At 47.0% G+C, this 144,179-nt stretch overlaps 1 protein-coding gene across 1 annotated transcript; it reads right to left on the bottom strand.

Moving 5' to 3' along the window:
- Positions 1–57,454: 57,454 nt before the first annotated feature.
- Positions 57,455–114,571, bottom strand: IP6K3 (inositol hexakisphosphate kinase 3). The gene is made up of 6 exons (XM_069238855.1): positions 114,461–114,571; positions 89,429–89,818; positions 83,828–84,032; positions 76,534–76,712; positions 65,553–65,728; positions 57,455–59,791 (listed from the first exon to the last, which is right to left on the bottom strand). Exons 2-6 carry the CDS (start codon positions 89,631–89,633, stop codon positions 59,330–59,332), a joined length of 1,227 nt encoding a protein of 408 aa, XP_069094956.1. The 5' UTR covers positions 89,634–89,818; positions 114,461–114,571; the 3' UTR covers positions 57,455–59,329.
- Between the last annotated feature and the right edge of the window lie 29,608 nt (positions 114,572–144,179).

The raw sequence follows: 144,179 nt of genomic DNA, 5'->3' as shown, positions 1-144,179 counted from the left end.
GTCCGACCATCCACCCCCCATCCAATCATTAATCACATGTAGGTGCATTGCGAGGTGGTACTGGTAAATGTTGGACATGCCCAGTCCCCCATCATAGACGTCTCTCTGGCAGGTGATGAGCGCCAGTCGTGGACGAACGCCACTCCATATGAACTGGCGTGCTAATGTGTCCAGCTCCCGAAACCATCTCTTTGGGATGGGATGTGGGAAGTTCTGTAATAGATAAAGAAGTCTGGGGAGGACCATCATCTTAAAGAGAGCTATTCTGACTAGGAGGTTGAGGGGAAGTGTTTTCCAACGTTGGAGGTCAGTCTTAATTCTCCTGATTGAGGGTGTAATGTTGAGCTCCCAGGTTAGTTCCGGGAGTAGCAAGATGTATATTCCTAGATATTTAAAGCTATTTCTTTTCACTGGGATAGTATGTTGCCAATCCACACAGTCTTGAGAGCGGTGGAGAGGGACCAGCAAGGATTTACTATGGTTTAGAGTCAGCCTGGAAGCCTCTGCGAAGAGGTTCAGTATGTGTAGAACGCGGGGACCACTTGTGGCTGGGTTGGAGATGTATAACAAGACATCGTCCGCATAAAGTGCCACTCGGTCCTCTGTGCATGTGGGCCAGGACCAACCCTCAATCAGAGGATCCCCGCGTAACAATATTGCCAATGGTTCAATCATTAAGGCAAAGAGCAGGGAGGATAGAGGGCACCCCTGTTGGGTGCCACGGCTGATGGGGAACAGATCAGAAACCACTCCACTCACTTGTACTCGGGCCGTCGGGTTGGAGTAAAGCAGTTTTACCAGGCCACGGAATTTAGCCCCAAGCCCATTTCTTTGCAGAACCTGGTCCAGGTAGGACCAGTCTACTGTGTCAAAGGCTTTCTCGAAATCGAGTAGGAGTAATGCCAAGGGATTATGTGACAAAGTCCCGCAATGTGCTAGGGCCAGGTGCAGCCGTCTAATACAGTGCCTGGTGCCACGGGTGGGCATAAAGCCACACTGGTCAGGATGCACCAACGAGGGCATGGCTTCTTTCAGTCTAGCGGCCAGGATTGAAGACAGTACTTTGATCTCCATATTCAGGAGAGAAATGGGCCGGTATGCCGAGCAGTATTTTGACGGGGGTTGCGTTTTAGGGATTATCACAGTTGTGGCTTGATCAATCCCATCAGGAAAGCGGCCTTGCTTTTCGGCTTCTGTGTACATTTCAAGCAGGTGGGGGCTTAGGATGTTGCCACATTTGCTATACAGCTCTGCCGGAAGCCCGTCCGGCTCTGGGGTTTTGCCAGATGTCAGGCAGGCGATTGCGTTAGTAATCTCGGGGAGATTGAGGGCTTCATCCAGTCTGTTCCTTGTCTCCGGGGAGACTCTGGGGAGGGTTATTTCGTTTAGGAGAGGAGACTCTTTCTCGGGAATGGGCCGAGGGTGTTCTGCATATAGGCGAGCGTAGTAGGAAGCAAAGCTTTGTGCGATTTCGGTGGGAGTCTTAGAAAGGGAGCCTGAATCATCCATGATTTCGGGAATGACTCTATTGGCTAGAGGGCGAGTAGCCAGCCAATGTAAGAGTTTCCCATTCTTATCTCCCCATCCATACACTCGGGCAGCTGAGGCCCTCCAAATATGCTTTGCTGATTCTAGCACTAGGTGTTTAATTTCATCTCTCACCATGCAGAGGTGCCTCAGATTGGAGGCTGATTTAGAGATCCCATATTGTCGCTCCAGGCTTAAAGCCTTTGCCTCTAGAGCAGATACTTGCGAGTTTCGGGCGCGTTCGCGGACACAAAGAAGATGCTTTGCGTGCCCTCTCAGAGTGGCCTTACACGCGGCCCATAGTGTGCCTGGGGATCGGACTGATCCCAGATTCATTTCAAAGTAGTGAGTGAGGTGGTTCCTGACCTCAAGGGTGTAGTCGTTGTCTTGCAGGTACCATGCATTAAGGCGCCACACCGGTCATCTGGAGGGATCCGCCCCCCCCAGTCGGACCCTCACTAGTGCGTGGTCGGAGACTCCACGTGGTAGTATATACGCTCCTGTGACGCTGGTGACGTCAAGGGCGGGCATAAATACAAGGTCAATTCTGGATTGTGTTGGGTGGGCGGTCGATGTGTGTGTGTATTGATGCTCCCTAGGGTGCCAGACTCTCCATATGTCGCAGAGACCCAGGCTTTCAGCCCAGCCCGTGAGACTCGACGCTCGGTTGGATCTGCTAATAGTAATCTCGTCTGATACGTCTAGGCTTGGATCAGGGACAGCATTGAAATCCCCTCCTAATAATGTGGCTCCCTGAGGGAGCCCAGCAATTACCTGGCGGAGAGAAGTTAAAAAGGCGTCGAGCCCTGCCGGAGGGGCGTATATGCTCACCAGGTTTAGTGGTGATCCGTGAAGTACTCCCATGACCACTACAAATCTACCCTGCGGGTCCGATTGCGTGGCTGTAATTACCATAGGTAGTGAGCGGCGGAGCAGGACGGCCACCCCTCTCGTGCCTCTGGAGAAGCCTGCGTGGTAGACTCTATCGTAACCTCCCCGTGAGAGCATGGAGCATCTAGTTCCAAGGAGGTGGGTTTCTTGTAATAGGACCACAGCGGGGGAGTATCTGCGGAGAGTGCTGAATACAGCAGATCTCTTGATTTTATCTAGCAGGCCATTTACGTTCCATGAGATGACCTGAGTCAGTAAGGGCCAGTCGTGAGCTGCGTGTTTGCTATATTTTGCTGGGTGCCTGCCTGTGAATCTTGGGATGACTGTATCAATTGCAACAGTGAAATATTAAAATAACAATAACAAGGTGAGATTATCAACACATTACTATCTAAACCTGTGTCAAACTCTTTACCCCCCAACCACCCCCCACCCCATACTCCCACCCCGGAAGCATCTGTCGCCCCACTACCCAACTGGAACAAAACAGCCAGAAGGACTGCTATTGGAGTGGAGTGGTGGACCCCTCCCTATAGTCGGATCAGATGCAGTTAACGGCTTTTAAGTAAATCACACGGAACGTGTGTTAAGGAGGTATTGAGCCCTCTGTGGTGCCACCTCCCCTGGCTGCATGTCCAGAGTGGGCTCCTCTGCCGTACGCTCTCGCTCCATCAGAGGTTGCCTGTCCCGCCTCAGCCGAGTACCGGAGACTGGCTCAGGTCGGTGTCATCTCTGGCTCAGGCCACGTCTCGAGGCCCCGGCGATCCGCCAGCGCCCCCCCCCTCCTGCACACCAGAGCCCGAGGGTATTCCATTGTTCGCAGTGGCGTCCGAATCTTTCCGTCTACCCTTTCTGGATCTAGTTCGTCGTCTGCTCCTCCAGGGCCCCCTCACTGGGGGGGGCACCCCATGGGAGGGGCCGCCCTCTGGGGCCCGGGGACCCCACCGAGCCCCAGTGCCCTCTTCAGTCAGCCAGTCCCATGCCTCCTCCGGGGACTCAAAGAAGTAGGCTTTTCCCACCATTAGGACCTTGAGTCTGGCAGGGAATAATAGCATGTATGAGAGTTGCATTCCTCTAAGCTTTTGTTTGACATGCTCATAGGAACGGCGGCGAATCGGCACTTCACGGCTGTAGTCAGGGAATATTAAGATCCTATGGTTCTCCCATTGAAGGTTCTCGGCACACCTGGCTTCCTTAAGGATATTGTCTCGGTCCTTGAAATTAAGGAAGCGTGCAATCATGGGGCACCTGGGGCCGCCCGGTGGTGGGTGTGGAGCAAGGGCCCTGTGAGCCCGTTCGATCGCGAACCAAGACGAAAGGGTTTGATCTGGGATCCAGGTCTTGATCCACTGCTCCAGAAAATCAGAAGGTTTATCCTCCTCCGCGCCTTCTGGAAATCCGACAAAGCACAGGTTATTGCGTCTCGACCGATTTTCTGCATCTTCGGCACAGCGGTGCAATTCGTTAGTTCGAGTTTGGAGTTGGGCCACCCTGGTTCTGAGATCGGATAGTTCGTCTTCTGTCTGAGAGACTCGGTTTTCTACCTCAGTAATACGGCCCACAGCATTTCCGAGGTCCTGCCTAATTAATCCCATATCTTCCCGGACCTCTCCGATCTTGGTCTCCACGGCGGTCTGCGATGATTGAATCGCCTGGAGGATGGCGTTCACTCCGTCCGGACCTCCACTGGCTGTGTCTACGTCTTTCCGCGGATCCGCAGGTGCTGTGAAATGGTCAATCTTTTGCTGGGAGGCAGGGGGTTGTTTGTTCCTTTTGTCTCTTCCCATCTTGTTGCTCGAGCAGGGAACAGATTGTATTATCTCATGTGGAGTTTCCTTTCGAGTCTCAAACATTCATGGAGTGCCCCGTGTCCAGGAACCAAGAGGGAGTACCCCCTCGGATTCGCAGGGTCCCCAAATGACAGGGGTTGGATTGAGTGGGTATTGTTCTTTATTTGAGGTTCAGCAGTCCAGTGTCTGTCTCCCCCACTGGCCGGGCCAACTCAACAGGAAGAGGGGAGGTCCCGGCGACGGACGCCCGAGTGTTGCAGGGCCACTAGATCGGGGCCCTTCTCCCAGCACCGTCGCGACCCCTCGGGATCCAGGGGGAACTCCCAGCCCCGGGAGGCCAATCCTCGGTACCTCCGGGCATCAGCGTCTCTGCGGTGGGCCTATGCTCATTTCAGCCCAGTTGCTGGTGTCTATCCCCGGGGCTGGTGGGTCTTCGCTGCTTGCGCTGCAGCCTTGTGCACTCGCGAGGGACCAGGGAGTCACTCCTCCCCTCGCCTGGTCTCCGTTCGGCTTTAATCCTCGTGGGAGTTGAGGAAATGGCTCGCAGGCTCAGCGCCTCGGGGGATTGCCCGGGCCGCCTGGCTCCTCACACCTCCCCTCCCCTCCTCTTACTGGAGTGGGTGTGCCCCCGTTCTGCGTATGTTCTGGAGGCTCGTTTCCATGTGCCGCGGACCTCCTCTAGGTCCGCAGCGCGGTCTTGTTGTGCCTGGCTGCCCTCTCAGGGGCCGCTTGCGCCACCGGCTCCTCCAGGATCCCCGAGCGCTGTGTCCCTAGATCAGCGCGCCATGGTCCTCGTTCGGCAGGGCGTGCCCTCCTACCTCCGAGGGGCTCCTCAGCGTATGCCGCACCTCCTCTGCTTCCCACCCGACGGCCACGGTCACACCGCTTCACCTCAGGCGGGGGCGCGGCAGCGACACACCTCAGCCGGCGATATTCCAGGTACCTCTCGGCGTCCGTGTCAGGAGCACCACTCCAACTCTCTTCATCAGCCTCAGCGGGAGCCCCGGTCCGGGCCGGTCGCGCTCGGGGCTCCGGGTCTCAGCCCCGTCGAGGCGGCCCGAGCCCGGCCGCCATTTTGTTTAAATTAGACGGGTTGCAAGGCGGCCATGGGGGCCGTTCTGAGTCGTTTTTTTACCTCTGCATGCTCCCCAAGGGGAAGGGAGTCCACTAGAGTGCTCGAGGTAGTGCCATTAACCCATCAGATCGTGGCATATTCGGGCGGATGACAGAGGGGTCCAGAGCACTCTCAGAGTGCGACCGCCATTTTGACGCCCGAAGCCACGCCCCCCCACCCACTGTATGAAGAACCAGGAAACTGCCACCTTTTCCGGGGTGGTATCAATGACATCAAAAGCCTGGTGGAAACAGAGCTCAGAAGTCAAAGGACTCACGATTGGAGACACAGGGAACAAACACGCTGCCATGGAGCCTGAGCTGCATGTCTTCCCAGTGCTCTTCTATGTGCTGCTCCACCACGAACACCAATGACGGTGAAGACGACGATGGTGAGTACAGCTGCCTAGCACACAAGGGGGGGGGAGGAAAAAGAGAGTGACACACACACGCAACACACAAACACCCCCACCCCCCAACACCTTACACACAATCAGCTGCATTACCAAGACATTTGTAACCCGTACCTTGGATGAAAAATGCAAGGACAACATAAATTTATCCAAAGTTAGTGTAATAAGATCAACACAGAAGAAATTAGAAATATGCAATGTAACTGCTATATACAAATGTACAGTTTAAGGGACACTGCCCAGTCCTCAGTGTGCATGGGCCACAGGCCCACAGGCCAAAGTTCAAGGCCCCACTTGTCACCTGCACCAACATGGAGAGAACACCACAGGGGCATCAGTTGGAGAATAGGCAGGCACCTCAGGGGGATGGGGTAAGGGGGCACCTCAGCCGGCAGATGGAACAAGACCACTAGTTTTGGAGGGGGCAACATGCCCTGTGCTTGGCCCTGGGGAGTGCAAGGCCACAGTCTCTCAGGTGGGTGATCTGCCCACATGCTCTGGAGGGGACAACATGCCCTGTGCTTGGCCCTGGGGAGTGCAAGGTCACAGTCTCTCAGGTGGGTGTCATACCCACTGGATTTGGAGGGGGCAGGCCGCACAGCAGCCCATGAAGGAAAGACTACATACTGTCCGCCAGTTGTTACTGCTGCTCAGTGGTGGAAGTGGTGCTGCTGCAGCCGCTGGTGGGGGAAAGCTCCAGCCCATCCCCTGCAGGGACGTGTGCATGGCTGTTGTGTAGGTGTCATCCAGTGAGGTGTGTGTTCTACTAGTTGTGGTGGTGATGCTGGTAGTGGATGATGGTGTAGTGCATGCAGGTGTGAGTGTAGACGCAACTGGGAGGGAGGTGGAGGATGAGGAGGAAGGGAAGACAGTGGAAATACTAGATGCTCTGGAGGGGGCAACATGCCCTGTGCTTGGCCCTGGGGAGTGCAAGGTCACAGTCTCTCAGGTGGGTGTGATACACACTAGATTTGATGGGGGCAGGCTGCACAGGAGCCCTTGAAGGCAGGACTACAGACCGTCCGCCGGCGGTGACGGCTGCTCAGTGGTGGAAGTGGTGCTGCTGCAGCCTCTGATGGGGGAAGCTCCAGCCCATCCCCTGCAGCCTCGGACAGCTGATGGTGGTGGTGCTGCTGCTGCTGGTGGTGGTGGGGGGGAGCTCCAGCCCATACCCTGTAGCCTCAGACGGCTGCACAACCATGGTTCGTGGTGGGGGCTCCGTCTGAGTCCCTGCCCCTGGCTCCTTGCCCTTCCTGGCAGCAGCTGGGGCTGGCTCCTTGCCCTTCCAGGCAGCAGCTTAGGGCTGGCTCCTTGCCCTTCCGGGCAGCAGCTTGGGCAGGCACCCTTTCCTTGAGGCTGCCTGGTGCAGGCTCCTTCACCCTCTGCACAGGTGCCCTGGATCCTTTCCCACCACGAGTGGGTGTGGAAATTACTGGGCCCGTCGACTGGGTGGCTGAGGTGCTTGCCTGGGTTTTTGCCACCCTGGCCAGACTTGAAGGACAGGGGGAGGAAGAGGTCAAGTTGGGCAAGGAAAAGCTTTTTAGGGACATTGGGTCGGGAAGAGGGAGAAGGTTTGGGAGTGGAGGGAGACGGAGTGGTTGTAGGAGGTGTCTGCTGATTGTGGGTGCAGGTGCATGGGCTGGATGCTGTTGTGAGGTGGATGGCTGTTGGGTTTCTGAATGCTTGCATTTGTGTACTTTAGGAGGAGGGACAGACATAGTGGGAGAGGACACAGGGGACGTGTGCATGGCTGTTGTGGAGGTGTCATCCAGTGAGGTGTGTGTTCTGCTAGGTGTGGTGGTGATGCTGGCAGTGTATGATGGTGTAGTGCATGCAGGTGTGAGTGTAGACACAACTGGGAGGGAGGTGGAGGAGGAGGAGGAAGGGGAGTCAGTGGAAATACTAGATGTTGGAATGTCTGCATCTGGATGGTGTTTGTGTGAGTGCTTGTGGGATGATGTGTGGTGCTTGTGTTTGCCTGTGCCACTCTTGTGTGTTGTCTTGTGTGCATGCTCGTCTGCCTGTGTGCTTGGGATAGGTTGGGGATGAGGGGAATAGGATTGGGAAGAGGAAATTAGAGGGGGAGGGTGGAAACAGGGACAATGGCTGCCATCAGAGAGGAGGCCAGAGCCTGGATCAATCTCTATTGGGCCGACAAGCCAGTGTGAATGCCCTCCAGAAATGCATTAGTTTGTTGCATTTGGGCCGCCAGCCCCTAGATGGCATTCACAATGACTGACTGCCCTACATAGATGGATAGCAGGAGGTCAATAGCCTCCTCAATCAGGGCAGCAGGGGTAACTGGGGCAGGGCCTAAGGTGCCTGGGGCAAAGGAGATGCCCACCCTCCTGGGTCAGCGGGCACGGGCAACTCGCTGAAGGGGCTGTTGGGAGGGCAGTGCTGGTACAGGGTGTGGTGGCTGTACCTGTAGCTGGGGTGGTCACAGAAGTGTCGGCCACCACCAGGGAGCTTCCATCGGAGGAGGTATCAGAGTCTAAACTGTCCCCTCCACTCTCTGCCATGGTGCTCCCCTCGCCCTTCGTCCCACTGGTGCCCTCAACGTTGGTGGACTCTGCCTCCTGGGTCCTGTGGGATGCAGCTCCCTCCGTTGCCGGTGCCTCTGCTACTCCGCCAGATGATGCTAATGCACATAAGGACAGGGTGACAAAAAAAGAGGGGGAGAGATAATGGATACACCTGGTCAATGGCTGCACCAACACCACCATTGGCGTCCACACCACTCTCACACAGGGAACAGCCCTACGCACCATGCATAGCACTACCAGATATTTTGCTAGCCACCAAGGCATGGTGAAGGGCACACACCGCCAAATGCAGCACACGTGGGACTCACGCAGCCCTGAGCAGTTGTGGATGCCTACGAGCTAGGTAGCATGACTATCCCTTCTGGACCCTTGCCAACAGGGGACCTACTCTGCAATCGGCCTGGGTTGGGGGCACCCACTGACACACATCCCCCACCCGGATACCACCTGACAATGCGTAAGTTGTAATGATGGGCACTGTACTCACCCCCTTGTGGCTGCTGTGATGCCCTCTAGCGCCCATCCAGCTCAGGATATGCTACCGCCAGTATGTGGGTCATCGGGGGGTCAGGGTTCAACGGACACCCCTTCCTCATTGGGAGGCCATCCTCATCTGGGCCTCCATGGTCATCCTTGCCTAGCCTCTCAGGTCCTCCCACCGGAGAAGAGCCTGCCGCCTGCCGTAGACCCCCAGGGTCCGCATGTCCTTGGTGATGGCACGCCATATACCCTTCTTTTGATGGGCGCTGACCTGCAGAGGGAAAACACACAGCCAAATAGTTTCAGTCAGACAGTCCTACCTGTTATACTTATGGCCCAACATACCCCTTCACATCACCATTTGCACACACATTTCCCAGCACACAACCAATACGTTGCCCATAGGACATCCACCCACCCACCTTACACGAGGCCTTCGCACACACCACCCCATGCATTCATGCCACATGCATCATGCTCACAGTATACTCACCTGTTGATCTGGAGGCCCATACAGCAGTCCATACTGGGGTAGGACCCCAGCCACCAGTCGCTCCAGCTCCACTGAGGTTAAGGCAGGCGCCATTTCCCCTGTCACACGGAACATGTTAGGTTCCAGACACAGGTCACAGCTGCACATGCAGTGTAGGTTCTCTCCTGTTGAAGGTCAGGTAGCAAGTGACGAATCTGATAGAAAATGGCGGTCACATCCGCAGCAGTGCATATCGTCACCACCGGCATACATCACCATTGGACACTGTACCCCATAGGGCCCAATGTTAAACAATGAGGAGTTGCACATTGGTTCCTGACAGCCTCCCGTAATGGTGCTCAATGTCAGCGGAATTACCTCACTTCCATCTGTCCCTCCATACAGGACAGGCGGACGCAATTTCGGGGGGGGTGGGGCAGGCCCTCGATAATAAATGTGTCACAGTTAAAATTTGGACATACAGGACAAATCCCACTTACCTAATACAAATTGACATCATGCATTGTACTTTTGTGGCTCCAATGTTCAGTTTGTGACCCACTCTCACTCCTTTGTCCCTTAGATTGCTACCGCTGCGGATGAGTAGGTGAAGGAGACATAGGCCCTCATTCGGACCTTGGCGGGCGGCGGAGGCCGCCCGCCAAAGTCCCGCCGTCAAAATACCGTACCGCGGTCGCAAGACCGCAGCGGGTATTTTGACTTTTCCCCTGGGCTGGCGGGCGGCCGCCGAAAGGCCGCCCGCCAGCCCAGGGGAAAACGACCTTCCCACCATGAAGCCGGCTCGTAATCGAGCCGGCGGAGTGGGAAGGTGCGACGGGTGCTACTGCACCCGTCGCGTATTTCACTGTCTGCTATGCAGACAGTGAAATACTAGCGGGGCCCTCTTACGGGGGCCCCTGCAGTGCCCATGCCATTGGCATGGGCACTGCAGGGGCCCCCAGGGGCCCCGCGACACCCCCTACCGCCATCCTGTTCCTGGCGGGCGAACCGCCAGGAACAGGATGGCGGTAGGGGGTGTCAGAATCCCCCATGGTGGCGCAGCGAGCTGCGCCGCCATGGGGGATTCAAATGGGCAACGGAAAACCGGCGGGAGACCGCCGGTTTTCCATTTCTGACCGCGGCCAAAGCGCCGCGGTCAGAATGCCCAAGGGAGCACCGCCGGCCTGTCGGCGGTGCTCCCGCCCCCGTTGACCCTGGCGGTGCAACACCGCCAGGGTCATAATGAGGGCCATAGTCCCGTGTACAGACCCCCGGTGGACTTGGCAACAATGGAGCGCAGGCATATCATCCTCACCTGTAGTCTTGAGGGGGCCACAATCACAGAGCTGTGTGCCCAGTTGGAGCCTGACCTGATATCTGCTAACCGTCACCCCACTGGGATCCCCCCTCTTGTGCAAGTTCTATCAGTGCTCCATTTCCTGGCAACTGGTTCTTTCCAAGTGACAGTGGGCTTGGCAGCAGGAATGTTACAGCCAATGTTCTCCATAGTGCTGAACAGAGTGTTGTCTACCCTGATTAAACGCATGTGCAGCTACATTGTATTTCCCCAGGTGGAGGATTTGGCCACAGTGAAGGCTGACTTCTATGCAATGGGACATAACCCCAACGTAATTGGGGTGATTGATGAAACTCATATTGCATTTCTGCCCCCGTCACAATGAACAGTTGTAACGAAATCGTAAGAGCTTTCACTCCATGAATGTACAGATGGTGTGCTTGGCAGACCAGTACATCTTCCATGTCAATGCTAAGTATCCTGGGTCGGTGCATGATGCCTTTTTCCTGAGGAATAGCAGCATCCCAAATGTGATGGGCCAACTACAGAGGCACAGGGTGTGACTATTAGGTGAGACCTGGTTCCCATCCAGTAGGTGTTGGTGTATGGGTATGGTGTTGGCCATATGGGATAGTGTGTGGCTAAATGTTGTCCCTCAATATTTGCAGGTGACTCTGGTTACCCCAACCTATCGTGGCTGCTGTCCCTGTGAGGAATGCCAGGACAAGGGCAGAAGAACGTTACAATGAGGCACATGGGCGAACAAGACGGATAATCAAAAGAACCTTTGGCCTCCTAAAGGCCAGGTTCAGGTGCCTCCATCTAACAGATGGATCCCTGTGCTGCTCACCAAAGAAGGTCTGACAGATAACTGTGGCATAGTGCATGTTGCACAACCTTGCCTTGAGACGCCATGTGCCTTTTCTGCAGGAGGAGGAGGCTGGAGATGGCCATATGGCAGCAGTGGACACTGTGGACAGTAGGCAGAGGATTAGGAGGAGGACAACAGAACAGCAGTGATACAACAGTTCTTCCAATGACACACAGGTAAGACAGTGTTACTTCACATTTCATTGTCAATTATTTGGATATGTTTGGCACAGGCTTGCTGTTATTTCTCACTTCTATGCCCACTTACTGTACCCTTTGGCAATTCATTTTACAGATGTCGGTGCCCCACTTTCACTCCTGGTGTGATCACTGCAGCCAAATACAGGTCTTTCCTATGTGCACAATTACTGTACAGTTGAATTGCAATTTTTGAACCTGGTTAAGCGAATACATACTTAAAAAGGTTTACATACTCCATACGCCTATTTTTTCCAAGGGTGTTTATTGAAGTGCTAAGAAGAAGAGGGGCAAGTGCAATGGGATGGGGTGATGGTGGAGGAAAGTCCAGGGTATTGTTCCAGTCTATTTGTAGCACAGGTGCATTGTCCATGGGGACATAGGAAGAGGAGCAATGGCAGTTCAAGGTTAACAGGGTGACAGTGTGGGACACAAGGGTGACAATCAGGAGAGTCTCATTCACTGACGGGGGTCTTGGCAATAGTCTCTGGCTTCTGACTGGATCGCAGGGAACGTTTGCGTGGGTGGTTCTCCTTCTGCAGGTGGAGGGGTGCTGGTGGCCTGTTGGTCCTGTGGTGGGGCCTCCTGTCCAGTAGTGGCAGCGGAGGTGGAAGGCAGTTCAGATGTCTGGCTAGTGGCAGGGGCCCGCTGTTGTGAGATTGCCTCCCTCATTATGTTGACCATGTCTGCCAGCACCCCTGCAATGGAGACCAGGGTGGTGTTGATGGCCTGCAAGTCCTCCCTGAGCCCCTGGTACTGTCCCTCCTGCAGCCGCCTGTTCTCCTGCACATTGTCTAGGAACTGGCCCATCGCGTCCTGGGAATGTTGGTATGCTCCAAGGATCTCGGAGAGTGCCTCCTGGAGAGTCAGTTCCATGGGCCTGTCCTCCCCCTGGCTCACAGCAGTCCTCCCAGTTTCCCTGCTGTCCTGTGCCTCTGTCCCCTGAACCGTGTGCCCCCTGCCACTGACCCCAGGTTCCTGATTCTCTTGGGTATGAGGTGTGGACTGGGGTCCCTGAAGAGGTGCACACACTGCTGATTTACGGGTCCTGGGGAGAGAGGTGTGGGTTCGCTGGGTGGGCGCTGTTGTGTTTCCAGATGGGGGAGGCTCTTTACCTGGGTAACCAACTGTCCAGATGTCTCTGATGGGCCAGGTTGGTCATCCAGATCCAGGCGACCAGGGTTGCTGTCATCACTGTGGGCCTCTTCAGTTGGGGGACTGGATAGTGCTGGCACCTTTTCTCCGGTAACATTGGCTGGGATGCCTGTGGGTATGTAAATGCTGTGTTATTGCTTCTGAGTGTGACATATTATGCATCAGTGGGTTGCCCTATTTGTTTGTATTTGCCCTGGCAGCTTTCACGTTTGTAAGTTGGTATGTGGTGGGCTAGCTGATTCTCTCTAGTGTGCATGCTTTAGTGATTGGTGTACATTCAGGGCTGTGAGTGGTGTCCATGCATTGGTATGGCATGCAGTGCTTGGCATTGGGATGAGTGAGATGTGATTGTGGGGGGTGTGGGAGGTGGTGGAGTGATGGGAGTGAGGGTGAGGACGAGGGTGGGGATACATGATGGCATGCAGTGGGGGTGATAGTAGTAGTATAGAGTTGACTTACTAGAGTCCAGGCCTACTCCTACTCCGGCCAGGCCCTCAGGATGCGTGATTGCCAAGACTTGCTCCTCCCATAATGTTAGTTGTGAGGGAGGGGGTGGGGGTCCACCGCCAGTCCTCTGTACAGCGAGTTGGTGTCTTGCTGCAATGGAACATACCTTCCCCGTAGGTCGTTCCACCTCTTCCTGATGTCATCCCTGGTTCTATGGTGGTGTACTGCGATGTTGACCCTGTCCATGATTCTCCACCATAGCGCCATCTTCCTAGCTATCAATATGTGCTGCACCTGTGCTCCAAATAGCTGTGGCTCTATCCTGATGATTTCCTCCACCATGACCCTTAGCTCCTCTACTGAGAATCGGGGGTGTCTTTAGGGTGCCATGGTTGTTGTGTAACGTGTGTAGGTGAGGGTGTGTAGGGTAATATTTTGGAGTGTGTGATGTGGGGTGCATGAGTGGTGTATAGGTGTGAGTGGTATGTGGCTCTGGTTGTGTGAGTGCTCTTGCTGTTTGTATCTGGCAATTATTTGTAGTAGTAAAGGGTTGTGGGCAATGTGGGTGTGTGTTTTATAGTGGTGTGGCTGTGTGGATGTGGTTGTGTATGGATGTCAGTTGTGTGTTCTTTGAATAGTCCAATGTGGTGTGTTTTGTATGTGTGTGTGTATTTTGAGCGCGACGGTATGTACCGCCAATGGTTTACCGAGGTTGAATGTCCGCTGTGGTGATTCTTGGGTCATAACTTGATGGGCGTTGTTCTGTTGGCGTAACAGTGTGGGTTTTGATACCGACAGTTTATCACTGACCTTTGTTGTGGCGGACTTGTGTGTGTGGCTGAATACTGATGGATTGGTGTGTGTGTGTCATAATATGGTGAACCGATATCTGCCCCTCGGCGGTATGTTGGCAGAAGTCAGCATGGCGGTAAGAGGGATTCACCGCCAATGTCATAATGAGGGCCTTAGTGCTTAGCCCCCATCTTCCTTCTCTGGTGAGTCACAGCATTTTGAGTCTAGTAGACAACATTACAACCAAGCATTACCTCAGCAAATGGATAGGGGAGGTGCTGCCAGGGAGTATGTGAAATATAGATCAGAAGGGGCTTATTTAATCAAGAGTTATCTGCTAGTGAGAAACTTGTCTCTAAAGGGAGTTCATCTTTCAGTACTACAAACAAACAAATGCATTGCAGGAGATACAGTCATTCTAAAAGATCTATTTTACAATTGGGATTGGCCTCAAATAAACATATTATTTGCAAGTGGAGAAAACAAAACAAAAAGACAAAGGGGGTCATTCTGACCCTGGCGGCCGGTGGCCGCCAGGGCCACCGACCACGGGAGCACCGCCAACAGGCTGGCGGTGCTCCCACGAGCATTCTGACCGCGAACAGGATGGCGGTAGGGGGTGCCGCGGGGCCCCTGGGGGCCCCTGCAGTGCCCATGCCAATGGCATGGGCACTGCAGGGGCCCCCGTAAGAGGGCCCCACTGTGTATTTCAGTGTCTGCAATGCAGACACTGAAATACGCGACGGGTGCAAACTGCACCCGTCGCACCCCTGCAACTACGCCGGCTCAATTCTGAGCCGGCGTCCTCGTTGCAGGGGCATTTCCTCTGGGCCGGCGGGCGCTCTTTTGGAGAGCGCCCGCCGGCCCAGAGGAAATGTCTGAATGGCCGCCGCGGTCTTTTGACCGCGGTGCGGTCATTTGGCGGCGGTACCTTGGCGGACGGCCTCCGCCGTCCGCCAAGGTCATAATCACCCCCAAAATATGCCAAGATTTTGCTTTCCAGTTTCAGCAAGATGGTGCTCTGGGCAATGTCCTTTTCATAACCTGTTAGGGAAAACTTACTGCCACTTTTACTCCATCTCCCTTAAATCTATCAACTCTGATAAAGCTAAGGGTTTCCAGATTCCATGCAAAGCATGATACTAATAGCTACAGAAGGCCAGTAAAGTGGTGTTTGACCTACCGTCTTCAGGGAGTCCTCACAGGAAACTGTTATTGAAACTGAACATTTGGACCAGGAATGAGTGGAACATTTCCCATCTTAAGTTGCAGTCTTTGAACTTGCCAGCATGGCTCCTGAACTGATGCAATATGGAAACTTGAAATACTTGATGAGTCAAGAATTTTATGAAAGAAGTGCAAAGTCTCTCAACAAAAGAAGCATGTCTTTTTAATCCCTTGGGTACCCAGGACGAGTTGCTGTGTGTCAAGGACGAGACCAGCTCGTCCTGCACCCTGCCCACGGGGGGGGGGACATTAGCGCTCCCACCGTGGGCCCCTCACCCCCTCCTCTGGGCAAGGATGGAAGGGGGACAGAAACCTCTAGATGTCAGGGATTGTTTAAATTTTTTTTTTTACAGGTGGGGAGCGACTGCTTAGGCAAGGGTCGCTCCCCTGGGGGGCAATTTTATGTTGGGCCATTTCTGCCCACCTTGGGGACAGATCAGCCTAGTTTTTTTAGGCTAATCTGCCCCAATGGGGGCAGAAACCACTAGGCACCAGGGATTTTTTTTTTTTTACAGATGGGGAGCAACCCCTTAGGCAAAGGTTGCTCCTCTGGGGGGCAAATTCATTTTAGGCCATTTCTGCCCCCTTTTGGGGCAGATTGGCCTATTTCTATTAGGCCCATCTGCCCCCAAGGGGGGCAGAAACCACTTAGGCACCAGGGATTGGTGTGTGTTTGGTTTGGCGGGGCAGCCCATTTGGCAAGGGTCGCTCCCCATGGGGGCACATTACTCTTGCCCATTTCTACCCCCCTTGTGGGCAAATCGGCCTATTTTTGTACAGCCCATCTGCCCCCAAGGAGGGCAGAACGCCCACCAAACACCAGGGAAGATTTTTTTTTTTTAAAGAGGGTGGGGGTATGGCCATACCCCCACTCCAAATAAATGTGGACAAAGTTGTTCTGCCCTCTTGTGGGCAGATGGGGCAATTACCCCTGATCCACTCCCCGGGGGAAGAAAGCTTACTAGATGCCAGGGAATAAAAAAAAACAAAAAATAGTGGGGTGGTGGCTAGCATCTAGTATGAGCATGGTTATGCCTCCACCCCAACTGAAGGGGGTAACAGTCTTTCAGCTCTCCCCCACACACTAAAAGATCTTATCTCAACCGCAAACAAGAGGACATTTGATTATTTTGGGTTTTGGTTTTACATTTGGGCCATGAGAGCTTGTCTAACTCTCAAAATCATCCCACTTGGAATGGTGAGGGCTGCACTTTTTGGACTTTGGGACGCTGCCATGTAGAAAAATCTACGGGACCTAGACACATCTGAACACTAAACATGTGGGTGAGTCCAGGGTGGTGTGCTTCACATGCACCCGCACCATTTTCTTACCCACATTGCTCTGCAAACCTCCAATTTTGCTTGAAATCACACATTTTTCCCACATTTTTGTGATGGAACCTTTCGGAATCTGTAGGAATTCACAAAATTCCTACCACCCAGCATTGTTGCATCTATACCGATCAAAATCTGCCCCACTTGTCAGCCTAAAAACGTTTTTTTTCAAACTGCCCTTTTGGACCCTCTTTGGTTCCCTCTTAATTTCTACATGTTTTTGGCTGTGCCCTGTCACCGGTACTTGGCCCACCTACACAAGGGAGGTATAATTTTTATCAGGAGACTGAGGGGAATGGTGGGTGGTAGGATATTTGTGCCTGTACAGTGATCCCACACAGAAATGTGGGGAAAATATGATTTGTTTAGCTAAATTTGAGTTTTGCTAAGGATTCTGGTTAAGAAAACACTGGGGGGTCCACGCAAGTCACACCTCCCTGGACTCTCTCGGGTGACTAGTTTTCAGAAATGTCTGGGTTTGGTAGGTTTCCCTAGATGGCTGCTGAGCCCAGGACCAAAAACACAGGTGCCCACCCTGCAAAAACAGGTAGTTTTGTAATTGATAATTTTGATGTGTCCGCGTAGTGTTTTGGGCCATTTCCTGTCACAGACACTAGGCCTACTCACACAAGTGAGGTACCATTTTTATCAGGAGATGTGGGGGAATGCTGGGTAGAAGGAAGTTTGTGGCTCCCCTCAGATCCCAGAACATTACAGCACCGAAATGTGAAGAAAAAGTGGTTGTTTTTGCCATATTTTCAGGTTTGCTAAGGATTCTGGGTAAGAGAACCTGGTGAGAGCACCACAAGTTACCCCATCCTAGGTGTCTAGTTTTCAGAAATATCTAGGTTTGCTTGGTTTTCCTAAGTGTCGGATGAACTAGAGGTCAAAATCCACAGCTAGGCACTTTGCAAAAAACAGGTCAGTTTTATTTGGGAAAATGTGATGTGTCCATGTTGTGGTTTGGGGCATTTCCTGTTGTGGGCATTAAGCCTACCCACAGAAGTGAGGTATCATTTTTATCGAGAGACTTGGGGGAATGCTGGGTGGAAGGAAATTTGTGCCACCTCTCAGATTCCAGAACGTTCTATCACCTGGATTCCTGTAGGTTTCTAGTTTTTTTTAAATGACAGGTTTGGTAGGTTTTCCTAGGTGCCGGCTGAGCTAGTGGCCAAAATCCACAGCTAGACACCTTCCAAAAAACACGTCAGATTTCAATGCAAAAATGAGATGTGTACATGTTGCATTTCCTGTCTTGGGCACTAGGTCTACCCACATAAGTGAGGTACCATTTTTATAAGGAGTCTTGGGGGGACACAGAATAGAAGAACAAGTGTTATTGCCCCTGGTCTTTCGCTACATTTGTTCCTTCCAAATGGAAGACACTGTGTAAAAAAGAAGTCTATTTGAGAAATGCCCTGTAATTCACATGCTAGAATGGGGACCTTGGAATTCAAATATGTACAAATAACCACTGCTTCTCAACACCTTATCTTGTGCCCATTTTGGAAATACAAAGGTTTCCTTGATACCCATTTTTCACTCTTTTTCTTTCACCAAATGAATTGCTGTATACACGATATTCAATGAAAACCCATTGCAAGGTGCAGCTCATTTATTGGCTCTGTGTACCTAGGGTTCTTGATGAACCTACAAGGCCTATATATCCCAGCAACCAGAAGAGTCCAGAAGACATGACAGTATATTGCTTTAAAAAATCTGCTATAAATGGAAAACGTTATAGAAGAAAACATGGACAGAAATGACTCTTTTTTCACCTCAATTTCAATATTTTTTATTTTAGCTGTTACATTCTGTAAGAAAACCTTGAAGGATCTACACAAACGACCCCTTGATGAATTCAGAATTTTGGGCCTGATTACAAATTTGGAGGAAGGTGTTAATCCGTCCCAAAAGTGACGGATATACCACCAGCCGTATTACATGTCCATTATATCCTATGGAACTCGTAATACAACTGGTGGTATATCCGTCACATTTGGGACGGATTAACACCTCCTCCAAAATTGTAATCAGGCCCTTTGTCTGCTTTTCAGAAATGTTGAGCTGTCCGGGATCCATCATTGGTTTCATGCCCATTTCTGTCAGTAACTGGAACGAGATTGAAAGCACAAAAAATAGTAAAAATGGGGTATGTCCCAGTAAAATGGCAAAATTGTGTTGAAAAATGTGGTTGTCTAATTCAAGTCTGCCAGTTCCTGAAATCTGAGAAGATGGTGACTTTAGCACCGCAAGCCCTTTGATGATGCCATTTTCAGGGAAAAAAACACATGTTTTCTTCTGCAGCCCTTTTTACCAATTATTTTTAAAACAATGGGGGTGATTCTAAGTCTGGCGGGCGGCGGAGGCCGCCCGCCAGACTTCCCCCTCCAAAATACCACTCTGCGGTCGGAAGACCGCTGAGGGTATTCTGGGTTTTGCACTGGGCTGGCGGGCGACCGCCAAAAGGCCGCCCGCCAGCCCAGTGCAAAACTACCTTCCCACGAGGACGCCGGCTCCGAATGGAGCCGGCGGAGTGGGAAGGTGCGACGGGTGCAGTGGCACCCGTCGCGAATTTCACTGTCTGCAATGCAGACAGTGAAATTCTTTGTGGGGCCCTCTTACGGGGCCCCACGACAACCCATACCGCCATCCTGTTCCTGGCGGGCGAACCGCTAGGAACAGGATGGCGGTATGGGCTGTCAGAATCCCTGCTGCGCCGCCATGGAGGATTCAAATGGGCAGCGGAAAACCGACGGGAGACCGCCGGTTTTCCACTTCTGACCGCGGTCAAACCGCCGCGGTCAGAATGTCCAGCGGGGCACCGCCAGCCTGTTGGCGGTGCCCCCGTCATTTTAGCCCTGGCGGTCTTGGACCGCCAGGGTTAGAATGACCCCCAATGACATTTTAGCTGTATTTTGGCTAATTTCTTGGTCTCCTCCAGCTGAACCCACAAACTCTGGGTACCTTTAGAATCCCTAGGATGTTGGAAAAAAAGTCAAAGACACTCTCCTACCTCCCTAATGAAATGTCTAAAACAGCAGTGAGGCTTCTACAGTGGAGATGCTGGAGATGAATTACTGAAGCGCTGGAGCAGTAGTCTTTATAACCCATGCTGTTACAGAGAACCTGCTGGCTTTTTAAATTAGAAGTTATTTTCAACAGAATTGTATGGCTGCTGCATATCTGGTTGCATGTAACTCATTTGTGTTATGGTTTTCATTGAAAGAGGGCAGGGTTAATTGGATTCATGCAGCAGTGGGCTTGTTTTTCATTTCTGATCCCAATTGGCTTTCAACTTAAAATGTGAAATGTTTGAAGTTCTGTAGACTCAGATTGTATTAGGCTGCAGATGTTGTGTATTTGTATAGGCATATAGGGGGTCATTACAACCCTGGCGGACGGTGTTAAAGTGGCGGTAAGACCGCCAACAGGCCGGCGGTAAACAAATGGGAATTATGACCGTGGCGGAAACCGCCACCAAAGACAGCCACTTTAACACTCCGACCGCCAAGGCGGTACAGACAAACAGTGCGGCCGTCACCGCCAAAAGACAGGCGGGAGACAAAGTACCGCCCACAGTATCACAAGCTACCAATCCGCCACCTTTTCTGGGGCGGATTCACCGCGGATAAAAACACTGTGGAAACAGGAATTTCAATGGGAAAACGCTCACCTCTACACACTCCACGAGGAACGACGACACCATGGAGCCGGAACTCCATATTCTTCCTGCACCAGTCTTCCTGCTCCTATACAATGATCATCAACGCCAGCGGCGAAGACAACGGTGAGTACTGCACCTACGACATAGGGGAGGGGGAGGCAAAAGAGAGGGACAGATGCAATACCCCCACCCCGACCCTCACCCACTACAACACACACACCAATGCATATCCAAACATTGCAGTAACAACCCCCAACCCCCCCTGAAGAATGCAAAGACAAAAAGAAATGAGTGGAACCATTGTAATATATCAAAATACAGTAACCAAACAAATACACATATATATATATATACACATTAAACAAAATATACACCACGATTAGTAGTGCAGGTAATGCACCATTCATTGTCCGTGGACCACTGGGCCCAAAATGCATGGGCGAGGCCCACACTGGATACCTGATAAAAACAGAGAGAACACTGCTGGGGCATCAGATAGAAATACAACAGGCACCTCAGGGGGAAGGGAAGAGGGGGCACCTCAGCCGGATGAGTGCACCACGCCAGATCCACGAGGGGGCTTTATGCCCATTGATGTATCCTGGGGAGTGCAAAGCCACAGTCTCTCAAGTCTCTACAGTGGGTGGTTTGCCCACTGTACCATCCTGGGGAGTGCAAAGCCACAGTCTCTCAAGTCTCTACAGTGGCTGGGTTGCCCACTGTACATCCTGGGGAGTGCGAAGCCACAGTCTCTCAAGTCTCTACAGTGGGTGGTTTGCCCACTGTTACATCCTGGGGAGTGCAAAGCCACAGTCTCTCAAGTCTCTACAGTGGGTGGTTTGCCCACTGTACCATCCTGGGGAGTGCAAAGCCACAGTCTCTCAAGTGGATAACAGTCTCCACAGGTTCTGGAGGGGGAATGGTGCCCAGAGTGCTTCATCCTGTGAAGGACAGAGGTAGTGGATGCATGTCTCCACTGGTTCTGGAGGGGGACTGGTGCCCAGAGTGCTTCATCCTGTGAAGGACAGAGGTAGTGGATGCATGTCTCCACTGGTTCTGGAGGGGGACTGGTGCCCAGAGTGCTTCATCCTGTGAAGGACAAAGGTAGTGGATGCAGGTCTCCACTGGTTCTGGAGGGGGGCTGGTGCCCAGAGTGCATCACTCACCCCGTGACGGTCCCAGTTGCGTCACTGCCCCTGCCGCCCATGGGCTAGCGGGGCTTGATTTGGCGGTCTTTGCCCTGTTCAGCGGAGCTTGCCATAGTGGTCTTTGCCCTGTTCAGCGGAGCTTGCCATGGCGGTCTTTGCCCTTTTCAGCTGTGCTTGAGTTTGCAGTTTCTGACCTGTTCAGCGGTGCTTGCCCTGTTCAGCGGTGCTTGCCATGGCAGTCTTTGCCCTGTTCAGCGGTGCTTGAGTTTGCAGTTTCTGACCTGTTCAGCGGTGCTTGCCCTGTTCAGCGGAGCTTGCCATGGCGGTCCTTCATTGCCCAGCTGGGCTGGGGCTGGCGGTCCTTCATTGGGCAGCTGGGCTGTAGCTGCCGGGGCCCTCCTGGGCAGCTGGGCTGTGGCTGGCGGTGGCCTCCTGGGCACTGACTCTGGCGGTGGCCTCCTGGCCAGTGACGATCGGGCTGCCCTCTTGGGCACTGACTCTGGCAGTGGCTCCTGGCCAGTGATGATCGGGCTGCCCTCCTGGACACTGACTCTGGCGGTGGCCTCCTGGACAGTGACGATCGGGCTGCCCTCCTGGGCACTGACTCTGGCGGTGGCCTCCTGGACAGTGACGATTGGGCTGGCGGTGGCCTCCTGGGCAGAGGAAGAAGACATTGACAACAGGGACTCAGTTATCCAGCAATATTTCCAGTGACACACAGGTGAGAACACATTCCTGCCTACTACAAGTACTTTCACACTTCTACCTCTATCCTGTCTGTCGATTTCAACCAGTATATGGTAACTGAGTTGTACATTTCCATTACGATTTCACAGGTGTGGTTTCCAACGTGTTATCTGCTTAGATTCCTCATGGACTTGAGATGTGTGACATAGGTATGTTGACATTACATTTGAGAACGCATTTTGTCACTGTCATTGCTAATACACATTTTCAAAATCACAGACTGACTCCAGATTGTTTTGTGCTTCAAGGGTGTTTATTGCAGTGCTAAATATTGGAGGGGGGTTGCAAAATGGTGAGGGGTGATGGTGGAGGAATGTCCATGGCAGAGTCCAGTCTATTAGTCTCACAGGTGCATTGCTCATATGGGCATAGGAAGTGGAACTGGGGCAGTTTCAATATGGACAGGGTTACAAAGTGGGACAGTAGGATGACAAACAGGGTGGTCTAATTTCTTGGCGGGGTCTTGGCATCGTGCTCTGTCTTATTCCTGGATCTCAGGGACCATTTGCGGGGTGGTTCTCCGTCTGCAGGGGCTGGGGTGCTGGTGTGGTGGTCCTGTGGCGGTGCCTCCTGTCCACTAGCGCCGGCGGAGGTGGTGGGCAGTTCATCGTCCATGCTAGTCTCAGGGGCCCCTTGGAGTGCCACAGTGTCCCTCTTGGTGTTAAGTATCTCCTTCTGCACCCCTACGATGGTGCCCAGGGCGGTGCTGATGGTTCCGAGTTCCTCCCTGAAGCCCAAATACTGTACCTCCTGCAGGCGCTGGGTCTCCTGAAACTTGGCCAGTACCTTTGCCATTGTATCCTGGGAGTGGTGGTATGCTCCCATGATGGAGGAGAGGGCTTCGTGGAGAGTGGGTTCCCTAGGTCTGTCCGCCCCCTGTCGCACAGCAGCCCTCCCAGTTCTCCTGTGTTCCTGGGCCTCCGTCCCCTGGACCGTGTGCTCACTACCACTGCCCCCAGGTCCCTGTTGTTGTTGGGGTGGTGGGTTATCTTGGGTTCCCTGTAGTGGTGGACACACAGCTGATTGACGTGTCCTGGGGATGGAGGTATGGGCCCGCTGGGTGGGTGCTGTGCTGGTGTAACCAGAGGGTGGAAGGTCTGTGGTGGGCTTTGACTGGGTGTGGGGAACCGACTGTCCCGAGGCCCACGATGGTCCGGGCTGGTCATCTGGATCCAGTTGGCCAGAGCTGCTGTCATCACTGTGGGCCTCTTCTGTGCGTGGGGTGGAGATGTCTGGACCCTCCTGTCTGGTGACGTTGGGTAGTGGTCCTGCAGGGGCGTAAATGCATGATTATTGCATCTGTGTGTGTCATGGTGTGCAATGGGTGGCTGAGCGTGTACCCCAGTGCTAGCATTCCTGTGTGGGGGCTTGTGTGATGATGGTTGAGGGGGTTGTTTGGGTATGTGTAGTGGGCATGCTTTAGTGATGGGTGTCCATGCTTTGTTGTGTCATGCAGGGCTTGGTGTTGGCATGGGTGGTTTGTGTTATTAGTACATTAGTGAGGAGTTGGAGTGATAGGGGAGGGGGTGAGGGTGGGCGTCTGTGATAGCATGCAGGTAGGGTGGGGGATATGATAGTTAAGATTTGACTTACCAGAGTCCATTCCTCCACCGACTCCTGCAAGGCCCTCAGGATGCAGAATAGTCAAGACCTGCTCCTCCCATGTTGTTAGTTGTGGGGGAGGAGGTGGGGGTCCGCCGCCAGTCCGCTGTACCGCGATTTTGTGTCTGGAGACCACGGAACGCACCTTCCCCCGTAGGTCGTTCCACCTCTTCCTGATGTCGTCCCTATTTCTTGGGTGCTGTCCCACTGCCTTGACCCTGTCGACTATTCTTCGCCATAGCTCCATCTTCCTAGCTATGGAGGTGTGCTGCACCTGTGATCCAAATAGCTGTGGCTCTACCCGTACGATTTCCTCCACCATGACCCTGAGCTCCTCCTCTGAGAACCTGGGATGTCTTTGCCGTGCCATGGGGTGGTGTAGGTGATGTGTGGGGTGGTGTATGTGGTGATAAGTGTGGTGATATGTAGTGGTGTGTGGTGTTTTGTGCGTGGAAGTAGTGTGGGTGATGGTGTTGAGTGCCTGTGGCTGCTAGTTTGTGGATGGTGGTGTCTCTCTCTGGCCTTCTTTCAGATTTATTTGTCGTAGGGGTTTGTGGGTGATGTGGGTGTGTGTTTTATATAGTATTGAGTGTGTGGGAGTGGTGTGTGTATATGTGTCAGGTGTGTGTCTTTCGAAGTGTCCAATGTGGTGGTGTTTTGGAGATGTGTGTGTATTTTGAGCGCAGCGGTGTGTACCGCCAATGAAATACCGCGGTTGAAAGACCGCTGCGTGGATTCTTGGGTCGTGATAGCATGGGCGTATTTCTGTTGGCGTGACGGTGGAGGTTTTGTTTTTGCCAGTTTATCACTGACCTTTGGTGTGGCGGACTTGTGTGGGTGTCTGAATTTTGTCAGATTTCGGGATGTGGGTCATAATAGCGGTGGCGGATTTCCGCAGCCACGGTGGTGTGTTGGCGGTCTTCTGCACGGCGGTAAGCGGCTTTTACCGCCAATGTTGTAATGACCCCCATATTTAGTTAAAAACGTGTTTTGGCACAGATCCAGTGTAAATTACTACTTTAGATAAGATGGAAAACTAAGATTACAAGCAAGACACTGGTGGTCATTACAACCTCGGCGGTCTTTTTACAAGACCGCCGAGGGACCCCCGTGCTGACGACCGCCAGTGCAGGCGGTTTTCCGCTCGGCGCATTATGACCCCTGGCAGACCTCCGTCCTTTTCCAGACAGAGAGCCGCCTGCAGCCATACTGGCGGACGGTGGGGAAGTGGAGGTAGCTCCACCGCCCCGTCAACAGAACACCGCCCACCGAATCACATCCTGTGGGGGTGGCAGGGTGGTGGGGGGGTGTAGGGGAAGGACTCAGGGTGGGGGTGGGGGAGACTCCTATCAGTGCCAGGGAAGGAATTCCCTGGCACTGATAGTGCTCACTGCCATGGATTTCATGGTGGTTCCAAACCCCATGAAATCCATGGCGGTCAGCCGGGTCATGATACCGCTGGCGGTATTGTGACGACCGCCGGGCTGGAGACCCAAGTCTCCAGCCCAGCGGTCGTCTCCGCCCTGGTGGTCGGATCGGAGAAGTGGCGGATGACCATGGCATTAACCGCCATGGTCATAATTGCAAAATTTTTACCGCCAGCCTGTTGGCGGTGAGACCGCCGCTTCTCCGCTGACTGACAGGGTTGTAATGAGGGCCACTATCTTTTCCAAGAAGTTTTCATTAGGAATTTATACCCTTTCAAATGTCTCTCATAGGTTGAGGGCTCTAATCATCAAACAACTTTCCTCCAAGTCAATTATTTTTACCTTGACGCTATGTGCATTTACCAGCTTCATTAGGACCAGCACATTTAACAGACAGTGGGCCTGATTACAACTTTGGAGGAGGGTGGTAATCCGTCCCAAATGTGACGGATATACCACCAGCCGTATTACGAGTACATTATATCCTATGGAACTCGTAATACGGCTGGTGGTATATCCGTCACATTTGGGACGGATTACCACCCTCCTCCAAAGTTGTAATCAGGCCCAGTGTATTTTGTGGGTAATTTCAACTAACAACATAACGTAGATGACTGGATGATTATTTAAGTCACTGAGATAGCTTGGCTTGTAGCTTTCAAAAAGGATTATTTTTTCTAACACCTCATAGTCTCACAGGATCAGACGTTCATCTTGGGAAGGCCGAAATGGCATCTATCTCTCCACGCCATATATTCTAGTGCAATAACTTAAATATTGCTTTGGCTAGAACACTTGGTCCAACATATTTCCTAATTTAAGGGCTGGCCAGATGACACGTTGTTCTGAGGTGAATAGTTCTATAATGGAATGCTGTGCCGAGGAGTTTAAGGGAGGCCCCACACATGATAATCTGTGTGTACAGTGATGATTATATGTTATATTATCCGTAAAGGATATGTTGGCGGTCGGAGCTAAAGTACAGAAATTGTTATTTGTTAATGTAATCTTACAGTTGGGTCGGTGCCTCTAGCAAAGTTATGTCTGATAGTCATGTCTCCAAAAAGAAGAAAGCCCCTAGGCCACTTTCTATCCATACCGTCAAACACATCATCTATTCTACACTTTCTATTAAATCAAACCTTGAGGCGTCCACATGCGAATGTCTGAGGAAAAAACGGCATATTTGCCTCTGTTGCTACCATTTCTGCAGACGGAATGGGCATGTGTGTGATCAAAATGGGTGTATGTGGGCTTCAGAAAGGGTATGTGTAGGTTATGGAAGCATCTAATCGTTTCTCAGGGTTTGCTTCAAGGTGTCTAGTAGCCAAATAATATAATTTTCATTCAGAGCAGCCTATCTGCCTTTCAACCATATACCGGGGCAGACATCTTCAGGCTTGCACATGCACTAAAATGCCTTATATTCATCTTCTGTGGATACTACTGGTAGCAAAAAAACGAAACGTAGTGGGAGTAAACTTCAATATGCCTACGCAAGAATTCATACCATCAACTACCATGCTGAAAAGGTACGCTTAAAATTGACATGTACACACAAATATTATGGCACTCCCAGTTAAACCCACCACTGCTCGCACACCTTTGGCTAGAACAGATGTGCCATGCAGTGTCTAAGCAGCTTGCTTCTTCCTTGGCCGCGTGGGATTTTTCCAGGAAGAGTTTAATTAATTGGTTCTGCGAGAAAGTTTATCATTCAACATGTTCAGATGTTGCTTATAAACCAGGCTGAGTAAAACGTTACAACGGAAGAAGACGAGGCATTGCACCAGCGCAGTCCATCAAAAATATGTTCATGGTTATATTTGCTGTGGGTGAGATCGAAGTTACCTAGCGCCAGGAGAGGTTTGGCGAAGGGAGTTATTTGGCGTCTCAAAAGAAACTGCTTTACATACAGGCATTTGTAGGTGGAGGAAGGAATATGAGGGCAAAACAGAGGTTGCTAAGAGACGAAGGGGGTCATTACAACATTGGCGGTAAAAGCCGCTTACCGCCGTGCAGAAGACCGCCAACACACCGCTGCGGAATTTCGCCACAGCTATTATGACCCACATCTCGGAATCCAAAAAAATTCAGACACCCACACAAGTCCGCCACACCAAAGGTCAGTGTTAAACTGGCAAAAACAAAACCTCCACCGTCATGCGAATAGAAATACGCCCACACTATCACGACACACAAATCCACGTGGCGGTCTTTCAACACACACCACACCACACATCACTCACACCACCCCATGGCACGGCAATGACACCCCAGGTTCTCGGAGGAGGAGCTCAGGGTCATGGTGGAGGAAATCGTCTGGGTAGAGCCACAGCTATTTGAATCACAGGTGCAGCACACCTCAATTGCAAGGAAGATGGAGCTATGGCGAAGAATAGTCGACAGGGTCAACGCAGTGGGACAACACCCAAGAAATCGGGAGGACATCAGGAAGAGGTGGAACGACCTACGGGGGAAGGTGCGTTCCGTGGTCTCAAGACACCACCAGGCGGTTCAGCGGACTGGCAGCGGACCCCCACCTCCTCCCCCACAACTAACAACATGGGAGGAGCAGGTATTTGCGATTCTGCATCCTGAGGGCCTCGCAGGAGTTGGTGGAGGAATGGACTCTGGTAAGTAAAATCTTAACTATTACATCCCCCATCCTACCTACATGCTATCACATACCCCCACCCTCGCCCCCACCCCTATCACTCCAACTCCTCACAAATGTACCAATATCACAAACCACACATCCCAACACCAAGCCTTGCATGCAACAACAACGCATGGACACCCATCACTAAAGAATGCCCACTGCAAATACCCATACACCCCCCTAAACCATCATCACACAAGCTCACACACACGAATGCCAGCACTGGGGTACACGGTCACCCACCCATTGCACACCATGGCACACACAGATGCAATAATCATGCCTTTCCACCCCTGCAGGACCACTACCCAACGTCAACAGACAGGAGGGTCCAGACATGTCCACTCCACCCACAGAAGAGGCCCACAGTGATGACAGCACCTCTGTCCACCTGGATCTAGATGACCAGCCTGGACCATCGGGGCCTTGGGACAGTCGGTTCCCCTCACACAGTCACAGGCCACCACAGACCTTCCCCCCTCTGGAAACACCAGCACAGCACCCACCCAGCGGGCCCATCTCTCCGTCCCCAGGACACGTCAATCAGCTGTGTGTCCACCACTACAGGGAACCCAGGATAACCCACCACCCCAACAACAACAGGGACCTGGGGGCAGTAGCAGTGGGCACACGGTCCAGGGGACGGAGGCCCAGGAACACAGGGGAACTGGGAGGGCTGCTGTGCGACAGGGGGCAGACAGGCCAAGGGAACCCACTCTCCACGAGGCCCTCTCCTCCATGATGGGAGCATAACACCACTCCCAGGAGACAATGGCAACGGTACTGGCCAAGTTTCAGGAGACCCAGCGGATGCAGGAGGAAAAGTATTTGGGGTTCAGGGAGGAACTCAGAACCATCAGCTCCGCCCTGGGCACTATCGTAGGGGTGCTGAGGGAAGTACTCAACACCAGGAGGGACACTGTGGCACTACAAGGGGCCCCTGATACTAGCATGGACGATAAACTGCCCACCACCTCCGCCGGCGCTAGTGGACCGGACGCCCCGCCACAGGACCACCACACCAGCACCCCACCCCCTGCAGACGGAGAACCATCCCGCAAACGGTCCCCGAGATCCAGGAACAAGACAGAGCACGATGCCAAGACCCCTGCCAAGAAATGAGACCACCCTGAATGTCATCCCACTGTCCCACTTTGTCACCCTGTCCATATTGAAACTGCTCCAGCTCCACTTCCTATGCCCATATGGGCAATGCACCTGTGAGACTAATAGACTGGACTCTGCCATGGACACTCCTTCGCCATCACCCCTCACCATTTAACTTCGCCCTTCAATATTTTGTATTTAAATAAACACACCTAAAGCGCCAAAAGATCTGGAGTCTGTGATTTCAAAATAGTGTATTTGCAATTACAGTGACAAAATGTTCTTGAAATAGTAATGTCAACATACCTATGTCACACAGCAATGTCCATGAGGAATCTAAGCAGATGAGACCCGTTGGGACCCACACCTGTGAAACCGTAAGGGAAAGTGACAACTCAGTGACCATACACTGGGTGAAAACGACAGACAGGATAGAGGTAGATGTGTAAAAGTACATGTAGTAGTCAGGAATGTATTCTCACCTGTGTTTCACTGGAAATATTGCTGGATCACTTAGTCCCTGTTCTGCATGTTTTCTTCCTCTGCTTCATCCTCATCACTGTCCACAGGCTCCACAGCTGCCACAACACCGCCATCTGGACCATCCTCCTGCAGAACAGGCACCTCTCATCGCAAAGCCAAGTTGTGAAGCATACAGCAGGCCACGATGATCTGGCACACCTTCTTTGGTGAGTAGAATAGGGATCCACCTGTCATATGCAGACACCTGAACCTGGCCTTCAGGAGGCCGAAGGTCCGCCCGATCACCCTCCTAGATCACCCATGGGCCTCATTGTAGTGGTCCTCTGCCCTTGTCCTGGGATTCCTCACTGGGGTCAGTAGCCATGACAGGTTGGGGTAACCAGAGTCACCTAATAGCCACACATAGTGCCTCTGGAGTTGACCCATCACATAAGGGATGCTGCTATTCCGCAGGATGTAGGCATCATGCACTGAGCCAGGGAACATGGCATTCACATGGGAGATGTACTGGTCTGCCAAACATACCATCTGTACATTCATGGAATGATAACTCTTCCGGTTCCTGTACACCTGTTCACTCCTGTGGCTCACCTATGATGTTGGGGATATGTCCAAGGGCATAGAAGTCACCTTTCACTGTAGGCAAATCCTCCACCTGAGGGAAAACGATGTAGCTCTGCATGTGTTTCAGCAGGGCAGACAACACTCTGGACAATACATTGGAAAACATAGGCTGGGACATCCCTGATGCCATGGCCACAGTTGTTTGAAAAGACCCACTTGCAAGGAAATGGAGCACTGATAGCACCTGCACTTGAGGGGGGATTCCTGTAGGATGGCGGATTGCTGACATCAGGTCTGGCTCCAACTGTGTACACAGTTCCTGGATTGTGGCACGGTCAAACCTGTAGGTGATAATCAAATTTCTTTCCTCCATTGTCGACAGGTCCACCAGCGGTCGGTACACTGGAGGATTCTGCCATCTCCTCACATGTCCCAGTGGACGGTGCCTATGAAGGACAACAGTGAGCACAGAGTCAAACAACTCAGAGGTATGTACCCACAGTCTACACAGGACACCATTCATACACAAAATGTGGCCTGTATGTGTGTTTAGACTAGGCCTAGGTCTGTGTGACGCAGTTGGTAATTAGGCCATGTGGGCCCCTGAAATGGCGGCTGCCTGACCTCTAAAGTGGGACAATGGGATGTGAGGTAACTGCGCTGGCGTTGTACACCGTCGCGGTAGGCGGTCGAAGATCGCGGCGCAATGCTGCATTGGTTAACATTGGACCCTATGGGTCCCAGGAGCCAATGATGATGTACGCCGGCGGTGATGGTACGCACCGCCACGGACGTGACCGCCATTTTCTATCTGTTCAATCACTCGATACCTGATCTTCGACAGGAGAGGACCTACACTGCAAGTGCTGCTGTGACCTCGGTCTGGAAGAGACAATGGCTCGGGCGTCTGGGGAAAGGGCCCCTGCCTTCACACCGGAGGAGTTGGAGAAGCTCGTCGATGGGGTCCTTCCCCAGTACACGCTACTCTACGGTCCTCCAGACCAAAAGGTAAGTACACAGGGAGCATGTTGTATGGGCTATGCCTGTGTGGAGAGGGCTGGTTGACAGAAGGAAGGGGGCAGAGTTCTGCATGCATGAAAGACGGTGGGTGCATGTGCCACATGGCAAGAGTAGGGATGGGGGCCACTCACTTTGACGGCGCAGTTGGTAATGACTTCTCTTCTTCCCCTGTACATTTCCTGCAGGGCAGCACCCACCATAAGAAGGATATTTGGCGTGCCATCGCCAAGGACATCCGGACCCTGGGGGGCCATCACAGACGGAGCACCCACTGAAGGAAAAGATGGGAGGACATTTGCCGCTGTAGCAAGAAGACGGCAGAGGCTCAGCTGGGGATGGCCTCCCAACGTGGGAGGGGTACCCGTCGAACCATGACCCCCCTGATGTTCAGGATCCTGGCGGTGGCCTACCCTGAGTTGTATGGGCGCTTGAGGGCATCACAGCAGACACAAGGAGGTGAGTACACTCTCATTCAGCTGACTTTGCGCGCAGTGGAGGTGTCTGGGTGGGGGAGGAGGGCTCTGGGTTTCCCTAGGCCAGGGCGAGTTCCGAAGGCTAGGCCCCTCCGTAAGGCATGGCCCTGTGGCCCCCCCACCCCACCTCTGTAGAGTGCCAAGTACAGCTATTCATGCATCTGTGTCATCTATGTGTGCAGATGTCGTCCATAGCCTTGTAGGTCATTTCCCAGGAATTGCACTGTAGAGCCCAACAGTGCGACGTAGTGCAGGGGGCTTCTGTGTCTGTCTTGTCCGCCAACGGTAGCGGTAATCCGTGCACTCAACATGTCTTTCTTCTGTTTCCCCCCCTTTTTTGTGGTCTCCCTGTTCTTGTGTGCATTAGCATCATCAGGCGGAGGAGCATTGGCACCGGAGCACGAGGGTGCTACATCCCACATGGCCATGGAGGGCCACACTACGGACTCAGAATACACCAGTGGGACGGAGGGCGAGGGGAGCACCACTGTGGGGACAGGAGCTGAAACCAGCGACACGGACTCGTCCTCCGATGGGAGCTCCCTTGTGGTGGCAGCAACATCAGTGCCCCCCGCATCTACAGGTACAGCCGCCACCCCCCATACCAGCGCCGCCCTCCCAGCAGCCCCTCAGCCTTCACCCCGTGCCCACTCACCCAGGAGGGTGGGCATCACCTTCGCCCCAGGCACCTCAGCCCCTGCCCCAGTCACCCCTGCTGCCCTCAGTGAGGAGGCCATTGACCTCCTCAGGTCCCTCACTGTTGGGCAGTCTACCAATTTGAATGCCATCCAGGGTGTAGAAAGGCAGTTGCAACAAACCAATGCATTCCTGGAGGGCATTCATTCTGGTCAGGTGGCCCTTCACCGAGCCTTTCAAACTCTGGCCTCAGCACTGATGGCAGCCATTGTCCCTGTGTCTAGCCTCCCCCCTCCAACTTCCTCCACCCAGACCCAATCCCCTGTACCTCTGCCCATCCGAAGCACACCATCAGACCAGCCTGCACTCACCTCACCACACAAGGGAAGCTCAGGCAAACATAAGCACCACACATCCCACAGGCACTCACGCAAGCATCACACACATACAGACACACCAACATCCACTGTGTCCCCCTCCTCGTTGTCTCCCTCCTCCCTCCCAGTCTCGTCCACACTCACACCTGCATGCACTACCTCTACAGCCACTACGTCCCGCACCAGCACACCCACCACCACACCCTCTCACGTGCAGTCACCACCCCCACTACCATACACGCGTCCCCTGTGTCCTCTTCCAGTGTGTCTGTGACGCCCCCTCCGAAGATACACAAACGCAGGCACACACCCACCCAACAGCCATCCACCTCACGACAGCCTCCAGCGCATGCAACTGCACCCAAAGCCACAAAACATACACCTCCTACAACCGCCACCTCTTCCTCCACTCCCAAACCCCCTTCAGCTACTCGTCCCAGTGTGTGGAAACAACTTTTTCTGGCCCGCCTTAACCTATTTCCCACCCCCACCCTCCCCGACCAACTCATAGGTCCCGAACTTGCACCTCAGCCACAACATCTCCAGGACCAGTGGTGCCTGTGCTCACAGGTATGTGGAGTGCACCGGCCACCAGGACAGCCAGTGTGGCACGGAGCCACAGCACAGTCAGTCCCCCCCTGTGAAGCACCAGAAGTTGGCCAGTGCCCGGCGGGAGAGGGGGAAGACTCCAGCCACCCAAGCCGCTCCCAGGGGTCCCAGTGGGAGTGTGGACTCAGCTGTGACTCCTCCCAAGGTGGGGAAGGGCCACAAGAAACCCAAGTCTGGGAGGAGTAGCACGGCGGAAAAGACCACCATCATCCCTGCTGCCCAGGAGGGCCCCGCCAGCCCCATCCTCGCTGCCCAGGAGGCCAGCACCAGCCCCATCCTCGCTGCCCAGGAGGCCAGCGCCAGCCCCATCCTCGCTGCCCAGGAGGCCACTGCCAGCCCCATCCTCGCTGCACAGGAGGCCAGCGCCAGCCACAGCCCAGCTGCCCAGGAGGGCCCCGCCAGCCACAGCCCAGCTGCCCAGGAGGGCCCCGCCAGCCACAGCCCAGCTGCCCAATGAAGGACCTCCAGCCACAGCCCAGCTGGGCAAAGAAGGACCGCCAACTTAAGCACCGCTGAACAGGGCACCGCCAACTCAAGCACTGCTGAACAGAGCACCGCCAACTCAAGCACCGCTGAACAGGGCACCGCCAACTCAAGCACCGCTGAACAGGGCACTGCCAACTCAAGCCCCGCTGAACAGAGCAGCGCCAACTCAAGCACCGCTGAACAGGGCACCGCCAACTCAAGCACCGCTGAACAGGTCACCACCAACTCAAGCACCGCTGAACAGGGCACCGCCAACTCAAGCACCGCTAGCCCATGAGCAGCAGGAGCACCGACGCAACTGGGACCGTCACGGGGTGCATGATGCACTCTGGGCACCAGTCCCCCTCCAGAACCAGTGGAGACATGCATCCACTCCCTCTGTCCTTAGCAGGATGAAGCACTCTGGGCACCAGTCCCCCTCCAGAACCGGTGGAGACATGCATCCACTCCGTCTGGAGAGACTTGTGAGACTGTGGCTTTGCACTTCCCAGGATGGAACAGTGGACAACCCTCCCACTGTAGAGACTTGTGAGACTGTGGCTTTGCACTCCCCAAGAAGGAACAGTGGGCAAGCCACCCACTGTAGAGACTTGTGAGACTGTGGCTTTGCACTCCCCAGGATGGAACAGTAGGCAACCCACCCACTGTAGAGACTTGTGAGACTGTGGCTTTGCACTACCCAGGATGGAACAGTGGGCAACCCACCCACTGTAGAGACTTGTGAGGCTGTGACTTTGCACTCCCCAGGATTGAGCAGTGGGCAAACCACCCACTGTAGAGACTTGAGAGACTGTGGCTTTGCACTCCCCAGGATACATCATTGGGCATGGAGCCCCCTCGTGGATCTGGCATCGTGCACTCATCTGGCTGAGGCGCCCCCCCTTCCCTTCCCCCTGAGGTGCCTGTTGTATTTCAACCTGATGCCCCTGCAGTGTTCTCTCTGTTTTGATCTGGTATCGTGTGTGGGCCTCGCCCATGCATTTTGGGCCCAGTGGTCCACGGACTATAAATGGTGCAATACCTGGACTACTATTCGTGGTGTATATTTTGTAAATAGTGTTTATATGTATATTTTTGCGTACTGCATTTTAATATATTCCAATGGTTACACTCATTTACTTTTGTCTTTGCATTCTTCCTGGGGGTTTGGGGGGTGTAACTGTAAGGTATAGATATGTACTAGTGTGTGTGTTGTAGTGGGAGAGGGTGGGGGTGTTGCGTGTTGTGTGTCCCTGTTTTTTGCCTCCCCCCTCCCCTGTGTCGTAGGTGCAGTACTCACCGTGGTCTTCGCCGCCGGCGTTGGTGCTCCTGGTACAGGAGCAGGAAGAGTATCGCGGGTAGGATTTGGAGTTCCGGGTCCATTGTGTCATCGTTCCTCGTGGAGTGTGATGAGGTGAGCGTTTTCCCTTTGAAATTCCTGTTTCCGCCGTGTTTTTATCCGCGGTGAGTCCGCCCCGGAAAAGGTGGCGGATTGGTAGGTTGTGATACTGTGGGCGGTACTTTGCCTTCCGCCTGTCTGTTGGCGGTGACCGCCAAGCTGTTTGTCTGTACCGCCGTGGCGGTCAGAGTGTTAAAGTGGCTGTCTTTGTTGGCGGTTTCTGCCATGGTCGTAATTGCAAATTGTTTACTGCTGACCTGATGGCGGTCTTACCGCCGCTTTAACACCGACCGCCAGGGTTGTAATGACCACCGAATTCTACTAGACCAGCAGATGCTAATTGGAGTGAGTTCAGGTTACATGATGAAGGTTGAGGGCTATGGCTCACTTATTGGGTTGAATCCAATTCTTTGTGAGTACAAAAGGTGGAGGGGCCGAGAGATTGAAAGAGGTCAGTTTTGAAGAGTTTTGTTGCTTATGGATTTATCGTACTATGCACAGAGTATGATTACCTTGTGGTGGGTTGGTGACTTAGAAAGGAAATAATTTGTGGAAAGGTAAGCCAATATGTTAAGAAATTGGGAAAAAGGTACCAGGCAGGTCTTACTATGTATGCATGGAGAAAGCGGATTGGAAGGTAGTTAGGCTGTTTGTGAGCTTTGAGTAATGAGGTTGATGTAGGGAGGGGTAAAGATGATTTGTTTTCTGAGGCAAGTCACCATAGACACTGAGAGAGTTGAATCAGAAAGGCAGTTTTTATGGATGTAGAGATTGTATTTTAGCTGCATTTTTCTAACGCTTTGTACCCCTTACAAGGTGCTGAAGCCCAATTGCAGTTTTGGGTAGCTTTTTATTAGGTGGGAGTGCTTTGGGTGGAAGAGCTTGCATCTGAAATGTTGTATGTATGGTTAGTGTTTCGATGTCGTCCATGAGGACAATACTTCTGCTGTTAGCATATATTGTTGTTGTGCCTTGGTGTGAATTGAAACAAAAAGGAGTGAAAGATAGAACACACGAGCTTTAGAAGCAAGTCCACAATAAATAGAAAGCGTATGCTTGCAGTGTGGCCTATTTGGGAAGTGTTTTGGGTTCATGCATGTACGGAAGAGACAGCTCAAACTGTGTTACACCATAAATAATGGGTTTAGAAAACATTTGTGAGAATGGACCTGATCATGCATGTGTATGCCTACCATATTTGAAGTGCTCTTTATCATAGAGTTTAAACCACATTTATCATAGAGTATGAAACAGAGCAAGTACCAAGAGGTGAAGGGTGCTACCTTTCAGAGGTGCAATCTTCTAACATTTAGAGTATATTGTCTAGAGTTCACACTGTAGTGGGGAAGAAACATTTCATATGAATGGGGAGTATGCAACCAGCCATTGTATATGCTCTGAAGAGCATGTTCTAGGAGCTACAAGGAGTAACCAACAGGAATGGGCATTAAACAGCCAGCCATAATATATGCTATGATTGGGGGTGGTATATTCACCATGTAGTGCTATGTAGTGTTGAGGTTGAATTATTGGATGCTATTTTATTATCATGTGATATAATGCATGCAATGTGGTGAGCCTAAATTCTGATTAGTCCACCTTGGAGAGACACAGGAGCAGCCACTGGTTTAATGAGACAGGTTGCTAACTATGTGCATCAGGGTACCACCCATATGCTCATACAAGACTACCTTCACGTGGCAGAGGAGCAACCTATCGGACTAGATGAAAATAAAGTTGGCCATGTTTTATGCTATGGACGTCCACACAGGAGTGTGTGAGGAGCAACTCACATGAATTACGTTATGCAACCAGCGATGGTGTATGCTCTGAGGAGTCCACCTAGGTGCAGCAGATGAGCAATCCATAAGAATGGGCATTATACGTCCCTCAATGATATATTCTTTCATGAGTCCACCCTAGAGTGGCAGAGGAATCAGATCTGGGCCATCAGCCATAGTGTATGTCCAGCAGTGGATTAGTGCACCAGAGAGTAGTGGGTAGTAGTAGGTTCAAGAAGTGACCTGGCCAGTGACTAAGCCTGTGCAACAATAGAGGTTAGATCAGGAACATGAAAGTGGATGATAAGAGGTGGGCATAACGGGATGGGATAAGAACGGACCTGGGTATGCGTTCTGGCCTGGGCCCTAAGAGGCCCATGCATGAAAGACATCCCAGGAAGATACACTTAACCTTTCTGTTCTTTACCTGGAGGCCAGGGCTAGGTGCTACGGGAAAAAAGTTTACATAAGTTGGGAAGAAAGTGTAAGGTTCTCATCAATAGACTGTGGAGAGAGGGAATTTCATTCAGAAGCTGTCTAGAGCCAGTGCATATGGTGATGCCTGTCAAGAGACCGCACTCGAACTTCGACAGCAGTGGCCGCCTCAAATCTCAAGGGGAAGGACGGAGGGGGAATAAAATAATATTTTTAAAAAGTACCTGCTGCCGCTGCTGCCCGCATCATTCCTCTTCCTGCGATTGTGTCAGCATTTCCTAGGACACCAGCACAGGCTCCCCAGCAATCCTGGTGCTGTTCTCATGCTATAACTAGCATAAGAACAGCACCAGGATTGGTTTGAGAAGCTTGGTCTGCGGCTCAGATGGTGCCTTGGGGTCTGTGCAGTTTCTCCTTGACTTCACCCAGGCCAAACAAATTCTGAGCCTTGTCTTAACCAATCTCTAAGCCCCCCACCAAGCTCTAACCAATATGCTTTTGGGGGGCTGGGCTAAACTCTGCTCAGCCCCACTGGTTATTCGCAACAACACTGCCCTGCTCCGGGCAACCCAGATTTTATGACTCACCACCCTATGCTGCTCAAGAGCTTTGTTTTGCAGGCTTTGGCCAGTAAAGTAAATCCAACTTATCTTCCCACAACCCCTCCTGGTAGGGAATCAAAGATGATAGAAACTACCAGTAAAATAATCTTCTCAACAAGTTTGGCCCTTTGATCTGGAAATGCCAGCTGCTTCTAGGCCACTACACTTGCATCATGTGGGACTCAGTAGTTCATGTACTGTCCATGCCATCCTTTCTCAGGCCATGCAGGAAGGTTGTGTTATGGCCATATTCACCATTTGTGCTGGGCTCAATATTACTTATTCTCTGTGTAGAGTTATCGGCACAAGTGTGGTCCTTCGCCGGCATGCATTCCTTTGGCTTTTCGGGAGACATCAAGACTCACCTTATAGACATACCATGTGATAGTTGCCAACTTTTCGGGGGCAAACAGACTCGGCCTTAGAGCACTACAAAGATAGCAGGGCCACATCATGCTCTGTGGGTCTCTCGACTCCCACCCACTAGCCTCATCAACAATTTCCCTCCACCATGACTATGGTAGAGGCTTCCTGTATTCCCAACAGTCTCAGCGGATGCATCAAAAACCCCAGCCCTTCCGTAGTTGTGGGCACATTGTCCACAGGAGAGGGCAACATGGACAGAGTGCACCCCAGTCTTCCACCCCTAAAGCACCTCCCCCCCACCCAAGCTCCTTTAGCATACCCTTGCAGGCACACAGCCACCCTGTTGAAAGCTGGGTCTGACATTTCTGCCATATTTGAGGCAATAACATTAGACAAGTGAATCCTGCAAATTGTTCAGCTGGGTTACGCCTTGACATTTCATGAAACCCTGCTGCAACTTCCACCATCTTCAGAATGGCTGTCTGAAGACCTTTTGTCCCTCTTAGAGCAGGAAGTGCAGGCTTCTTTGGCCAAAGGAGCCATTGAGAGGATCCCAGCACCAGAAGTTGGTTGTGGTTGTTATTCTCGCTGCTTACTGATGTTGAAAAAGGACAGCGGCAAGCATTCTCATTTTACTGTGCTCCCATTTGATCTTACTAAGCCCCTCAGGTATTCACAAAAGTGATGGTGGTGGTTTCAGCATATCTGCAGAGGTTTACTAACAACGTGCCAAAGTCACATCTGACTCCGTCATGGAGCCTCCCTTCATCGGATCCTTTCTGCACACTGCAGTTTTTCACTTATCCCCCGGAGCGGAAAGAACATTTGGGCTATGATACTGCTGTTTCTCAGTGAGGATGAGTCAAAAGCTGCTGAGACTGATGACTTCCTGAATGCTTATGGTGAAGCATGCCCTACGGCATAATCAGATCTGCAGTGGGATCTGAAGTCTTAGTGGGCACAGCACTAGGGGGATCTTTTGGATCTGGTTCAGATTTGGGAAGAGACTGAAAAAGATCTGTAGTGGTTGCTGTGGGTCTGTGATTGGGTCATTGGCAGACCCTTCTCACCACACCCAGAGCTCACAGTGGTGACCGATGCATTGCTTCTGAGTTGAGAGGACATCTGTGGAGATCAGAGGTGTCTGGCCACCAGCAGCAGCCTGGCTCCCTATTAATCTTCTGTAGCTGTGAGCCATCCCCTTGGCATTGAAAGCTTTCCTGCCCTCCATCAAAGGAAAGCTAGTGCAGGTGCTCACAGACAGTTCCACCACCAGGTGGTACTGCAACAAACATGGCAGGGTGTTTTTTGGATCCTGTGCCAGGAGGCTGTCTGTTTCTTGTTGTGTCTAAAGCACCAAAGCATTTTTCAGGTGACACATCACCTTGTGAGTTCCTTGCATGCCAGAGCAGACAAACTAAGATATTAGTGCCTTCACAAATCTCAGTTGCATACAGAATAGGTGCTGGGTCTTTTCTGCAAATGGGGAGAATACTGACCCATCTTTTCACCACTGATGAGAACACCTAATGTCAGCACTAAAGTTGGAGTTTGCAAAGTGTCTCTCGCTCAGAGACATGATCCACGTTGAGTGGGGCTCAGGATTCCTGTACGCCTTCCCACTGATAACCTCTCCTGCGCTGTGTTCTGCAGAAGATAATTACCGACTGGACTCTAGTCATCCTAGTGGCCCTGGATTGGGCATGGACAGTGTGGTATGCCAAACTCCTGTGTATGAGCATCCATTCTCCAATCAGGCTGGTCCTTAGGGATGCTCTTCTGTTGTAGCAGCAGGGTAGGATTCTGCTTCTGAACCTGTGCAATCTACACCTTTATGCTTGGAGATTGAGCTGCAACAGTTGACTGCTTTTGACCCTGCTTTAGAGGTGGTTGATTTCTTCTTGGCAGCCAGGCATCCCTCCACCTGTATAAGCCTGCTGTTGGGATAAGTTTGAGGCCTGGTGCACTTCTTTGCACATTCAATCCACCACAGGCCAAACAGTCCAACATTTTCTTGTTTGTGTTGTCCCTACATAGCAAGACCTTGCCTTAGGCACTGTTAAATGGTACCTGTTAGCTCCTTCAGCCTTTTTACAGTTGCTAGACCAGCGCTCATTATTCAAATCACCAGTGTGATGCGTTTCCTAAAAGGGTTACAAAATGTTTTGACCATTTTCTATTCGTTATGCCCCATTCATTATGGGCTTAAATTTTGTCCTCGTATTCGTCATGTGCACTCCTTTTGAGGTTCCATAGTTGCTCTCACTGTCTCCTTATCGACAAGACAGCAATTCTTATCACAATAAAATTGTTACAAAAGGTGAGTAAGATATAGGTAGTCATTACAACCCTGGCGGACGGTGTTAAAGTGACGGTAAGACCGCCAACAGGCCGGCGGTAAAAATTTTGCAATTATGACCATGGCGGGAACCACCAACAAAGACAGCCACTTTAACACTCCGACCTCCACGGCGGAACAAACAAACAGCACGGCGGTCACCGCCAACAGACAGGCGGGAGACAATGTACCGCCCACAGTATCACAACCTACCAATCCACCACCTTTTCCGGGGCGGATTCACCGCGGATAAAAACACGGCGGAAACAGCCATTTCAAAGGGAAAATGCTCACCTCTTTACACTCCACGAGGAAGGAGGGCACCATGGAGCAGGAACTTCATATTCTTCCAGCGCTAGTCTTCCTGCTCTTCTACGAGGAACATCAACGCCGGCGGCGAAGACCGCAGTGAGTACTGCACATACGACATAGGGGAGGTAGGAAGCAAAAACACAGGGACACACACACTCAACACCCCAACCCCCACCCGACCCTCACCGACTACAACACACACACCAATGCTTATCTATACATTACAGTAACACCTCCCAACCCCCCTGGAAGAATGCAAAGACAAAAGGAAATGAGTGGAACCATTGTAATATATCAAAATACAGTAAGCAAATATATACATATATATATATATATATATATATATACACAATAAACAAAATATACTCCATGATTAGTAGTGCAGGTATTGCACCATTCATAGTCTGTGGACCACTGGGCCCAAAATGCATGGACGAGGCCCACACAAGATACCCGATCCAAACGGAGAGAACACTGCAGGGGCATCAGATAGAAATACAACAGGCACCTGAGGGGGAAGGGAAGGGGAGGGCACCTCAGCCGGATGAGTGCACCATGCCAAATCCACGAGGGGGCTCCATGCCCATTGATCTATCCTGGGGAGTGCAAAGCCACAGTCTCTCAAGTCTCTACAGTGGGTGGTTTGCCCACAGTAACATCCTGGGGAGTGCAAAGCCACAGTTTCTTAAGTCTCTACAGTGGGTGGTTTGCCCACTGTACCATCCTGGGGAGTGCAAAGCCACAGTCTCTCAAGTCTCTACAGTGGGTGGTTTGCCCACTGTACCATCCGGGGGCGTGCAAAGCCACAGTCTCTCAAGTCTCTATACTGGGTGGTTTGCCCACTGTACCATCCTGGGGAGTGCAAAGCCACAGTCTCTCAAGTCTCTACAGTGGGTGGTTTGCCCACTGTACCATCCTGGGGAGTGCAAAGCCACAGTCTTTCAAGTCTCTACAGTGGGTGGGTTGCCCACTGTTCCATCCTGGGGAGTGAAAAGCCACAGTTTCTCAAGTGGATGCAGGTCTCCACTGGTTCTGGAGGGGGACTGGTGACCAGAGTGCTTCATCCTGTGCAGGACAGACGGAGTGGATGCAGGTTTCCACTGGTTCTGGAGGGGGACTGGTGCCCAGAGTGCTTCATCCTGTGCAGGACAGACGAAGTGGAGGCAGGTTTCCATTGGTTCTGGAGGGGGACTGGTGCCCAGAGTGCTTCATCCTGTGCAGGACAGATGGAGTGGATGCAGGTCTTCACTGGTTCTGGAGGGGGACTGGTGCCCAGAGTGCAGCACTCACCCCGTGACGGTCCCAGTTGTGTCACTGCCCCTGAGGCAAATGGGCTAGCGGTGCTTTCCATGGCGGTCTTTGCCCTGTTCAGCGGTTCTTGCCATGGCGGTCTTTGCCCTGTTCAGCGGTCCTTGGCCTGTTCAGCGGTGCTTGAGTTGCCAGTGTCTGACCTGTTCAGTGGTTGCTTCCATGGCGGTCTTTGCCCTGTTCAGCGATCCTTGCCATGGCTGTCTTTGCCCTGTTTAGTGGTGCTTGAGTTGCCAGTGTCTGACCTGTTCAGCGGTTGCTTCCATGGCGGTCTTTGCCCTGTTCAGCAGTCCTTGCCATGGCGGTCTTTGCCCTGTTCAGCGGTCCTTGGCCTGTTCAGGGGTGCTTGAGTTGCCAGTGTCTGACCTGTTCAGCGGTCCTTGCCAAGGCGGTCCTTCATTGCCCAGCAGGGCTGTGGCTGGCGGTCCTTCATGGGTCAGCTGGGCTGTGGCTTGCGGGCCCTCCTGGCCAGCTGGGCTGTGGCTGGCGGTGGCCTCCTGGGCAGTGACTCTGGCGGTGGCCTCCTGGGCAGTGACGATGGGGCAGGCTGTGGCCTCCTGGCCAGCTGGGCTGTGGCTGGTGGTGGCCTCCTGGGCAGTGACTCTGGCGGTGGCCTCCTGGGCAGTGACGATGGGGCTGGCGGTGGCCTCCTGGGCAGTGACAATGGGGCTGGCGGTGGCCTCCTGGGCAGTGACTCTGGCGGTGGCCTCCTGGGCAGTGACGATGTGGCTGGAGGTGGCCTCCTGGGCAGTGACGATGGGGCTGGCGGTGGCCTCCTGGGCTGTGACTCTGGCGGTGGCCTCCTGGGCAGTGACTCTGGCGGTGGCCTCCTGGGCAGTGACTATGGGGCTGGCGGTGGCCTCCTGGGCAGTGACGATGGGGCTGGCGGAGGCCTCCTGGGCAGCGGTGATGATGGCGGTCTTCTCCGCCGTGCTGCTCCTCCCAGACTTTGGAGATTTCTTCTGCCCCTTCCCCACCTTGGGAGGAGTCACAGCTGAGTCGACACTCCCCCCGGGACCCCTGTGTGCGGCTTGGCTGGCTGGAGTCTTCCCCCTCTCCCGCCGGGCACTGTCCAACTTCTGGTAATTCAGAGGGGCTGTGCTGTGGCTCCGTGCCACACTGGCTGGCCTGGTGGCCGGTGCAGTCCACATACCTGTAACAACAGACACCACTGGTCCCGGAGATTTTTTGGCTGAGGTGCTAGTATGGGACCTATGAATTGGAGGGGGGGGTGGGAAAGAGGTCAAGCTTGGTCAGAAAAAGTTTATTAGGAACACTGGGGCGGGTAGCTGGAGGGGGTTTGGGAGTGGAGAAAGAGGTGGTGGTTGTAGGAGGTGTACGTTTGGTTACTTGGGGGGAAGGTGCATGCGCTGGAGGCTGTTGTGAGGTGGATGGCTGTTGGGTGGGTATGTGCCTGCGTTTGTGTATCTTCGGAGGGGGTGTCACAGACACACTGGGAGAGGACACAGGGGACGTGTAAATGGTAGTGGGTGTGGTGAGTGCACGTGAGCGGGGTGTGGTGGTGGGTGTGCTGGTGTGGGACGTAGTGGCTGTAGTGGTAGTGCATGCAGGTGTGAGCGTAGACAAGACTGGGAGGGAGGAGGGAGACGAGGAGGAGGGGGACACAGTGGAGGCAGTGGATGTTGGTGTGTCTGTATGTGTGTAATGCTTGAGTGAGTGCATGTGGGATGTGTGGTGCTTATGTTTGCCTAAGCTTCCCTTGTGTGTTGAGGTGTGTGCAGGCTGGTCTGATGGTGTGCTTGGGATAGGCAGAGGTACAGGGGATTGGGTCTGGGTGGAGGAAGTTGGAGGGGGAGGCTAGACACAGGGACAATGGCTGCCATCAGTGCTGAGGCTGGAGTCTGAACGGTTCGATGAAGGGCAGCCTGACCAGAATGAATGCCCTCCAGGAATGCATTTGTGTGTTGCAACTCCCTTTCTACACCCTGGATGGCATTGAAAATGGTAGTCTGCCCAACAGTGACGGATCTGAGGAGGTCAATGGCCTCCTCACTGAGGGCAGCAGAGGTGACTGGGGCAGGGGCTGAGGTGCCTGGGGCGAAGGTGATGCCCACCCTCCTAGGTGAGCGGGCACAGGGCGAAGGCTGAGGGGCTGCTGGTAGGGGGGGTGGCAGCTGAACTGTAGAAGTGGGGGGCACAGATGTTGCCGCCACCACAAGGGAGCACCAATCGGAGGATGAGTCCGTGTCGCTTGTTGCTGATCCAGTGACCGCCGTGGTGCTTCCCTCGCCCTCCGTCCCACTGGTGTATTCTGAGTCCGTAGTTTGGCCCTCCAAGGCCATGTGGGATGCAGCTCCCTCATGCTCCGGTGCCACTGTACCTCCACCTGATGATGCTAATGCACACAAGAACAGGGAGACCACAAAAAGGGGAGGGAACGACAGATGAAAGACAGGTTGAGTGCATGGCTTACCGCTACCGTTGGCGGACAATACAGACACAGCAGCCCCCTGCACTACGTCGCGCTGTTGGGCTCTACAGATGCAATTCCTGGGAAATGGCCAACAAGGCTATGGACGACATCTGCACACATAGATGACACAGGGGCATGAATACCTGTACTTGGCACTCTACAGAGTTGGGGTGGGGTGCCACATGGCCTGCCTTACGGTGGGGCCTTGCCTACGGAACTCGCCCTGGCCTAGGGAAACCCACAGCCCTCCTCCCCCACCCAGACACCTCCACTGCGCGCAAAGTCCGCTGAATGAGAGTGTACTCACCCCCTTGTGTCTGCTGTGATACCCTCAAGCGCCTATCCAACTCAGGGTAAGCCACTGCCAGGATCCTGAACATCAGGGGGGTCATGGTTCGACTGGCACCCCTCCCACGTTGGGAGGCCATCACCACCGGCGTACATCGTCATTGGCTCCTGGGACCCATAGGGTCCAATGTTAACCAATGCAGCACTGCGCCGCGGTCTTTGACCGCCTACCAGCGCAGTTACCTCACATCCCATTGTCCCAGTTTAGAGGTCAGGCAGCCGCCATTTCAGGGGCCCACATGGCCTAATTACCAACTGCGTCACACATACCTAGGCCTTGTCTCACAACACAAATACAGGCCACATTTTGTGTGTGAATGGGGTTCTGTGTAGACTGTGGGTACATACCTCTGAGTTGTTTGACTCTGTGGTCGCTGTTGTCCTTCATAGGCACCGTCCGCTGGGACATGTGAGGAGATGGCAGCATCTTCCGGTGGTGGACCTGTCGACAATGGAGGAAAGAAGTTTGATCATCACCTACAGGTTTGACCGTGCCACAATCCAGGAACTGTGTACCCAGTTGGAGCCAGACCTGATGTCAGCAATCTGCCATCCAACAGGAATCCCCCCTCAAGTGCAGGTGCTATCAGTGCTACATTTCCTTGCAAGTGGGTAATTTCAAACAACAGTGGCCATGGCATCAGGGATGTCACAGCCAATGTTTTCCAACGTGTTGTCCAGAGTGTTGTCTGCCCTGCTGAAACACATGCGGAGCTATATCGTTTTCCCTCAGGTGGAGGACTTGCCTACAGTGAAAGGTGACTTCTATGCCATGGGACATATCCTCAACATCATAGGTGCCATTGCTGGAACCCATGTAGCTTTAGTCCTCCCCCACAGGAGTGAACAGGTGTACGGGAACCGGAAGAGCTATCATTCCATGAATGTAAAGATGGTATGTTTGGCAGACCAGTACATCTCCCAGGTAAATACTATGTTCCCTGGCTCTGTGCATGACGCCTACATCCTGCGGAATAGCAGCATCCCTTATGTGATGGGTCAACTCCAGAGGTACCGGGTGTGGCTATTAGGGGACTCTGGTTACCCCAACCTGTCATGGCTACTGACCCCAGTGAGGAATCCTAGGACCAGGGCAGAGGAACGCTACAATGAGGCCCATGGGTGGACTAGGAGGGTGATCGAATGCACCTTCGGCCTCCTGAAGGCCAGGTTCAGGTGCCTCCATATGACAGGTGGATCCCTATTCTACTCACCAAAGAAGGTGTGCCAGATCATCGTGGCCTGCTGTATGCTTCACAACTTGGCTTTGCGATGACAGGTGCCTTTTCTGCAGGAGGATGGTCCAGATGGCGGTGTTGTGGCAGCTGTGGAGCCTGTGGACAGTGATGAGGAGAAAGCAGAGGAAGAAGACATTGACAACAGGGACTCAGTCATCCAGCAATATTTCCAGTGACACACAGGTGAGAAAACATTCCTGCCTACTACAAGTACTTTAACACTTCTACCTCTATCCTGTCTGTCGATTTCACTCAGTGTATGGTCACTGAGTTGTCATTTTCCCTTACGGTTTCACAGGTGTGGTTTCCAACATGTGTCATCTGGTTAGATTCCTCATGGACTTGAGCTGTGTGACATAGGTATGTTGACATGACATTTGAAAAAGCATTTTGTCACTGTAATTGCTAATACACAATTTCGAAATCACAGACTGACTCCAGATTGTTTTGTGCTTCAAGGGTGTTTATTGAAGTGCTCAATATTGGAGGGGGTTGTAAAATGGCGAGGGGGTATGGTGGAGGAATGTCCATGGCAGAGTCCAGTCTATTAGTCTAACAGGTGCATTGCCCATATTGGCATAGGAAGTGGAGCTGGGGCAGTTCCAATATAGACAGGGTGACAAAGTGGGACAGTGGTTTGACAATCAGGGTGGTCTCATTTCTTGGCAGGGGTCTTGGCATCATGCTCTGTTTTCTTCCTGGATCTCAGGGACCGCTTGCGGGGTGGTTCTCCGTCTGCAGGGGGTGGGGTGCTGGTGTGGTGGTCCTGTGGCGGTGCCTCCTGTCCACTAGCGTCGGCGGAGGTGGTGGGCAGTTCATCGTCCATACTAGTGTCAGGGGCCCCTTGGAGTGCCACAGTGTCCCTCCTGGTGTTAAGCATTTCCTTGGGCACCCCTACGATGGTGCCCAGGGCCGAGCTGATGGTTCTGAGTTCCTCCCCGAAGCCCAAATACTGTTCCTCCTGCATGCGCTGGGTCTCCTGAAACTTGGCCAGGACCGTTGCCATCGTCTCCTGGGAGTGGTGGTATGCTCCCATGATGGAGGAGAGGGCCTCGTGGAGAGTGGGTTCCCTTGGCCTGTCCGCCCCCTGTCGCACGGCAGCCCTCCCAGTTCCCCTGTGTTCCTGGGCCTCCCTCCCCTGGACCGTGTGCCCACTGCCACTGCCCCTAGGGCCCTGTTGTTGTTGGGTTGGTGGGTCATCCTGGGTTCCCTGTAGTGGTGGACACACAGCTGATTGACGTGTCCTGGGGACGGAGGTATGGGCCCTCTGGGTGGGTGCTGTGCTGGTGTTACCAGAGGGTGGAATGTCTGTGGTGGGCTGTGCTTGTGTGAGGGGAACCGACTGTCCCGAGGCCCACGATGGTCCGGGCTGGTAATCTGGATCCAGTAGGACAGAGCTGCTGTCATCACTGTGGGCCTCTTCTGTGGGTGGAGTGGACATGTCTGGACCCTCCTGTCTGTTGACGTTGGGTAGTGGTCCTGCAGGGCTGGAAAGGCATGATTATTGCATCTGTGTGTGCCATGGTGTGCAATGGGTGGGTGACCGTGTACCCCAGTGCTGGCATTCCTGTGTGTGAGCTTGTGTGATGATGGTTTAGGGGGGTGTATGGGTATGTGCAGTGGGCATGCTTTAGTGATGGGTGTCCTTGCTTTGTTGTGTCATGCAGGGCTTGGTGTTTGGATGTGTGGTTTGTGTTGTTGGTACATTTGTGAGGAGTTGGAGTGATAGGGAAAGGGGTGGGGGTGGGGGTCTGTGATAGCATGCAGGTAGGGTGGGGGATATGGTATTTAAAGCTTTGACTTACCAGAGTCCATTCCTCCACCGACTCCTGCGAGTCCCTCAGGATGCTGAATCGCCAAGACCTGCTCCTCCCATGTTGTTAGTTGTGGGGGAGGTGGTGGGGGTCCGCCGCCAGTCTGCTGGACCGCCAGGTGGTGTCTGGAGACCACGGAACGCACCTTCCCCCGTAGGTTGTTCCACCTCTTCCTGATGTCGTCCCGATTTCTTGGGTGTTGTCCCACTACGTTGACCCTGTCCACTATTCTTCCCCATAGCTCCATCTTCCTTGCAATTGAGGTGTGCTGCACCTGTGATCCGAATAGCTGTGGCTCTACCATGACCCTGAGCTCCTCCTCCGAGAACCTGTGGTGTCTTTGCCGTGCCATGGGGTGGTGTGGGTTATGTGTGGGGCGGTGTGTGTGGTGATAAGTGTGGTGATATGTAGTGGTGTGTTGTGTGAGGTGCGTGGAAGTTGTGTGGGTGATGGTGTTGAGGGCCTGTGGCTGCTAGTTTGTGGATGGTGGTGTCTCTCTCTGGCCTTCTTTCGGAATCTTTGGTAGTAGGGGTTTGTGGGTGATGTGGGTGTGTGTTTTATATTGTATTGGGTGTGTGGGAGTGGTGTGTGTATGTGTATCAGGTGTGTGTATTTTCAATTGTCCAATGTGGCGGTGTTTTGTAGAAGTGTGTGTATTTTGAGCGCGGCGGTGTGCACCGCCAATGGAATACCGCGGTTGAAAGACCGCTGCGTGGATTCGTGTGTCGTGATAGTGTGGGTGTATTTCTGTTGTTGTGACGGTGGAGGTTTTGTTTTCGCCAGTTTATCACTGACTTTTGGTGTGGCGGACTTGTGTGGGTGTCTGAATTTTGACGGATTTCAGTATGTGGGTCATAATAGCTGTGGCGGAATTCCGCGGCCGTGGCGGTGTGTTGGCGGTCTTCTGCGCGGCGGTAAGCGGCTTTTACCGCCAATGGTGTAATGACCCCCATAGACTGGTAACCTGCCTCACACTCCGTTCTACCCAGGCAACCTGAATTCAAGCCTCCTTCCTTCCAAAGGTAGTGAATCCTTTTCATGTTGGCCAGAATACAACATTATTTTTCTTTGCTCCACCTCACCCCTGTGAGAAGGAGATACTTCATAGGCTAAATCGAAAGAGGGCTCTCAGTTTTTATATTAATCATACCAAAGAACATCCCATTCAGCTGAGTGGAGCTTGTTACATGCAGTAATGGACAGCAAATGTTGGATCACTAGAGCAGAGACTATATCCTGCCTTGAGCGGGTTTACAGAATGTCTTTGGAAAATGACACTGATTGGGTGGAAGTTACCATGGCCTGCATGGAAAAAAAGCAGTGCAATAGCTACTCGGGTTTCATCTTTCACATTATTTTTTTACTATTGTCTTGAAATAGGAAATGAACCCTTGAAGTGAAGGAGAATGGGAAACCTCAATGCTAGCTGCAATGGTGATCTCTTGAACATGTTTTCATTTGTTACACAAATGTTTGAACGAAGCATTGCGTGGCTTAAGTATATTTTATATTTTGATATGTTATCACATTGTGGAAGGGTTGGAATGAGGAATATAAAGAGTTAGTGGTTCTTTTACGTACGATAATCTTATTTCTCTAATTCCATTTTCATTATGAAACTACTTGCAACCTTCCCTCCCATGGACGTCAATTCATCGAAATGCCAGGGGTAGCAAATGACACACGCCCTTTGATCTCCACTTTCACTCGCACACATAATTAGACATACACACAAATTTACACTTACATGAACTCTCTCGCACCATCACACTCTTACTGCCAGCATGCACACAGCTCACACACAACATACATTTAAAAGCATTTTTTACTTAGCTCAGCTGCCATGGAAGGGCATATTCCAGCTCAGTGTACTCCATTTTTATTACACCAATAGTGAATACTATATTATTATTCACTGTTAGGCTAATAAAAAAATTACATAAAACAAAGGGAGTGGGGCCCCAACTGATGTCTATAAGGAGGAGATGCCATTGTGTGCCTAGAGCTGAATTTGCCACCTCTGAGGCCAGTGGTCATGTAGGCAGGGCCAAGGGTAGCAAAGGGCAAGCCAGGGGTAGCAGCTGTGACCCCTAAATGACGTCCGTGTTCCCTCCGATCTTGTGTAACCCTAAGGTATCCTTTTCTTAGAGCCTTTGAAATAAACACAAGATGTGTGATAGGAAAACATGTCAATTATCGGTGGAGAAACCTAAGTGTGTTGGTAGCTAATTCCAGTTGAACTAGGTGTGCAGCAAGGCACTTGGATTGGGTGATGCATACTCGGGAGTAGTGAACGGGAGAGCCTACGTCTGAGCACAAGGGGTGGATAACTAATTACCCTTTCACTCCTCATTACTCATTCAAGCACTACTTTTCTATTCACTTCTGGATGGTATAACATAATCCTCCTGTGTCTGATACTGCTTACATCACTCTAACATAATGTGTAAAGCACAGGTGAACTCACCCATTGCTCCCCTAAGTACTGAATAACAGCTTTTTTTTGTTACTCACCTTTAAGGAACTAATTTTATTGACCTCAGAAAGATAAAAGTCTGAGTGCACCAGTTGGCATAAGAACTTGTGAATATGTGATTAAGTAAAGGTTCCTGAAATGGATACACTAGTCCACTTAATCCCTTGATTCAGCCTTAAGAAACCTACATTCCTGTCTGAGGTAAACTGCACCCTGTTATCAGAAAGTAACTCTTCAGACAACTCCTTTTCACGTACAGACACCTCTGTGGTCACACATCCAACAATCCAGACCTCCAGCCAGTATGAATAATAATCCATTAATACTACTGCAAATGCTATCTTCTATGGCATCACCAAACAAGAACTCATGATGTTGATTGACAGTGACCTACATAGACCATGAGGTAATTTGTTTGTGCACAGGGGAACATTACAAAATGTACCCAATTTATCCCTATTTGTGCTTGATGTACATTAACTAACCCCTCAATCTATCATAGCATCCCTGTTTGACCACCAAATATATTAAAACGCATTATGTTTGCCTTCGTGACACAATTAAAGTTATGAGCTACACAGCTCAACAAATGGAATAATTGTATCCTCAATGACCACCACTCTGTTTAAAATCACCAGCCTCTTGTGTACTTTATGCTTTATTAAGCTTCCCCTCTTTAATTCCTTTCCCCAAGTCAACCAGCCTCCACATTTTTTATGAAGATCTTCAAATACTCATCGTTATAATATTCCATTATACCTCAGTTATCCATTCTTTCACAATTTGTCCCACATGATTCTGTACATCCATGCATGTAAAGCTACTTCATGTTGATATTCCTCTCCTCCTTCCCTTTCATTGGAGCCTAGACATCCAGTCAGCCTGGTAGGTATTCCTTATTTCCACATGTCTAATTTAGTGCTCCAAATAAATATGTGGTAATGCCCCATCACCCATGTGCAAGCCAAAAACTCACTATTATTTACAGAGTAATTTCTTTCCCAGGTTCTCAAGGCTCTGGAGCAATGTAGCCTAATCCAATGTGTTGTTCCCTTCTCTCTGTGACAAGGTTACATCCACAATATAATTACTTGCGTCTACTGATGTGACACAGTATTCACCAATATTTTCCAAAACGTAATTGCTTTCATCTATTACTACAACACAACAATCTTTGTAAACACCTCTGCTCCCCCTCATTAAATGTTGCTTGCATAGGCTTCTACAGATTATTCAAGAATTCAGTCAAGTGGCAGGAATGACACCAACTGAGTTTTCATGGTAGATGATTTATTGAAAGGCTTATGGATCACTTGTCCATCAAACAGCATTCCATTATATTGAAAGTTCCTTAAGGAGTGAAAAACTCCAAGAGATGTTTACCCTTTCAGGAAGTTGAAACTGCAAACACAAGTATGGTAAACACAGTAGCACCAAATAAAGATTAAACATTTCCTGGAAGTTTGGAAACAGCTGGCTAACAACCCTATGGCATTGTCAAAACTACTCAAATCAATGCATATTCTCAAATCACTTGTGCTCTTGAGTGAAATCACCAGAGGTGATAACCAATCTACTGACCCTTTTGGAGCAGAATTCATGGTCCACCCATCAGGTGGGAAAAGGTTACTCCAGAAAGATTCCTTCTTTTGATGTCTGTTTGAGTGAAAATGCAGAGGATGAATACATAAAGTGAGCCTTTGTTAAAATCTCCAGAAACATAAAGTGTGGCCTTAGAAGACATTCTTTAGAAAGGAGCCCAAAGCTGAAGGTGTAGTTTGATCATAATTGCTCTAAAGCCCTTGTAGATTTAAAGGTAGCCCTTAATACAAAAATAGAACACAGTCAGCTATTGCTGAATGTAGAAGAAGATATACACTTGTGCTGTCTAAGAAGAAAACTGCAATCAAGGAATAAGCCTGGGATGCTAAATAGAGTAGAAAGTAGAGCTCCCACTTTTAGGGTACTTATATTTTTTTTACATTTCTGTCTGTATTTATCCATATTTTTCTGCTTTTTTGTATGTATTATTCTATTTTTATGTTGTCTTGATTGCGTAAATGACGCTGTAAAGGATACATGTCCACATGTATTTAACTGATAAATGTATACTCACATATGAATGCCCAACTGATTTCAGCTATATACTGTACAATGCAGTCATCTGGAAACATTTGCATTGTAGAACAGTGTAAACAGCTGCATATCTGCACAGACTTGAGCTTCATTAATATTGTTTTCCTTTTTTTTATTCCCCTCCTGTCAATCAGTACACCCACTTTTCCGGCACTTGTAATCAACAGTAGTGAAAATCTTCCAAAGAAGACACATTTTCCATATTGAAAAATAAATACCGACAGGCAATTAGACAGTTCTCTTTATTTATCTGTAAAAATCAGTAAAAATAGAAAACTGGGAGCTGTAATGTTAATACAGCATTTCTGAAGGTGATAAAGAGACCCCTTTTTAAAGTGCTGGATGCCCTGACTTTAGAAGTGGCTTAGAAGTATCTTTTTAACCTTGTTTAATATTTAGGCCCATATTTATACTTTTTGACACAAACCAGTGCCAGCGCTACTTTGCGTCAAAAAAATTTACCTCCAGCTAACACCATTCCAACATGCCAGGCGGGCGCCTTATTTATGGATTGACGTTAGCCGGCGAATGTGTCCTGGTTAGATTTTTAAAAAATGACTTTAACCGGGCAACGCAGGCGTAGAGAAGAATGGGGGTTGTGCATCAAAAAATGGTGCAAGTCAGGTTGGAGTAAAAAATCATGGCTCTAACCGGACTTGCGCCATTTTTTGATGCAAAACCCCTATTGAAATGACTCCTGTCTTAGGAAAAACAGGAGTCATGCCCCCTTGCCGACTGGCCATGCCCAGGGGACCTCTGTCGCCTGGGCATGGTCATTGGCCCAGTGGCATGTAGGGGGCCCAAGTTAGGCCCCCCATGCCACTTAAAAAAAAAAAAATAATCTTACCTCTACTTACCTGTACTTACCTGGGATGGGTTCCCCCATCAATGGGTGTCCTCCAGGGGTGGGCGAGGGTGGCAGGGGGTGTCCCTGGGGGCAGGGAAGGTCACCTGTGGACTGCTTCCATGGTCAGAGACCATGGAAATGGGCCCACAGGTCCCTTAACGCCTGCCCTCACCCAGGCGTTAAAAAACAGGGCAAATCAGGCTGGGCGCCATTTTTTTAAGGCCCTCCTGTGCATCAAAATGACATAGGAGTATAAATAAGGCACACATGCCTTAAAGTAATTTTTGGGACGGGAACGCCTACGTTGCATGTCATTAACGCAAGGTGGTTTTTAGGCATCCAGTAAATGACGCACACAGTGGAATTTTGACGTTCACAGGGTCGGGCATCAAAGTATAAATATGGTGTTAGGTTTGCGCCAAATTTGCTTCAAAAATGTTTACGCTAATTCGGCGCAAACAGAGTATAAATATGCCCCTTAGTGTGTTCTAGCATGTTTGTAGTAACTAATTGTATATAATGTATTAATTTTGTAAAATGCAAACGTGATAAAATGTATATTCATGTTGTACTTTTATAGCTTTTAAAACATAAAACCGAATAAGATTTGTACGAAAGAAAGAAACAAACAAACAAAGAAAGAAAGACTCTATTGTTTCTATCACAGTCAATATTCAAACAATATATCTTTTCAATCTTCATCAGTAGAAAAATGTCATCATCTTTAATGTTTGGCTCAGAAAACCTTAAAAGACATGTGGTGCATACACCCTACATGTTTACCCAATTTGTTGGGGAAATCAGCCCTTAAATTTTCCTCCAATTTCCATTTGTATTTTCACATGTTCTTCTGGAGTGTGTGAAGCATGATTTTCTGTCTCTCTCTGCATACCCATCTGAAATATCTTTTACTCTTCCAAATGTTACAAATTCGGTGGGTGATACCTGGTTCCACTTAACTTGTTACAATTTGCTTCCTTCTTATTTTTAAATTCCCCTTCACGTTTCTGTTCCACTGCCCTTTTCTTATTCTCGGCACTGCACTCTGCATAAAATAACAATAACATCCGCACTTGGGTTATATTGTATTTCTTGTACACATCTTTTCATTTGTTCTATATTTATGGTGGCCTACAGAGTGATGTCAATGCCAGCCACACGTTTTCCTGGAGAATTTTTTACACTTTTTTTTCTTTATTCGAATCTACTCCCTTATCATATGATCTTATTTAATGCTCTCAAAGTCACATGTGGCTGCTATTGTTTTCAGCAAAACAACATAATTATAAATGTATTGATTTTCTTCTTGTCGTTTCTTTTGGGAACATTTTTTTTCTTTCAACACTGTATTGTTTTGTCTGCCATAGCCTTCTTCCATCCCATGGACCCCATACCAAAATGCATGCAAGTGCCTTACAGCTTTCAGTGTCGTAAAATGTTTAATTTCTTTCAGACCCCTCGGTCCAAAACATTGGTTTAATGATAGAAGTTTTATTTTGTTTTCTTTGAGGCAAGCAATCTACCTCTCTTCTGGAATCCTTCACATATGTCTCAAAAATGTCTGATTTCGTCTCCCACTCGTGATATGTCCCTCCTGGAATTAGTAAGAAACGAAGTAGCAACTGTGCACTTGCCATGCCTAGAAATTAATGAATCACCAATGAATGAGTGAATAAAAAAATGAGCAATGGATAAACAATAAATGAACACGACAACATTCATCACTGTTGTCACTGTTAAACATAGCAAATTCAAATAGTCAATGTAAACATGGTTGTACTGCAGAGACACTATTGATGTGGTGCAGCCGGACTCTCAATAGGATTTTTGACACTGAAATACCATGCTAGAGATACATTCCAAATTGGCAATGTCATGCGATGTGTGCAACACCCAACTCAGTCTACAGTACTCATACTAAGAAAAAGAGACAGCAAAAATTCAAAAACTTCAATGTGCTATCCAAGAGGTCTACCAAGAACAGTTACACTGCAATGACATGCCATATGTTTAGCCTTTATACTACACCATAGAAAATGTATGCCATGCGTTGTGCTGAATTACTACAATTACTGAAAAAATAACTCCCCTTCAAAATGGTCAGCATACCGCATGCTGGTGTCACCTGGCAATCTGTGCACTTACATTTGACATGGCTGCTGCTGGCATTGACGTCTGGGTGTACCAAGCCCCTGTATTCCTGAGCAATGCTTCACCACTGAGACACACATCCAGTCATTGACCACCCGCTCGATTCCACAAATACCTTGCAAACAATGCTTTAGTTGGACCTTTGGACCAAAATGCTTTGTTGAATCTCTGTTTGGTTGATGCTTTAGGTCTTTTTACCCTGCCTCTTCTCTACTGTCAAAAAGTCTCTTGACCATTGACAATATTTGGTCAGTTCTAATTAAGAACAATGGGCCAGATGTAGGAAAGGAATTGCAACTCGCAAACGGTAAAAACTGCCGTTTGCGAGTTGCAAATCACATTTTTCTATGCAGAAATGCATTCTGCGAGTCGGACCGACTCGCTAAATGCATTTCAGAATCGCAAATAGGAAGGGGTGTTCCCTTCCTATTTGCGATTCCTAGTGGTATGCAATACCATTTGCGACCGCATATGCGGTCGCAAATGGTGTTGCAGTTACCATCCACTTCAAGTGGATGGTAACCCACTCGCAAATTGGAAGGTGTCCCCATGGGACCCCTTCCAGTTTGTGACTGGACCCAAAAACATTTTTTCAGGGCAGGGAGTGGTCCAAGGGACCACTCCCTGCCCTGAAAAAATACCGAAACTAAAGGTTTCGGTTTTTTTTTTAAGTGCAGCTCGTTTTCCTTTAAGGAAAACGGGCTACACTTAAAAAAAAAAAACTGCTTTATTTAAAGCAGTCACGAACACAGAGGTCTGCTGACTACAGCAGGCCTCCATGTTTGCGAGTGCCCATAGTCGGTATGGGGCCGCAATTTGCGACCCACCTCATGAATATTCATGAGGTGGGTCATTGCGACCCCATACCGACTTGCAGACGGTGTCTGAGACACCGTTCTGCATAACATTTTGCGACTTGCAAACAGCGAGTCGCAATGACTCGCTATTTGCAAGTTGCAAAATGTTATTTTGCTACATCTGGCCCTAAGACCCATATTTATACTTTTTTAGCGCCGCATTTGCGCCGATTTTTTACGCTAAAGCGGCACAAACTTACAAAATGCAATTGTATTTTATAAGTTTGCACCGCTTTTGCGTCAAAAAATTACGCAAATGCCGCGCTTGAAAAGTATAAATATGGGCCTAAATGTCACAGGACCACTAGAGTTTTTCGATTTTTTTTGGATGCTGCATTTTATGCATAATTATGAATTTGCCACATTATCAATCACCTTAACCAGCAAATTTCAGGAAAGCAATTCTGCCTCAAACATATCAAAAGTTACTAAATACAAGGTGATACTTGTTGTTTTGCAGTGGTATGTCCATCTCCAATGTTGACTAGTAATCTTTCTGTAGCTTAATACTGTATTTATGTGTTAAACGAATACAGAAGAGGTGAATCCTTTGCCAGACAGTGTTAACATGTGTAACATGTTAACGTGTAAAAACGACAAAATAATGAAGTAATACTGTCACAAAAAGTGGGAGATTATGCTGGATAATTAGCTTTTTGTTGCTGCATAATTTAGTCAACCCTGCCACATAATTTGGTTCCTGCATGCTGCACAGTTCCAGTGGCCCATGTCATACATGAAATTACAGGAGCACAGAACTAACCACATATAGTAGCATTACCAACTGCCATCAGTTTGAACACACACACACAACACAACTCCATTGTCTACCTTTGCACTCCACGTTCCTCATTACAACTACGCAGGCACATACATTCCACCTCACCCTACTACTCACCTCACATGGGTCTATGACGTTTCCATTAAGGCTTGCCTACCGCCTTCATTAGGGCCACCTGAATCAGCTGAGACACAAAGGAATATGTAGCTAGGACTGCATAAAAGGGAAGCATGTCAAAAGCAGGACGTGATCTCAAAAAAGCATAACAAACAACATTTGAAACGGTGCAGCCCGCAGATGAACAATCATTTTATTTGCAATTCAACTTTTTAATTAACTTTTTCTTTTAATTTTCCTTAAATCGAGCATAGCCTGTGAAACAGAAGCAATTTCTCAACCTAGGTAACGTGTAATAAGTGTGCTTACAAAGTGCACTGTTGTACCTCCAAGTGTACCAATAGCACATAGTACGCTGCAGCACGTACATCCCAAAGCATGTATATCACTGTAAATAAAAAGAGCATAACTAAGATTACTAGAAACAGAATTCAATATATACAGATATAAATGTAAACATTCAAATTGGCAGCGAGTGCAAAGTTCATGGTACAGAGAAACCCGACGAATAGTAAAATGGAATACCAACAGAGACATATGGTTTGTGGAGAAATGTTAGGAAATTAAGAGCGAGATTGCACCGAGGGAGAGGCTATTGCAACACTTTCACGAGCGATATGAACCGCAAAAGAAGTGTGCAGAGATTTTCGTATTGCAACGCCCCGAGTTTTGTCAGCATGCATGGCGAGCTATAAAATAAAAACATTTTGTGTCATCTTTCCCAGAATGCTGAGTAAGCTGTGAGATGACAGTCAATTTCACCATCAGACTTTCTTTTAATTTTATACCTAACTACTCCACCGCTATCCATCATGACTGGACCGTCCTGCAGTCTTATCAGTGACGCTAAAATCACTTCAAAATGCATGTCCCACCTCTCAGGCTCAATGGGATTCTGGGTAAACTCTCTTGCAAGGGGTGACCCGTAATTAGAGATGCGAGTTTTAAAGAACAACACAGAAACTGGATTGGCCGTAAAGTCTAAATAAGATAAGGGGACAGGAGTGAGGAGGGCTGTGCAATTTTGATAGGTTTATGTCCTCTGTTCACTTTTAGGGGAAACAGTCTCCAAGCATTCTCCGTCGGTGGGGAACTGCAGAATGTCGTAGCTGTGGAAAAAAAACTGGTTCCGCGCAGCAATGTTCTGTGTTAAGAGCAGGTTTATGTAGAAATTCATTTTTTGATCCAGATTAAAATTTCCTGCTGGATCGTATGAAAAAAGACTGTTCCTGGAAGTTGGGTTCCCACCCAGGATGAAAGTCATAGAACCCAGTAGCAACTTTTCGTTGCGTTTGAACGTTATTGTGGAAAGTGGCCATAAAGTGTTGGATCTGTAGGCCACAGAGGTGCTTGTGGCAGCCAGCAGAGCTTTCTACTGCACTGCAACCCTCTAACAGCTCGACATTCTGGGTCTTAAAAGGTTGACCTTTGAAAATTGATCAGACAGTATCAGATTGTTGTTTGATTGGCTTGGTCAATGGCAGTTGACGAATGTCTTTGGCAGGGCCTCATGAGCTTGGATGAATGCTTCTGATGCAACTTGCTAAGACCTGATAAGTCAACAGCTCTTTCATGCCCATTTGGATTGTTGCCAAAAATCATCTGTTTCTCATGCATCTGCGAATTCCTTTTTGGGTTATCTGAGTTCTGTGTAGAAGGAAGAACCTGTTACACTAAATAGAACGAAGTCAGCCTGCTAAAATATCGCTAAGACTTCCAATTATTTTTTTAACCATCTGACAGTTACAGCGTGTATAGATGCCGCACTGAGGAATATCGACCGTTTCATGCGCAGGATCAGTCGAATTCCTGTGCCTTTTCATTCATTGCCCCATTTCCAGATAAGCCTAATTTTGCTTTTGTGGCACGTTTTATGAATCAGAAAGTCATGCATACCTTCATAAGTACGTGAGATACATGCACGCAGTTGGAAATTTCAAAGGCATTGCAAAGTTAAAGCTTCATAGGAAAAGTATTCACGGGCAATCCAAGAGTAATGGCTTGCAGGGAGGCATCAAGTAAAACTACATTCTGTAACTTTTGGACTCTTCATTCTCCCTCCTGGATGCCCTGGAGGATTTGGACAAGGCTCTCCAACCCAAAAATGTAGCCCTGGTCTGGCCCTTCATAGGTCGTGTGATTGTTCCTGGACCCCTGGTAGGTGGTGTGGGCAAAGTCAATCATGCGAACGTCCACTCTGGGGAAGATGTTTCCAGGGCCAGAGTCAGGAGTGCTTGTGGGGTGCTTGTCAGAGGTTGACGAATGCTCTGCCGGTTCATGGCCCTCGTAGATTATGAGCAGAGAGCTGGAGTAGAAGCGGTAGGAGGTTTGGCCCTCAATGACTGATTTAAGTGACTTCAGTTGAAAGATGATGGATTCGATAAGGTCTGTTCGTAGACGCTGACCATTGTGCAGGAAGTGGTAGAGTGCCTGTCTGAAGCCGTCTGCTGAAAGCTTTCTTCCATAGTACTTGTCCTTACAGATGTAGCTGCCAGTGTTTGTCTGGTAAACCTTTCAGGAAAAGAAGATGATATCAGTTGTTAATGTCCCATGAACATGCTGACAATTCATGTCTTTTCTGTGTGTTCGTGTTAACTGTTTCTTAAAGATGCAAAAGCCATGCAGTATAAACTACCAAATATCTCAGACTATCCTCAGCAATGATTGTGCCTACTACCTACCTGTATAGCTGGCCAATTTGTTCAATCCTCATTGCATTCGGGCCGTTGTAGTCAGGCATTTATTTAAACTTAAGTTGCCATTTAAGCATGGCTATTTAGAATTGGCTGCTGTCACTTGTGGGGTACAATTGGTCCATCACACCCCTGCATCAGAGGCTCCTTCCAACTGTAGATCTAATGATAACTATCTTCCTAGGAGAGGTAGAATTGTGTTTAAAATTTCAAGTTACCAGATGCCGTATGTGGTGTAATGGAGTCTCTTGTAACCTTAAATCGCTTTCAGTGTTACTGATAATTGGATTATAATTGATTATAGTTGATTAAACCTCACTTAACAGCAGCACTGCCAAAGACATTTTGGAACATGACAGTGCATATTAGGTCTTAGATTTTAAATTCCACAAAAAAAGTGTTTTAAAAATAGGTGCAGTGTTGCACGGGTGAGAGTTGCGAATTGGGAGAAAAGTATTTTTTGCAATGGATAGGTGAGGAGGAAGATGAAAAATGGAAAGGAGAAGACAGAATGGAGTTGAGCATGCTAGAAAAGATGTGTCTCACAGCTGAAGAGGCGTGTTTTATGTGCGTCACTGAAGACATGTAGCGATGAAAAAGCCCTAAGCAGAAGGAAGTTTGTTCTAATGTAGTGGGACAGAAAGGTGGAATGAATTAAACTGCATAGTTTGCTTAGGAGCATTGAGGAGGTGAATGTTAGTGGAGTACAGAGATCACAGGATGAGTGGTCGGAAAGTGTCAGACAAGTTCAGGGGTGATGGGCAAAGTATATACTTACACCATGGGGAAAGGAGGTTGATCTGGACTTGGGCTTACTATTAGCAGAAAGCTAACCAAATTGAAGTTGGAAAGTTTAGATTGGCTAGTTCTGAAGAAAAGTGAAGAGCACACAGGCTACAAAAAGCCTATGTTCTTGTGTAAGAGAGAGAAGGCATCAAAGGCATTGGAAGCAGGGATGCTGGCTTGTGGTGCTGTAGCACCCCAAGAAGTAATCATGCTAGAGTTCAGAAAGTGAATGTGCATTAAAGATGATTTTACATTTTGTGTTTATCTTGCCACATTTGCTGTGCGTTCAAAAAAAAAAAGGTCAAATGTCAGGATATGTCTCCAAACTGCTGTTTACTGGGAAACTGGAATGTACTTTTATTTCTCTGACTACAAAATGAGAGGATTTTGTAAATGTCACCCAGTTGACAATTCTGCTGGGGTACAGGAAAAGAAAGGAAAGATTGTAGGATGTCTTTTATTTCTAAGACACAGGAAATGAACTATGCACATATTTTAAATTATACCGGCAAATAGGAAGCAACAAATGAAGGACTTTTTTGTAAGTCTAAAGTGTGATGAAAACAGATTTTAGTCGGATCAAAACAAATCAAGACACTTTACTTGGTGATGCGCAAATGATAAAATTCACTAAAATCAAATTTCCACACATTATCGTTTTTGTGCTTTATAATTTTGCCAATGCAAATTTAGTGGCCATTTCAATGATAAGTGTTCTGTCTGTAAATGCAGGGCATTACCTCACCAGTGCTTTAAAATGCACCACCAGCTACATACCACACCCATACCACTCTCCTGCTGAATGGGCATGGCAAATTGCTATACTTGGTTTTTGTATGACGCTTTGATTTTTCACAGACCCTGTGACTTCAGTGTAATAACAAAAAGGGCAGCTCCCCACTCTGAAAGTTATTCCAGCACCATGATAGCTACGAGTCGTTTTTTAGTGTGTTAATTGTAACAGGATAGGGATGTATTTTATATAAATTGATAAGTTGGTATTTTTTCAGGTCATAGCCCTGATGGAGTGAAAGTACATGTTTGTGTAAACAGCACACCAGGGTTTTGAGTAGACTTTGAAGAAGCAAACAACAAGGGGGTAGTGGAGAAAAAGATATGGGGAGTTTGGGAGACAGTGGTTAGATGTCAGGAGAAATTAGATGAAGTCAAATTTTTATGAGTAGAACAATGGGAATCATAGAGCCATTCAGGGACTGATGATCATAAGACATTTGAAAATTTGTGTGTGGAGCAGAGGCATGAAAGGGAAAGAGAAGATTTGGACATTATCAAGCTTAAGTTGTTTGCAGAAACCAAATGAAACCGTAATGTGACCCAGAGAGAAAAGACGTAAGGGGTTGTATGACAGAACCACACATGCATCTACCACGCATGCCTTTACAACGTGGTCACTACAACACATGTGTCATTACCACGCATATGCCTCTACAATGAAAGTTTTTACCATGCATATGTGTTTACCACGAAAATATCAATGTAAAGGCATGGTTGGTAAAATATATATACATATATATATATATATATATATATACACACACACACACACACACACACACACACACCCAAAAACCCTACCCACCCTAAAAAGAAAGTGCCCTTAGGACCCTATGACCCATGCTCACCCTAAACACTCATTACCACCTAAAAACCCATACCCATCCTAAAACCTAAAAATGCCTTTAGCACCTATAAACCCATACCCGCCCTAAAACCTAACAATGCCCTTCCCACCCAAAAACCCATACCCATCCTAAAACCTAAAAATGCCCTTACCACTCGAAAACCCATATCCACCCTAAAACCTAAAAATGCTCTTACCACCCAAAAGCACATACCGACCTTAAAACCTAAAAATGCCCTTACAGCCCAAAATCCATAGCTACAATAAAACCTAAAAAAGGCTTTATCACCCAAAAAACCACACCCACCCTAAACCCTAAAAATGCCCTTACCACCCTAAATCCTATGCCCACCCTAAACACTAAAAACCCCTCCCCACCCTAAATCCCATACCCACCCTAAACTCTAAGAAACTCTTAACCCCCAGAAATCCATACCCACCCTAAAATGTAAAGATACCCTCACCACCCAAAAACCCATACCCACCCTTAAATTTTAAAACATCCTTAACACCTACAACTCTATACCCACTCTAAAACCTAAAGACGCTCTTACCACCCAAAAACTCACACATAACCTAAACCCTAAACCCCCCTTACCACCCAAAAACCCATAACCACCTTAAACCATAAAAATGCCTTTACCATCCTAAAACCTAAACACCCCTTACCACCCAAAAACTCATACCTACCCTAAAACCTAAAAATGCTCTTACCACCCAAAAACCCATACCCACCCTAAAACCTAAAAATACCCTTACCCCCAAAAACCCATACCCACTCTACAAGCTAAAATCACACCTACCGCCCTCAATCCCATGTGCACCATAAACACTAAAAGCCCCTTACCACCCTAAATAACACAAAAACCCTTTACCCTAAAAAAACAGTACCCACCATAACTCCTAAAAACCCTATATAAAAAACACTTAAAACACTTAATACTTATCTGTACTTACCTGTTAAACCTTTACCACGCATATGCCTTTATCATTCATGCCTTTACAAAATTGAAAAAAAATAATACTTATCTTTGAAATCTTTACTATGCATATGGCTTTGCCATTCATCCATTCAGAACAAAATTTGCTGTAAAGGCATGCGTGGTAAAGTTATATTCTTGGTAAAGGCATGCGTGGTAAGGGCATATGCATGGTGATGGCTTTGTGGTAATGGTCATGTGTGGTAATGACTGCTTTGTAATGGCTGTTTCCCATGCAAGGGTGCAAAACCCAAATTGACTCTTGAGGTATGCCCTCGGATAGGAGGGTTGATTAGGGCTGCCTAAGCACCATGCAAGTGAGAAAAAGTGGCTCTGAAGAACACACAGGACCGTTGAAGGCTACTGATGCCAATTCTGAGAGACAAAAGTGTGGTCAGTAGGATGGCATCACTGACTGTAAAATGAGTTTGACTTTTTGCGTATTAATGGTAGGAGAAGTAGAAATCAAGCCTGGATGTTTTATTTAAATCCCTTTTCAACCTAGTACCGCTCTGCGGTGATCACATGGAAGGACTGTCGGTGGCACTGTAACTCAGAGTCTGTGGTATCAATGCAGCCATTTCGAAGTAGCTTCCTTCAAATACAGAGTGCACCGAGATTCATTCAGATCAATATTTACAATAATGAAAAAGTGCATATCTGGAAAGCATCTGAGTTGTCACCACGGATCAATAGGTTTTCAGCGTTCAGGATGCCTCGGTTTGAAACCTCAGGGACACGTGTGAAACATATTTATGTGCTTAGCCTTTCAACCGTTGTTTCAATTAAGGAGCGCTGTAAAGAACGACGCCAATCTTAGTATCTCGTTTACAGAGCAATCCCTGGGAGCCCGGGGCTCTACCCTTGATAGACAGTTGCATTTTGGCTCATTAAAGCCTGCTTTCCACTCGCTCCCCAGTTTAGCACCCACTCATCCAGAATTTGGATATCAGAAAAGTGAAACTGAAGACTTTGAGCCTGATTTCGACCTTAGCGGATGGGATACTCTGTCACAAATGTGACGGATATCCAGCCTGCAGTTTTACAACTTCCATATGATATTATGGAACTTATAACACAGTGGGTGGGATATCCATCACATTTGTGAGGGAGTGGCCCAACTGCCAAGGTCGTAGTCAGGTCCTTTGTCTACAATGTCGAGGGTGAGGTTTGCCGTAGGCTTGCAAGAATTGACTTGTGGTCACAGGTGCCTATTTCCTAATTTTAGCTATCCACTGGATCACTTGAGTGATCCTATAATGCAGTGGTTCCCAACCTTTTGACTTCTGTGGACCCCCACTTTCATCAATACTGGAACCTGAGAACCCCCATTGAATCATTATTGGAATCTGGGGACCCCCCACTGAGTTATTACTGAAAGCTGGGGACCTAATCTGTTAAAATTATTAAATTTTCTAAGCAGTCGCGGACCCCCTGAGGAGGCTTCACAGACCCTCAGGGGTCCCTGGACCACAGGCTGGGAACCACTGCTGTAATGTGTTTGACTGGATTCCCATGGTGTGTTATGTTACCACTGTGTTAGGTCAAGCGCTGTACAAAGTCTATTTTAATACATGTATATATATGGGTAGGTTAATTGAGGTTATGGTATTCATGCTCCCTTTTATCTATTGGTGCGCTCAATTTGGCAGGGAAAAATAGTTGTATATAAGAATATTGACTACAGAAATATCGTACTATAGGAATAGCAAACACATCAGCAACCAAAATTTTGTTGAAGGTAGTATGTATTGGGAAGTATAGATTCTTAATTCTACAGCGACATACATTCTATGTACCTTGAAGATATAGATGTGTCTTCAAGGTAAATATATGTATATGACACACACACTTTGTCACATCATTGCTACAATATTTCTGTGGCATGATATTTAAAACAGAACGTTTCAGGCCCATGCACTAGATACCATCCTGGCTGGGCTACATGGGAGTTAGGGGGCGATGACAATGGGCAGAACAGCCGTTCAATGAGCAGTCATAGAGCAACGTGCATGATCACAGAACAGCCAGCACACCCAAAAAGTCACAGCATCCATACCCAAGACATTTGTAGAAAAAACAAAACGAGCAGACACAAATGACACGTTCTGGCTGAATTAGGTGTTGCACGAGGCATCTAGATGCCAGAGGTTCCATGGAGTGTTCCTTACCTGCATACCGCAGAAGCGTACTCCCAGTGAGGCAGAGGTGCTCTGAGCGCACTTCTTCATGTGCCGGAACTTCTTCTCCTCAGTGGCATCATCACCGTGCTGCCGTTTCCCCATCTTTAGGTCTAGGACGCACGGCCAGTAAAATTTGGAAGTCACGTTCTCCAGGAGCAAGAATCCTTTGTTTGTTGGATTAAGAAAATACAGTGCAGATTGGATTCTTTAACAAAGGAAGAACATAAGGGACAATTGACGACCTTATATAACATAGAATGAAAGGCCAGTGTGTGTGTACACCATTTAAACACGCTCTTTAGAATACACTGTTCATGCTTCAAGTGTTTGCCACGAGCAACATATTGTTACTATTTTCCCAGTTTCTGGGATTTTTAGCTTTGAAAGAGATTAAAAGTGCAGGTCGGATCTAAGAACAGTAGGGTGCTGCACCCTTAAACGCGCTGGAAGGTTTTTTTACTTTCTGGAACAAGGTTGTATTGTGAGTGATGTACAACAAACAACTCTAGTACAAATATAAGCAGGATTTAACCCTAAGACTAGCACCGAGAATCTAATGTCTAGATAGACATGCTCAGGGCACTGGTGTTTCTGGGAACCTGTGTTACAAGGTTTCAGACCTGTTTCTGCTAGGTCAGAGAGCAGACGAGCTACTTTGCTCAACCATGGTGGTTAAAGTTGTTTGCCACTGGTTTCCTGGGACTCGTCCTTTGATGGTGCTGCCAACTGGTCCAAGTACAACACTTGATTCTCAGCACAGAGAAGTTGAGCAGCTACAAGCTGCTCTGGCAGGTAGTGTGGGAGGCAAGAGCTCAGAACTCAAGTCTACCAGCAGATACAATAACCTAACCTAATGTACAGCCCAGTGATTGTCCTTATATTAAAAAAACTACTTTTAATCAAACATCAGAACTAGGTGCTACATAGTGCAATGAGATTCGCATTTACAGAGTAGTTCTTCTCATAACAATCTCCCATGGGGGCTTAAATATTTAGCATGTGTTACAGTGTCTTGTTCTGACATCAGGCCAAGGTCCACATTTCCTGCTTGTTAGTTTTACAGTGGTTGTGGTGGAAGCTCGGTCACAGCCTATATCTTTGGTGTGCATGGTGGCTTCCTTTTAGAACAGCATCTGCTTGATGAATGCAGCACAGCAGGCGTTCGCATAACTGTCACAGCGTCTTCAACAGTTGCAGCCCTCCACTGTCTGAATGCAGATGGGTCCGAAAGCAAGGCAGTTGCAGGCCCGAAGCAAGGCAGTTGCAGGCCCTAAGGGACCTGATTGGTCATTGAGGGTGTGTCCCTAGCAGTTGCATCTTTTCCAAGCATAAAATGTCATTTTGTGCATCTCAATGAACCAATCATCACACTTGTTGATCTGTGGCAATCTTGAGAGCTGTAGGATTCATAATTTGGCCATGGCCAATGCTGTCAGTAGTTTGCTCATAAGGTCTGGAGGACTTCCATTTCATGGAACATGACCAGTTTATGTGGCATTCAGAGGGGAAGTCCCAGGGTGCGGCGGAGGACAGGGCCAATTTGGTTTCAAAACCGTGATATGTCCAGGCAGCCATAGAGAATGTATGTTGTGCCACAATCGGGCATATTGCAGTGCCAGGATTGCACATGATATAGAAGACCTGAGACCACCAGTTTATGTGGATGTCAGTAGCAATTGCATCCTAGATTTGCGAGTCCCCATATTGAAGTCTGCTATCAATTCTGCCCAGCCCTCTTCTCCATACACCACCTGCCGCTACTTGGCTTCCAGTAGGGCCAGGAGTAGTCACGAAGTCAGGTGATTGACAATGAGATTCCTGAAGGTCAGAAACAATGCCTGCTCCGGAAAGGGATGTTACCGCTCACCACAGCAGGATGGCTAGCAGATTTGCATACCAAGACCAGGGTACTCAAAGACCCTGTCACCTTTGGTATGCACACCCCACGGCTTCTGCAGCCCTGGGTGTAGCCGCCCCCTGCCCTGAGGCCCATTTGGCACCAGGATAGGTGGGAAAATTAGCTAGGCAATAGGCATGTACCACATCTGGGCTAACCACACCCCTAAGGTGGGATACCCGAGGTGGACACTTGAAGAAGGGTTCCACCATCCTGGTTTTGGTCGGAACTAGCCCTTCTGGGATAGGAATATGCCCACTCCCCACAGAAAGTGGTCATATCAGAGCGTAGACACCCCCAAGGGTAGGTAGCCCGTTGGCTACTACTCTACATTCCCCTAAAATGCCCCTAAATTTTGTATTTAGGCAACTCCCCAACACCAGGACCCAGATTCGCATGACAACATTAAGAGGACACAGAAGAGCTGGAAGAGCGAGAACTGGGGAAGCATGGTAAACTATTGTCACAAAACTCTGTCTGCTTGCCTGCTACCGTCCTGACAATCACATAATCACGTCTCGTCCTGCAGATGTGGGGACTCAAAAAGCCTTGAAGGTTCTCCAGCACTTCGCCAGCCCATCAGCATCTCCCTTGGAGTGGAGGACCACTTCCCTGCCTTCTTGCAGGCACCAACCTGGTAATGTCTAGTCCACCAACCTGCTGACCCTCGGGTCCACCATTGCAGCAGTCATCCAGGAGGAAGTCCCCTTGCTTGAAGAAGCCAGTCCTGTCTCTCCTCCAAGTGAGGAGACCCAAGGGTCCACTGGAGCCAAGTTGCACCAGTGCCTGGGGTACTGGACCTCTTGGACCAACCAACGCTTGTAGAAGCCCGCTCCAAACTCCAACAGCAGAACCAAAGACCTGCTGGCAAGGGATGTCAGCATCACAGAGGACAGCCTTCTCAGTCATCCAGTTGCCTTGTTCTTTCTCTCCATTTGCGGGTTCCCTGAGGAACTGCGTGTGCCTTGACGCAGGAGCACCACCAGAAAGGATCCACTGCACCCGGGCACCCCAACCTGGATCCATGACTAGCACCCCACTACCTACAGGGGACCCCACCGAGAACAGACTGCAAGAACATCTATGCAGACAAGGTACTCTGGAACCGATGCTGCATAAAAGCACATTTACCTACAAAAGTGTTACTTATGTGCAAATCGTCCTAAGAACTGCAACAGTATTTAGTATTCTGCAAATGTTCTGGTGCTTATATATAATACAAACAAAGTAACTTTTTCTAACCAATTGGTCTCGAGTTGCTTCTTGAGTGCGTGTCTCATTTATTCTCATTTATTCTCATTTATTCACACTGGGCGTTTAACAAATGCTTAGCACTACCCTCTCATAAGCCTAACTGCTCACCCACACTACTACTTAAGAGAGCTTTTGGGATTGTCATTTTCACCCCTGTAAACCAATAAGGGATGCCCTGGACTATCTGCATTGTGATCCCCTACTTTGGGTCACTGCATAGACAGCCAGCTTCCTACACTTCATGTCACTAATATTGACACCAAATAGGTTTAAGGGCATTTACTTAGATCGGATGCAGAACCAAACACTGATTTAATAACACTACTACTGAACATTAGCTCTTTGGCAAATAGCCCTTCTTTATTGAGAGCGATTTTTCTATCTGAAAAACTATATAACATTCTTTTTTGGAAAGTATGCTAGACTATTCTGAGACTTCTATCAAGCATGTACCTATGACACTTTGCTTTTTGACTCAATATTTTTGCATTATATTGCCTTGCACCAGCCTGTGTCTGGTCCTGGCTACTTAACTAGAATAGAGACTGAACAATATGCTTATTTCCATCATTTTCCATTTTGAGAGTGCATTCATATTTTTATTGAAACTACTTTTGCCTTCTGTAACGATTTTGAATGTAAAAACTAGTGCCAACAGTTTCAGCTGAAAGACTGTGTTCTCTTATACTCATGCTCTGGGTTGAGCAGGATGGAATTTGTTCTATGGTTCTTTCAAATAACATTAAATTCTCAAATTGTTAGTATCATCTCAGGTTACAGTTCTCCAGGATTACTGATCTATGCCAGCCAAGACATTTTGTTGGCACTGCTTCCGCCTAGTCTATGTGGGAACACATTTTACACTTTTATATCAACGTAATTGGCAACTGTTTTTTAGTTTTCCTAAGGAGTACGCAAAGGTTGGTTTTAAACCATGTTTTCTGGCTCCAGCATTTATATGTATACAGAACGAACTTGCTGTCTTTTCTAGTGTATGTTATGTTTTTTAATATTCAACACAGAACTGAAAAAAAAAATATTCCACAGCAAAGATGGTTGTTGCTAACTGCAACAAAAGAGAGGTTCTGTTTGACATTGGGAGAGACTGATGCTTATGGCATTGGTGGTCGTGCGGGTTAATGAACCAGGTTGATCATATGCAAATGTATATACCACTCTACTGTGTAACTATACTGGGTTTGAACACATGGGAAGATGTCCGTGCCCATGGGCGTCCGCAGGGTGCCCCCCTGGATTTAGGAACAGCCTGCGTTACACTATGGCCTCCTTAGTGTTACGCTGCCTGCACTAATACTGCCGCGGCCCCCGCCAAAAACAGTCTGAGGCAATAAAAACTACCACTGAGTTTAGCTTCGGCTAGGGCAAAGTTTGATGAAATATAGTAACCCTGCGCACCTTTGCATAGACGAGGTTTCCAAACTTTGTGGACATTTTTTAACGGCCACCACTAAACATAGTCATGTCACTTTTCGACGGACTGGAATTGGTTTTTTTCGAAATTAACTGTGCTTATTTAGCACTTTTCTGTTCTTTTTTCAATTTAGTCATTTTACATGCAAAGCAACCATACTAGGGCAACAGGAATCCATTAAACTAAGCCAACACTGATGCACAGGATTTTCTAGTGCAACAAAATGTAAATTTCTGCCGCAAAGATAGGCATTATCAAGGTTGTCAAGCATAATTTTAGGTATATATTTAGTAGAATGATGTGTATTTATTCCTTCCACAACCATGAGCATAGTCGCGTTCTCCACAGGAAGTCATAGATTTTGCTGAGCTATTTCATACTGATTCGGGTGGCAATTATGTGTATTTTTGAAGATATTTCATGTTCGTTTTTAGAAAATGTAACTATTTTCACTAACTTAATACAGTAGGACTGAACAGCTTTCATAATTATGTTCTTTTAATAGAACCTGTTTTCATTAATAATCTAGTTCAGTGTAGGTAGGTGGTATAAATGGGGTCTGTAGTTGGCAGTTGTTTGCACCTTGTACAAGTAGGGACCCTCACTCCAGCGAGGGAAAGGGAATTACACAGCTAATATGACACCCGCTCACCGCCTTGGTAGCTTGACACGAGCAGTCAGGCTTATCTCAAAGGCAATGTGTAAAGTATTTGTACGCACAGACACTAACACAGTGAAAACACCACAAAAGTACTCCACACCAGTTTAGAAACATAGCCAATATTTATCTGAGTAAAACAAGACCAAGACAACAAAAATTCAACATTCACAAGTAAAGATACGAAAGAATACATGTGGTATATCACTTAGAAACACAATAGCTCCAACTGGGGCTATGACAGCTTCTTCACGGAGTTGCTTCCAAAAGTCAGACGCCGCTCGCCAGGGAGTGCAGACTAGTCATGGAGTCGCACGGACTGCGTGTACCATACCTTAGAAAACGATGATGAAACAAAGACATTTCACAGAGTAGGGAGGTGTGACGTCGCTCTAGCCGGTGTGGTGCTGGTTCCTTACTGCTCCCGGGTAGGTGAGGCATCGGTTCCTTCCTGCTAGGCAAGTGAGGCGTTGGTTCGTTACAGTTGCAGGGGAGACGATGCGGCATCAGTAGCGAGATGTGGATTCCTTACAACAAGGCGGGGTCAATGAATCCAGCAGGTCAAGATGCAAAGCGTCCACATTGTGGTGTTGCAATCATACCACGGGGCCATGGGTACTGCAGTGGAGTTGGAGTCGGGTGTCATGGACGATGGTGACACGACACTTGGGACTCATGCTGTGGTGGGACTTTGGCAGCCCTGCTAGGGTGTTGGGTCTGTGTTGCAGGTCGAGGTTGTTGCACTCAGAGGGGACCACATCTCTGGTGCAGGCAGCGGCACGGAGTCAGACAGCGGTGCCAGTCCTGAAGTCATTCTGGACATTGATGCACTAGTTTCTTCTTTGTTGCACCATTAGTCACTCCCAAGGGCCCAGGAACTGGGTTTGGCACCACTTATTGAGTCAGAACTCTCAGCAAGAGAGCCCAGGCACTGGCAGGTGAAGTCCGTGATGTCCCAGAGACTTCTTAACAGGGGGCAAGCTCAGTTCAAGCCCTTGGAGAACCTTTGGAAGCAGGATGTAGAAAGCCAAGTCCAGTCCCTTCAATCCCAGAACAGAAGCAGCAAGCATATCAAGGCAACAGGCAGAGTGGCAGTCCCTCCTACAGCATCCAGCTCTTCTTCCTGCCAGAATGTCCTCAGTTCAGAAGGATTCTAACTTTGTGGGATCAGAGGTCCCGTACTTATACCCATTTATGCCTGTGAAGCAGGCAACCTTCAAAGAAAAGTCTTTGTTTGCACAAGACCCTGCCTTTCCTGCCCTGGGCCCAGACAAACTCCAGTGTGGTGAAGACTGCTCTGTGGAAGGACAGGCATTGCCCTATTCAGGTGAAAGTGTCAGCTCTTCCCACCACTCTAGCTCAGGAAGACCCATCAGCGTGGTGATGGGCTAGCAGGATACGCAGGACACACCTCAGCTCCCTTTGTGTGACTGTCTAGAGTGAATACACAAACAGCCCAACTGTCATCCTGACCCAGACGTGTATTCCACAGACAGGCAGAAGCAGAGAATGGTTAAACAAGAAAATGCCCACTTTCTAAAAGTGGCATTTTCAAACTTAGAATTCAAAAACCAACTTCACCAAAAGTTGTATTTTTAAATTGTGAGCTCAGAACCCCAAACCTCACATCTCTATCTGCTCCTAAAGGAAAATACACTTAAAAGATATTTCAAGGCAATCCTCATGTTACCCTATGGGAGAGATAGTCGTTGCAATAGAGAAAGACAAATTAGCAGTATTTCACTATCAGGACATGTAAAACACACCAGTGCATGTGCTACCTTTTCAATACACTGCATCCTTTCCATGGGGCTGCCTTGGGCCTAATTTGGGGTCCCTTATATGTTGTGAAAGGGATGGTTTGGGCCTGCAAGTGGGTGCACTTGTCAGGTCGAAATGTCAGTTTAAATCTGCAAATACAGACACTGAAGTGGCAGGTCTGAGACATGTTCACAGGGCTAATCATGTGGGTGGCACAATCGGTGCTGTAGGCCCACTAGTAGCATTTGATATACAGGCCCTGGGGACACATAGTACACTGTATTAGGGACCTACTGGTTGTAGGAAGCTGGCCCTCAATATGGTTCAGTAAAAAGAAATACACTGTGCAGAGAGTCCAGTGGATCTCCAGTTGGTTTGCAGAGGCAAATGTAGATAGGACTATTGCTCTAATTTGTGGTAGTGTGGGTGAGCAGTTAGACCTATCAGAGGGTAGTGCTAAGCATTTGTTGTACTCACACAGGCAACAAATGAGACACACACTCAAAGAATAAATCCAAAACCAATTTAGAAAAATAACAATTATTTTTATATATATTTTTCGAACCCAATAACTTCTTAATAAGGTGAGTAAACTTTTTATCTAAATATTTAGCAGTTTTCTGACGAGGAAAAAAATGATCAGCAAACACAGAGTTAACAACAACTTACAAAGTCAAGCTCTGGGAGAAAAGGTAAGTACTGGACCCTGATCAGAACCACACCAGCAGGTCATACGGGGCAGCACTGGAGCGGCCAGGTGCAGGGGCGCAGTAAGGCGTTGGGTACCCAGTAGTTCTCTATGGGAGTTGGACCTCGTTACTAACAGGGTGCAGGCTTTGGGGAAGCCAGTCAAGGACAACAAGCAGTTAGGTAGTAGGCTTGGGGTACTCAGCGACATAGGTGCACCTTTGTTCCTTTTCTCCAGAGCTCGGGTGAAGGATGCAAGGGTGTCCTAAGGCGTCAGGTTTGCTTATCCAGGAGCACTCGTGGTCTGGGGGTCCTGTGTGTTGAGACTGCAGGCATCGTCGGTGAGCCCAGCAGAGGTGGACCCAGGGTAGTCCCAAGCTCTTAGGAGCCGGGTTACGTCATTGGCACCAGTGACCTGCCTCAGATGGGGTCAGGGCCAGTGGGAGCAGTGGGTGCTGAAATGTTGGGTTTTCTCTCACCACAAGGCTGTAGGAGAGGGGGTCTGTGTGCAGAGACTGCAGGCATCTTGGGTGAGTCCAAGATGGGTGAGACCAGACTGGACTCGGTCTTTGGGCAGCTGGGGAACTGTGTTAGCACCGTTGGTTGACATCACCTCGGGTTGTGGGCATCGTGTGCAGTGGTCACTTCAGGTGTTGTGTCTTTAGGGTTCCAGCAGCTGCAGAGTCCTTTTCTTGATGTTTTTGATGCAGGGCAAGTCCTCTGCTCACGGGAGACTTGAGTGTTTATGGAAGGCAGGGCGAGATGGTTACTTGGGCAGAGTCCTTTGAGGTCAGCAGGCAGTCCGGCGTGGTCAGCTGCTTCTTCTTTTCCTCTTCTGTGGGTGCAACTCTTCTTTGTCCTCATATTCTTAGGTCATCTGGATTTGAGTTCTAGGGTGCAGGGGGGCCATCTAAATCCTCAATTTAGGGGTGTTACAGGGAGTGCCAGGTGGTAGCCAATGGGCTGCCCAACTTTAGGGCGACTACACCCTTTCTATGACCACTTCTGTGGGAGCTGAGCATAACCCTAACCCTAGAGGCCTAATTCCTTCCAAACAAGATGGAGGAGTTTAAAAAATAGTGTCCACTTCAGCTTGTCCATCTTAGGGGTGGGACTGGCATTAAGTGGGCACACCTCCTAATCTGCCTAATTTTCCCACCTGTGCTGACGCCAGAATTGGGCAGGACAAGTGGGTCGGCCATCTCCCCCATCTGGAGTGACCTGGGTCGCATAACAAAGGCAGCTAGGCTTTTGAAGCTTCCCGCCCTGGAATGTCCATCCTGTCTGGGTGAGGTGGTAACACCTCTGCCCAGAGCAAACTTTGGGGGCCAGAAACACATCTGTGGTGGCTGAACTGATCAGGACCAGTCAGTCAGCATTCTAGTAGCCGGTAGGTTTCAAGGGGGCCCTCTAAAGTGACCTCTGTATGCATTTATTAACAAATCCATCACTGGATTTAGTGAGAGTTTATTATTCTGAGATGTTTGATATCAAACATCCCAGGGTTCAGAGAAGCCATCATGTAGCTGGGGAACTCGTAATGACCAGTGTCAAGCACATACATTTAAAATGGCTTACCTGTTCGCTTACTATGTCTCAGAATCAATAGTGACAGCAGGGGCATATCTGCTCATACATATATGCCCTCACATGTGTCCAGATGCACCCTGCATTAGGGGTGGCTTATACCTGGCACATGCAGTGATAGGTGACCTGCACACAGGGGTGTGTGACAGGTTGTGTTTTCAATTTAGCCTGCACCAATGCATGCAGTATGCAGTGGCAGCACTCTGTGGGTTTGGTGACGGGTTCCTGGGGGTGTTACAACTGGTGGTGCGGCTCTCAGGAACCTTCTTTAGTATCCCAGACCCTGGGTACCAGGGGTACCATCTAGGGACTTACAGTGGGTGCTAAAGTCTGTGCCAATTGTACAGAACAACTGTGCAGTTTTGGGGGAAGGGATCTGGCACTGGGGACCTGGTTAGCAAGGACCCAGGACACTAACAGTCAAAGCCACATCAGAAACCAGGCAAACAGTGGGGGCTGACCATGCCAAAAAGGGCGCTTTTCTACACTAGTAAATCAAATATGCCAATAATGGATGAACCAGTCGCCATTTCATTTTAGACAGAGAGCATATGGACATTAGCACTTGTTAACAGTGGTAAAGTGCCCAGAGTCCGAAAGGCAACAAAAACAGGTCAGAAATGGTAGGAGAAAGACTGCAGAAGGTTTGGGGATAACCCTGCAAAAAGGACCAGTTCCAACAGTGGGCTTATAGAGTCTCCAGCCATTTGAAAAGTAAACAATTTCACTTACAAGGATTGAGAGATGCTGTTAGAGTTTCAAATTCTGGAATAGAGGTGGGATCTGTTGGAGAGGATTAGGGGGCATTGAAAGATGCTTCTTTGTGGACTAAAGATATTGGAATCTCGTGCTCTGAAACACAGAGCATGAATTTCATTAGATTGCAGTTGATGTCAAGCAGGAAGCAAGCTTGTACATTTCCATCACAATAAATGTTGCTCGATGGAAGCTTAGAGTGGCAAAGATTGCCCACAACTAAGAAAAGGAGGCCTGGGAGGCTGCAGTTTTGGAATGAGGCAAATCAAATGGAAATTCTTGAATTAACCAGTGACGTTGTTATTTCTCAACTCGAAAGTCTGTGTTCTATCAAAGTACTGAAGCATTTCATAAATCAATACACACTCATTCCGAAAATGCCATGATCAAATACAATTCCCTGTAAAGAATTGCATGATTTGGGTGAGTAAAATACTACAGAAGCCACTAGAAACTCACCGGAAACAACTACTTGCTTATTTTACACTTATAAGAGTTATCAAAGCACATCAGAGTTTTGTAACTTTGTACAGACATGCACAATTCACAAAGGACAAATAAAGACTAAATGATAGAAGCCTAGAGTGAAGCATACGTTATGCAACAAGACAGCACCTCAGTGAGGTGTCATCTTTAGGTGAAGAGCCTTCCGAAAGGAGTGTATCTCTGACTATGATTTTCTAAAGTAATTTTTGGGCTTGGTGTTGGTGTTTTTCTGCTGAAATACACCTGGAATACACCTTTTCGGCTAGGCTCTTCTTTCTTTGTAAATATATTGCTCTATTTTGAGGAATTATAATGTTTGCAGTAATATTTGGGAAATAGTCCTTAGAAAGGACTGTATCTTTACAATTCGTGCACTAACTTTCTGGTTCAGTATTCTTCGGCTTGCCCTTAGGTTGAAAGCATCAGTCTGACAACACTAGAGAAAGGATACGGTGCAGTTGGTTCTTGTGGTACTCTGTGGACATGCGGCTGAGCTGCTTCCGGTGACACTTCAGACCCCAGGGATTGGAATCTGCACTTCCTTTCTGATTTCCATTGGAGTCTTCCAAGTGGCAAGTGAGTTCGGTGTGAACTTGCAGCTCTGTCCTCCGTAAGGAGGTCCCGTGGCAACTATAAGATGTGGGGTACAAAGTGATCGTAGTATCAATTCCTTGCTCTGGCAAAGACAGCCACTTCTCATTCTCACAATGAGGCAAAAGTCAGTGCAATTCAAGAGACGTTTAATTTGTAAATATAAATAATGTTCCTTGTGTTAGATATATAGGTGACCAAAACCTAATCTGCTTCTTGCGTCTCCTACACATGTAAGCTGTGATTTTGTCTCTGCCTGTACAGTACCTGGCACCATAGTATTTCCACTAGGTATTTGCATTTCTTTCCTGTGCATTTTCAAAGCAGTAAAGACTCAAAATATGGACGCGCACCCACAATAGAGAAAGTGCAAAAGTGAGCGCTAGGAAGGAGAGTCCTAAAGCTAGAAAGCCTTCACCTATCTCCTAAATATCAGGAACCTCCCATAGAACTGTCCTCCAGCGAACAGTTTTGCTATTGGACAACCTCATAGAAAAATGTGTTCCCGCATCTCTAACATGGTGAACCTTCCTTACAATTAACCAACTCTTTTCTTGAGGGAGACAGCATGCTGAGGCTGAGATAAAGAAATTGCCTTTAACAAGCGAGATGGAATATTCCTGTTCAAGCCAGTGCTGGTTTACTATGTGTATCTTAAAGGTAACACAAGGCTTCACAGGGAGCCAGTGTATAAAACTCCCGACCTGAGTCACATGCATTCTCATTAATGTATTAGTCTGGTTTTGCACCATCTGCAAGTGCAACAAGTGCTGTGACAGCCTGGAATTCAGAGCTCTACGATAATCAAATGTACAAATGACAAACTTCTTTGTAAGTTCTTGGGAGCGAAATGGCTGGCTCACCGGAACAATGTATGTCAATAACATAATGTGCCAACAACTAAAATAAACAAGGATAGACTGCCCCGTATTCATCCTTGTTACTGTATGTATTTTCAGGTCACTGATCACACAATTGTATCTCTCTACTTGTTGTAGCCCTAGAAATCCTTGTGAAGACTGTGATAGTTTCTCTGCACTTAACGTCCACATGTTCTTTAGTATGTCCTGTGTGTGTGCTCAAACCCTCATTGAATTAAGAGGATAGAAGCTTCACCACCACAGCCATCTATGCAACCTATGGTGATATCTTGAACCCTGGAATCTAACTACAGGTAACTCTATCCTAGACAAGTAATAATGCTTGACCATTAGAATTCTTTGGAGGGCCCCTTCTTGAATCACTATGCGTCTATCTTGCAACTACTGAGATTAGTGTAAATGTATATAGCTCGCCTTCCTTTTAACCATCTCATTAAATGTGGACTGCAAAAAATTAATGTATTGTTTAGGGAGACACAGCATGAAGAGTCTTCAAACATTGTGGATTTGTTTCAGGGTTTCTCCTTAATTTTCATATTATCTCTTGTTCCAATATATCTCTAAGAAGGGAAGTGTCCTAAACAGTGTGTTGCAAACAACGCAGATGTTTCCTACGCAAGCAGAACAATGCTTGCCAGAACAACGCATGCCTCGTTTCTCTGCTTTCTCCCCGCATGTGCCAAACTACGTGTATGCGTAGTTAAGGCAGAGAAAAAGGCAGAGAGCAGTCTATTGGATCGGAAGAGGACACAGTGAGGTAAGTGGGGCTGGGGCAGGGTTGGGGTAGTTTTTAGGGGTGGGGTAGATTAAGGGCTTAGGGTGGGTGGGGTGGTGCTATTTTTCTTTTAGGGGCAGGGGTGGGGTTTGGGGAAGTTTGGTTTTTAGGGCTTAGGATGGGTGGGGGTACTGGGTAGTTTGTGTTTTCGGGGTGGAGTGGGGATTTAGTATTTTTTTTTTTAGGGATTATGGTGGGGGCGGGTTAGTTTATTTTTTAGGGGTGGGGATGGTTGAATAAAGGGAGAAAGGATTGGGCGAGGACGCGGTGAGGTAAGTGGAGTTTGATTTAGTGCTTAGGGTGGGTGAGGGATTGGGGTAGTTTCTTTTTTGGGGGCGGGGTGGGGGGTTGGGGTAGTATTTTTTAGGGCTTATGATGGTTTGGGCGGTCGGGGTAGTTTATTTTTTTGGAGCTGTGGTGGGGAGGTGGGGTCATTTATTTTTTAGGGGTGGGGAAGGTTTAAGGAAGGGAAGGCAGAGGGAGGAAAGAGGAGGAGAAAGGATTGGGACAGGACGCAGTGGGGTTGGGGCAGGGTTTGTTGGTAGTTTTTTGCATTGGGGTGGATTTAGGGCTTATGTTGGGTGGGGGGGTCAGGGTAGTTTTCTTATTAGGGGTTGCAGAAGGTTTTAGGGCTCAGGGCGGGTGGGGGTGTTGGGGTAGTTTCGTTTTTAGGGGCAGGTGGGGGTTGGAGTAGTTTTTTTAGGGCATAGGGTGGGTGGGGGGTCGGGTAGTTTAGTTATTAGGGGTGGGGGAAGGTTTTAGGGTTTAGGGCTGGTGGAGGGTGTTAGGGTTGTTTAGTTTTCAGGGGCAGGGGTGGAGGGTTGGGGTCTTTTTTTTAGGACTTAGGGTGGGTGGGGGGTTGGGGTAGTTTAGGTATTATGGGGGAATGTTTTAGGGCTCGGGGGGGAGGGGTGTGTCTGGGTAGTTTACTTATTAGGGGTGGGGGTAATTTTGGGCCTCAGGGCGGGTGGGAGGATACTTTTTTAGGTTAAGACGGGTGTTGTTTGACAGAACCATGCATGCCGTTTCCACATATGCCTTTACTAAGCATGTTTTTAAGGCATGCGTGGTAAAGGCATACGTGGAAAAGACACGGTTGTGGTTCTGATCTCGTTGTTAAAGCGTGTGTTGTTCCGGTATGCATGGTTCTTTCATACAACCATCTGAGAATCTATCATACTTTTAGCATTCTGTCAGGCTCTAATTCCAGACTATGTTAAGCAATTTGTATGTACTTTCTTGAGATTTTTTCTTACCTCCTGTGCTTTTTTCTCACTTTACTCCTTCATCCTTTCAGGTTCTGCTTATGCCTTTCCTCTCTTGCTTCCCAATCCCTCTCTAACTCCCTTCTGTCTGGCTCGATGCTTATGGTTGACTAACCTCAAAACACAATCCTTCTATATAGGGAAATCCAACATGTTTGGGGCAATTATTCCATTCAGAAGGCTGCCTTTTAATACCCTCACCATATATTGCCCTCATTTACTCCTTCTGGGTCCTTACTCTTCGGGCCTCTTGTCTTCCCACAAATCAGACTTAGAGCTGGATAAAATGTTCAGCAAAAAAATACGATAAAACAAGATGTGTATAACTCTGTATTGGACAGCATCTCATTGGATATTGCGTTGAGAAAATTCTTTTTGCATCATTTAAGTTCAATCATTTCTCCATGAGATAACTGTTTACTCACCATTTCTTTCAATGAATGGAGTCTCTTTCCCCTGATCACCCACCCCCATGAGTAAAGGGAGTATTGGGATGGGAATGTACTCCTGTGTGGTAAAGGATGTTTCCACGCTCGAGTGACCCAACCGCAAGGGAATCTGCTATCCTGACTTTATTTTGCTTCAGCACACATGAAGTTCAGTGTACATGCTGCAGGCCTAGGTCTGAAATTGACATTGAGGCCCAGAACCTGACTTTGAGATCATGGTGGAGCCCCAAAAGTGTACACCTGGCGGGAATGAGACTTCCACTCGTGTCTCTGGCCATGTAAAGGGAATGGTAATGGCAGGATATAGTTTATTTATTGATCAGTATCTGAACAGGCTCTTTTGTATTTTTTACCTGTTCATGGGTATGAGCCTGATGCCTACAGGCATGGCAGGTTTTAGCACTGGTGGTGCCTGGTTCAACAGTCTTTTTTTGTCCCCCTCTTCCCACCTCCATGAACTCCTCCCCTGATTCTCTCACTACCACTTGGCAAAAGAGTCCCTCATCTCTCCATAGCCCCCCCATATACATTTAACTTGTTTTGAAGCGCTGGTAAAGGCTGGCTTTACTAATCCACTCAGCTATCCACATAAAATACAAATCTGTTCTTTACTGCAGGCTTATTAACCCTCTGCACTACTTTATGTTGAGTCACAACAGCCACTTGACAAATCTCTGCTCTCTTCCTCCAGCAGGAACATTGATCACAAGAGGTCTCTTGACACTTTTATTGCTGCCTAAAAGTTGAACGCACAAGGAACTCTGAGGTGCTTAAGTTATTGCTAAAACACAGTGCTTCCACCGAGGTCAGTGCCCCCCTTCCAGGTCAGCACCCAGTGCGGCCGTAGCAGTCGCAACGCCCTGAAGCCAACCCTACCTACAGGTGTGCTTGAGTTAAGTTCCAGTACTGTGTCATGACTGGGCCTTGTGTTGACATCCCTGTGTAAATGTTGAGCGCATATGCATCTATGGTGTATGGAAGCAAAAATCCATATTGGTTGCGTGTGTGTACGTATGCTGTCAGCAGTGGGTTACATTTTGGATTGCCCCTGGACTGACATGGCACAAGATCGAGGTTGTGAAACAGCCTTCAGACAATGGGAGGGTAATGCCTGTATTCTCGAGAAGGAGGATGTAACTGTAGATAGTGTGGAGGATGGGGGCAGGAACACCTTGATCTGTTTAGCAGGGATTTGCTTATTAGTACTTCCTTGGCACTGCCATTTGCTTAATGATAGAGGAATGGGGGTGAGTCAGCAAAGAATATTGTCACTGAATGGGAAGTTTCTGGGGAGAGCATGAGTCATTTGTTTTAATTTGATTCGTCCACCTTGGAAGGCTGATGAGAGATAGGTGCAGAGCTTTTCAAGTATTGTTTCATGCTGTAGGTACATTCCTGTTTGCAGCTAGGCTCATCACTACCAGCTGTGAACAGCAATCACCTTGACCAAAGAATGTGCCAGTACTGCAGAGGAAAAAAGAACTATGAAAACAAACCAGGCCATATCGCTCCCAGAACCAGGCAGAGGATCCACATCCCCTGTCTGAAAGTACTTTATAAACGTGCCCCTCCCACCCAACTTCCCCACTGTGTTCCAGGTCAGGCTGCTTCACTTTCACAGAAGAAGAGCCACTGAGATTGATAAATGGTATCCCCAATAGTCAGTCCTTCGAAGGGAAGGGGACATCACCTTGTTTTTGCAAGCCTTGCTAGAGGAAGATGAGTGTCTGCCAGTGATCCTGGGAGGTGTTTGCCTGCTGAGAAGGAGGAGAAAGCTGTCTTACATGATTCTACCTGCCCCTGGAGAAGATCCCAGCTACCATGCCAAGTGTGAGGAATGAAACAGAGAGAGCAAAGGAAACATGGGAGAATGTCCCCCAGAAGTTCCCATGGTCCCCCAGCCTTCGTCACAACTGGTAAGTTAACTCTGACTGAAGAGAGATTGTTGTTGGGGATCAACTGCAAAGTAAAGATTGCCCATTTTGGAAACCACTGTTGAGAAAGTTACAGACACCCTGTGCTGATTCTAACTTCATTGCATGTCAGCTGTTACACCAGTGCCCAGGACACAAGGAGGAAGATTCTGAAGATCCTTCTACTGTGACCATTGGAGCAGACTGCTGGAGGTGTCTTTGTGGAGCCACAGGTGGAAAGGTGGTGGAGGGGTGCTCAAACAATCCCCAGTGAGCAAGACCCCTTTCCCTATGCCCTTTCCACCAGCATGCTTGTGCTGGATGATCCAAAGTATGCACCACATTAGGTAATTTTATACCTCTCAGAGACATCGACTGTGAACTTTTGACTAACAGACTTTGGTGGACGCTTAATTTCTCTACTTGCACAAGAGCTGTACAGTTATTTGCTATGGAATAACTTATGGTCCACAGAATACTGATAAGCTGATCCACTGCAACATAGCTAGTCTGTACCTGAGCTTCAGTCATGATCACTTCCATGTCTTTAGTCCATAGAGAATCCCATAAACCCTGGTGTGCATCCTTGTAGAGTTACTTACTCCATGTGTATCCTATTAAGTTATTTTGTGATTAAAATATTTATTTTCTCCACAAATAGAAGCATTGGGCTCTTCATTACATCATTGATTCTATTATATGATTGTTTGAGTACTAGGTCTCTATCTCCCACACTACCTCCCTGAACGCCTACCCTTGCTATCCTGAGAGTCAAGTGTAGAGAGGGTGTACTTGAAGTTTGCATACCCATAGTAATGCAGGCCCAAGAACACCACTGGCAAAAGACCTCAACCATCTTTGGAGGGGCCTCTGTACGTCCTGTGGCCCCCAAACTGGGTCTGACAGTGTGGAGATAAGAACTGAAGATATTTGCTGCACAGCCTAGATGTAGAGTGTCAAATGGTCCCCATCATTCTTCAGTCCTTGGCCTCACTACTTAGTGTGTCTTGAGATTAAAGAAGGAGAGGACTGACCAGTAAGGGAATTGGGAATGTAATTGACTCTGTTCCAGCCAAATCAATGGCAGAGGTAATCACTGATTCTCCTGAATTCCTATATCACATTCTGCCTCTGCATAGTGCTTGCGTACATTTAGCATCTTAGTACCATGCTTTCCTTTCTTCCCTGTCTTAGCTGGGAGCTGAATATCTGTGATTACATATTTACTTTTTTGAGCAGGAAATATAATACTACTGAGACTCTACACTAGGCATCACCTCCAGGTTTAAAGTCACCTGATGCTTGTCTCTATTGTCCTCATTAAGAGATGTGTTATGTGCCCACTTGCATCAGAGGCAACAGGCAAGATTAGGCCCAGTGCATTGAAAATTGTGCAGCTTCTTGCATAGTGCCAGTCTATGACACCCTCGTCCAGTGTGTTTTCTCAAACCAGCAAGGATCAAAAATAGGTCCACCGGGCCCAACATCACTGCAGATTTTATAATGGGTTGACAATGTAAGTTCAATTTTTAAATAGTGCTTGATATGGGTCTACCTTGTTGCTGATTGCTACCAGTTTTGGAGAAAATGCAGGAAAATTAAAGGAGATATAAGGGTATGTTAAAGACACTCCAAAGAAGTACAGTGAGACAGCCGGATTATAAATCAAGAATCTTGTTTTCTACCTGCAACAAATTAACCAGTAGATGGTACAACCTCAATGCTTAGCTTTCACTGCCTAGTGATCATCAGGGCTAGTAGTGAAATTACTCGCATGAGTCCATTGTTAACTGCAACCATGTCATTTAAATAGATTTGACTGAAAAATGTTTCTTAATGTCTGGAAAAAATATGTTTTAGGTGGTTCTCACCTCTCGCTTAAGGTCTTCCGCAGCGCACTGTGCTTCCAGTTGGACAGTGTTTGAGCCCCGCCACTAGACTTGCCCAGCTTGAATTGGTGCCAGATGGAGATCGACGATTCTGCGCTGAGCAACGGACCTGGGATGTCGTTTTGTGGACTGGCGATCATGGTGAGGTGCCCTCTGCTGTCCTCCATCAGGGACACCGAGACAATGCCTGCAGATAAAGGACACCTTGTAATTGTTAATATAGGCCTGGTTATAACAGGTGGAATTGCGGTGCCTTTTGTTACATCATACACATCTAATCTAGAGATCAATACGTGAAAATAAGGGCCTTAAATATGAGAAATCCAAAGCAGCTGTTTGTTACATTGTTTATTTCCTTTGTGAAGTGTTGTATTCCACCACCTGTCGAAGTACATAACCTGCTCAGCACAACCCGTGGCCGAGTGGCCCACACTCCACCACCTGACTGTGGCCTTCTGGGGCTAGCAGTGCACAGTGTGGCTGTCGAGTCTATGGTTTGAGGGAGGTAACCGTATATTTCATGCACAGTGCCTGCAGTACATGATGCAACTCTTTATTCATGGGACTTCCATGTATAGCACTCCAAGATGTATCAACAGCACTGTAGAGCACAACCATCCAGTTACATGATGTCAGCGTACAAATCAATCTATAGGCTAATAATACACGGCATTACCATCAGTCTCCAGGGCCAGCAGTATACGGCAACGCCTGCGATACAAATGCTAAACGCACACAGTAATACTATGAAGCTAGTGGCTAGGCCACACACAGGAGCCACACCTCTACACCAACTTCACGGAGCCATCGGTACACTAACTTGGCTGCATTGATGACAGTTTGCATGGTCAGAATACCATATAACGATCCATTGTCGGGTGTGGCAGCACGCTACTACAAGCAAGGAACGGATGCACATAAACAACACAACCTCCTATCCACACAACTGCAACGTACAGATGTGCCGCCGAGCAGGCGTGACTGGCAGCACAAACACTCATTCTTAAGTAACAGGACTGAGGACACACAGCATAACTATGCAGCCACTCAGCGGGCTTCACCATTTCTATCCTTTTCAGTACTTTGGAAATAGGTGATCTGTTGTGCCACACAGTAAAAGCTATTTTGTAATGTCATACTTGGGTCCCGACCGTTAACCATGTTTTACATCAGCTTCCTTAGTTTCAGCGCCTTGAGACCCTCACGGGTGAATAGCCGCACTCTACAAATCCCTGATAGATTGATGTAAACACGGGCAGAGGAATCGGACTGGTCTCTTGTTTATTCACCTAGGATTATTTCAACACTGTGTCCTGCGGCTGGAGCGCAAACAGGCTAGAAACCTCAGGGTCTGACAACACTTGCTGCACTTCGCCTGCCCTCCACCTGTCATTCTCCATCTTTGTTCTGTACAGCATGTTCCCTCCTCGTGCTTCTCGCGCCTCTTTGCAGCTGAGGCAACCGGGGTGCAGGCACGAGCTCTGGGCATGTCTGTCGGGATGGCACCAGAGAAGGTCATCACTGGCGGTGTCCCAAGGCGTCTATGTTTGTAAATGGTAATTCAAGTGACTGCACGATGCAGAGATAAATAATCAATCGACCTCCTTTAAAAGGTATAAACAAAAATACTTGAGAGAGAAAATGTCAATGACATTGTATGAACCAAACCGGTATCACCTATCAGACGTCTGCAGCAATGCATTTTAATAGTGAGTTTTTTCAACTGTATCCATGGATTTTCCCGTTTTGGATAAAAATGTGAATAGTCTAGGCACAAAGCAGCGCATTTTTGAAAGGTCGTAAAACTTTATGGATAAAACAGCAAGCGAAGCTAAATTCTGCTTTCCCGCTCTAGCACTGTGCAAATGCAAACAATTTGCACCCGGGACGCTTGCCTGACAGAGCACAGCCTACATATACTAAGTTTGATACCGAAAGTTTTACATCTACTTCTGAACTCTCCAATAGCTACCAGCTAATGTTATGGTCAAAGTATCCTGTTTCTTATATTACAGTTTCTGAAAACAAGAACAATTGGCCGATATTTTTCATTGAATTAGATGGTAATCCCAGCCTGGTGCTGACAATGAAGGGACCCGCGGAGAGAGAGACACAGTCTAGTCTCTCCGCGGGGGGATTCGGGACAGGGGAAGTGGCGCACTAGGCGCCTGATTGGTTAGGGATAAGTGGGGGTGGGGGTTAGAGTAGTTTATAAGGGGGGTGGAGGGTGGGGTCGGGCCTCTTTGCGCGCCGACTTAGGAGAGGGAAGGATTTTATTTTAGGACCACCCACCCACCCAGCTTAGGAAGACAGGGGGAGGAAAGGTTTATTCAGGTAGGGTAGATAGGTCAGGTAGGTTTGGGGTCAACAGTCATTTAGGACAGGTGAGTTGTGAAGAGGTAGCAGGAGATGGGGGAGGGTGGAGAGCCAGGTGCGGGTTTGTCCACCCTTCCAGGGGGAAAACAAGGAGGTGAAGCATCCGAGCAGGGAGGGGTAGGCTACAGGCAAGGAAGGCATGGGCGGAATAGGGGAGCATATACGGCAGGAAAATTGAAGGGAGACATTTGTGGAGAAAATGAAGGAGAGGGAGTTCTAAAAAGTTAAAGTTTGCTTTAAAAGATATACAGTTAATGTTTTGAAATATTGTTGTGTTAAATCCTGTTCTAATAAATGACCTTTTACACCAACAAGAGTGTCACGTATGTATGTCCCGAATCCTGCCTGCCATACATCCCAATACAGATGGCAGCATATACAACACATCGTCACTGCCCTGCTACATTACAAAATGATTTTCATGAAGCAAACATCTGACCCCCGAGTTCTGCACCGCGCCCATTTGAAGGCCTCGGATTTGGCTCAGCGCTGAGAGTCTCACTGCTCTAAGCCACCCACTAAATCACACAAAGCTGTCGCATACTAAATGGCCGCCATTTCCGTAAACTCCCATTGGTCTGGTATCTTGACTGACAGCTCCACCGTGCCAATCAACCTGACTCCTTTCATCTGCCTTCAAAGCAAGTGTTGGCAGCAATACATATACATTTGATGTATGCTTTCACCACAGAGGCAACTGGCAGTTGCAAGTGGTGTCCTAATGTCCGTTTTGTGACGCATGTGCATAATACATAACGGCAACATGAACTGTTCTTGAAAAGAGGAGCGAAGCAGTTGTTAAAAACGTAGTATTGGAAAAGTGGCCCACACTAATGACTGAAGGGCAGCATGCGCATGTACAATGCAGCAGTCATGTCTAATTGTATGACCTGAGGCAGAAGGCAGATCTAAATGTTGAGTGCGACTACTGTACTGTATATGCAAAACTTGCGAGCAGCCAAGAGACAGTGCTCAAGAAGTCACATTTACTGCAGCTGTCCCAGAATCCGAGAATTTTCAGAAAATGATCTGTATTAGGTGTTCTTCGTCTTTCGCCGACACAATTAGAGTTAGATTTGGGTCTGCTTGCATTATCGACTCGCAGAACCCCTTGCTGAGCATATGAACTGTCCCAGCTTCCCTGGACTCTTTGGTTGCCCTCTGCTGCTCCACGCTCACCCGTCTGCACTTCTGCAAGTGTAGACTCATATGATCGTGCAAAGTGACTGTTAGCACCTGGAATGTTTTCCCACAGGTCTGAAAGGTCTGGAAGTTTGGGGCTGTGTTAGCAGCATGTGAGGCGTAGCCTCAGTCTTTCCTGCATGCTAAGATTCAGTGGTCGGCCATGAGCTGCCCAGAGTTCCCCGGAGGCCAGTTCACCCAGAGCTGTAGTTGGTAGTTTTGTAGACCCTTATTTTAAATGTCTAAGCACTTGCACTGCCCTGGATACCTCGCCGTGTGCCAGGGTCGGGTTACAGCTCATGGTCACGCTACTGTGAGTCATACATAGGTCTGGGTTTTTTCCACAAGAGACCTGCTGCGTATGTTGATTCTGGATCTCTCAGTAATCAATCTGATTATTTCAAATCACAATTAAGCACAAATGTCTCCTCAAATTTACCCCTGTATATAACGTGAAATAACTGAAAGTACTTAGAATGAGAAACACTCGCTGGGTAAATGTTAAATAATCTATATCGTGCAGACCACAGATTGATTTCAGCTCTGCATACTTATTTGAAATGTGTTATGGAACATATTGCTACCCCTTATCTCTACCACGGTACAAAAGACTAAATTGCCTGTGCCCAGATTTGCAACTGTGTTTACAAACTGACTTCTTTAAATGGTGCTCAACCCACTGAGCTTTCTATTATAATAGTAAAGTATTATACAATGAAACAATAGTCAGTAAGCATACGAAAACTAACATATAAACGTACTCTTCCATGGTATTATTTATATACAATCCAATGTTCACCGTGCATTGCTTTCTTCTGGGAATTGTAGTCCAGCCTGTGGTCCATCATAAATATTGCAACATGTACAATAATTAACCAGACCGAAGCTGTCTGACCAAAATATATATTTTTTTAATTCTCTGAAAGACCTAATGTGGACTGGATTGTCTGCTTTAGCCGAAACCAAAATATAGGCTTGCAAATATTTTTAAAACTGATGTTTTCTGAGTAGTAGCAGATAGATTTGGTCATATCTTGTTACTCATAAAATACATTCCTGAAGCTTCCTAAGGACCCTTTCTGTTGGGCCGGTGTTCCAAAGAGCTAGGCCTTATTTCAGAGAATTTTCAGATCACCTATGGCCTCACCTTACGAACTGATACGTTTTTCTTGAAAGTATTACACCCCGCTCTATTCAACTGCCATAGATCATCTCTTTATACCGCAGCACATACCTGGGCAAGAGGTGAAACATCACTTTTTTAGGAAAGGATTACTTTGCATTGCCTTTTCTCTGGGTCTCATCCTTGCCTGAAGAAGTCCATTACAGTGGCTTGTTTCACACTTTATTTCCATTTGAAATAAGGCTATGAGAACACCGAGTGACACCCATTTTGGTAAATAAAATTGTTCAGCCCAATTTTATCTTTGAGACCTGATGTAGTGCTTGATTTGAGTAATTTTTTTGGTAATGGATTATTCTGTAGAAATAGAAATATGCATTATTTTTTCATTTGAATTTGCTGCTACTGCAAATTCCCCAGCAAAATGTATCGCACCTACTTCATTCAAATCAAACTTTTGCAAGGCTCAGTGTCCTATTGTGTTGTTGCAATTTTATGAGCTGGTACTTTTTGTCATGTGACAGCTCAGCAAATGTATCAGAGGCTCATCTTGCTCCCTTACAAACTGCAACTTTGAACCTCACTCCTCTTTTACAGAACCTTTTGTGAAACTGAAAAAAATTACTTGCACTGCATTCATATATGTTTATCATAATGCACTGCCCTGTCTCCTGTGGGTTGTGCATAGTTACACGCTTGAGCATCACTTTACTGGTTTGTAACCAGTCCTAGGAACATACAGCCTCCAGAATTAGGTACAGTACTTATGACTTTTGCCCCAAACCATGGGCAAGCCACTCCCCTCCTGCACCCATCAATGGTCCATGCTAGACTCTAGTTGCCATGTTAGCCTGCCTTATCCCTCCCGGCGTACATCAAGAGGTGCTCCCACTTCTCCTCACCTCTGTATTCAGGCGTGAATTGTCTCATGGCCACTGGCAGCGATTCGTAGAAGTTCTGCTCCTGATACACCAGAGGCTTGCAAACAGTGTGGTCATCATACCTCAGCATGCTCATGTGCCCTCCCACCTGGTGGTGGAAAGGCTCCAGTACTATGCCCTTCCTTCTGGCGGTGTCCACCGCCTCCATGCCATCATGTACCACCATGGTGTGCGGGGTCCGGTTGGCCAACGTTGGCAAATTGAGACGGATAATTATTCTCTGTGGCCGCCGTGATGCAAGGATTCCGGACAGCAGCTGTTTGATGGGGGGTTTGTAGCAGGCACAACAAAATATCCTCCTGTGACTTTTCCAGCTTCGTCTTATTCTTTAACATTCCACTGACACCATCTCTACGATACAAGAAATACAATCGTAGGTGTTTACATCCTCTCTTGTCACATCTATTGATCAGAATCTCGGAATAACATGCTGATAACGTTTTATAAACAATTATGATACTTTTAGAGACAACATTCTCAGAGTTAACAGAATGATATAATAGTGATGAAAAAACAGGAGGAAATGAAAAATGTTTTAAAAAACAATAGAACTGTGGGGAAGATATCTGTCAGGAACATTTAGACAACAACCACTGAAAGCAAACATAAAAAATAATAACCTAATTTGTCTGGGCCTTTTTTTTAGCACCCAGACATTTTGAGCCCACCTTCTCAAAACGAGAAAACGTAAACATTGTAACACGAATAAGAATAAGAATGCTTGTAGTCAACCATGCTGGCTCCGTCTAGTTAGCCTGATTTTGATTTAAAATAAGCTCTTTTATGTTATTTTCCATTACCTTATTTGTGTACTAGCGTACCTGCGCATAATCTTTGATTTAGTATCCAAGGGCCATATGTACGAATGCTTTTTCCCATAGACACAGAATGGGTAAAATCCTTTGGTACATCTGGCCCCAAGTGTTTTGCATATCCCCGGGGTTTCTGAAGAGAGAATGTGGGGTTCTTTGCAAGGCTGTTTTCAGCGGCCAAAGGAGATCTCTCTCTCCCCCATCTCTCCCTGTCTCCCTCTGCCCTTCCTTCCCACTTCTCTGTCTGCAGCTCTCCTCTTTCTCTGTCACTCCAGTTTCCTCTCTTCCTGTACATTTCACCATTCCATTCAGCTCACAGTCTCACACCAAGTTACTGACACATTTCTGTAAGAAGACCAAAACAGAGTTCCTTGCAGCAATTATAGGACTATTCAGGAGCCCAAGATCACGACTTGCAAGTAGTTAACATCAGATAGTGTTAAGGTTCTTGCTTTCCAAAGAGCCTCATAGCAGTTCTTGATTTCCCACAGTTAAGTTTTTTTACTTTGCCACTTTTTTACTTTTCCACAACTTATGTATATGCTTATTAAATGCCAAAAAGTGGTTCTGCGTAAGATAGACTTTGCAGGAAATAGTTTGTGACCTCCCTCACAATGCCATTGTGCATTGACATGGTTAGCAAATGTTTACTTATATTGAAAAAGTCTGCAGTAAAAATGATCTTGCTGTATAGAGAAAATATTTGCACCGGTGAAAGTAAACTAGGAAACTCAGAAAGCCTTGTAAAGGGTGAAAACTAGGAACTTGTAAAACGTTTATAGGAAAACAAAATCGTTGTGCATTTTAATCCTGGATCTAATTTATGATTGATGCTGAAGCAGAAAAGTTGCAATAAAACGTATTATTTGTAAGCAAACGTCCTGTACTCCTGTGTGCAGAATCATCATCTCTGATAACCACAGGAACATCACAGAGTCCATCAAACTCATGGGCTCGGGGGTCTTGAGGCGCCCCAGTATTTTGCTTATCAGGTGAAACAATGTTTTCCTCCATGAAGAATACAGTAATCTGATAATGTCACTGTGTCCTTCTGTTTCCCGAACTTCTAAGCCGGTTGGAAATTGCCTGCAATTCTAGAACGGACAGAATTAAAGGTTCTCAAAAAGAGTTCTGTCACCTTAAATTTTAGGAGGAAGGTCCAATCTGGGTGTCACTACCAGGCCATCACGTGCTGTCCTTTCCAGTTCATGCTCGGAGTTTATCTAGTATGGCGCAGGGATTGCTTTCTCAGGCTGTCCAATGCCTTCTTGAGGCAATTCAATGGCCATTTCCAGGGAGTGAGGACGGAGTACAGAAACCGATTTTAGGGTGTCAGTGGAAACGCAAGAGCTACACTTAGTGCCACTCTGCATTTACATTGCCAGCTAAACAGCAAAATCTGGAACCATTGCATTCAATGGTATTATTAGATTCTGACGTGTTAGTTCATTCAAGGTGTTCGACCAAGAATAAACAGCTTATGACAGGAATGATCACTGACCTTCAGAAGATTGTTAACAAACACTGTATCCAGTTTATAAAATTGGCTTGCTATTTAACCAAGTTCAACAGGTGGGGGACCGCATCGATACCTACAAACAAATAGCACAAATAGTTCACCCTGGTTTCCCCTCTATGATCCACTGCTTGGAGGAGCATACTTAATGTTCACAGTAAACAAAGCAGACTGAAACCTTCCTGCGATAGAGAATATAACAATTCCCAGGCCGTATTTATTCACAACCACATAAACACGGCATAAAAAACATCATCATATTTACAGTATTTCTTTTCATCCTTAAATTTCCATAATTGTTTACAATATGCATCTCAAGTAGTTTATGTTCTTTAAAAGGAGTCATGGTTGTCCACCCACCAGGCACCTGTGGCATCGTCTGTAAACTGGGGGCCGTGTTCCCCCCAAAACCAATTACGCTTCACAAGGTGAGACTCACCGGCCCCCTTAAGATAGAGGGGGCGTGGGCCAGCATGAAAAACTGTCCCCCAATCCAACCATGCCAGAGCCAACCCTAAGCAAGGGATCCCCCCTGGCACCCAATGGGGATGATACTGGGCAACCGGGCCACACCTTGGTCCCCTGGCGCAGTCTCATCCCCCAAATTCAAAAATTCCAGGACCATGTAATGGAGTACCGTGGGGGGAGCTATGGACATTCGCGGTAGCGGTCATCCCGAGCCCCTTTCCTACACCCACAGTACCGCCACCCTGGTTTGAGCCAAAAGCTTCTGATACCGTCTTGAGTTCGCCTGCACTAGTATTCTTGATGCCAAGGTTATCCACCTGTTTTTGTGCCCAAACATGACTCTTTCCCTTCTAAAGTCTTCCTAATCCTGCTATTCTTTGGGGATGGGTGGGCGGGAAAGAATTCCTCCAGTCCTCTGGAGGTGGGTGTCGATCGTCAGGGGCAGCCCTGGGTCAAGAAAACAACCTGACCCTCGAGGACTTGAGTCCCCCTTTTAAACAAACTCGGGCTGCCCCTGCCAATCACCTGGGAGCCCCCACCATCCCCCCCTCAGCCAATCGGCTCACCCCTCGGGGTGAGCGCAATTTTTGAAAATATTTGCGGCAGCCACAGTTGGGCTTCCGGCTGAAACTGGTCCAATCCGGCTTGCACCTGTATTGGGGGCGCGCTATGCCTTGGTGCGCGCCCCCTGCCCAGAAGGTTACAAAGAAATTTGGGTTCACTTTCCTATTTTAGCCAGAGTGCTTAAAAATAATACAGCTTCTTGTTTAATGAGAGGCCCTGCATCAGTAGCACACAGAACAGCCTCGCCCGTTTTGGCTGCCTCTGGGACCGCCTCTGTTAAATTTCCATGTAAATGTAGCAATAGCAGATTGTTATTTGTGACGTTCGTGTAGGTGCCAGGTCTTGCACAAGTGATGAGTGTAGCTCGGGCCAGAGGGCTGCATCTATTTACTTGCTCAAAAGTATCGGGTGTGTTAGTTCGCCGAACTGCGCAGTTCAGTTTCAGGAATGAAACATAGTTTGGATGTTCACCGTTTTTCAGGGCCTGTCCCGTAGTTTCTTCCTGTACACTCTCACAGCTCGCCGAGAGCCGAGTGTGATGTGCCTTTTGTGCTGTACACGGGCACGGGACAGCGTGTACCCTGGGCCTCGGGGGAGGGGGTAGGCTGTGTTATGGACACATCCTCCCCGCTCCTCGCCCCCCAGTCTTTACCACACCCCTGAGGTATGCTGAGAGGTATGTGACCCTCATAGCAGCCAGCTCTGAGCGGTGAAAGGCGACACCGTGGAAATAAACCGACTCTCTCCGCTTTGCACGCGGCCCTGAACCAGTCTCCCTAAGCCCCGGGGAGTCCCCCCGCTTGGTTAGTGATCTCCCCGATCCTGACAGAGCCCACCGGCGTGCTCTTGGAAATACTTTGTATTGACTTCCTGGAATTACTCGCTCAAACTGAAATACAACATGAGACACTTAAGAAATGTGTTTCCTTTTTCTGTTGATTCTAACACTCGCACACATGCATTTTGGGCCAAGCTGTCACAGTCGCGCTGAAGTCAATTGCCCTTTCTTTAACTTTGTAACAATTAAGTCAATTCCTGCGAGTGTAGTAGCTAAATTTTGCATTTTATATTATATAATGAAACTTAGCTTATGAAAACAGATTGACCAAAATATGCTTGTAGTGATAGAATCACTTTGTCTTTGAGTTTATATGATTTACGTTATATGGTGTGTCATGTTGTGTTGCATGTTGCTTATCGTGTTATGTCGTATGTTGCCTTGTATTTATTTCAGTATACACATACTCCAATGTCACATTTATGGTGCATCACTCAACCTACTTGCATTCACATCACTTCTCAGTGTCTGCCCATTTGCGACTTTATAGATGACCCATCGCACTGGTAAGGGGAGCGAGCAACACACTGAATACTGAAAAACAAATATCTAAGTTATATGGCTTCAAAAATTAACACAATACTGGTAAAAATAAAGCACATTATCAAAACCAGCTACAATAAATAAATTCATAACGAAGGCTAAACGTCTAACTTACTACTTGCTTATTATTGAAAGCATTACTCTTTGTGTACCATAGTTTCTGAAGCGAGTCCAGCATTTAGAGGGCGGTGAGACCATCTGTGGCTGGACAAGAAAAGGAGCAGATATGTTTCAGCAGCTCTCCAGCTCCTTTAAGTGATGCTGCGTTGGGTGCATTTGTGAAGCACATGTTCAGTGTTGCCACATGCTTAAGTAATAACAAAACGCCAAGGCGAGATTAAAACTGAACTGAATACCCATCCAAGTAACCAAAAACACGAGCAAAAACATGAACCAACCAAAAATGAAATGGTAACAAAATGAAGAACGGAAGGGTAAAGACTAGACCCAGTGAGCTGAAGGCAATCTAAAAAGAGTATAACCAGTTAGAGCCAAGTCTTCAAATTGCAGTGACATTTTCGAAGACACTTTTCGACTCTCAGCTACAAAGGGAGAATATTCCAAATAGTGGAGGTAGCAACTAAGAAAATATTACAGCCAAAAACCGTGCTAGGGGTTTGGGTAAGCATCACCACCTCTAATGTGAGGGGTGGCGGTTATGCACGGGTTGGTGCCACTTAAAGTGTAGAACAGGAACATCTGGAGAGCAATGATGAACAGCCATTATGATCTTGACCCTAAAAAGACCTCTTTCTCACTGTCAGCCAGTGAGCAGCTTTGGAAATAGGGACAAAGTGGATGCATATTCTTAGGGCAACAATCCTGCGTCGTTTTGAACATGTTGAAACCTGTCCAAGAGCTTTGTAGGAGCCCCCAGATTAGATTCGATAACAGATGACTATGGGGATGAGAAAAAAAGATACAAGGTACGGGTCTGATCTTTCACACTCCTATATAAGAGAAGAGTCGCTGCTTCAGACTTCTATGCCTGGGGTTTCCGACGAAAGGTCACTGTCTAGATAGGCCCAAAAGTTGTGATTATTTGCGTTTGTGTGCGGGGGGATGTTTGGGGTCCTTAAGGAGGGAATGCCCTCAGTCAGCATCTATCCTTGGAATGCCAATTAAGGAGCTACTATGTTTTTGTAATAAGAATGTTGGTCTTAGCAATGTCTCTGCATTATCGAACTCACCCACTTGTGAGGTGCTAAAATCCATTTTGAGATCGTCTGCGTGCATGTAAAAACACCTGATGTAAGAGCTTTGCAAGGGGACATGTGTGTGTGTGTGTATACATAAATTCATATAGTTACTGAAAAAAACAGTAAACTGAGTAATAGTTCTGATTGAAATGTACAAAACCACCAAAATTTGCCAGGTATGGTTTCCAACACATGCCATAACCATCGCTGCCTACAGTGTTGCTGTTTTGGTGGCTGTTATTTTGTTTTCATGGTTTTGGCAAATTGGTGTTTTGAGCAAGACAGGCAGAACAAGTTATAATATATGTTGTGTTAACCAAAAACCTAACTGGCAAATGTCAGCAGTTTTACATGTTTGAGACTGAACCATAACTCAGTATTTAAGTGCAGCAGGGGTGACTGCAGGACCTGGCCCCACCCACAGTGGCAACTTCTAAAAAAGTGTATGTCTCAAAAACTACTGAATGGATATACACCAAACTAACAAAAGCACGCTTTCTGAGTAAAGGTCTGATTCCATGCCATATTAGGTGTATATCCATTGAGCGGTTTGAGCCATAGGCACAAGCAACATTTCCAACTGGCGCTAAAATGGGAAAACACATATTTTCCCACCTCTGGCTTTAACTTCTTTATTCCTGCACGGATCTTCACAACATTTATCACGCAAAAGCTTAGCTGACTATGCCAGATATACCCAAAATCTGGGGTACATTTATCCACGAGATCAATAGTTATAGGCAAACAATCACATCTCTTTTCAATGGAAAGTGTGTTTGAATTATTAGTATGTAAAGCATAGGATGAACATGAACAGCAGTCTCAATATCCATTTGTTTTCACAGAGATGGAGCGCCAACAAGGGTCTGTGCACTATTCATACTTGGGCGGAATTATCTTTGGGCTCCTGCCTCCAAACCCCATAATCATGTCCCTGCTATATTAGATCGCAGAAAGACAGGATTCACTGCAGACGCCATGTCAGGATCATTCAGGATAAAAGAGTCTCAAGACCTCTGTCATTGCTGACGGTTTCCTATTGCATCCGGCACCTGTACGCTGACAGACGAGGCAAGTGATAATTGAAAGGGGGTGCAGCTTTTAGGACTTAGGAGGAAGGAGATTCCAGAACCTCTGGAGAATCACTCCTCTAAGGTGGCAACCTTTATACCAGTATCGTGTAAGTAGCCCAAGGCCTTCACTTGAAGGGGACACACACGCGCCAACACAACATACCACCTGTGTCAATGGGTCCACCTAAAGTGACAAGATAATAAGGTAATTTGTGCATCCTTTATACCTTAGAATGTTCAGGCAAAGCAAGAATGGCAAGGAGTGATGGCTGGCGAGTGTTAACCTTTAGCTGTTAAAGCTGGACAAGGTGACTGAGGTTACACTGGAAAATATAAAATGATTAATGTACAAAACCATGTTGGGTAGCACTTCTTCTTGAAGCAACTCAATAATTAACTTCACCGTCCCAATGCAAGGCCAAAAGCGATTTGACTTTAAAACTTACTCGGAAATGTTTCATACTGAGTGTCTTCTTGGGAAATGGTTCACAGCTTTGGGAAGTTAGTTACACCTCGTTTCTTTCTAGTAAAATCTTTGGGTGAGAGTAGAGCACATCAGTGCGATAACATAATGTATTTTTCATCATCCTTAAAAAGGATGAAATATAGCGATGGTAGCACGTATACTTGATAGTTGACTTTACTTAACAGTTTTATAATTCAGTAAGGAATACTGAATAGATGAAAAACAATAGAATAATTTAGAATAAGTGGGTGAGGAGATTCGGCCTACAAATAAGTGCTGTTTGTTTTCTATGTGGAGTGTGTCTTTACTTTCTCGAATACGTTTCCTCCATATAAACCGTTTCCATGTTATAGGAATATGTAGTTTCTATGTGGAATGTGGCCTTTCTGGAGTAAACATTTATTTTCTATGGGGATGTTTTGTTTCTATTTTGATTCCTTTTTAGTATGAATCTTTAAATAAGAAAATAAGTCAGAAATGCAATCACTTTCAGATGCCTCATTTCCTCAAATGTATCTCATATTGTGAGGGCTATACGTTGTGACCCACTGAGAGTTTCAAGGTCTGTATGCGACTACTATGAAGACGATGTCAGCTGGAGTCTGGGAGAAAATTCCTGTCTGAGAGCTGAGTCACTGACACCCTGTCATGCTCCTCTGTCCACAACAGCTTCTGCCTCTGAGAAACAGGTGGCAAGGCCCTCCTCTCCTCAAGCTCTCGCAAGCCTCTGAGATATTTAAAGTGTCTTGCCATGGCTGTTCCCAGGAGACGAGGGATGTCTTTATTCTTGAGAACTTCTGTTAGCTCATAGCAAGGTGTGGAGTGATGAGATAGGATTCCTTTTTTTAAATAGAGCTGCATGGGCCTAAACGCACATTCAGAAGACTCTGGGCCTCGGCAAAAGTACCCTGCACTATGGGTCGATGGCTCGTCTCCTGGCATAGCATCAGTGACCAAAAGTCACTCTTATCTATTAAGGCCCGTATCCAACAAGTGCATGTTCTGAGTGAGTTTTGATCAACAGACTCTTAAGAATCAATTGCCTCTTTATCTGTATTTTCTCCAGTTTTCCCCTATTCCATTTTTGGTTAAATTGCCTTTCTCGTATGCACTTCTGAAGAATGGTACAGTTTTTTAAACTATACTTGTTTGCTTCTTTTGAGTAAGTCTTTCGTGAAACGTCAGTTTTAAAGTGGGGAAATGAGCCATTATGAGGAGCAAGCGATTCAGAGAATGCAGAAAGCACTGATTTTCCTAATATGTGCCCCTGCTCTTCACCCATCCCGAGCTCTCTGGATCAGTACTCATTTCACTTGATTAACTATCTGAATGCCCCTTTTGTGAGCCACTGACATCTGACAATATTCTTTTTGAACACCTGGGGCACTTGTATTCACTGCTATGACTATGACTGAATTAAATTCAAGTCCACCTACTGATACAATTATTAAATATTTGTAATCTTTAGAATTGTGGTACAAGAACAGCTCACAAACCTTTACCTTTTCAGAAACATATCTAAAAAGTATGCCTAAGTGATCTGAAAAGAAACATGTCAATGAAGCTTCGCATGCCCTTGGTTAATTCCCAGAACAGCAGTTACCATTATTTTCTTCCACACAATGTTTGTATTCCAGTTTTTAAAATGAGTGATGCAGTTTTTCCCTGCACCAGTGCTCCCTGCTCGTTCTGTTTAGTGAATGATATCTTTGACTGGCGGTCAAATGTATCTGCCCCAAGTTCATAATATCAATTAACATTTGTTTAAGCACAAAAGCGCACGTTTTTCGCTCTTTTTAAAGAGGAGGATGAAGTTTGGGCCCATATTTATACTTTTTTAGCGCCGCATTTGCTCCGCTTTTTGACGCAAAAACGGCGCAAACTTACAAAATATAATTGTATTTTGTAAGTTTGCGCCGTTTTTGCGTCAAAAAGCGAAGCAAATGCGGCGCTAAAAAAGTATAAATAGGGGCCTTGATCCTTACGCTAATGTTCTAGACCCGGCGTTTTCACTGGAGATGTTCTTTCAAATTGGAACAGGCCTCTTCTTTACAGGGTTTAAAGCATTTCAACTCTGGGATTATAAACACAGATGCTGTAGTTAAGCAAAACTCGCTGCACACTTTCCTATGGATGTGCGATTCGGTTAGCTATGAATGAGGCCATCTTTGGAGGGGAAATTTAAAATCGGCCCCATTCTGAACCCAGGGCTAGTAATCCCTGGGGGGTGAAATCATGTATATATTGTTTTTTCTAAAGCGCTACATGTAGAGGAGCCTCACATTTTGTAAAGATGGGAAACAAAGAGGTTGTATACATGAGACAGACAAAAGGATATGTGTGTGAAAACAATGTTCTGTCTTGATCTGTATGGATGGTGATGGCACGTGGTGGCTCCTGGATAACAGGGCTCTGATACCAGTTTTGATGTACGGTTCTCAGGATAAGGAAGTAACTTGCCAAACTAATATTAGCACACGGTATAATGCAATTCATTGTAGATTATGGTTGTCTTGGTATAGCTACTTGTTCCTATAATGTCCACTCTTCAGAATTTTTCTTGTTGACTGACTCCAGAACGGTATCTGTAACTGTACAAGTGTGAGATTCATTCAGAATAATGCATCACGTATGCTTCACCTGAGTAACTTACACACACACAGACACACACCCACATGAAATATGAGAAGGTGAGCAGAATAGGCAATCTAAGTGGTGTGACATAGAGCTAGGCAATGTACAGGGAGTGCAGAATTATTAGGCAAATGAGTATTTTGACCACATCATCCTCTTTATGCATGTTGTCTTACTCCAAGCTGTATAGGCTCGAAAGCCTACTACCAATTAAGCATATCAGGTGATGTGCATCTCTGTAATGAGAAGGTGTGTGGTCTAATGACATCAACACCCTATATCAGGTGTGCATAATTATTAGGCAACTTCCTTTCCTTTGGCAAAATGGGTCAAAAGAAGGACTTGACAGGCTCAGAAAAGTCAAAAATAGTGAGATATCTTGCAGAGGGATGCAGCACTCTTAAAATTGCAAAGCTTCTGAAGCGTGATCATCGAACAATCAAGCATTTCATTCAAAATAGTCAACACGGTCGCAAGAAGCGTGTGGTAAAACCAAGGCGCAAAATAACTGCCCATGATCTGAGAAAAGTCAAGCGTGCAGCTGCCACGATGCCACTTGCCACCAGTTTGGCCATATTTCAGAGCTGCAACATCACTGGAGTGCCCAAAAGCACAAGGTGTGCAATACTCAGAGACATGGCCAAGGTAAGAAAGGCTGAAAGACGACCACCACTGAACAAGACACACAAGCTGAAACGTCAAGACTGGGCCAAGAAATATCTCAAGACTGATTTTTCTAAGGTTTTATGGACTGATGAAATGAGAGTGAGTCTTGATGGGCCAGATGGATGGGCCCGTGGCTGGATTGGTAAAGGGCAGAGAGCTCCAGTCTGACTCAGACGCCAGCAAGGTGGAGGTGGAGTACTGGTTTGGGCTGGTATCATCAAAGATGAGCTTGTGGGGCCTTTTCGGGTTGAGGATGGAGTCAAGCTCAACTCCCAGTCCTACTGCCAGTTCCTGGAAGACACCTTCTTCAAGCAGTGGTACAGGAAGAAGTCTGCATCCTTCAAGAAAAACATGATTTTCATGCAGGACAATGCTCCATCACACGCGTCCAAGTACTCCACAGCGTGGCTGGCAAAAAAGGGTATAAAAGAAGGAAATCTAATGACATGGCCTCCTTGTTCACCTGATCTGAACCCCATTGAGAACCTGTGGTCCATCATCAAATGTGAGATTTACAAGGAGGGAAAACAGTACACCTCTCTGAACAGTGTCTGGGAGGCTGTGGTTGCTGCTGCACGCAATGTTGATGGTGAACAGATCAAAACACTGACAGAATCCATGGATGGCAGGCTTTTGAGTGTCCTTGCAAAGAAAGGTGGCTATATTGGTCACTGATTTGTTTTTGTTTTGTTTTTGAATGTCAGAAATGTATATTTGTGAATGTTGAGATGTTATATTGGTTTCACTGGTAATAATAAATAATTGAAATGGGTATATATTTTTTTTTGTTAAGTTGCCTAATAATTATGCACAGTAATAGTCACCTGCACACACAGATATCCCCCTAACATAGCTAAAACTAAAAACAAACTAAAAACTACTTCCAAAAATATTCAGCTTTGATATTAATGAGTTTTTTGGGTTCATTAAGAACATGGTTGTTGTTCAATAATAAAATTAATCCTCAAAAATACAACTTGCCTAATAATTCTGGACTCCCTGTATGGGCAAAAATGACAAAAATAATGTAGGTTATTCATTTACAAAATAGGTCACTCCTTCTACTGAAACATGATCATTTTACATTTCACCATTTTGAAAATCCCTGCTTACATGCCACTGTGGCTATGAAGGGACTGGAGTCTCTCATGCATGGTGAAATGGCATATACCCCTACCTTGAGTGCTCAATTGCATGTGAAAACGGTAACCAGACTTTTTATCGGCCCTGCCATCATGCTAATCTAGTTTGTGCATAGAGGCCTAGGGCTGTCCCTGCTAATGCAAGGTTTAAATCCTTTACCTGGATAGGAGCCAAAAGTGTGCTCTCAAAGTGGGCATAAGACTACAGTCTATGCCTTAGATAAGGCACAAGAATGGTGGTGGTGTGAATCCTTCCTTATGACCAAACCTTTTCACTGTGTCAGATTAGAGTGCAGTCTTCTACTGACCCCACATGTGTAAAAGTCCTGCTTTGTATCTTGAGCCCCGGACCTTGCGCTGACATTGTATTTGCATGTCAAGTGTATGTATTTGTAATGTGACACGTAAGAAAATGCCTCTTTTTGCATGACCACCCCCAAATATTTGGACCGATGCTGTTGGTTTTTCAACTCTGGCAGTGCACTGAGGCCTGCTAACGAGACATAATTGCCAGTGTTCTAACACCTTACACAATGAATGTTGAATTCAATACCCCCAATTGGCATAAGCTGGCTTACTTATATGTCCCTAGTATATGGTACCAAGGGGACCCAGGGTATATAAGAAAGAGAGCCCCCCCCCCAGGGCTGCAGCACTGGCTGTGCCACCCTGTGGGTGGCAAAGTACAAAATGGCTCCCAGCCTGCCACTAGTCTGGAAGAACAGTTTTAAACTGCTAGTTAACTTAGTAATATAAACCAATACAAAGCCCCCACTTACACTAGCAATATATATGTCTCCCCTAAGGAACTCCTGTGGCGCCCTAAGACAGGGAGCTGGATATTGCTAAGTGGGACATATGCTTTTAATATGTCCTAACAGCAAATCTTCCAAAATGTTGTTTTTGCTGTGGAAAAGTAAGCATCACCATTGTCTAACACTGTGTTACCCGCTAACTTCTGAATGGGACTGCTGAAGTGGTTTCTTTGAGGTATCAAGTTAATCCTGGCATTAAACCTGACTTGATGCCCAAGGAAAATTTAAGGTCACTTTTAAGGAAAGGCAGCTTTTAGAAAGTTGCCACTGTGTTGCCCAGTTTGTCCAGTGGCTTCACACTTTGCTGGCCACCAGGCAGCCTTCTGCCCTTCTTGGTAGCAGTGTGAATGGCTCCCAGGCTCTGTAACAATAGAAGCCTGCCACAGGAGAGGCGTTACCTCTCCCTTGCTGGAAGCCACTCAGGGTGTTGGCCCAGAAGCCAAGCTTCAAAAGCAAAGGCACCTTTGGTAGACAAATGGAGATCCCATCCTAAAGGCTTGCTCCTTTGTTCAGGTAGACAGGCTGGCAGTGGGAACAGAGAGGGTAAACAAGGGGCAAAACTAGTGTTCCTGTTAGTAGGAAAGTGCCCCTTTTGGCATGGTTACCCCCACCCCACACACTTTTTGCCTGATATCTGATGCTAACTTGACTGAGTGTGTGCTGGGATCCCGCTAACCAGGCCCCAGCACCTGTGTTCTTTCCCTAAACTGTACTATTGCTTCCAAAATTCGCACACCCCTGGCACACACCTAAGTCCCTTGTAATAGGTACCAGTGGTACCAAGGGCCAGGGAGGGTATCTAAGGACTGCAGCACATATTATGCCACCGTAAGGGACCCCTCACCAAACACATGCACAAGACCATTGCAGATTTTGTGTGTTGGTGGGGGAAAAAAGGTAAAGTTGACATGGCATCCCTCTCTGGGTGCCATGCCCACAAACCACTTCCTATGGAATAGGTAAGTCGCCCCTCTAGCAGGCCTCACATCCATAAGGCAGGGGGCACTGTGCCACAGGTGAGGGCATAGCTGCATGGGCTATAGGCCCCTAAAGTGTCTAAGTCCATTCTTAGAGCAATGTGGCCATATTGGGTACATGGGATGGGAGTCTGTCATTACAAACTCCACAGCTCCAAGATGGCTTCACTAAAGACTGGGAAGTATGGTGTCAGACTTCTCAGCCAAATAAACCCACACAGATGCCAGTGTTGGATTTGTTAAAAAAATGCACACAGAGGGCATCTTAGAGATGCCCCCTGTATTTCACCCAACCCTTTAGTGTAAGGCTAACTGGTCTGTGCCAGCCTTTCACTAACAGACAAGTTTCTGACCCCATGAGGTGAGAGCCTTTGTGCTCTCTGGGGTCAGGAACAAAGCCTGCTCTGGGCAGGAACTGCAACACGTGGTGATGAGCCTCAAAGGTTCCTGCCTCATGTTACACTGCCCCAGGGCACTCCAAATAGTGGGAGATGCCCGCCCCCCCAGACCAAGCCCCACTTTTGGGGACAGGTCCGGTGGGAATATTAGTAAACACAGGTTGGTGTGCCCACTCCAGCTTGGACCCCCCCTAGGGTGCTCAGAACTGAGGTGAACCCCTCCTGGAAGAATCCTCCATCTTGCTTTGCAGCATATCAGCCAATAGGTTTGGGAATGTGTCCCCCTTCTCAAAGGGAGTGGGCAGAGGAAGGGTGTAGGCATTGGCTACTGCCCTCTGACCCCTGTAACATCCCTAAATGTAGCATTTAGGGACACCCCCGAACCTTGCTCTTCAGATTCCTGGCAACCTGAAAGAAGAAGAAGAACTGAACAGCCACACTAGCAGAGAAGACTCCAGATGACAACTGATTTGGCCCCAGCCGTACTGGCCTGTCTGCAGCTTCAAGAATCCTGCTGCAAGAAGACGACTCATCCTGCAGGACCAGTGACCTCTACAAACCCCCAGAGCACTGCCTGCCTACCCCAGGGCCAAGATCTCCAGAGGACAGCAGCCCTGTCTACAAAGAAACCTCCAAGAGGGACTCTAGAACTACCCCGGCTCCGCAAGTCCTGCCCAGTCTGCACTCGACGCCCACGGCCCATGTCCAAGTGGTCCACTGGTCCTGAGAAGGTCCCCAGGTGATTCTAGCCTCGATTCCACCCTGGGTCGACCTCTCCTGGCCAACACAACTATGCCTACAACCTAAATCCAGAGGGCCTCCCTGACCGCAACCGGCTCTGTTGAAGATTTCCCACAGCCTAAAGGTACCCCTGCACCCGCAGCACCCTCGCCTTATGAAACCCAACCAATGTTCCAGCAATGTCCAGTGAGCTCTCTACTTACCTGTCCAGGAGTTGGTTTTCTTCATTTGATTTCCAGGATAACGCCTGAAGTATCTTTGTGACTCTCGGGGTTCCCTCTTTAAAAAGCATTGGGTGTCCGACGCTGTGTTTTCACCCTGCACCCGGCCGCCCCTGTGCCACTGAGGGTGTGAGTTTGGTGCTGACCTATGGCCCTCCCGGTGCTGAGCTAACCCCCACAGGTCGGTGCCATGAAGTCATGGGTACTTACCTGCAAGTAGTGTCTTTCTAGGTGCCCTCTGTGTCCGTAGGATTCCATTGAGCGCCCAACTACAAATTTGACCTCTACACCCAGCTGGGCCCGTGTTGCTGGGGGTGCACCCTTAGTGTCTTCCTAAACTTTGCCCTGTGGACACCTTAACCCCCAAAGACTGGGATCGTAAGTCGAGTACTTACCTGTGAATTATTTTGTTACTTTTCCTCCCATAGGATTGCATTGCTCTCTATGAGAAATTCCACTTTTCAAACTGAAAAGCATTACTTACCTGGAAACTGTTTTACTTGAGAATTCTAAACAAAGTGCATTTGATATTTGAAAGCAATACATTACCGAAACTGTACTTACCTGCAGCAAGGATCCTTTTGGTTCTAGAAATAAAGTAACAAAGTATATTTTTGATACATGACACTTCTAATTTGCTTCACTGCTGCAGGTCTTTTATAAGCAATAGGATAAAGTTGCACTTGTATAGTTCTCGAAATTGAGTCCCAAATATTTTATGGGCCCTTGAGTCCATATCAAAGATGATTTTGCTACTGCTTGTGGTATCTGCTATGCATATGCTCTGCGATTTTGTGTGGTTCAATTTAACGTTTCTAATTATTTCAACAGAGCAAGAATCTCCCTTTCTGGATTAGTCAGAAAACATGAAACATCAGCTACAAAAAGTGTTAGCTTGCACCTATCCTGCTCAACTATAATGCTATTTCTTGGTTACTATTTATTTTGTATATTATTGGTTCCAACATTAAAGAAAGGGGGAGAGATAAAACGCACGTCTGATTCCCCTCTTCCAGGGTGTCTGGTTTGCGAATTTTCTTTTGATCTGTATTCTGGTTGTAGGAGTTTTGTAACTTGCTAGAATACTGAGTTCATATTTGGGCCTATCCCCATTTTCCCCAACACCTTCGACATGTAGCACCAATCTACCCGGTTAAACACTTCCTCAGCATCTAGTGAGAGAAAGATCATTACAGCATTTTGCAGTATTGATTAGTTTCAGAATTAGGTGTGATATTGCTAGTCTGTAAGTTTATTATGAAGCTCACTTGAAGGTCAGATACCAACAAGGGCCATATATCAGTTAACTTGGCAACCAGAATGTAAGTGCGGGTTTTTGCATTAAAATTCAAGATAGAGTGAGATGAAAGAAATGAGTTACCCTTGCAAGGTGGTTGCACAAAAAGTCTCAAAAGGCCTTATAAAACAAAATTGTGAATCCACCAGGGCCCGGAGATGTATTCTTGGAGGGATGAGTTATTGCTATTCTCACTTCAGCCATTCTTTCTCTTCCAACATTTGCAGGTCAGTATGTGGAAATGTGAACACCGCCATGTATTCGCCTCGGTTTGTACTATCTAGATGATCTAGATGGTCTGGTTGTTAGAGGGCCTTAGTAATGATAAAAAAAATCTTAAGCTGCCTTTGATATCTTTATGCATATTACCAATTTAGGGGGTTATTCTAACTTTGGAGGAGGTGTTAATCCGTCCCAAAAGTGACGGAAAAGTGACGGATTTACCACCAGCCGTATTACGAGTCCATTATATCCTATGGAACTCGTAATACGGCTGGTGGTATATCCGTCACTTTACCGTCACTTTTGGGACGGATTAACACTCCTCCAAAGTTAGAATAACCCCCTTAGTCTTTAATCTATTTTATATGATTCCTTGTTTGCTTTTATGTAATCCTATATGTCAATATTTAGTTAGCTCTCTCCCTCTTCTTCTAATATTCGTGATTGATTTATAGCAGCTTTTAGTGGAATCCTTCTAATCATTTTATCTTGCGTTCTAGCTGCATTTCTCTTAATATACGTACTCAGCTTTCTATATACCTTCAGGGACACCATGTTTTTATGTTGTGTTTTGAGCTTGTGTAGTTCCTTTCCTAGATGTGCATTTTTCTCCTTGGCAAACTTGATAAAGGTAGTTGTATGAGATATTAATTCCCCTCATATAGTAGCCTTGGCTGCATCTCAAACGATGCCCCATGTGACTTCCGTATTGTCATTATACTCTAAATAGTGTTCCAAGGATGTATTTACAGCATTTCGCAAGGTCAGATCCTGTGATACCATTTCATTTACATGCCGCATAGGGACTTAGGGTCTTCTGGGCGCAGAAATATCTGAAGTTCACGTAACAGGGGCATGGCTCAAAAGAGTTTGGGCACCTGCTTTGGTCTCTATTGCTACTTCTCTCAGGGCACATGTAACAAAAAGAAATGTATTTCAGTATGTGTCGTGTTTATATTGGAGAAGTAGGTGTGGTCTCTCTCCTTTCCATGTAATTCTTTCATATGTTTCTCAGATTTAAATCATCAGTTCTTTGCAGTAGTGCTTTTGTTGTGGTTTGGGTGTTGTACCTTGCTACCGATCTATCATGTTCCAGCTATAGTATAATAATAAATGGCCCCCACCCTACCAAGCTGTCCTTTGTAATCTCTGCTAGAATGGGGAAGGGTTAGAAGAAAAAGCCCTTGCTACCTTCATTTGTGCTACAAAATAAAAAGAAGGGTGATCACTTGCGATCCTACCTTGCCCCGTAGGCCTGACACATTCCCTCCTCATCTGTGTATTTGCTATGTATAGTTAGTGCTGGATCATGGCTTACCAAGAATGTCTATTACACTTCCTTTCTTTGGTATGTGGAGTGCAACTGATGCGAGTACCAATAATGCTGTAATCAATATATATCTGTTCTTAAGAGATGCTTTTTCAGAATCAAGGCAATATAAACATGTTTGTCTTTTAACTATTTTACCAAAGCCTTTCATTTTATTAGGGAATTGATTCCCTGTATATTGAAGGACACTGTAGTAACTGATGTCATGTCAGGTACTTTGTGATAACATACTCGTTCAGGTAGCGGAGCGAGCAGTCACACCCTGTCTCAACTAGTCGATACTTTCTCATACCCTTTTTCTATTTACATGGTGGATGACATAACAGAACTAGGAGCTGTTTGCCTGTGGTACTGAGGATTTGGCTATTATGAATTGAAACAATTCTCCTCGCAAACAATAACCACAAGAGGCATAACAGCAATGTAATTACATTAACGGTATACACCAATATTGCACAGCAAACAGCTACTGGTGAAACAACACTAAAAGGCAGCAGCCCACCCAGTCTCTGAACCCCCACCCCATCCCACTACCTGACATGTTGGCAAATTACATATTATATCCTTGACAAGGCAGCATTTTTTAGCACAAAGTGGGAGAGCTCCCTTCCAAAGATGCTGTGCCATAGGCATAGTTTAGTCCAATTATAAATCATCACAAGGGTTCTCCTCTGACATGGCATCGGTCTTTTTAGGTCTACTGTCTGGTTTGCTTACAACTTCTTGTGGGCATTCTGAAACTTTCCTGCGAATGCATTCTGTCCATGGCTGACCATTGGTTTTGTGGTCTGTAACTTACATAGTCTGGCTATTTTCTAGATTTATTTGTTGTTCGTTCCTCCTATTGCCCAAACATTCTTCATTCTGTTCTTCCATGAATTCACTTTCTGTAAACATGCCTTTAAATCTTGTTCTTATCTTGTCACATTTGCCGTGCATTCAAAGACAGAGGTCAAATATCAACAGGCTCTGTCTTCTTTCTCTGACTTCAAAGTGAGAGAGTTTATGCGACAATCCTGCTGAGTACCCATGTGTGAGGACCGGGTGTAGGATTTTTTTTTTCTAGCACACACAAAATTAACTGTACTGATGTCTCAAAAACAAATGAGATATAATTTTTGTAATTCTGAAGTGAGGTGTAAACAAATATTTTATTGCGATCAAAACACCTCAATACACTAGGTGATGACATTTGCACATATTGTTTCTGCTCAGTACAACTGCATTTTGGTGCAAATGTGATTGTAATTTCAATTGAAAATGTGTTGTTTGTAATGGCAGTGCACTACCATACCACGCATACTCCACCCTATGCCCCTCTATGCCACTCCATTCCATTCTATGACACTCCACTCTACGACATGCCACTCCACTCTGTGCCGCTCACTCCACAACACAACATGCAACTCCACTCTACACCCTCCTCTCTACACCCCTCCACTCCACATCACTTACCCCACTTCACTTCAATCTACCCCTCCACTCCAATCTACCCCACTCCATTCCAATATATCCAACTCCACTCCAATCTACCCCACTTCACTTCTCTACAACCTACTCCAATCTACTACACTCCACCAAGTCTACCACACTCCACCAAAACTACCCTAGTCTACTCTAGTCTACCCCACCCTAATCTACCACCTCCGACCTACCCCATTCCAATCTATCCCACCCCACTCCAATTTACCCCACTCCAGTCTACCTCACTTCAATCTACCCCAGTCTACCCACTCTACTCCAATCTACCCCAATCCACTCCACTACGATCCAGTGTAACCCACTCAGTCACTCTAAACTGCCCTGCTCCACTAAAATATTTTACCCAAATCTATCCCACTTCTCTCAAATCTACTCCACTCCACTGCAATCTAACCAAATCCTCTCCACTCTAATCTATTGCACTCCAAACTACCCCACTTCAATCTACCACAGGTTACCTCACTTCACTCCAATCTACCACACACAAATACACCCGAAAATTCCACTCCAATCTACTCCACTACACTCTACACTCTACCACACTCCACTCGACTCAAATCTACCCCACTCCACTTCACTCCATCCACCTCACTCCAATCTACCACACTCCACTCCAATCTACCACACTCCACTCAAATCTAACCCACTCCACCTCACTCCAGTCTACTCCAGCACATCCCAATATACCATAGTCCTATTTACCCAACTCCAATCTACCCCATTCCGATCTACCCCTATCTACTACATTCCACCCCACCCCACCCCAATATACTCCACTCTAATTCACTCCGCTCCAATCAACCCCACTCCATTCCAGTCCATCCCACTCTACTACAGTCTCCCTCATTCCACTACAATCTACACCACTCCACTCTACCCCACTCCAAACAACCACACTCCAATCATCCCACTCCCATCTACCCATCTCCATTCCAACCTACCCTACTTTAATCCATCCAATCTACCCCATTCCACTGTAATCTACCCCACTTCACTCCATTCCCAGTCTACCCCACTCCACTCTTCACCACTCTGTCTCACTTCACTCCAATCTTGACTCCACTCCAATCTATCCAACTCCACTCCTGTCTGCTCCACTCCAATCCACCTAATCTACCCTACTCCACTTTACCCCAATCTACCACACTCCAATCCACTTTCCCCAATCTTCCCCACTTCACTCCAGTCTACCTCACACCACTCTCAAATATACCCTGCTCCAATCCAATCTAACTGACTCCACCCCAACCCACCCCACTTCAATCTACCTCAACCTACTCCACTGCAAACTACCTTACTCCAATCTATCCCATCTTAATCTTCCCCACTCGAATCTTCCCACAGTCCACTCCACTCCAATCTACCAAACTCTAACCCAATCTGCCCCACTCCGATCTACCAAACTCCACTCCACTTCAATGTACCCACACATCCCAATTGACCCCAATTCAAACAACCCCATTCCTATCTATCCCACTCCATGTTGGATCTCCGATGACACTCTTCCCCTCCGTGTGAGTCACATTAGACCATGTTAATATTCTATATAGTTATTAATATTTACAATTCTTTAAATAATATTTTAAGTTTTACTTTTAGTAATCAATGTACCTACATTTCAGATATTCGCCATCTGCCTCCTCCAAATGTGAGACCTATGGAAGAGTTCACCACTGAGTGATATATTTCAGAAAGAGTTCTCACAGTAACTTTCTGGCTTTCCTATTGCGAGACTGCGAATTTTACTCTACCGAAAACTGAGCTTAGTTAGTATTTCATTTCAGGGGCATCTATAGTTCCATTCACCATGACCTCCTGTGAACTTTCAAAAAGTTAACAGTCTTTGAGAACAGCTACAATCAAACTTCCCACCTACTATAAGAATCAAGGCATTTAGGGGGTCATTCTGACCCGGAGGGCGGCGGAAGCACCGCCAACAGGCTGGCGGTGCTTCCTGGGCGATTCTGACCGCGGCGGTAAAGCCGCGGTCAGAAAAGGGGAGCCGGCGGTTTCCCGCCGGTTTCCCGCCGGTTTCCCGCTGGCCCAGGGTATCCGCCATGGCGGCGCTGCTTGCAGCACCGCGATGGGGATTCCGACCGCCTTCCCGCCAGCCTGTTTCTGGCGGTGTCCACCGCCAGAACCAGGATGCCGGGAACGGGTGCCGTGGGGCCCCTGGGGGCCCCTGCACTGCCCATGCCACTGGCATGGGCAGTGCAGGGGCCCCCTAACAGGGCCCCACAAAGATTTTCACTGTCTGCTTTGCAGACAGTGAAAATCGCGACGGGTGCCACTGCACCCGTCACACCCCTGCAACTCCGCCGGCTCCATTCCGAGCCGGCTTCATTGTTGAAGGGGCTTTCCCGCTGGGCCGGCCAGCGGTCTTCTGGCGGTCGCCCGCCGGCCCCGCTGGAAAGCCAGAATGGCCGCCGCGGTCTTTTGACCGCGGAGCGGTCTTTCGGCGGGAACCGCTTGGCGGGCGGCGACCGCCGACCGCCGCGGTCAGAATGGCCGCCTTAGTGTGCACGACCATGTCTGAAAATAACCATCTCCTCAGGTAACCTGTAATTCATTTCAGGGGGTGGATATGGCTTTTTTGTACTCTACAGACGTGGTAATCAGCAGGTTGCTTCTGATGTGATCACGATTATTCAGTATCATCTGCATATTTTTTGGACAGTGCATGCACATGATTTCTGCTATTGAAAGTACACGTTCGCTTCAGTGGCAAAGCCCACAAGTGCACACCGTTTACATTTTGGCTCCTTGACACTGATGAAAATAGTTTCCTTCACAGTGTTGTTGTTTTTAAGCTGAAATTGAAGCAAATGTATTTTCTCTTTAGCCCCAAAAAGCTAAATCTATGCACAGTTGAACAAACGTGGTGCTTAGAAAATGAGGGGTATGATAACTGAATGCATGGTGCAATTTGTTTTCATTTACACCCTTGCAAGGTTTCAACGTAAAGATCAAAATGCAACTAAAACAGTTACCACTTCAGGAGTCGTCAAAAGCGAACCTAGCAGTAATCAGTGTGAAATGAGGGCCTTCTTGAAGTTGCACGAAAGGCTCCATTCTTAGGTTACAGGACTGTATTTTATTTGACAAAACCTTATTATACCCCTGTTTTCCGACCTTCAATTACTCTAGCTCCATGACCCAGTTAGAGTAGACATTTTGGCCCAATGCACCTTAAAAAAAAACACTTATTACAAGTCTGTTTCAGGTTATACGTCTCTACTAGTGCGTCCAATTAGAAGGTTCCTAACATCTACTTAGATGATTGAAACAAGATGAATTATCATACAATGCTAACTAATAATTGAGCTCTTTCTGTACAAAACTGTTTAATTTCAGAACATTAATACAATTTTCAATGCAAAAAATATTATTTTCAAAAATTCCAGAAATAAGTATAATAAATGTTTGATTTTAAAAATTGCTTATCATACAAGCATTACAGGTGTAGCACTTTAAATAACAGATGTGATTATTACCCAACCCAGTGGCACTTACTTTATTAAATTCCAACTGACAAAAGGCTGAGCAAGACCTGTCCTCTTGCAAACCTGTGACCTGCAGATTGCAAACCGATTTCTGCAGTACTCGGATGTGATGGGTTAACTTACTGGGCAGTCGGAACAGGCTACTAGAGATAAAAGTCTTCTTCATTCAGCATGAACGTCATACCTAACATTGCCGCCATGTTAAGGGTAAGGTTACCCACTATTTCTGGAGCTTTCCCAAGTCATCTATCCCAATACAAGCGGATTAAGCTACAGTTCAGGTTACACATGTAGTCCCATCTGAATGCTCCATATTTAAATGTTCCTAGTGGGGCGGCAAGCGTGTGCTATTTACAGATCTCTGAAGTCCACCAGGCGTGGAACCACTTTAGTTGTACCGAGAAGTAGCTATTGGTAGGAGGTATGTGTATGAATTAAGCACATATTGGATTGGTGGGCTACTTAGGCCTCTGTGTGGTCCTCACCTGTCTTCTCTGTGACACAAGAGACCCACGCAGGCCACTTTTGACACTGTTACAAACAAACTTCTGACACTATTACAAGCTCTTCAGATAGTGATAAAGCCCAGGGATATCTGCATGTAAAAAGGCAAAAGAAAGCAGCCTTCTGTCTGCTGCGCGGAGGAGATGAACGCCCTAAAATGGGAGAATCGTCACTTCTTTCTGGAAACAGGCCTTTAATCCCACACAGATTCATAGACTGATAAAATATAATTATGTAAAGTTGCATGCAATCGCTATGTAGAGACCGCAAGATGAGGTTTAGCGCTGTACAAAACTCCACAAATAAATTCATAAATATAAGCATCATTTCATCTTCTTGTATGCTTTTTCATGGGCCGACCTCTGTGTGTGTGTCTGAAGGTCAATCCAGCTATGCCTCTTTGTCTTGTATTTCCCTCTTTCTTTCACTCTGTCCACCTATTGCGAGTCAATTATCTTCATGTACTTATTTCTCTCTGCCTAGCATACATTTATTTTGCTCCACATTTTTCATCTCATTTCTTCTCTGTTGACTCTTTTTCTAGTGATCTCTAGACTTCTACATTCATGTTTGCCTCACTCTTATCTGTCCTGCTCTATCTGAGCCTCTTTCTCGTGATAGTTTTATCAAGCTGTCACAACCTCTTTAAAACTAATGTTTTCCAGAATATTTTTTTTATGTTTTAAAAGAGAAATAAAGCCATGACAAACAGTACATCACATAACCTGTAACGTTTCAGCTTTAAGACGCAGATCATGTCAGGAATCATGTGCTGATATATACAAAACAAATATGGAATTAAAATTACATGAGCAATAGAAAGTGAGGTCATATTTCAAAATATCTAGCAATAATAGGTACATTGCATTACATGCCATGGAGAGAATGAAAAAAAGAGAATATGTCGCCTCTTTCACAGTCTCACCCTCTATCACTATGACTATAGCTAAATCGCAACACAAATTTATAAATGTTGGGACATTGTGTGCCTAGCGCTGAGCAAACCTTGTTCTCCAAAATATAATATTAGACCAATATAAAACGTTTGCATTGAAGGGTTAAGGGGGAGGGATTCACCGTCTTAGGCCTCTAAAAATGACCTCGGAGCCCGGATTTGCCATGTAACATTTACAGAAGTCTCATTGCCAGCTCCATAATATGTATAAATATCACAACTTCTGTAGAACTATAAATAATCCATATCTATCTATCTATCTATCTATCTATCTATCTATCTATCTATCTATCTATCTATCTATCTATCTATCTATCTCTCCAGTGCTGTAATCTGTCTAGGTGTATATCCGCGTCTGTCTATGTACCTCTCTGTTGCTCTCCCTCTCTATCGCGCTCCCTCCCTCTAGCTGCACCTCACCAGCTCTCTTTCTGCCTCTTTAACTCTGTCTGCTCGTCAGTCTGTCAGGCAGTATCTGCAGATCTGCGTCGCTTAAATCTCTTTTCACGCATGTTGCTTGAACAGAATTAAAGCTAATGCTCAGCTTCATATGGTTTTCTCTCTGCTGCCCCTCCCCTGCGTCTGCCCTGGCCCATTGCACACGTGTGACAGTCGGACAGCACTCACCCACGGGCTCCCTTAAGACCTGTGTTGGTTTCGGAGGCAGTCCTTGATGTAAGATCTCTTCAGCTTGTGTGCAGGTCTCCCGGTGCCCGCGTCGTGCCGTATTCCAGAGAAGTCCAGTCCCGTGTGAGCGCAGACAGCAGGTCACTCGACTTCCAGGGGGTGGCAAGCAGGAGCCGACCACTCACAGCTGTAGGGGACAGTGGGACGGGGTGATGGGCAGATGAGGGAGGGTACTCCAGGTCGGGTCCTGGGTCCGACCTAGGAAGGGGAGACACAGAAAAGGGAAAGAAAGGGAGGACAAATGTGGTACCATATGTGGAAGGAGATGGCAGCTGTTGGCAGATGAACAATGGGTGTAGGGCAGACAGAAATATTATTGTTATAACCAGCTATACGTGTTTACCAGAGTAAATGTGTTACGTAGTGTACTTCAGGCATTGTTTCTGGAATGCATGGAATTCCGTGTAAAACCAGAAACAATTTTATGAGTCTAGTTGTGACGCCAATACCCTACTGTGATAAATCGTGACACTTCTGTAATAGATATTACAATCGATTTATTTTACAATTCCTCTAAATGTGACAAGCAGAGGCCAGAGCAATATGGATGTTGCCACCTAAACAAGCAAGCATTCATGAGGCAATCATTCTTTGATCTTGTTTGGAAAAAGTTTCTTTTTTAACCAAGCTTCATTAACACGCGCCATAGTACAGCAGGAGTAGAGGTGACGCAGTTTTACCGAGCGCACATATAAAGTACAGAGGAGATGACAGCAGCGCCGAGTCCTCTAAGACTCCCACACCTACGCAACAGGTAAAACACGGGTAGTAGATGTGCATGTTTTCTCAGGCACAGAACAGGCACATAATCTGGAGCCGCTATCCAAGCTTCCCTTACGTCCAAGGAACTTTACTGCACAGAGAGCAGCAGCGCATTCTACTCAAGGATAAAGAATATGTACAGCAGTTGCACCAGCAATGTAAGCCTCACCCATTGCGCTTGCGCAAGCCCGTTTCAAGACTTGTGATACGTGTTGTGGGAAAGTGTGTTCTGATATGAGATGAGGGGGAATAAGGGGTTAGAGGAAGTGAAAGTGGGGGAGGGATAGATAGAAAACGAAGGTGGGTGGACACGAAGGAGGTAATTTAGAATAGCATTTTGGAAAGTGTTTCCCTCTTGAAGGCAAATGCATTCCAGCCGTTGTAGCTCACAGATGATCGAGAAGCAGCACTAGCACGGTATAGGGTGACCACCCATCCGTAAATTTCACGGACTGCTCGTAATTTTGCCCTGCTGTCCGTTGTCCGTGATGAAAGGCTTAACGGACGGCATTTGTCCGTAATTTTAGCCTTTCACCTAAAGGACAAAGGAGGGCAAAGCGAAATTACGGGCAGGTTAGTTTCTGAAGCTGACCTGAAAGGCAGGGGGTCTCCTGTGTTCTGAGGGAGGGAGGGGCCGACAGAAAAGAAAAGGCCTTCTTGCCAGGGTGTCTCCTCCCCTGAAGAAATGCAAATGTGGGCAATCTGCAAATGCAAAGGGGCTTGAAAACCTGCATTGACTTTCACCAAAGGAGTCACTGGAAGCTTTCTGATGGCAAAGGCATTTTCTTTTAGAGAAGTGCCTTAAGGGTGTTCCAAGGTGAGCTGTGGAGTGTGTGGTTTTAATGGAGTGTTATAAAGAATGTTAGTACTATGTATAAACTGCATATTATTCAAATCTGTATTTGAGAAGCACTTTTTTAAATTTAACTGAAATGTATTTGCGCATTTTGCAGCTGCCTATATTCTGATGTAATTGTATTTATATAGTGCTTACTACCCCTGACAAGGCGTCAAATGCATGTTTGAAATAAGGACGTACACATTCACAGTTCTTTCAGGGACATCGGAACCTTATAGTACTAACAAACATTGGCAAAGCCAATAGGTCTTGTCAATGAAAGAGTTATTGACTTTGCTAATGTGTTTTAGCCATGTTATACACCAGAGTGGCTGCTGTTCAGCATGGCTAAAAGGTAGTTGCATAGTAGTGTGGGGTGGAGGAGAGTAGCATAGGAGCAGTGGCGTAGTGGTGCAGAGTACAGTGCAGTGGGGTACAGTGCAGTTGCGTAGAGTGCATTGGCGCAGAGTGCAGTGAGTGGCGTGGCGTGGGACGGAGTAGAGTGACAGAGTGCAGTGGAGTAGAGTGGCATACAATAGAGTGGCAGAGATTGCAGTAGTGTAGAGTGGTGCAGTGGCATAGAGTGCAGAGTATACTCATGTGGCAGAGAGTGCAGTGGCGTAGTGTAGAGTGGTGCAGTGCAGAGTAGAGTATAGTACTGTAGAGTGCAGACGCGTAGAGTGGAGTGATGCAGAGTAGAGTGGCATAGAGTACAGTGGCATAGAATGCAGAAGTACAGAGTAGATTGGTGTACAGTACAGTGGCAGAGAGTGCAATGTTCCAGAGTAGAGTGTCAGTGCAGTGATGTAGAGTGGCACAGAGAGCAGTGGCGTAGAGTACAGTGGTCCAGAGTAGAGGGCAGTGTCATACAGTGCAGTTGTTTAGAGTGCATTGGTGCAGAGAGCAGTGGCATAAAGTGGCATGGGGTAGATTAGCATAGAGTGCTGTGGAGTAGAGTGGCATACAATAGAGTGGCAGAGAGTGCAGTAATGGAGAGTGGTGCAGTGTCATAGAGTGCAGAGTAGACTCGTGGCATAGAGTGCAGTGGCATAGAGTGGTGCAGAGGGGAGCATTGTAGAGTGGTGCAGTGCAGAGTAGAGTATAGTGCCTAGAGTGCAGTGGTGTAGAGTGCAGTGATTCACAGTGCAGTGTCATAGCGTGCAGTGGCACAGAATGTAGTAGTACAGAGTAGAGTGGTGTAGAGTGCAGTGTTGTAGAATGTCAGTGCAGTGGTGTAGAGTGGTACAGAGAATAGTGGCATATAGCACAGTGGTGCAAAATAAAGGGCAGTGGCATACAGTGTTATTGTTTAGAGTTCACTGGTGTAGCGTGCAGAGGCATAGAGTGGCATGGGGCAGAGCAGAGTGGCATACAGTCGACTGGTGCAAAATGTAGTAGTACAGAGTAGAGTGGTGTAGAATATAGTGGCGGGCAGTGCAGTGTTGCAGAGTAGAGTGTCAGCCTGCAGTAGTGTAGAGTGCATTAAACTAGAGCACAGTGGTCAGAGTGGCATAGAGTGCAGTGGCGTAGAATAGATTGTTTCAGAGTAGAGTGCAGTTGCATAGAGTGGAGAGGTGCAGGGTAGAGTGCAGTGGCATAGAATGCAGTGGCACAGAGTGCAGTAGCATAAAGTAGATTGTTTCACAGTAGAGTGAAGTGGCTTAGGGTCGAGATGTGCAGGGTAGAGTGGACTTGCAAAGAGTGGCATAGAGTGTGATGGCCTAGAGTAAAGGTTTGTAGAGTGCTGTGGCATAGGGTGCAAAGGTGCAGAGTAGATTAGAGTGACGTACAGTGTATTGATGTAGAGTGCAGGGGCATAGAGTTGAGTGTTACAGAGTAAAGTGCAGTAGCATAGAGTGTATTAACATAGAGTGCAATGGCGTACAGTGCAGTGTTGCAGAGTGGCATAGAGTGGAGTTGTGTGGCCCAGACTGGAGTGGTATGGCATGCAGAGGAGTAGAGCGCAGTGGTGCAGAGAGGCGTGAAGTGCATTGGCATAGAGTAGAGTGGTACAGAGTAGAGTAGAGAGGCATAGTGTGAAGTAGCTTAGAGTGCAGTGGCATAATGTGAAGTGGTTCAAACTGGAGAAAAGTGCAGTGGCGTAAAGTGGAGTGATAAAGAGTAGGGTGCAGTGGTGTCGAGTGGTGCAGAGCAAAGTGGAGGGGAGTATGCATGGTGTGGTAACACACTGCCATTACAGACAACACATTTTTTTATTGAAATTACCATTACATTGCACAGATATACAGTTTTTTAAATCAAACTATATTGTGCACAGATGATGATGTGTGGAAATTGCATCACCTAATGCAATTATTTGTTTTAATTGTATAAAGGTATTTGTTTACAGCACAGTTCAGAATTAACAAAAATGTGCTTCATTTGATCTCCTGATTCTGATTTATTCCGAAGTTTATTTAAATGTTTTCATGTGATAGAAAAAAAACTCTTTCCAAACCACAGTATCCAGCAAGATTGTCGCATAAATCCTCCCACTTTGAAGTCTGAGAAAGAAAAGTAAACAGTAAGTTCCCACTGAAGACAGAGCCCGACATTTGACTTTGTTCTTTGAATGCACAGCAAATGTAACCCGTGCTCAACCTCCACAAGCACGAACAGCGGACCATTGCACCAGAAGAGTTTGCCAAGGTGGATGAGTGTTGCTTGTTCAACCACTTGACAGTGCCTCTTCTGTTTCTCACCTGTGTGCAGAGACAATTTCCCAGGTACCCAATACCTTCCGATAGTCTTGGTGGACCCATCTTGCTGATTTTAGGAATCGTCCCACCTTGTTCTTCTCTTCCTTATTTATCCACTTCTTAGCAACAACCCTTTGGATCACTTGCTGTGAATCTCCCATTTGATCTCATTTTCATCCTCCTTTTTTATTAGCTTTTATTGGTAGTCTGAGCTCCCATTTCTGAGATAAATGTAGAGTCCCAGACATAGACTCTAGTGCTGTGAGACTACAAACAAGTTGTGGGTACCTCACATCCTGACATTAGGTGTGAGACTGTCGCCCACACCATCTGCCCTGCCTCTTTAAAGTTTTTTTTAGGTTTAACGTCCATGGGCAGTTGGGGTAAGCCAGATTTTTTTTAAAACTAGCATAAGGTTAATTAGCTTAATGTTTCCCAAACTGTTTGCTAGGGGTTTTAAACTGTTCAGAAACATAATCAAATTTTTGCTGTTCAAGAAAGATTGGGTAGCTTTGGGTAGGGGTGATGGCCTTGCCACAGTACTGAAGGGCATTAATTTACTACTGAACAAGAACCTAATGTGACACCTGAATGTAGCAGCCAGGAGGCAATCCCAAAAAGACCACAGTGATTAAATAGTGCTATGTTAAAAAAGAGTAAATAAATGCACTGACAACATAGTGAGGCATGGCCTCTCTTGGGTGTGTCTGTAAAACTGATGTTTGTTCTTGAATTTTTGTCCTGAATTTTGACCCTTTGTCCTGAATTTTTGTCCTGAATTGTGACCCTTTGTCCTGAATTTTTTACAGTCCTGTCCAGAATTTTACTCAATGCCAGGTGTTCACCCTAGCACGGTAGCTCAGCGGGTTGAGCATCCGTTTCAGGAATCTGGGTGTTACTTGCAGTAAGCAGGCTGACTCAGCATTTGTCCACTTAAAGCTCGATAGAATGAGCGCCTACTGAGTTGCTAAGATACCTCCCATTATTTGGGTGCAACGAGAAACAAGACAGCTCCTGCTGCACTATTTGGACGCAGAACACATTACCGCCATTCTCCAATGTTTCTTGTATCTGGAGTAAATATCTGGCCCTTTCCAGGCTGGGAAGCGGAAGAAGAGGGGTTTGTGACTGTAGGCAAATAGCGACTAAGCTAACTATGTTTTGGAACGTCCACTTATGTATGTAATTTATGGGTACAGAGAAAATCACACTTTTGGCAAAGATCTTGCACACTTAAAATGGGCTTACACCTGCCACAGATCCCTTTGTTGTTTCCTGGCAGATATAAGCAAAGTAAATTCAGTTGTAAGTTCACATTTACTCTTGATTTTACCTTCCTGAACAGACCTGGATAAATGTTATACGTATCACTATAGGAATGTTACGTATCTTCTCTGCCAAAGGAATACCGATGAACAAATTCATTCAAAACCTTCAGCAAATTCTCCTTTTTCCAACCAAACCATCTTTAAATGCCAGCTTTCCACACATTTGAGCAGTAGGTTGATACTGGGTCAAATTTAATCCATGTGGCCATAACAATTAATTTAATTTAATTCTCACATATATTTTCATTACTAATTTAATTTCTTTGATCTAAATTGCTGTTTCAAAATACACCCACACACATCCACAAGACATCCCCCACCAGCACCCTCATCTTATGTTTGCATTTTATTTGAAAGTAATACACCCTTTTAACTTTTGGCCAAAACATGACTTCGGAATGGGAGTTCTATTTCATTTTGTCCAAGTTTTGAAGGGAGGGTAGGGTGAACAAGCACTTTAATCACAGTGTTGTGAAGGCCCACATTTCAACTGGCTTTCTCAAAAACTGTGGCAGAAGTTAACTTGTTTAGACTCTCCTGTTGTGCTGCCTCGCCTCATTCAAGCAGCACAGCAGGATTTATTGTGATGTGTTTATTCAAGAATGTGTAGTGAACATACGCATTTCGGCATGCACCTTTGTCAATGTCAGTGTTCCTTGCTGTGAAGATCATTTAAATAAACAATACCGATCAAATCATTCGATGCAATTTGTGAGTTTGTAATCAGAAAAGGGCTATTCTTAAGGTCGAACGCTTGCTTGCACTCTGAGGTTGCCATCTTTGAACATGCTCTTTAAAGCAAATATTATACATTATGGGGGTTATTCTAACTTTGGAGGAGTGTTAATCCGTCCCAAAAGTGACGGTAAAGTGACGGATATACCACCAGCCGTATTACGAGTTCCATAGGATATAATGGGCTCGTAATACGGCTGGTGGTAAATCCGTCACTTTTCCGTCACTTTTGGGACGGATTAACACCTCCTCCAAAGTTAGAATAACCCCCTATATCTTCCACGGAGTGATTTCTAAAACTTTTGCCATTACATGGTGACACATTGCAAATCGAAACAATCTATCTGGTAATCACATTGGTACTTAATATATGCACTTGAGACCATCTAACATCTCATTCTCAACAATACAAAACATTGATTATCATTAGTTGGTAGTGGTGCCCTGCATCACCAACATATCTTTAAACCAGTGCACCTATATTGACCTATATATTATATTGATCATCTTCAGTCACTTGGGCTAGTATGTAAAATTATCAATACTGGTGTGTAGAAATCCATTCTCTAGCAAAAGAGATTATCTCCTCATACCTGCAGTACAAGAGTAAACAATAAACAAGAAAAGGAGAAAGAGAAAAAAAGGATAATTGAAGTATTCAAGTATTGAAAATCATACTCCTTTACAGAATATGAAGCAGACATGAGATAAAGACTTCAACACTTCATTCACTGAACATTCATTCTTAATCACCCTAAAAATCCCCATAATTGCTAACCGAGATGTACTGCCTGTTCTTCATCATTATTTAGTCCTTAGGGTATCTTTGTTTGGAGGTCTATAATATACCTCGACTCAAGGCATCTCAAACTCACAACTCTATCTCCCCATTTCTCTCTCCATGTAGTATATGGTCTAAGCAGAAAAACCTTAATAAGGTTTTATTGCTTTCATGATGTGATGCGAAATGTCTTACTATGGGATATGTGAAATCTTTATTGGTAATCGCTCTTTTATGTATGTTCTGAGATTCGTCTCTTTGTGGGATGTATGGTGCTGCCAATGTACTCAAAATATATATATATATACTTATGTATATATATATATATATATATATATATAAATATATATATGTATATATATGTATATATATACATATATATATATCTATATATATATATATATATATATATATATATATATACATATATATATCTTTCTCGTTCAAATCGGTAAGATTCAGCTCACCACACAGCTGCACCTCAGCACAAATTGACAGCACTACTTGTTTAACGAAGGAGTATCCGCCAGACAAAGGATCACTATTGTTTCTTTATTTAAACAAGTGCTTCACCCAAACAGAATGTCAATGCGTTTCAGCTGGCGCCTTCCACTGGACACTCCCCAACATGCAAACAACTACTCAAAATAAGCTATTTGTCTATCGTCTTTTTCTACTACCGCCACAATAAAAACATAGTGTCCGCCATCTTATAATGTGCAAATATGCAATTAAAACACTCTCATAACAACATAATACATTTAAAAGCGTCTCATTGTTACCAATCCCCTTATATTGTACACATAATTTGATCTTCTTCAAACATAAGCAATTATTGAAGTATAAAAAGCATAATGTGAATCTAGTGTGCAAAATAGCATGGATGTCCATATGAAATGCAAACGTCTTGTTACCAGATGTCCACAGCTGTATACTTTTTACATTCAATAATATGAAACATCCAAAACTAGTGATCATGAACATAATGCAAACTGTGTCCCATGATTCACAACGGCATCATATAAACCATCCATGTTCCCAAACTACATATGTTGGCACACGTTATCAGAGGGAACACACTATAATATTGGGATATCAATAATCAAACAATAATTCAATATGGTATATTAAAATTTGTTGATAAAAGACAAATGCACGTAAACCATCATATTATGCAAATAATAATGTTCCTAAATTGCTTATTAATAGCACTGATTACTGAATGAAGGCATCCTGTCCTTTAAGATATCATGAAAGGTCAAATAATACCCCCATATCGTCCCTCTATGTTCAATCATCCATATACGTCCCATATAAAATATCAAGAAGAACATATTATATCAGTTGGCATATCATATACCAAATCAGTATCTTCAAAATCAAAATGACACACGCTGTGTAAACTGCAATGATGTGCAATATATCAACATTCATATATTGCATATACTGGCACAAAATTAAAGTGACACGTGCTGTACAAACTGCAGTATTGTTCAAATTGTTCACATTCCCAAATTACATATACTGGCACATGATATAGGGGAAGGAGGGCATGATGTATCAGAAGGAGGGCATGATGTATCAGATAAAGTACTTTGCAACTTAATAGCGCCTCCGTGTTGCACCAGCATCCTAATTAAGCTCAATATCATCATCCCTATCATAAACATTGTCCATGTGTTCAGTCACTAAGGTGTATCGAATGGTGGTGTTTAAGGGCAATGGACTCATACATTATACCCAATAAAGTGCGTGCACAAACATTAAAAACATGTGAAACCCAACATATATAAAATACCTTATACATCAGTATCACAACTAATGCTTCATATCTAATTTACATTATCCACTACGATAGCATAAAATATGCATCCTACACTTACCCTATTGTCACTAAACATGTTAACAATTCCTTCAAGTCATAGTAGAACCACAAGGAGAGAGCAAACCCTTCAGAGGACGAAATTCACTTTTGAAAATGGCACAATAGAGAGATTTTCACCTCGGAAGATACAATATCCAAATAAAAAAACGGATCCAATACTCAATGAATATCATTTCATACCCTATGGAGGCACATGAAGCTCTGCATCTAGATTGTGCCCCCATAACAAAAGGATCATTCTGGATTCCATCCTTCTAAATTCCAATGTTCTGTCTAGATCCTAGGATCTACAGTTATATGTTTGATACCATAAAAAGTCAAACTCTTACGATCCCCCTCATGAACATTGCAATAGTGTTTCGCTAATGGATAAGATCTGTCTTGATTTGTAAGCGCTCCAAGGTGTTGTAAGAATTGTACTTCCCACATATTTTTTTGACAGGCACAATGGATAATATAGATTCGAAATTCCACTTTACAGGCGATTCTTTCTGAAAAATGACAAACTCTCCCCTCAAAGGTCTCAAAGGATTGCATACTCACTGCATATGTGCATGCTTTGCAATGACTGCAGCACCAGTACTCCAGACTCTTTTTGTCAACCATGTTGTTTTCTCATTTTTCATAAATAGACTTCTGGTTAACATATGCCCTAAAGATCTGACTTTCTGATATGTAATCTGGGGGTGTTGGCCAATCCTTGTCCTAATGTGTTCATCTTGTTGCAAAACATGCCATTTGCGAATTAAAATAGTTTGGAGTACCTTATGTTGATTATTAAACTCCAGAAATAATCTAGGTTGGGAAACATCGGTGCCTTCTTGTTCTCTAAGGTGCTGATGTTTAAAAAAGTAGATCTACCCTTTTCTCACATTTTGCTCTTTCATATGCATCCAGGAGGACCTTCTGCGGATATCCTCTCTCAGAAAATCTTTGCATCATCACCAGCATTTCATTCTCAAATGCCTGATCACATGAGCATATCTTGTGAGCCTGCAGAAACTGGCTATAGGGGATGCTCAATTTGAAAGTCCTCGGATGCCCGCTATTACCATGCAATATTGAATTGCAAGCTGTAGGTTTATGAAAAACAGATGTTTCCAATTTCTCATCTCTCACTTCAAGCAGGACATCAAGGAACTCAATTTAACTTTTACTCCATGTTGCTACAAGATGTATACTCAGATTATTCTTGTTCAATTTACTAACATATTCCTGTAGTGCAGTCTCTTGTCAATCCTATCTGAGAAACAAGTCATCAATAAGGCACACCCATAGCACTACTTTCGCCACATAGAAACTTAGTTCATCAGACCAGGCCACCTCCTTCTCCCACCATCCCATGTAAAGGTTGGCGTACATCGGCACAAATGATGCCCCTTCGCCTTACCTTGTTTTTGGAGGTAATATTCATTATTGAATAAGAAAATGTTGTGTTAAACAAAAATGATAGCGTGGTCAACAGCATTTCAGTGTGCTGTGCAAACTCTATAGGGTGCGTCTCAGAAAGTATCTACATGCTTCCATGCCATACTGATGCTGAATGGATGTATAGAAGGATGTGACATCCATTGTCACTAGAAAGTAAGTATTTCGCCAAGGAATATTATCAATCTTGGATAAAAAGTCTGTTGTGTCACATAAATATGATAGAAGTTCAGTAACATAAGGGCATAAAAAAGTTCAAAATATCTAGATGTATTCTCTAAAAGAGACCCTATCATACTCACAATGGGTCTACCAGGAGGACGACATTTGTCTTTATGAATCTTTGGCAGAAAATAAATACAAGGAATCCTTGTAGAGCCCACTTTCAAATATGGATATTCTTCCTATTCGATGAGTAAACGACTTAGAGACCCGTGTAGCATCTCGTGATAGCTTTTTTGGTGTCCTTGAATAGGACTTCCTTTGAGTCTCTCATAATTAATCGCAATTGTGTAGTTGCCTTTGATCTTCCTTAATGTACTGCACTGTATTCATGATAATGATGTTCCCGCCTTTATATGAAGGCTTAATAATAATTATTTTTAAGTGTATTGATTTCTTTCCAATCAATCTGGGTAAAGTTGATTCTGGATTCTGTTTAAAGTTGCCAAATCTCTCTCTCTCGCTGTGTATATATATATATATATATATATATATATATATATATATACACACACTTTGTATATAGGATGCCCTGAGACCTAATAGGACATTTAGGCCCTCATTACAACCCTGGCAGTCGGTGTGAAAGTGGCGGTAATACCGCCAACAGGCCGGTGGAAAAAAAAATCGGATTTTGACCATGGCGGTTACCGCCATGCAAAACCGCCACTTTCACACACCGACCGCCGGCGGTATCAGGACCACGCATACTGCCATGCATTTCGTGGGGTTTTGTACCGCCACGAAATCCATGGCAGTAGGCACTTTCAGTCCAAGGGAATTCGTTCCCTGGCACTGATTAGGGTCTCCCGCTCCTCCTTCCCCCTCCCCTGAGTCCTCCCCCAACACCTACGACCCCTTTACCACCCTCAAAGGTGGTAGGAACCCCTCCCCTCCTCACCCCCTCCCCCACCCCTCACCACCCCACATCCACAGAAACCCCCCACAACCGCCCCACACACCCCTACACGCATGCTCACACAACTCACACACATACACGCACACATACATGCACACATGCACACATACATACACGTCACATTTCCCATACACACATTACACCCCCTGCATGCATACACGCACTCAGACAACCCCTCTACACACTCACACGCACACCCCCATGCACGCACACACCACACAACACACCCTCACCCCCCCCCTCCCCTAACGGACAATCACCTTGCCTGTTCCGGTGATCCTCCGGGAGGAAACGGGATCCATGGGGGCTGCTCCGCCGCCAGCAACCCGTCACCAGAACACCGACACGCCGAATACTGGGATGTAATTCGGTGGGCGGTGTTCTGATGACATGGCGGTGACGGTGGAGCAGCCTTCACTTCACCGCCGACCGCCAGTATGGCTGCTGGCGGCTCTCCGTCTAAAAAAGGGCGGCGGGCTGCCAGCAGTCATGATATGGCGGAAGACCACCACCACTGGCGGTCTTCGATCCGGAGGAACCTCGGCGTGCTTGGAAAAAGACCGCTGAGGTTCAAATGAGGGCCTTAGTCCTATTTCTGTGTCCATCCTGTTTTTTCCGTCTGAAAATCGGGTCACCCAATCTATGTATCTTTTCCAGACTTTGAATTTCTCCTGTGTTGGACAGTGTAATGTATGCAGCAAGATGGAGAAAACATTAAGGATTGATGTAGGCCTCACAACACCTTGAGCGATCAGGCACCATTTAAATTGTAACTCCAGCAATGTCATTTACATCATAATCTGCAAATGTGACTACAGTATATCGGCATGACCACAAGAAAAGTCAGAATACCCATCAATGAACATTAAAGTACGTTCAGACGTAAAAGATGATGCAACATTTTTTTGGAAAAAGGACACAATGGAAATGACTTTAAATTGTTCATACTGAAAAAAAACTGAAACCCACACATAACAATATGTCCAGGGCTCTACTACGATTGAGCAAAGATAGGTCTACTTACTCCATGAAGATTCTGACTTCCTCAACACTGCCATAATGTGGTCCCAGATGTATTGAACAACCTTGATAGAAGCTTTTCCATTGGACTAAATTAAAAAAAAAACATCAGCCAACGTTTTAGTTATTTGAGGTGACAGTGATACTTATAACTTTCTTTGATTCTGAGCACCCGTTGCTAAAACCCATAGAGAATAATCATTATCTCAAGCCATTGACAGCAGGAGAATAAAAACGTCCAGAAAAATTTAATTGTGATGAAATGACTGTACAATTGTTGAGAAGTTTGCACGGTAATGTAATATTATTGAAACAGACCACCGCTACTTTTGCAAATTACTCATAGTAATTGGATTTTACCTTATACTTTCAAAAGCAACCACCATATCGTAGGCTAAATTTGGGAAAACAAAAATCATCCCAATAGATTAATAGATTGTTATGAACAAGTTTCCTACCATTATGATAATTTGGGTAGACTACATCGCTACTGTGGTATAATCAAACAGAGTAATTAGATCTACGTCTATCCTTCAGAATCAGCCACTGAAACATAGGGCAAGGGCAGTGCAGGGGCCCCCAGGTGCAACCAGAGTTCCCCTAACTGTCAGCCTTTCCATGGCGGTGTTTACCGCCATGGACAGGCTGGCGGTTGAGGATTATGACCGTCTGGCGGAAGCCTGACGATCAAGTGGAGGGGCCGGCAGTGTGGCTGTGGCTAATGGGCCACGGTCATAAAACAGTGGAGTTACACCGCCAGCCTGTTGGCGGTGTTATCTCCAGTGTACAACCAGGGTCATAATGAGGCCCTTAATCTTTTAAAAGAAGAGCAATGCAAAGCAACTGCTACAATTTGTCCAGTGACCGAGCGATCTACCATCCAAGCCTATGGCGCAAGGAGCTCCACTACAGTGTAGACATTTGTGACAACACTGGACAGAATGTGTCAAATTAACTGAAATCAACTAGGAACAAAACAGCTTCATGGATCTGGCAATGCTGAAATAGGAAGCCCATGTGGGTAAATATTTCAAAATGTTGCTAAAATGTTTTCTGGCCTGTGCTCTTGTTTAACAGTTAAAAGTAATGTGAATGAGAGAAAGAGAGACAGAGAGAGATAATGTGTGTTTGAGAGTGAGCATATGAGCAAGTATGTAAGTGAAAGTAGAATTTAATGGCATGGTGTATGTAATTCTTGACAAACATTTGACACTGGCATACTATATGTAATTCTTGGCATAAGACTCTTTGACCATTTTATATAGGGTCTAGCTAGTGACATACGGTAGCAACCACTGCACATTTTTGAAAAATGGGTCAACCACTGGGTAGCGTCAGGTTACATTGCCTTGGCACACCATTGGCTTTTGAGCCAATTTGTATGAAATATGACACAATTTTCCCAGCATTTTCTCTCAGGGGAGTCTACGAGTATAATTGAAGCCTGCACTGCTACAGTCAAAGCTGTCCCTGATCCTTATGCCTTTCAGCCAATAGTTGTTCCTTTTCATGTGGCGCTGCGGCTGGCATTGTGGGCAGTAATTGGATGCTTGGGCTGTAACTGGACAGCACAGGATATTCACCTGGAAAATTATGGCTGCTTCAGTGGTATATAATGGCTTCATCCGTGATATGATTGCAGCCCTTTTGAAATATGTGTAATAGCTAAAACAAATGTGTACATCCTCTGTCACTTTTCTGTTATTTTACTAACCCAGGTTTTAATTTTGCTTAAAAAAGACTTTGGTGATGTCTCTACCTATGTTATCATCAGGATCAAAAGTCACATGACATTATGTCCTGTAATGCTACCAGGGTTGATGGTATGTGATTTCACCTCCTATGATGTTGTCACAGGCCAAAGGACATCTGATGTCACTTCCATTACACCTGGCATTTTGACAAATCGACGACCATGATATAGCCTCATAATATTCCCCATAAGTGCTGCAAACTATTAATTGGGTAGTAGCTTGCAGCAAAAAACTCACAGGGAAGGTACCAGGAGGAGCCAATGATGAAGCGTGCCACCCAATGGGTGGGTGGAGGCTGTCATTCTTAAACAAAGCACATTTCTAACCATGTACTCTTGATGTATTGCTTTTATCCTACACACTAGAGACAAACAGTTCTGTTTTGCATTATAAAATATAATGAATATGCTACCTCTGTTTATGGCCAATTGATCTTCTACTACTCCTATCAAAGTCATAAATCTTCCTGACAATGTTAATTCTTGATAATACATGTCATTTATAAGCTGTACATTAGGCTATAGACTCAACTGCTCTTTTGCCCTGACTTCTATCTCTTTACCTCTTACTCTCTCACTTTATCTTCACTTAACCTACCCAATTCCTCCAACAGGCACTACTAGTTGTTCCTGCAACTGAAATGCTTCTAGGGTGAAGCCAGATCTACCATGATATCTCTGTCTCAATGGACTGGATCGCATGATATCTAGTTGTGGCTCAGCACTGGCCCAGGGGCTAGGATTCTGTTACACCAGTTTTGACTCAGTGTGGTGTTCTCTGATGGCTTGGCACTACCAGCCAGTGGCTGGTATTTTGTGGCATCTGGGGTGTCTGCGCAGACAGTGTTTCACTTCTACCATTATTTGTCAGCTAGTAGGCACACAGTTGTACTCATGACAGCCTACATGATCACCATACAAGCACATGTGCAGCCACCTGAATGACAACTATATGACAGATAACATAATCTCTTAAGGATCTTTAGTATGGTAAATGGCATAACAATTTGTGGCACGTTTAAATAACAATATTAAATGACAAACTGCATGACAACCTACTTATACTTTGTGTGACTACTGTGGCAAATAGTAACTCAGTATTCATGTCACATGTTCCTAATGTAAATTTCCCATGAAGTAGTTGGCTACCCACTGCAAAGATCTTCAGCATCCCATCAAGGTTTAATGACACTATGAATGCCAGTACAATACAATACAATACAGTGCACTTAAATATTGGTAGTGTTTTAACATTGCTTCTTTCGTGAGGTTATTTTAGCAACATTTTATGGGCACATTATTTTAGCCACAGGCCTGCAGATTGTGCCCCTTTGCCTAGAAAACAATTCATCTTATTATTTCAGCAGTCACTTGTGGTGATGTTTTTCATTTTTTAACTCCTGTTAGCTCTGCTTAGAAATTGTTTTCATTTTTTAGCATGAAATTTTCACACCTGTGCTTTGCTCAAGGCTGTACACAATAATGTTGCAAATGCGGCGCTAAAAAAGTATAAATATGGACCCAGATGTTTTATTATAAAACACCTCTCTGCTCCCTGTACATTACTGGGAAATTCCAGACAGAATTTGCCACTACAGGCTGTTCACTTCATTGCAGCTGTCTGCTGAGGATAGATGTCTTTTCTGCCTACATGGGAGAAGAATCTCAGTAGACCAACAGCCCTCGTCGCTACTACCATATTTAGGTATGGGGGATGGTGTCTTCCCAGCGGTCCAGAAGGGCAGATTAGTGCTAACACTGCTGTGCTCTAACATAGAACTTTAGTGGTGTAGGTAGGAATTCTAAAACCTAGCATCGTGACACTATGGTGGGAGTTTTTTTATGTTTCACTTTTTCCAACACCGCTCTGCTATTATCATGTTTCATTATGCTTATTATTGCAGTATATGCCTTTTTATCTAGAATGCAGTTGACTCAATACAATTCATTGAACCAATTCCTGCTTCTGCTTGTCTTTGCATGTGTGAGATAAATGTAACTGAGAGAAAAGGGCAAGATCTGTTCCACCACGATTTCCCTGCGAAATGAGAATGTTATGCTCACGGCTTCCACAATTCACCTCTACTCTTGGGTACTGGTGAGGTACTGTTAGCTGGCCGGAAGGGTTAGTGAAACAGTTGTCACACAGTGTGGAATTGGACTCAATTCCCCGCAATCCGGTGGTGCTGCCACCCAAATCCAGCAGTCTCATTGTTATAATGAGAGCCAACATGACATGGTGCCTCCAGCGTTTTGTCAGGCACTGAATTACCGATCTCCCTGAGTATCTTTGTCTTACTATGTGCTAACGGCACCCCACAACTATATATGGAAATGATCGTAGTATGGAGGATTTCCTCCTCAGCTGGATAGTAGTACCTATTTCCGACTGTAGGTTGTTCAAGCTTGAAACTTAAAAGGATTAATCACCAATTGGTGTCCTTATCTCTGAACAAGTGCATTCAACACGAAGAACCCACAGCGGGTGGTAATTGCAGTAAACATGAGGCCCCACTCACTAATAATTTAATAAATAATGGCCTCACAACCCAGAGGGTGCTGTGACAAATGTAGTTGAGGTACATCCAGCTTAAAGAACAGACATTTTTTACTCTTGGGCTAATTTTCCAACAGTTGAAGGGAACATTAACACATGTTATAATTATATACATGCTAATGCACCTGCCCATTACAGAGCATATACATACTTAATAATACCTTTATCTATTTAAGACCACCAAAACTGGCTTGATGGTACCCGACCACAAACAACACTTCATGTCAGGCTAGATCCTTTGAGCAATGAAGGGCCGACCTGGCCACAAATGGCCACATACACACCACAACCAGATACAGACACCTTGCTGGTAGCTGAGGTTCACCGCTCATACATAGAGCTTGTAGCAATATATAGACTCTTGATACAATTTGTAATGCAAATATTAAATGCTTACCCAGCGCAGGCTTCTCCAGCACAACCACACATAGTCACACTGGGCATTAACCCTCTGACTGTGTATTCGATTATGGTAAAAGTGCCTGCAAAACGTGAAGAAATTCCATTTTGGTTAGCTCAAAAAATAAACCTGCTGGAAGCAGTGTTTCCCCATACTAGACCCCAAAATAAACACATAATTCTCACTATGTGCTTGCCATTTGGGATGGTTCCCTCAGTAGATAACTGCACCACCTGGGGCACGGTATTTGCCATGCTCTACACTAAAACACATAGTACACCAACACTTGCCAATCTTTCGTAAGTGTTAAAACAAATTCAAAATGAATACGGGGCTGCCCCAGCCCTGGATTTGGGGATGCAATTAAAGGGCAGTTTTGCTACAGTGTCCTCAATAGTATTAAGTAACCTTAAAGGGGACGCAGTAGCTTTGGCAGTATGCTAGCGGCTCCAGGATATTACTCCACAGGATCAAGAACATGAGCTGCCTAAGATTATTGCCGAAATCTATTCAAGTATAGGTCAGGATAGTTTGGGAGCCAAACCTAGTAAACCACAATTACAAGGTAGATCTAACAAGGATTCTACCAAGTAAGCAGCTGAGGGTCCTAAAAAATCCTGGAATAAACAAAGACAAACATCTAAAAAAGACAGAGGAGAATCTCCACATTCGTAGACCTCTGAAAAATGCTATAACTTAAGAAATAGGGATAATATAAAAACTCCTGATATCTGTACATTGATATACACCAATCTTGTTCCTTTCAAGACTCACCGGATAAACATAGTGAGAGAGATGGGCGGTCAGAACAATGAACAGAGTAGGTGAAACCGAAAAAAGATTCATAACACTCCTTAGAAGTTTCAACTAAAAAAGAAGAGAAACTTCCACAACAAAAATTCCAATTGAAAAGGAAGAAGGTGCAGCTATTTCTGCAAGCAATGCCATGCAAGATGAGAGTTTTACTGAAGAACAGGAACTAGGCACTGGCTCTGCTAGACAGTGCAGCAGGGGTCACAATAGTTCGCCGGAATCTTCAAGAGCATCTGGAGGTGAAAGCAACGGATGACTTTATAGAAGTCGAAAGTGCAGACCTTTATGAAAAAACTATCATAGGGAGACAACGATATCAACACCACCAACCTAATCGACAACCTCACCAACTTTGGCCTCAAGCAACTTGTCTCTACACCCACCCACTCCTCAGGCCACACACTCGACCCCATCTTCTCAGCCAGCAACCACGTCTCTTTCAGCCACACCACCGAACTCAGCTGGACAGACCACCGCTGCATCCACTTCTCCTACCAGAAACCAGTCACTCACCACCACCGCACATAACCCCACCGACGCAAATGGAGCAAAATATCAACGGATCAACTGATCTCCACTCTCGACCGGGCCCCACCCCGGGAACCCCATACCCCAACACAGCCACTACCAACCTGCATCGCTGGATAGAAGATTGCGCCAATACCCTCCACCGCTCAGAAAACACCCAAACACTTCCCACAAAATCAAGGCCAGCTGGTTCACCCCAGAACTACAGGAATCCAAATGGCTATGTCGCAGAATGGAAAAAACCTGGCATCTTGACCCTACCAACTCCAACCACATCGCTTTCAAGAATGCCCTACGCAAACATCACCAACTGATCCACACCACCAAAAGGACCCACTTCAAAAACCGCATCGACGCCAACGCTCACAACAGTAAAGAGCTCTTCGGCGTCGTCAATGAGCTCTCCACCCCAGGGACCTGCTCCAACGAACCCCCACCATCACAGGAGTTTTGCAACTCACTGGCAACCCACTTCTGTCGAAAGATAGAAGAAATCCACAATAGCTTCAAACCCCAGACCCACCAGCTGACTACAAACACCCAAGAACCCAACGCTCCAAGCAACACCCACCTCCTCCACACCTGGACCCCCGTCAACATAGAGGACACCGCCACCACCATGGCCTCCATCCACTCACCATCGGACTCCTTCCCACACCATATCTTCAATAAGGCAAACATCATCATCGTCCCCCACCTCTGCAAAACCATCAATAGCTCCTTCGAGTCAGCCACCTTCCCAGAAAGAAGGAAGCACGCAGAAATCAACGTGCTGCTGAAGAAACCAAAGGCAGACCCAGATGACCCCAAGAACTACCGGCCGATCTCTCTCCTCCCCTTCCCAGCCAAGGTCATCGAAAAAATCGTAAACAACCAACTATCCCAGTTCCTGGAAGACAGCAAGGTACTCGACACCTCCAAATCCAGATACCGCAGAAACCACAGCACCGAGACTGCACTCATTGCTGCCACAGACGACATTAGGACCATGCTAGATGAAAGAGAAACAGCAGCACTCATTCTCCTGGACCTCTCTGCAGCTTTCAACGCGGTATGTCATCACACTCTCCGCACACGCCTCCACAATGCTGGAATCCGCGACAAAGCACTCGACTGGATCTCATCATTTCTCTCAGGCAGAACCCAGAGAGTCCGCCTCCCACCGTTCCTGTCAGAAGCCTCCAGAATCATCTGTGGCGTTCCCCAAGGATCTTCGCTCAGCCCCACGCTCTTCAACGTTTACATGGCCCCCCTCGCCAACATCGCACGAACCCACCGCATCAGCATAGTTTCCTACACAGACGATACTCAGCTCATCCTCTCCCTCACGAAAGACCATACAACATGCAAAGTACAACATCCACAACGGACTGCACGCCATCGCCAGCTGGATGGAGTCATGCCACCTCAAGTTAAACACAGACAAGACAGAAATCCTCATCTTTGGCACCAACCCCTCAACTTGGAATGACTCCTGGTGGCCTACCTCCCGAGAAACCGCACCCTCACCCATCACCCATGAATGCAACCTAGGCTTCATCTTGGACTCCACACTCAGCATGACTCAGAAGGTCAATGCCATCTCCCCTTCCTGCTACAACACTCTCCGCATGCTCCGCAAAATCTTCCAGTGGATTCCTGTCGAAACCAGGAAAACTGTCACCCACGCACTGGTCAGCAGCCGATTGGACCACGGAAACGCCCTATATGCAGGAATAACAACCAAACTCCTAACAAAGCTGCAAAGAATCCAGAACGCATCCGCCCGCCTCATTCTGGACATCCCACGCCGCGACCACATTTCCCCCCACCTCAGAGACCTTTACTGGCTACCAGTATCAAAGAGGATCACCTTCAAACTCCTTATCCACGCACACAAGGCCCTCCACGACACAGGCCCAGCCTACCCCAACACCAGACTCACTTTCCACACCCCCACTCGCAATCTTTGCTCCACCAGCCTCGCCCTCGCCTCCATCCCCCGCATTCGCCGCACCACCGCCGGAGGAAGATCCTTCTCTCACCTAGCCGCCAAGACCTGGAACTACCTACTGCTCCACCTTCGCCAGACCCAAGACCTCTTGACATTCAGGAAACGCCTCAAGACATGGCTCTACGATCAGTAGCTCCCCCGTCAGCGCCTTGAGACCCTAACGAGTGATTAGTGCGCTCTATAAATCCTTGATTGATTGATTGATTGATTGGTCGCACAACTGTCATTATATTCTGGGCATAACTAACTAGGATTCATGACATTTTATTGGGCAAAAAAGATTGACCACGAGAATGTGTCCATAATCTCCCACAAGGGGACAAGATCATTTTGCCTTCTTTCTCACCCTTGGTTCCTGTAGAGTTAGGAGAAGCTTACACATTTGATTGGGCATTAGCACAAGCCCCGGCACTGGATCACAATCATGTGGAATGGAATAAAGATTTTCCTTACCACATAATAACAACTAGGTCCCAACCACAGCCTTGACCTCAATATCTTATTAAACATGAGGCTAAACCACCTGTAAGAGATATTTTCACAGAGTTAGAATACCAGGGTTTAAATGAGCCTTGCATCTCATCAATGCACAATCCTCTATTTCCCATAGCTAAGCCAGACCATTCATATAAAATAGTCTTAAATTATAGACACTTAAACAGCCATACACGCACATTTGCTATCCAAAATGCACATTGCACAACACTCATTAACAATATAGCGCACAGAAAATACAAAACAACGTTGGATATTTCCAATGGCTTCTTCTGCCAAAATATAGCACCTGAAAGTAGGGATCTAACAGCACCTAGTGCTATAGGCTCACAAAAAAAATTGTAGGCTCCCACAGGGGTAGATGAAGAGTCTTGGACTGTTCTTAGCACGTGTAACATCCATTTTACACAGCATTGACCTGAGGCGTTGTCCTGTGTAGTTGACATCTACCTTAGTGATGATGATCTCATTTAACATATAACACGGTTGGCCCGCATTGTTGTGGAATTCGCCAAATTACGCTACAACTTTTATTTTAAGAAAACAGAAATTTCCTTTCTCAGTGTCCTATTTTTAGGATACAAGTTATCAGATGAAGGAAAGAGCCCAGCTCCCCACTTTCTAGAAAAATATGCACAGTTGCAACCACCAAAACCCATAAAAAAGCTCCAGTCATCATTGGGCTTTTTTAAACTTTGGCAGAAGTTAGATCCCAGATTATGCACAACACATTAAACCATTAGGGCCCTCATTACAACCCTGGTGGTAAATCCCACTTACCGCCGTGCCGACGGCCGCCAACATACCGTGACCGCGGTGGTATTCCGCTACAGGTATTATGACCCACACAGAGAAATCCGCCACTATACAGACACCCACACAAGTCTGCCAGCCCAAAGGTCAGTGATAAACTGGCGATAGCAAAACCCACACCATCACGCCAACAGGAATACGCCCACAGTATCACGACCCACGAATCACCGCGGCGGTCTTACAACCGCTGTAAGCCATTGGCAGTACACACCGCTGTGCTCAAAATACACATACATATACAAAACACAACCACATTGGATACTTCAAACTACACACACCTGACACACATACACACACCACACCCTCACCACTATAAAACACACACCCACATTACCCACAACCCTTTCAACGAACAAATTTTAAGAAGCAGAGAGAGAGAAAAGCAAAGACCACACCATCACCCAGAGACACAGAACACCATCACACATACACCATCCACGCACATCACATAATACATCACAACATAGCACCCCACACATCACCTCAGACATCACTCACACCACATCATGGCACCTCAAAGACACCCCAGGTTTTCTGACGAGGAGCTAAGGGTCATGGTGGAGGAAATCATCCGGCTAGAGCTACAGGTATTCAGATCACAGGTGCAACAGACATCCATTGCAAGGAAGATGGAGCTATGGTAGAGAATAATCGACAGGGTAAATTCCGTGGGACAGCATCCAAGAACCAGGGATGACATCAGGAAGAGGTGGAATGACCTACGGGGGAAGGTACGTTCCGTGGTTTCAAGACACCAGATTGCTATTCAGAGGACTGGCGGTGGACTCCCACCTCCTCCCCCACAACTAACAACATGGGAGGAGCAAGTCTTGGTGATCCTGCATCCTGAGGGCCTCGCAGGAGTAGCAGGAAGACTGGACTCTGGTAAGGCAAATCTGTACTACTTTATCCCCCACACCCTACCTACATGCCATCACAAACTCCTACCCCTAGCCTCCCCCATCACTCCAACACCTCACTCCATATACCCCACTATCACAACCCACCCATCCCAAAACCAAGCCCTGCATGCAACACAAATGCATGGACACCCATCACAGACCTGCATGGACACCCATTACCACAGCATGCACACTTGATAGACTCACCCAGCCCACAGAATCACCAATCACACAAGGCCAAGGCGACAGTGCAAGCACATTTATACAGAGAAACACACCCATTGCACAAGATGGCACACACAGATACAATAACAATGCATTTGCATCCCAACAGGACCCCTACCCAATATCACCAGATAGGAGGTGCCAGCCATATCCAGTCCCCCACAGAAGAGGCCCACAGTGATGACAGCAGCTCTGCACACCTGGATCAGGATGATCAGCCTGGCCCATCTGGGACCTCTGGACAGTCAGTTCCCCTGCCACAGTCCCAAACCACCACAGAACCTCCCCCCTCAGTAAACACTAGCACAGCACCCACCCAGCGGGCCCAGGACACATCAATCAGCAGTGTGTCCACCACTACATCGACCCCAGGCAACCCCACTAACCCAGGTTGATCAGGGACCTGGGATCAGTGGCAGTGGGCACACGGTTCAGGGTACAGAGGCACAGGACAACAGGGAAGCTGGGAGGACATCTGTGTGACAGGGGGAGGACAGGTCCAGGGAACCCACTCTCCAAGAGGCACTCTCCTACATCATGGGAGGATACCACCATTCCCAGGAGACCATGGGCACGGTACTGGCCAAGTTTCAGGAGACCCAGCGGCTGCAGGAGGGACACTACATGGGGATCAGGGATGACCTCACCAAAATATACACCATCCTGGTCACCAGAGCAGGGGTGCTGGGTGATATGGGCAAGACCATGAAGAAGGCAGTGGCTCAACAATGGACCCCTGACACTAGCCAAACCGAGGAACAGCCTTCCACCTCTGCTGTCGCTAGTAGACAGGAGGCCCTGCCACAGGAACAACAGGCCACCAGCACCCCACTCACTGCAGAAGGAGAACCACCCCGCAAACTGTCCCTGCAATCCCGGCAGAAGACAGAGAACATTACCAAGACCCCGCCAGGAAATAAGACTCTCCTGATTGTCACCCTTCTGTCCCACTATGTCACCCTGTCCAACTTGAACTGCCATTACTTCCCTTCCTATGCCTCATTGGACAATGCACCTGTGATGCCATGAGACTGGACTCTAACTGGACATTCCTCCACCATCACTCCAGCCCCTTGCACATACCCCTATACCCATTAGCACCTAAATAAACACCCTTTATTCAAAAAACAATTTGGAGTCAGTCTGAGCTTTCACAAATGTATTATTACAACATTAGCAACAAATAGCAATGTAAATGTTAATTTACTCATACCAATGTATGACAGTTGTTGGGCAGCAGTACATATAGCAGAAGGCAGAATGGAGTTCCCAGATCTACAAAAAGGAAATTCAAAGGGAACGGTCAGTGTCTATAGGCAGGGGTTAAGAGGCTGACATGTACAATGTCCTAAAGTATACTGAAATGTGAGGAGTTACATTCTCTTACCTGTGTTTTCACTGCAAGTACTGCATGATGATGTTGGTTCTGTTGTCAATATCTTCTTCCTCTGCTTCCTCTTCCTCACTGTCCACAGGCTCCACCGCTGCCACAAGACCATCACCAGGCTCATCCTCCAGCAGAAAAGGCACCTGGCGACTCAATGCCAGGTTGTGCAACATACAGCATGCCACGATTATCTGGCACACCTTCTTTGGTGAGTAGTACAGGGAGCCACCTGTTAGATGGAGGCACCGGAATCTTGCCTTCAGGAGGCCGAACGTCCTCTCAATAATACACTTAGTATGGCCATGTGCCTCATTATAGCGGTCCTCTGCCCTTGTCCTGGCATTCCTCACTGGGGTCAGTAGCCATGAGAGGATGGGGGTAACCAGAGTCACCTGCAAATTTCGAGGGATACCTGTTAGACACACACTAACCCTTAGGGATTACCTCATACCCAGACACCTACTCATACTGTGAGGGGACCTTGGGCTCACCTATTAGCCACACCTGGTGTCTCTGGAGTTGGCCCATCACATAAGGGATACTGCTATTCCGCAAGAAATAGGCGTCAGGCACTGAGCGAGGATAATTGGCATTCACATGGAAGATGTACTGGTCCGCCAAACACACCATTTGCACATTCATCGAATGGTAGCTTGTTCTATTTCTGTACACTTGTCCATTTCTGTGTGGGGGGGGGCATATGCCACATGTGTACCATCAATGGTACCAATGATGTTGGGGATATGTCCCAGGCCATAGAAGTCAGCTTTCACTATGGCCAAATCCTCCACCTGAGGGAACACGATGTAGCTGCGCATGTGTTTCAGCAGGGCAGACAAAACTCTGGTCAACATGTTAGAAAACATTGGCTGAGACATCCCAGATGCCATGGTCACTAGTTTGAAAGGAGCCACTTGCCAGGAAATGGAGCACTGACAGGACATGCACTAGAGTGGGTATACCTGTGGGCTGGTGGATAGATGACATCAGGTCTGGCTCCAATTGGGCACACATTTCTTGGATTGTGGCACAATCAAGTCTGTATGTGATTATGATGTGTCTGTCTTCCATTGTTGATACGTCCACCAGGGGTCTGTAACTGGAGGATGCCGCCATCTCATCATCTACCCCAGCGGTTGTAGCCTATCGAGGAGAATGGTGAGCAGAGGGTCATTTACCACATAGGTAGCACAACTGTGTCTGAAGTAATGTTAGAGAATCCATGTGTGAAATTGTTAGTCTGTATATGTGCCAATATATGCTGTGACGCAGTTAGGTGCCATGCCATGTGCACCCCTGAAATGGCGGCTGCCTGACTTTTGAGGAGGGACAAGGGGAAATAAGCTAACTGCGCTGGCGTTGTGCAGTGTCGCGGTAGGCAGTCGAAGACCGCTGCGCAACTCAGCATTAGTTATCATTGGGCCCTATGGGTTCCAGGAGCCAATGGCCATGTACGCCGGCGGTGACGGTATGCACCGCCGCGGACGTGACCGCCATTTTCTATCTGTTCACTCACTTGATACCTGACCATCAACAGGAGAGGACCTACACTGCAAGTGCTGCTGTGACCTGAGTCTGGAAGCGACAATGGCTACAGTGTCTGGGGAAAGAGCCCTGCCTTCGCTGCAGAGGAGTTGGACAAACTGGTGGATGGGGTGCTCCCCCAGTACACACTACTCTACGGTCCTCCAGACTAACAGGTGAGTACACTGTGAGCATGATGCATGGGCAATGCCTGTTTGGAGTGGTGTGGATGTAAGCCACATGTTGGGGGGGCTGAGTGCTGCATGTGAGGATGGTCAGTTTATGTGCGTGAGGGCATGGGTGGTAACTGGTGGGCAATGAGTATGACGGTCCAAACAGGTGAGTAATTTTCTTTTCTCCTGTACTTTCCCTCTAGGTCAGCGCCCACCAGAAGAAGGGTATTTGGCGTGTTTTCTGTGCCCGCTTACCCAGGAGGGTGGGTATCTCCTTCGCCCCAGGCAACTCTTGCCCTGCACCAGTCAGCCCTGCTGCCTTCAGTGAGGAGGCTATTGACCTGAGATCTCTCACTGTTGGGAAGTCAACCATTCTGAATGCCATCCAGGATGTCAAGAGGCATTTGCAGCAAACAAATGCATACCTGGAGGGCATTCAATGTGGCGTGGCGGCCCAACAGAGAGCATTTCATGCTCTGGCCTCAGCACTGATGACAGCCATTGTCCCTGAATCCAGCCTCCCCCTCCAACTTCCACTACCCAGACCCAATCCCCTCGGCCTCAGCTTATCCCAAGCACACCTTCAGACCAGCATGCACACACATCAACACACAGAAGTGGCTCAGGAAAACATAAGCATCACACATCACACCGGCACTCACACAAGCACCATACACATGCACACATACCAACATCCACTTCCTCCACTGTGTTCCCCTCCTCCACATCATCCACCTCCCTCCCTCCCAGTCTTGTCTCCACTCACACCTGCATGCACTACATCATCAGCCACTGCCTCTATCACCAGCACGCCCATCACAACACACCACTCACGTGCAATCACAACCCCCACTACCATTCACACGTCTCCTGTGTCCTCTCCCAGTGTATCTGTGAGCCCTCCTCCCAAAGTACACAAACGCAGGCACACACCCACTCGACAGCCATCCACCTCACAACAGCCTCCAGCCCATGCACCTTTACCCAAACTCAGCAGACGTACACCTCCTGCAACCACTACCTCTTCCTCCACTCCCACACCCCTCCATCTTCCCATCCCAGTGTGTCCAAAAAGCGTTTCCTAGCTAACCTGAACCTCTTCCCTACACGTCTCCCCGTCCATCTGTCCCCTATGGCCAGGATGTCTAGATCCCAGCCCAGCACCTCAGCCACCACATCTGTGTCTGCTGTGATCCGTGCAAGTCGGGACGTATCGAAGGGGGCACCCGTCAGAGCTGCCAATGTGCCATCTACAGATGTGAAGGACCACCCGATTCCGTACCCTGCCAAGGTCAAAAAGGGTCCGGCTTCCAGCAGGGGAAAGTCACACCACCCACCCAGCAAGGCCTCACCCGAACACAGAGAGGACAGTGCCTAGGTCCCAGCAGTGACTGTGAAGGTGGGGACGGGACACAAGACAAAGGGCAAGTCACCTCAGGGCACGATGCCTCCTGGTGAGGGGCTGGTGACCACCATTTCCTCAGGGATGCCAGCGACCTGTACCACAGTCACCACCGCTGCAGTGACCACCACCTGCACCGCCACTTGCACCGCCGTTGCCACAATATAAGTTTGCAGCATCCTCCCCAAGGATCAGCCATTCGAGGCTGCCGGAGACAGTATGGTGTCTCCCTCCACCACAACAGACACATGCACCACGACCAGCACCGGCAGCATCTCCGCCGCAGCCACCGCCACCTGCATCACCATCTGCACCGCCACATACCCAGCCGGTACCACTATATCAGACGTCAGCAGCATCACCAGTGGGCAGCCGTCCCAGGCTGCAGGTGACGTCCTGGACCCTGGACACGCCACTTGAGGCTTTAACACCAGCACTGGCATGACCAGCAGTTGGCAGCCTAAGTCGCCACAGGAAGGAGTGTGGGTCTGCCTCTATGGAGTATCATGCTACCTGTTCCATGTATATTTCGTGGCTCAGACCCCCAGGTAAGAGGATGTTAACTGTCACACCCCAGGTGCAGCATCACTGGGCACAATGCCCCCTCCAGAACCAGTGGATAGATGCATCCACTCACCCAATCCTTGGCAGGATGAAGCACTCTGGGCACAATTCCCCCTCCAGAACCAGTGGAGAAAGGCATCTACTCCCCGTATCCTTGGCAGGATGAAGCACTCTGGGCACAAAGCCCCCTCCAGAACCAGTGGAGAGATGCATCCACTCACCAAATCCTTAACAGGATGAAGCACTCTGGGCACAAAGCCCCCTCCAGAATCAGTGGAGAAAGGCACCTACTAGAGAGACTGTGGGTTTGCACTCCCCAGGCCCAAGCAGTGAAACCAGCCACTTGAGAGACTGTGGATTTGCACTCCCCAGGACCAAGCAGTGGCCGAACCACCCACTTGAGAGGCTGTGGCTTTGCACTCCCCAGGATCAAGCAGTGGGCATGGAGCCCCCTCGAGGGGCAGTTGTGTCGTACCATCATCCGACTGAGGTGCCCCCCTTCCCCCTCCCCCTGAGGTGCCTGTGTTTTTTTCGAGCTGATGCCCCTGCAGTGTTCTCTCCGTTTTGAGGCAGGTGTCATGTGTGGGCTTCTCCCATGCTTTTTGGGACCACTGGTCCACGGACATTTACAAGGGACAGCGTATGGCCTTGTGTATATAATGTGGACTTTTGTATATACTGATTATTTGATTTTCTCTTGCTATATCTGAATGTTCCAATATAACACTGGTTTCCTCATTTCCTTTTGTCCTTGCGTTCTTCCAGTGGGTGACAGGGTGTATCTGTATTGTTGTTGGATGTGTTTGTGTGTATGTTGTTCTGGGTGAGGGTGGGGGTGTAGCGGGCCGCGTGTGTGTGTCACTCTCTTTTCCCTCCTCCCCTCCCCTGTGTGCTAGGTGCAGTACTCACCGTTGTCGCCGCTGACGCCTTCTTTTTACTTTGTGGTGTATTAGTAGATACACCAACATGGGGAGGATCTGCAATTCGGGCTCCATGGCGTCCTGTTTTTTCGTGGAGTGTCGAAAGGTGAGCGGTTCCCCTTCGTTGCCGTTACCGCCCCGGAAAAGCTGGTGGATTGGCCTCTCATAATAGTGTGGGCAGTACATTGTCTTTTGCCTGTCTATGTTGGCGGTTTCTGCCGTGGTCGTGATCTCCTTTTTTTTACTTCTGGCCTGTTGGCGGTGTTACCACCGCTTTAACACCGACCACCAGGGTTGTAATGAGGGCCTATATGATTTAATATGAACAGGCTTTTCAAGCAAATATTGCACAGTTGAACACACACGCATTCTTGGAGCATTGCAAAAAGAAATGCTTGTAGCAAAACACTTACCCACAAAGGACAACAAAACACATTTAGGGCCTGATTACAACTTTGGAGGAAGGTGTTAATCCGTCCCAAATGTGACGGATATACCACCAGCCGTATTACGAGTCCCTTATATCCTATGGAACTCGTAATACGGCTGGTGGTAGATCCATCACATTTGGGACGGATTAACACCTCCTCCAA

The sequence above is a fragment of the Pleurodeles waltl genome, chromosome 6 (assembly GCF_031143425.1).
Source record: "Pleurodeles waltl isolate 20211129_DDA chromosome 6, aPleWal1.hap1.20221129, whole genome shotgun sequence".
NCBI lineage: Eukaryota > Metazoa > Chordata > Amphibia > Caudata > Salamandridae > Pleurodeles > Pleurodeles waltl.
This window is presented reverse-complemented; position numbering and strand designations above follow the sequence as displayed.

Coding starts and splice junctions, on each gene's coding strand:
- IP6K3 (XM_069238855.1), bottom strand. CDS start 89,633: ATGGTGGTACATGATGGCATGGAGGCGGTGGACACCGCCAGAAGGAAG. Junction 84,033..89,428: donor ATTCACGCCTGAATACAGAG/GTGAGGAGAAGT, acceptor CTTTATCTGCAG/GCATTGTCTCGGTGTCCCTG. Junction 65,729..76,533: donor CCACAAGAACCAACTGCACC/GTATCCTTTCTC, acceptor CAACAAACAAAG/GATTCTTGCTCCTGGAGAAC.